At 47.0% G+C, this 118155-nt stretch overlaps 3 protein-coding genes and 1 long non-coding RNA gene across 4 annotated transcripts; 2 read left to right on the forward strand and 2 right to left on the reverse strand.

Annotated features, from left to right (window-relative positions):
• Positions 1–4384: 4384 nt before the first annotated feature.
• Positions 4385–97874, reverse strand: WDFY4 (WDFY family member 4). The gene is made up of 62 exons (XM_083362781.1): positions 97868–97874; positions 94954–95246; positions 93200–93314; positions 92536–92642; positions 90764–90916; positions 90455–90644; positions 89372–89555; positions 88477–88658; positions 87174–87626; positions 86442–86543; positions 85162–85352; positions 81519–82120; positions 78882–78975; positions 74508–74722; positions 73825–73991; positions 73309–73507; positions 71260–71336; positions 70505–70723; positions 69290–69468; positions 68455–68686; positions 67737–67888; positions 66300–66411; positions 65217–65407; positions 64243–64395; positions 63472–63545; positions 62694–62855; positions 61985–62076; positions 59883–59982; positions 58644–58849; positions 57588–57757; positions 55671–55796; positions 54725–54886; positions 52446–52553; positions 51840–51960; positions 50772–50929; positions 49934–50163; positions 49260–49378; positions 48520–48711; positions 47878–47978; positions 43555–43632; positions 41667–41870; positions 40565–40616; positions 40093–40244; positions 39548–39696; positions 38961–39084; positions 37927–38012; positions 36799–36849; positions 26913–26955; positions 24450–24569; positions 24175–24292; positions 23664–23773; positions 19911–20064; positions 19235–19326; positions 18732–18944; positions 16630–16771; positions 16242–16399; positions 15352–15510; positions 10677–10856; positions 9349–9531; positions 7769–7859; positions 6392–6506; positions 4385–5886 (listed from the first exon to the last, which is right to left on the reverse strand). The coding sequence occupies exons 2-62, from the start codon at positions 95227–95229 to the stop codon at positions 5820–5822; spliced, it is 9507 nt and encodes a 3168-aa protein (XP_083218907.1). The 5' UTR covers positions 95230–95246; positions 97868–97874; the 3' UTR covers positions 4385–5819.
• LRRC18 (leucine rich repeat containing 18) lies at positions 32113–32883 on the forward strand (the record flags this gene model as incomplete). The annotated part of the gene is made up of 1 exon (XM_083362782.1): positions 32113–32883. The coding sequence occupies one exon, from the start codon at positions 32113–32115 to the stop codon at positions 32881–32883; it is 771 nt and encodes a 256-aa protein (XP_083218908.1).
• A 6055-nt stretch (positions 97875–103929) lies between the features above and the next one.
• ARHGAP22 (Rho GTPase activating protein 22) lies at positions 103930–116499 on the forward strand. The gene is made up of 7 exons (XM_083361352.1): positions 103930–104777; positions 107820–108027; positions 111075–111207; positions 112172–112245; positions 113446–113567; positions 114685–115543; positions 116206–116499. Exons 1-7 carry the CDS (start codon positions 104675–104677, stop codon positions 116426–116428), a joined length of 1722 nt encoding a protein of 573 aa, XP_083217478.1. The 5' UTR covers positions 103930–104674; the 3' UTR covers positions 116429–116499.
• On the reverse strand, positions 108639–110970 carry LOC310640016. Its single transcript, XR_014492452.1, has 3 exons — positions 110166–110970; positions 109554–109627; positions 108639–108845 (listed from the first exon to the last, which is right to left on the reverse strand). It is a non-coding gene; the product is annotated as an uncharacterized lncRNA (long non-coding RNA).
• Positions 116500–118155: the final 1656 nt, after the last annotated feature.

Genomic DNA, 118155 nt, shown 5'->3' on the forward strand with positions numbered 1-118155 from the left:
GCCATCAAGCAATCAACTCTTTATTGCTGGTCATTGCCCAGCAGAGCATCACCTAATCAACTCAACAATTTGATAAGATCAGAGTTTAGTAAGATGATGCAATAAGACAACATGCTTATTTCCACTAATGCTATGACTCTTGCATAGAAAAGCTACATTGTTCAGGTTTCTCTGAGCATCACAACTTTGCCTTGTACAAAACAGATGTTTTGTTCTTTTGGGGAATACTCTGGCAGCCCAGCCCCCCCCATCTTTGCCTTGCACCATTTCAGTTCCTTCATCAAGGAGGCTGGACGGAGAGAAGCAATGCAGGAAAGAGGCAGATGGTGTGTGTGTGTGTGTGTGTGTGTGTGTGTGTGTGTGTGTGTGTGTGTGAGAGAGAGAGAGAGAGAGAGAGAGAGAGAGAGAAATTGGCCCATTTCTGCTGTTTTACCATTAGCAGAATTGGGCCACTCACTGGTGGGTGTTTTTCCCATCAGCCAATCCCATGCTGAAGTGGGAGGGGACAGAAAGAGGATTCAACCAATCCCATGCGAGGTACACCTGAGGTCAGCATGGCACCTGTTATGTATTAGGCTTTTAGGAACAACTAAAGCACTTGCATAAGAGTCACCACCAGGAGGCGTTGAACTGTAACTGTTTCGGCGGGAAGCAGTTTCGGCGGGAAACAGAGGTTTAATCCGATTGGTTGGTTGTGTACCTGGCCAGGTACTGGCCAGGTATATACGAAGTGCAGGTAGCCCCTATTCCCTAGTACAGTCACTTCTACCTAATAAAGAGCTGTTATGTTGTACTCATCATCTCGGCATCCTTCCTGCTGTCCAGAACCCACTACACAACAGCACCCCTGCGCTGTCAGCCAGGAGAGACCCATCAAGCCCCCATGGGGAGGGGGAGGGGAAGATGGCACCTGGGAGCTGCAGTCTTGCTTTGACTTGGGGAGGGCTGGAGGCCCCTTAGTTGAGGAGGGGCACAAGGCACAAGGCCCAGATGGCAGAGAAGAGGGCAGTTCTAGCATTTGCCCCACCACCACCACCATGCAGCCCCCCTCCCCCCCAGCTCCATTAAAGCCCAGACCTGAGGCAGATGGTCGTTCTCCTTCCTCCCGTCGAGCAGTGGGATGACTGGCCCCGTCTCCAAATGGGACAAGAGCACCTGGCTGTGGGCACAGGAATTCCTGACCCTCCACACCTTCTGCGCCCCACATCCCACAGATGTGGGCAGCAGCATTTTTAAGCAGCCTCTAAGCAGACTAGGGTGGGGAGAGGGGCTCCTCTAGGACAGCTCGGTCCCTGGCGAAGTTGCTGAGTTGTGCTCTTTCTGCCCATCCTTGTGCTGTCATTGGAAAAGAGTGGACTGGTGCTGAGATGGGAAGAAGGGCAGCTCCACTGAGCTGCTCCCAATCAGGCCCTTATTGTTAATGTTGTGTGTCCCGCAGTTTGGAGAGTTCAGTCACGGACACCTTTTACCGCTAAATACAGCCTGCTCTTCCACATTAAATTTTACCACCATCTGCAAACATTCCCAATCACATCAGTGTGAGCAATTACGTGTGTGTGTGTGTGTGTGTGTGTGTGTGTGTGTGCCCACACTGTGGGAGACAGGAGGCATCCCTGGCATAAAAACTACTCTGTTGTGCAACTGTCTAATAGGTTCATTAGGCGTGGGAGCCATTTTGAGGTCAATGTAAGTGTATTTATTCGTTTATTAGATAACTCTAATAATATTCTCCTTAATGGTTGCCTCTATTAACTTACAGCAAGCTCGTATCTTACGAAACATGATTCAGAATTCACCCAGTTAAATGAGTTTATTTTACATGTCAATCTCGATATAGTTATACACATATTCAAAATGTGCATAATTATACTATCTATAATATAAAAGTCCACACCATAAGAGCAAGGATAGGATTCAGCAAGAGACCTAACAATAAATTGGACCTGTCCTCTCAGATTGTTGCTCCTAACCATTTATTATGGATAAAAGGAGCTATGAAAATAATGCAAAAAAAGGCTGGGTATTTTTGCTCACATAAAGGCCAGCCTGAGGGAGAAGAGGAGGTGGGGAGGGGGAGAACTTTTCAGCACTGAGGAAGTGACTGATCAGATCGAGCCAAGGCCCAGCGGCAGAAACCAAGGCAACTCCCGGTGAACTCTCTTTAGTCAGCCAGTCAAACTACGATGGCTTTATGCAACATCGCATTCTGAAGAGCCCGCATCCGTGTCACGGGCTGAGTGACAGCTGAGTGGATGTCTTATAAAATCACCCTGATCATTCTTGCACTGGCAGCCCCGGACAGCCTGAAGATGCCACAAGGCTTCGGAGACATCAAATTCTGAGCTCACAGGACAGGCGCCCGGCCAGCTGAAGGTCGTCTCTAGATTGAGGCAACCGGCTCTGGGTAGGTGAAGCAGCCTCCCCAGCAAAGTCCTACAGATGTTAAATAAAAGGGAGACAAACGGCTGTGCTTCAGCTGAGCCCCATCCCAGAGAGGTGAGGCTGTTAAGTTGCGCCTCCGACACTTTTTACGATCTCCAGCAAGAAAAGAAGGCCAACGTACTGGAGGCCAATCCAAACTCTAGAAATCTCAATGGGGCCACATTTCCTATCTCCTTCCTGGTAATGGTCATCCATCGTAGGGCCAAAGCCGTGTCTGTGCAAAATGTGGGTGTAAAACCTAGCAGAAAGATTCTGTTTTAGCCAAATGTTACTAATTTTTCTGCACCACCATCTCCGCCAGCTTGTCCAATTATGGAATAGTGGACACCGATCAACAGTTGGCTGGATGGTAAGGGCTTCTTAGATCATGTGAGTGGCCACAGGAGCCGTATTCAAAGAAATGTTTCTTGTTATTTGCTAAAAACATGAGGAATCAGTTCTGTCCGTTATTCTCAGAGGCAGACTCCCTAAGGGCCAACAACCTGCAAGTTCGGCAGGCACAGAAAATCTTCTAAACCCAATCCATAAATACATTGTCCATGGTAAACAAGTGAAACAGCTACCCCCGTTCAGACAGCCTGATTGCAAAACAAAGCACTCAATCAATATAAATATTGCACAATGTGAGAGTCAAACATGGTTAGAGCCGAGCGCAGAGCTACGGAAGCCATGAATTCAGAGAGCGGCTCCAGAGGAGGAGATTGCCCAGACCAGCCGGCCACCTCAGGCAGGAAGATGTTTAGCCTCAATGCACTGACAGCCCCCAACACAAGCTCTGTTTTGCTCCAAGAGATCGACACCTGGGATTCAAACTGATCCAGCTATTGAGGAGATATCAAGAACCACAACCACCACACAGCCTGTTCTGTGCAGGACACCCCACATGCAGAAGCAGGCTCCCTCCTTGCACCCTTAACCAGAGAGGCGTTTCTCAGAACCGCTGGGCAATGCACTTAATATCATTTACCTTTAGATGCAAGGCGGAAGATGTCTTTAACGTGACTTTGGTCCCTTCCTTCCCGCTCTCCTTTTAAGTCCAGCTCATTGGTAGGATGTGGCCACAGCTGGCACCCGCACTTGGTGCTTCACCATTCAGCAGGGAGGGGATCCAGTTGCCACAAGGACAAACGGACAGAAGACGGCTCACTTCTTGCAGACACCAAAGCATTTTGGGGGGGATCTGTGCATGTCTTTCAACTACTCGGTTCAGCGGCCTGTTTAGTGGCAGGGCTGGAAAAACAGCAGACAAAGGAGGGCAGCTCTCGCCTGCAGATTGAGGGAGGCAGCCAAAGGCCGTTCCTATCTATCTCTATAAAAAATAACATTAATTAGGATGCTTTGCCATTTCCTGAACAACCCATAATTAGGTTAGATAAGAAACTAGCAGTGTCTAAGAGCTATAAATGTCTAAATTAAGTTATTTTGAAAGTGCCCAGCACTTTGACATTTTGAGAGTTCACAGTAATTGCGGTATTGAGATAAAATTGCTCCTGTTATTTAAAAGGTCATTATCTTCTTCACTTAGATAGATGGAAACTATTTTCCACTCTAGTGAGCCATTGTGTTTGGGACAATTAGGCAGGCTTGAGTAGATTTCTACCAGCCTGACTCCCACTTATCACAGCTCAGGCCGTGACACACAGAAATGTTTGTATAGAGAGACGCAAAGTAGCCACTCTGTATTCCACTCACAGGCCAGCACCACCACGTGACTGAAATTTCCAGGCTGAGATGCTAAATAACCCTCGTGCAGCTGTTGAACGATGCGGATCGGTTGGTGGCTGCCTACTCAACTCGGTCGGCCTCAAGAAGACGGGCCAGGAAAGCAGGGATCGATTTGCAGCTGTGACTCCCAGGGACACGGCGGTCTCCCCTTACAACACAGGGCCCCGGCAGGGCTCTAGGGAGATCCAGCAAGAAGGCCCGGCCTTGGGGCAGTCGCGGAACTGAGATAGTACAATAATACAGCTAGAACCCAGGATGGACTGGAGAGGCAACCCGTGGCGTCCTTCACTTCTGATGCAGAAGCCTTGTGGGAAGTCTGAGGGTCAAGCTGGACACCCGGACACCAGGTTGACTGCAGGGATGTCTCCTGACCACAGCCAGAATCTGGACAAGGTGCCAGAGATTAAAAAACCAAAACACAATACTTAATGTGACGCTTATTTGATTGTCACGTTAGGTGAGGCCACAGCACGGCCTCTGAGGTCCCTGTGCAGCCAAGGAGCCGCCTTTGGCTTTCCATACTGAGGAATATCGGAACGAGCAGTTGCCGCCCCCCCCCTTCTGTGCTGACAAGTCATCCCTTCACCTACAGGCCGCTCAGATGAGACTCTGTGAACAAAGTTTATTTTCCTTAGCAAAAACAGCAATCACACAGAGTCTCTACCGAGAACATCCCGAGGAAATGCACCGCGGCAGAAGACGCTTATCGACTTGTTAAAAATCCTAAACACAGGTGCAGCTCTCTGTCTCTGGGAGCTGAACTAGGTCTGGCTGGGCAGAAAAACTGAAATGTCAAGAGAGCAAAGGCCGGGTGACCCCGGAACCCCGAGAGGGCGTTTCCCCTCTCATCTTTCGCAAGAGCAGTTCTGGTGCGCTTCAGTCCGGATCCTGCTTCTGGCCCAGGAGACGGGCGTCCACTCCGACCGGCTCATGGACAAGCAGAGCAGCCACCCTGGTTGCCGTGAGTCAGATAAGAAAAACAGGCCGAGGGGAAAACTTTAATTCCTTCACACTCGACAGGTCCCAGTCAACACCTGTGGCTGCGTGGCATTTATTTTTTAAAGGAGAGACAAAAGAAACTGCCAGAAATTCAGATATCAGGATGAATATTGTCACACTTAATCCCCCATTGCTAAAGTTTCAGGAAAGCAGAAACATTGATAATAAATAACACCCAGAATTATTTGATAATATTTAGATAATAGTTGAAAGATAAGCCAAACATTTCCATAGATTTGTTCCTTGGTGCTGGCGATGGCAGAAGGAGCCTTTCAAAGAGAGGAGAATTTTCACTGCAGTCTTGGTTGCCTCTTCATAATCTGAGAAATCTCCGCATGGATCCCAGCCTGGGCCCTTCTTAAACTGCCCAGGGTGGAGTTTGCCACCTCAGCTTTGCGAGGCAACAGAGGAGAAACTCTGGGGCCAAATATTCCTGAAAATGTCTCCCGTCTGCCCCACCTCAGTGAATCATTTCAGGTCCTCACGACCAAGGGGAGACCGATCGCCACCCCATCCTTTGCTCAGCTAAGGCCTCTTGCTGGAAGGAGCTTTTGCTGGGATTTACATTTGTCCTCATTTCAAGAGGGCTCCACCTCTTCCCGAAGTTACACACTTGCACAGCTGAAGAGAGCAGTTCGTAGTACTTCTTTCTTCTACTCGTCAATTGACCAACAGTAGACCTTCCCATCTTCACTGCCAGCCAGAAGCTTGGAATAATTTCTAGGGAGCAAGTAGAGATAGGAGGGGGGGGGGAAAGTGTTTTAGGAGCAATGTGGTTGAGAGCACTGAAATCACACTGGATGCTTCTGGAGGAAATAATTCTGGAGGAGGATGCTATCGTGACGTTTTAAAGTCAGATCTATATATCTGAAATATCCAGGGTATATATACGAAATCCCCCGGAACAGCTTCGGAAGAAATACTAACAGGAATGACCTTTAGATCGTAATCTTTCCCCTCCGCAGGGCGACCCTGTTCCTCGAGACTTATCATATATTCTGAGTCTAATCCAGTCCAGCTTGAAAATACTTATTTGGCAAGAGGGAACCAGATCCGCGGCTCCCCTCGGTCCTTAACGGAGGATGCGGCGCTTCTCCTCGTGCGCCCCCCCCCGCCCCCCCGCCCCGCTTGTCGGCAACGGCGGCCCGGGGCCGGCCAGGGCGCGCGTGCGGCTCGGGCGCCCTCTAGCGAGCTGGCCGGGTGCCGCCGTCCCAGCGGCGCTTACCTGGCGGCCGCCAGAGCGGTGACGGGCGCGGCGGGCCGGGCGGCTCCCTCGGCGGGGCTGGTGCGAAGCAGCCGCTCTCGGCGGAGGACGAGCGCCGCTCTCCCCGCTCTGCCGCCTGCCGCGGGGGGGGGGGGGAGAGAGAAAAAGGGAAAGCTGAAGCGGCGGGGACTTCCCCTTCGGAGGCGGGGCCGCGGGGGTCGCCGTCTGCCACCCCTTCACCGGGGAACAGCCCCCCCGCCCGTCTCCAAGGGCCGGGCCCGGCCGCACTTCCAGCCTCCCCCATAGTTGCACGTGCTGACGTGCGGCTGCATCAATTGCGGCTAAATTGGGTTTGCGCGTTATTGCTTTCTAAATTGCACGCCTAGTTCAGCAGAATCGTTCGTCGGTGCCGAGTGTTTCGGGGCTTAATAAGATCTCCCAGAATACCCTGCTGTCGGGATATAATGCGGCCCGTAATTGCCCCGTTAAAACAAATTGCCTAAAGTCCCGGTTATTGCCAACGTGCCCGAGTCTGTTCCTTGTACAATCGGTAATTAAATGCCAAGAATACCGTGCAAATAATGTAATTCGATCGCGGTTACTTCAGCTTTATTTTTACGCTCCTGTTTTGGATTAATCATTCTTTCCGGGCACATCTGGCGGCGGCTGCTGCTCCTGCCGCAAATGCCTCGAGAACAAATTCTTTTGAGGGAGCGGAGGCAGCCGGGATGAGGCCTGCTTGCTATCCAGAGATGCACCCCTGACCACCTGGGATCCTGGGAAGAATGTGTGGCCTCTGGAGCGATGCCAGACAGGGTCCCAGCTGAACAAATACTTACCTTCTGTAGATAACGCACAACTGAGGAAATGATGGAGTTGTATTATAAACAAGCGCTCCACTTGTGCCATAAATATGAAGAGGAGGAACGGTCCATTAATGGTGGCAACTCTTAGCAGTCACACAGATAGATTTTTTTCCCATGACCATAAAAGTAATCTCCAACTGACCATATATTCATTCATGTGATGTGTGTAAATTTGGCTTGCAAGGGGAGGGAAAATGCTTGCTGGTGTATGTACAATAATCTCTCAAAATAGCATTACACGTGTGTCAGGTACACGCATGCATGTTAAATGTACAAAGGCCCAAACCTAGCAAGCTGTTGCTCTGCTTGTTAGACGTCTGCGTTGGGTGCCCTTGACCGAGGGGGTAAAGACAAGCGTGGGGGGGCTAAAGGCTGCTGCCTTCCTCCCATGGAAGACGAGCCGGATTCTGCCTTTCTCTGGAACTGCTTGGGCCGCTAGGACTAAAACCTGGCAGAGGGAGCCCCCTGCTGGCTGGCTTCAGGCCGGCAGCCCTCTCCATCTAAGCATCCCAGGCCTGGTTTTTGCCCTTACCCTGCGGGGCTTGGCGCTTGCCAGCCTCTGCCTCTTCCACCACCATCTCCTCTCCGTGGCTCCCAGGCGAAGCTTCTTCAAGCTTCCAGACCTGAAACATCCGGGGGGGGGGGACAGTGAAAAGCGCCACCCAACGAAGCCAATTCCATAAACCTTAATAGATCAGTCAGTCAACTCTGGGACAACGGTTTGTGAATTGCTCCAGTTGGGAGAACCGGGAGCTTCTCAACTCTAGTCTTAAACACAGCCAGGCAAGAGAGTGGAAAGAAGAACAGGCAAAAGGGTTAAATTAACTAAAAGCATTCAGGCAGTCCTCCACTTAGTACCACTTGTTTAGTGACTGTTTGAACAGCATTAAAAAAAGTGATTTACACTCGGTCCTCATATCTATGACCATCGCTCCATCCCCACAGCCACACGACCACTATGCAGAAGCTTGTCACCCGGCGGGTATTTATGGCCACCACGGCACCCCTGGAGGGGGCCCTTCTGGTCGCCATTGACACCTTCCCAGCTGGCTTCCAACAAGCCAAGTCAACGGAGGGGGAGATGGATTCGCGTAACAACTATTTCATTTTGCAACTGCCATGATTCACTTAACAACCATGACCAAAAAGCTTTAAACTAAGCAGGACTCACTTAATGGCCACGTTGCTTAGTAATAGAAACTCTGGCCCCAATTATGGCGGTAGGCAGAGGACGGCCCGAGAGACGGGAGGGCAGCGAAAGGCCCTTAAAAGAAGCTCATTTTTTCCCCTTGAGGGCCATTTGCAGCCGGGATTTCAGATTTCTGCAGCCTTGGAGGAGCATCTCCACTGCAGCCCTCGACACCCGTAATTCAGGAAAAGGAAAGCGGCTGCTTGGTGACTTAAATGAGCCCCCCCTTCCCCAGGGGGGGGCCTTAGCCGGAGGGATGAAGCTGGAGCAGCCTCTGCACCTTTGCCCTACTGAGAGAAGGGGCAAGGATCCTGCCCGGGGGCTCTGGCCTGGCTTCTCGAAAGAAGCCTGATAAATCAGAAACACCTAAAGTACCTCTAAACTAATTCAATGAGTTAGTAGAAGGAAACGCAATGCAGGCTGAAAACATGCCGTTTGGTGGAGTTTAAAGAATAAAACGTTGTATTCTCGTGAGTGGTTTTTACTAAAAACGGCAGGCGGCTTATAAACTGCCCTTTAAGCGCCAGGGTTTACAGAGACCCCTTTGAGGGACCGGAGAGCCCCCTGTCCGGCTGTGGGAGCCCCACCGGACCCAGACGCCTGCTCCCCCCCGCGCAGCTCACCCCCCGGGGGGAAGAGGTGGGATGTGAAGGAGGGGGCTGTTTCATCCATTCTTTGCCAACTGTTGGGAACCGCTTCCCCGGGTCATCTTTTGCTTCAGGACCCCCGGCTAGCCCGAGCAGAGAGGAGCGAGCGCCAGGGAACCCGTCCGCAGGGGCTCGTGTCCCAAATCCTCCTCTGCGGAAGTTCTGTAGAACCTGCCTCTGCTGCAGTCCCCAGGCTGGCTCCCTCTGCCTCCTCCGGGACGTGAAGCAGGGCGTCCCTGGAGGAGGTGTGGCCCCCTCCCTCTAGGAGAGTCCTACCTGCACGCAGCCATCCGTGTCCCCCGTGACCAGGAGGCTCTGCACATCCCAGTCCTTCACGTCAAAGAAGCAGCAGCAGCAGATGACCCCTCCGGGCCTTAAGGGAGCCTCTCCTCTGGCCAGGGGCTGCCCGTTGACCGTCCAGAGGCACAGGGTCGTTCCGGCACACGAAGCCACCTCGCCCTACAAAACCGTCCAAAGCGCAGTTCAGGCCAACGCCCTTTCCATCGCGCAACTAAGATTAGACAGCCACCGTGGGCCAGGCAGGAAAGTGGGCTCAGCCACACAGGAGCGGCCCAGGCAGGTTCCCCGGAACGGAGGAGAGATGATCACAAAAGCAAAAGCTCAAACTGAACTGGGCAATGGAACAGCGTCTGCCCGGTCTCCCTCCTCCCCCTTCTAGGGAAGGGGGTGGAGAAAGTGGGTGCATGGCTGCTTCAGAGGGTCCTGGATGAAATCCTGAATCCCTTCCAGCCAAGATTCAATCAAGGGGCAGAAACAGCCTTGGCTGCAGCCTGGCGAGAGCGCAACCCTCCTCGCTCTCCTTGACCTCTCAGTGGCCTTCGATGCGGTTGACCAGGGCATCCTCCGGGGCTGGCTGTGGGGTTCGGAGTTGGGGGCTGGGTGGCAGAGTCCTGTGCTGCTTTGTCTCCTTTCTCCAATCAATGTTGATAGGGAGTGAGGTGTCCAGTCCATGGTCGGATGCCTGGGCGGGTGGAACAGTGGTCCAATGCCTCTCCTTTCTGCTCATTCCCAGCTCCGAAGCCCCTCCCTCTCCCTCTGCCTTGATCCTCACCTGATCCTAATCAGTTCCCTGCAGGTACATTTCCCTGCATCAAGCGGCACATCTCTTTGGGAGGCCTCTTTTGCTTTTGAGAAACCAGCAAGCCAGGAGAGGACTTTTGTCTCCCAGGATGAACCTGGCTGAGGCAGGCAACATGAGAGAACTCTGGCTGGATTGGGGGGGCGGGGGGGGGGGGGCGGAGAAGCTTCTGCTATTTCACCAACATGGCATCCAACAACGGTATCTGGAGGGCTTCATGTAACCAAACACACCGGAGAGCCAAATCTCTTGAAAGCTCCCAGAACTAACAGCCCTCCTCCTCCTCCTCCTCCTCCTCCTCCTCCTCCTCCTTGGCTGCTCTGACTCAGAGACTGCTTTTAGTGCCCTCTTTCAACATTAAGGATCCTATTAAAAACCTCGGTAAAAAGAAAAAAAATCAATCTGTCGCGCCTCAGGATGGTTTCTCACAGAGAAGAGCACCCATTAAGTCATCATGAAATGTTCATGGATTTGTCAGAAGAACGATGATAAATGAAGGCCTCACCGTTGAATCATTGATGGCAACCGCCGAGAGGCCGGCCTCGTGGGCAGGAAGCCGGGTGAGGCACGTCAACCGGTTCAGGTCCCAGAAGATGCAGGATCCGTCCGCAGAGCCACTCACCAGGAGGCCGTAGGCCGTGGAGGCGGCCAAGCAGGTCACCGGCTGGGTGTGTCCATACAGAGGCTGGGGAGCAAAGCAAGCAATGAATACAACACAGAGACACACACACAGACACACCCCGAGAGAGCAGTGGGAGCGAGCCCAGTGCAGCCTTCCTCTTAGGCTTGCGGACCCCCGGCCTGCTCCCCGGGGCCAGGGAGGGGGCTCAGTGGGAGGAAAGCCCCTTGGGAAGGGAAGGCAGAAGGCCCCAGGGCACAATCTCCTCCTTCTATCACACACACACACACCCCCAGTAGGAAGGCAACGCAATTCCAAAAGGGCTTGAAATAAAAGCAGAGAAGTAGGATTGCCCCTTTAATATCCAAGCAGCAGAACTGGAGCTTTGCAACCAAACTGGTACTGGGGAATGTTAGAGCCACGCAGTTTTTTAAAAAGGAAAATATTGAATAAGGAAGCCTTCTCTCAGAGCTACACATCAGTCAACGGCGAGAATGCAGAATTAAATTGCCGACATTGCTGTCTGCCAACTTCCGGCGTGACTATGCTTGCGATTCGTGTTCCTGTTCGGTCACTGCATCTCAGAAAGGGGGGGAGGGAGACGGGGAGGAGGGCAGCTGCTCCAGGCTACTCACACTGAAAGATGGAAAAGGTGGAGGGGTAAAGATGGAACAAATTATCTGTGTGCCGGAGGAAACAAGCAAACTTTTCTCCGTGTCTCAAAAGGCTTAATATTTGGGGCAGCCAATGAAGTCCAAGGGCAGGAACATCACGACAGGCTAACCCGGCGTAGAGGGAAGAGAAATCCGGAGGCTGAAGCAGGCAGCGGGCAATCTCCTGGCCTTTGACTGCCGTCACCCCAGGGCCCGGTTTATGCTACGCCCGGTCCCTTGGAAGAGAGCGGTAAAAATACTCCGACCCGGGAAGGAAAAACCGTTTGCACTGATGGGCCTCTCTGGAGTTTGGAGAAGGGGCTGTGGGTGCTTCGAGGACAGAAATGCTGGGGGGGGGCTCCCCATAACAAAAGGGCTGCCCTGGGGGATAGGATGACTTCCCACCATTTATTACAATGTCACTAACCTCTTATTTAATCCCTACAAGTGGCTTCCTTCTGCGCCGTGCTGCCTTTGCCCCTGTTCTGGGCAGAGGGTCCACTGCCAGACAAAGCACCCTGAGGCCCGTAGCTATTGTTTGTTTCTGGGGCTCATTTAAAGATGGCCAAGATTATGTACAAGGCAGCCCTCTGCTTTAGGACAAGCCAGCATCCCGTGTTTTAATCACGTGCAACCATTTCTACAGAAGGGCAAAAGGCCTGAGGAGAGCCGTGGGAGGGTCTGCAAGGTTGCCAGCCCTTCCAGGTGCCACGCAAGAAACCCAGACGCATCGCTCCCTTCGCTGAAAGCCACCTAGAGTCACGTAAAAGTGAGATGAGTGGCTATGCAAGGAATGAAATAAAGAAATCCTCCCTGATGCACAAGGACACACACACACAAACACGGCTTATATAACGCCCGCCCCTCCTTAGTTAACACCTTCATCCTGCCAGGGGCAACCTCCGCATTGATCGGTGGGCACAGAAAGTCCCAGGAAATCCTTTTTGGCCACTGCTGGAGGCCCAGGCGGTGCCATCTGAACGGCCTCCGGAGGGTCTTCAGGAAGCGCCTTCAGGAGCCTGGGAAAGGGGCTCCTGATCAGGACACCTGGGCTGGGCCGGCCAGCCTTGCCCTCTTGGTCCGTCTGCAGCCGAGCCAGAGGCGGCTGCCCTGCCTTTCTCCGGTGGCTGCTGGGCCCGGAGGCTCCCCTGCCCTCTTTCCTCTCCCACCCGGTCAGGCCATTGCGTCTTGATAATTGAATAAATAAAATCAGGACCTGCCGTCCGGTATAGCCGTTCAATGGCATCAAAGGGGGATCAGATAGTTTCATGAAAGAAAGGGCTGTTAGCGGCTGTCCTGGCGGTTGCATGCATTTATCTCAAAGTTCATTCTTCGGATCAATAGATTTCAGGGTAATCAAATACAATTAGTAAAAGCAATAAAAGATGCATATATATGCACCCATCATGCTTTTCCTTTCAGAATGAGCAATATTATACAAAGATAAGCAAAATAAATTAAAGGCAAAAGACAAGATAAGGTAATCTAACTAAATAATTTACATTAGCCACTCCACATCTTTCTGTTTTAACAGACTATTCATATTCTACCATTTATTCCTTTTACCTCTCTCTTCTTGTACATCTCATCAAGTCCAGTTAACCAATTTATTTCTTCTTCTTTTTTAAATGGTTGGTTCATTCAAATCTCTCCATATGACCCAAATACTTCAGTACACACGAATCAGCCATTCCTCTGCTCAATCCACATTCATCACCTGTTAATCTTTCTCCTCTTCTCTTTTTACTATATCCACCTCCGAGGCCCACCCACCGTTCCCACCGCCTCCTCCAAACAAATTTTGTTTCTGTTGACATTCCCAACTGTCTCCTTCACATGACAAGAGCTCCCATAGACAGCAATCTTCATAATTTTGAGAAACATTAAATCTTTGCAACAGATCATTATTATACTTCACATACTATGTTTCTACTAGAATTTACATATCTTAAAATTCCTCCATTTTCCAGTTCTTACCAAAGTATGTAAATTCACCCGGATGCTTCTATACTGTATCTATCTATCTATCTATCTATCTATCTATCTATCTATCTATCTATCTATCTATCTATCTATCTATCTCTATCCTCTACAGATTTCATTTTACTGAATATACCGCAGAAGCCATTTTATATGCTGCCTATCTGGCTTTCTTCCACAATGATGCATAAACCTCCTTCCTGACGCAACGTACACGTACAAAGTCTGAAATGTTCTTCGCACAACTGCCTTTGTATTGGCCACTTCACTAAGCTGGGCCTTTGTTACCTCACCAGCATCATCTTCATAGCAGACCACATACCGTATATACTTGAGTATAAGCCGAATTTTTCAGCCCACTTTTTGGGCTGAAAAATTCCACTTCGGCTTATACTCCAGTCAACAAAAAAAACTTACCGAGGACTTGTGCGCGGCCGAGGCTTTGGTGCTTCCGGGATTGCGCGCACCTCTCCCAAGCCACCGCCGTCGGAGACCTGCCGAAGTTTGGGGAGGTTTGGGGAGGTGCGCGCGCACCTCCCCAAACCTCCCCAAACGTCGGCAGGTCTCCGGATCTCCGTGCCTTGCCTGCCTGCTTCTTTCCGCTGCGGAAAGAAGCAGGCAGGCAGGTCACGGAGATCCGGAGACCTGCTGAAGTTTGGGGAGGTTTGGGCACGGAGATCCGGAGACCTGCCGACGTTTGGGGAGGTTTGGGGAGGTGCCCAAACTTCCCCAAACGTCAGCAGGTCTCCGGATCTCCGTGACCTGCCTGCCTGCTTCTTTCCGCAGCGGAAAGAAGCAGGCAGGCAAGGCACGGAGATCCGGAGACCTGCCGACGTTTGGGGAGGTTTGGGGAGGTGCCCAAACCTCCCCAAACGTCAGCAGGTCTCCGGATCTCCGTGACCTGCCTGCCTGCTTCTTTCCGCTGCGGAAAGAAGCAGGCAGGCAGGGCACGGAGATCCGGAGACCTGCTGACGTTTGGGGAGGTTTGGGGAGGTGCGCGCGCACCTCCCCAAATCTCCCCAAACTTCGGCAGGTCTCCGGATGGCGGCGGCTTGGGAGAGGTGCGCGCGATCCTGGAAGCACCGAAGCCTCGGCCGCGCGCAAGTCCTCGGTAAGCTCCGGGCGGTCACTTGCTTCGCGTCTCCTGAGGGAAGGGGGGGCGACTGGAGCGGGCGTGTTTCCTCGCCTGCTGGGCGCCGCGATTTGCCCGGGGAACGTGCGGGCCCCGAATGGCAGCGTGGAGCGAGGAAGCGGACAGCCAGGGCTTCCCCGAGAGCCGCGGCCACACAGGGTATTCCTGTGTATTCAGGCTTGCAAAATGGCGGATCGAGCCTCTGCTGGCAGCGGAGGCTTGCAGAACGGCGGATCGGCTTATACTCGAGTCACGAACTTTTTCCAGTTTTGGGGGGTGAAAATGGGGGTCTCGGCTTATACTCGAGTCGGCTTATACTCAAGTATATGGTAAATCCATGATTATTATGTGTGCAGAAGATACCTAAACTAATCAAGGCATTGAAACATCTAGTAGCTGTGTGTATGCAACATATTAAGTTTACTTACTGTTAACCTTCCAACAGTGTACTATTTATTGTATTATGACCCTCAAAACGAGCTAATTCATTAGTCAAAGCAGTTCTTTTATCTTTTCCTGACTGGGGACTAATGCTTCAGTGAACCCTGTTCCTAAATCAGAGCTAATCCTGCTAATTTTTCTCTTTTCTCCACCCGTTTTTCTTCCTCTTCACTCCTGATAAGGAACAGGATGAGAAAGGGGGGTGGGGGGATGGGAAAGAGAGATATGGAGGATGCTGAGGGAGAGGAAATCTCCTCCTCTGTTTCCTGCTAAGCCCCTGGGGGGGTTGCCCCAGACTGCTGCCCCAGCAGCTCCATTCAGCTTCAGAAGAGGAACACGGGGGGGGGGAATCTACCTGTTTCAGAAGTAAAGCCGTGGCTCCCGCTGTGGTCCTGCAGAGATCCCAGACACAGACCACGGAGCTGCTTCCAGACGTGACGAGGGTGCCGGGGGTGGGAGACACAGCGCAGAGACAGTGGCCCCAGTCAGCCGGGGCCTCCAGGACGGTCAACTTCTGCTTGGACCAAGCAGCCAGCAAGGCAGGACAGAAGCAGAGAAGAGGACAAGGGAAGAGTGAAGCGGGCCTGACGCTCCCGCCGTTGCCCACGCTTACTCACGTGCCTACTTATTTCTCTGGAATTTTAAATGGGTTAAGTAAAGGGTACTTTTGTGTGTTTTAATAAAATGGGCTTTTTTAAAAAATACAAAAATAGTTGAAAAGCAAATATGAAGTTTGAAACAATTTAATATTTTTTTGCCAGTTTTTTCTATAAAATGCGGTCTACCAAATTATTTTTGACTATAAAGTCTGTGCTTTCTTCCTGCAGCCTCCACCGATACTGGCTTCTTTGTCCAAGTCGCAAATACTAGTGAAAAACCAACAAACAACTGACAATATCGAAACACTAATGAATTCATAATAATGAGTGTACATTCCTTTCAAAACATACTCAGAACATTCCATATATCTTATCTGCTGCTGAAGGAGGGAAGGAGATTTCCCCACTCATCTAGCAGTGCTGTAGCTTGTCTTCCTTCCAGCGTTTCAGGCAAGCTTCTCTTTTTAAACAAGGTCAGGGTTCCTGGACGCCTGGCTCCCCCACCCAGATTTTGCTGCCAGGAGAGCCGTCCACACAGTGGCCGAAGGTGTGTCACTCCCTGATTGGCCACCTGTCTCAGGTCTGGTGGGCGGAAGCGGCTTGTAATGCACTACCCAACAGGTAGCAACCTGTAGCTCATTATTACCTTGTCTGATCCAGAATCAGCCAGACAGCAGGTGAAATCACTGAATCCCCAGGAAAAGATTTTATTCCACAGCGGAGGTAGCAAAATACTTTTCTTCTCCACAGCCAAAATCCCCTTTTCTGTACATACAATATGACCAACAGGCCCTTGAGGTGCCTCTACGGAAGAGAAAGAAAACAACTTTAGAATACATTTTAAAGAGGGGGAAAAATCTGCTACTTGAATTTGTTCCAGAACGTTTTGTGCCATCCGATGTCTAGAATTCTCTTTCTCCCCCAGTTCCCCTCTTAGAGTTGCCACGCTTGGGAAACTGCTCTAAATGCCAAAAGAAAAGTGCCCCGATCTAGAAGTTATAATGCTCTTTGTGCACTGTTTATCCAGTCGATACCTTTGGGAATAATTGATGTCAGTTTCAGATTATACAGATTACTGACGGAGAGAGCCGGAGAGGGAGAGAGGAAGCTGTCTTTCCCCACTGAATGTTTCCTCAGGCTGACAGCATTTCTGGAGGGATGTGGTTTCCTAAAAAGCTGAGAATGAAAAAGAACCATCAATAAGCAAATTACATCAAATCAATGGATTCCGTAAAGTAACATACGCATGCACCAGGAGCTCCACTGCATACCTTTAAAATATTTGTTTCCTTACAAATTACTTTTTACTTTGCAATGCAAAGGAGTTATGGTAGCAACCCAAAATCTCTGAAAAAGTTACAGTAAGCACACTATTGACATAATAAAGCAGTAAAACATGAATAAAATAGTAAAATTATATTGGGTCACAAGGAGGGAACACCACGCTTCAGGCGCCGATGAGAACGAGGGGGCGATAACTGCTTTCCTTCAGGAGGGCCAGCGGCATTTTTCAAAGAGGTCAAGATGACCATTAAAGAATGACACTGAGCACCGATCAAGCCCAGATCGGAGAATTACTCAGGGTTTGGTCTGAGAATGAAAACACCCCGCGGCCTCTCCACCACCTCGGCTTCTGTTCAGCTGAGCTTTTGGGGGCGATGAATGCCGTGTCCTGGTAACACTCTGTAGCTTTGCCTTTGGCCAGAGCAAAGCACCCCTAATGCCCCCAATCCTTTAGACAGCAAAGCTGTCTCTAGTTAGCGCCAGTAGAAATGGCTCCTTAGCAGATAATTTGGGGTTGTTTGCTTGGAGAAATGCACTAATTGCTTGGAGGCTAGAAATGCATCATTGACTTTCTGGGTAGCGATCCATCATGCTTGCCAAAGTTATGCAGGATGAATCGGTCTTTAATGATGACCTATGCTAGAAGGATACAGCCCCTCCTGCTCCCCAGGAGGAGAACAATACGAGTGAAGAAGTTAGCTTAGTCCCCACAGACGAGAATGACTCCCAACCAGATCTCCCCTTCCAAGGGGTCCCTGAGGGAGGCCAGTGGCTCTTCAACACCTGGTGGCTTCAAAGAAGCGGTGCAGAGGGCGTCGCTGGATGAGAAAGTAATGGGAAAGGCACTCTATATAGCAAACAGTTTCTGAAAAGCACCAAATCACACAACTGCAAACCGCTCCGCACAAACAATCCACAGAAGCTGCCCACGTGGCTGCAGAAGACCTGAGTTAAGGGTTGGACTTTGGGTCTTGAATGACTCCTTCTAGGTGGATGAATTAGCTGAAGCTTCCACTTCTTCCTTGAAAGCTGCTTTGGCTGTTTTCCCTTCTTACAAAAGCTGATCTCCACCTACTGTATATCTGGATATACATTCATGGTTTTGGCTTGCAGTAATAACTTGGTGGAATATTCTAACCCATTAAATGTATTTATGTTATAACATTATTTATGTTACTGTGTTATAATAGACGTATTTGCTGGAAGGATTATCCTTGTGCAAGGAAGGCAATCCATGCCTGCTTCTATGATACCTCTTGATTTTGTGTTCTTGCTCTGCCAATACTCAATGACTGGACATTTCTCAACACAGGAATTCCTCCTCGTTACGCAGTGATTTGCAGAGTGAAATGTAAACGTTCACATGAAAAGCCCTTTATAAACTTGGAAGGAAAAAAGATTCAAGACCAATGAGTGAGCTAAGCAATTAAACAATAGTACCTAATAACTTTGATTACCGATTAGGTGAAGAAAAGCTGATATATGATTTCCAAGTTATCAAAACAAAACAAAATATATTAAAATGGTATTAAACTCACAGAGATTATCAGAAAAGTTAGCACATGAATGAAGACAAAAACGGGAACTGCACCCTGACTTATATCATCTTCTAGTCATCCAACCATCATTGGATAAATTAATATTATATTAATAAAGATAAGTTTTATATTGCTTCAGTGGTGGCTGAGTGATGCCTGAAAACAGCAAAACTCAACTTTCTTTTGGCAACCAGGTTACTTTTTCAAGAAATCCCATAACAACAAATCTCAACAAGAGATGAAAATAATTTCATTTCTTGCTAATTCTATGTCCATGGTTGCTTAACGGCAACCTGCACATGTTTGTATCGTACCTGCTTTGGGATCTGTCCAAAATTGCTGACAAATCCCAGGATGGTGCTCTTGATGAGAGGGTCGCCAATGTTGTCCACTTGTACTTGATCGCTGTAGAAATAGGGGTGGAAGACGTTCACGGCCTTCACTGCAGCCGAACCCTGCTGCTTGAAGCCGAAGATCAGGTCGATCCAGTGGTGGAGGTGGCTGCTGACGTAATCGCTTTCCAGGGCCTGAAACCCAACCGAAGCCGTTCAGTTGCCTGGAGAGCAGGAAGGCCTCCTATGCCTTCTCACAGGGGGTGGGGGCCTGCGAGAAGCCTACATGTCTGGTACATCACAGTGGCCTCGTGTGTAATGTCCACTACAAAACACAAAGGCTATGAGTAACGGCTGCAAAAAGGGAATCCTATTCCTTTTCAGAGATTTCTCTTTACCTTTATTTTAGACTAAAGTAAGTAGGTTGTGAATATTATCTCTGACTCTGTGGTCCTGACTCCACCACTCCGCCTCTCCATACAGACCTGCCTGTGCAGCCTAATAAAGCGGTGAGGGTTTCCTCCCGCCCAAGGTGGCAGGTCCACGTCGTCCAGCCGGGTCCCATCCTGCAAGCATCCTACAAGGGACAGAAGAGGAGAAACTCTGGTGGTACAGAAGAATCCACACAAAGAGGGTGTAGACTAAGCTTAAGAAGACCTCATCAGGGGACAACTGGGATTTGGTGGGAGAAGCTGCTGGCAACAAGTAAAAAAACTGGAAGGCAACAATGGAGCAAGATCCTTAGTGATCATCCCTGGTCCAAAACTTGTGATGTGGACTTCGAGCAGATGGAGCTGCTGAGTTGGTAACCGCTGTGATCTGTCCAGTTTTTGTCTAGACAGAATCGGTTGATGAGGAAAAATAGATTTAGCCATGGACAAATACCTCCAGGGTGTTTTAGAAGAGAGGGGTGCTGAGTCAGGAGCCCCTTGGCTGCAATTAGAACTATAAAGATGAAAAAAAGAGTAGTTTTTAATGGGACGTCCAGCCAGCTCAAAATACTAACATTTTTGTTAGTATTTGCATATTTGAGCACAAGTTCATCTAGAATGCTTAAATTTTGGCTCTTTCACTCAAGAGGCAAATCCATCTCAGTCATTCTGAGGCTGTGGAGAGCCCACGATTCTAAATGGAAATCCAACACAGCGCCCGCCTACTCACCAAAGTCAATGTGGTTGTGGTTTGTTAAAAATTCAGGGAGGTAAAAGAATTCAGGTATCAGTTCCCGGACATCCGTCATGTTATGCCTTGAGGCTGACTCCCAGGTGTTCCTCAGGCTGTGGAACATGCGGTCTGCAACATCCAAGTCCCCTCCCTGCAAAGAGGAGGGGGAGGAGAGAAGAGAAGCCATGCCCCCAGCCAGAGCTTTAGGCCACAGGCCGCCAGGAATCGGCATCCACCAGAACTGCAAGCTGTGATCATGACAAAACATTCCAAGATGGTTTGAAGAGTCAGAACAAAGCCTTTTGGAACGTTTGGATGTCACCTCGCAAGGCACCTTAGGGGGAAAAGGAGTGAAGCATGTGGAGAAACGGATCCTTTGCCAGCCATTAATCACGAAGGCGTCTCCATTGTGCTTCCGGAGAGTGTGGCGGTGCTGATGTGCACAGAAAATATTGCACAGGTGAACGCAAGTGTGTGGCTTCACTAAGTTTCAACGTAACCTCAAAGCGAATATTTCCTCAGCGAAGAAACTGAGGCTGAAAAGAGTTTGACGTTTCAAGAAGGCAATTGTCTAAAATGCATCTCCAAACCCTGCAGAAAATGCGTCAGAGGAAGGGCTTGAGATGGACTTCAGAGTCCCCAGACCTGAGCACGGATCTCAAAGAGACACAACGGGCAGGGAGCTGGGGTAACATTTCCCAGAGAGAAGAGTTTTGCAAGGAAAACTTAGCTGGGCAGAGGAAACATTTGCAAGCTGTTATTTTTTCCCCTAACAGAATGATACGAAGTCTTGGCTGGAAGGTGGTTCAGACTCTTGCACCTTCCATACTCATTGTTTCATTATTTTGAATCTGTAAACAATTGCAGGTTCCCGCAGCGAGGCCGTTGCATCGGCTGCTGTTCGCTTAAGGATTTCTTGAAACTTACAGTCTCCTCAGCGATGCCAACACGTTTGCACGTAGCTGCCCTCCCTCCAAAGTGAAGCAAATCATGTTCCCAGAGGGCTCCTCTGGTAATCCACGGGGGGAGGGGGTGTTACCCCCAAAAGTAAGGGTTTGCCTCCTTCTCCCTAATTGCACTACTCTCTGCCCCATCCTGTGAGTAAATCTACACCAGTGGGATTGTGCAAGGGCAAGGAACCGTGAGCAGGTGGGCAGGTGTGTTGCAAAGTCATTGTTGCAGAGGAATTCATCACTCAGAGGCCGCCTTAGCGGCCCCCAGAGCCATTTTCCAGTTAAAACTAGAGAGAATCCAAAGACGAGTCAGCTTTGCAGAAAGCGCCAGCTAACGAGCGAGTGTCTCTCCGAAACCTCTTCAGGGCTCCCTGGCTTTGATCTGCACTCTGGACAGAATACGTGACTGACACCTTTTCATCCGCTTTTTCCATTTTTATGAGAGCTGATGGTAATCTCGAGAGAGACAATGTGATTTGTAATAAAAAGGTTATCTGTATTAAATAAAAATAATATCTACATAGAAAATGTTGTTAGCGCCTCAAATCTGGTTAAAGATATTACCATCCAGAAAAATGTAATTTTTTGCAGCTGTCTAATGCATTTTGGAGAAAGTAATATCTCTAAAACGCACGCCTGTTTTATTTATAAAGAAAGCAATAACTGATTTGCAGTATTTCTTATATTAATAACTGTATTTGCATATATTTGTATCAGAATTAGTGGGCTTTCTTTTTCTCAGAATGCCTGGGTTGTAAAGGAAAGGAGGGGCGGCTAATTAAAGCTTTTAGTCCATGCAGGAACCTCCCCCCCCATCCCACCACCTCTTCTCTGGGGTGTAAGGCCCGGGAGCCAAACTTCTTCCCTCAACCTGCAGAACGTAGAGGCGGCAAAGGTTCTGACTCCTTGCTGAAGGGGAAACTGACATATTTTCATGATCACAGCTGGATAAAGCTCCCTTCGAGGGATTTAGCACTTCATGGTGAGTTAGGAAACTCGGAATATTCTCCAGCCCAGAGAATTGTTCCTACAATGCATGAACCTTATTCCTGTTTGCTTCATTTGCAACTGTCACCTCTCCTACAATCCATTTCTGTTTTCTGCCTGTCAGTTTTTAATGTTTTAAAAGATTTTTTTTTACTTTTTTCTATAACAATAAGGGAAATTGGAAGGTTTTTCTTTAGCTCGTGTTATTGTATAATGTCCCTTTGTTATGCAAGGCATTAGACTAGAAGGGATTTGCAGATCGAGGTCACAGATTCCTTCCATGTCTTTTGTCCCGTGTCCTGCATCGCTTCACACTTAGCAAAGTATATTTGACAGTAGCACTTTATTCATAACATAGTTTCATATTTCTGCTGTTAGTTTAAGCAATACTGGGGGGTTTTCATAGTGCTGGAGTGAACTATTCCATTTATTTATTCATTCATTCATTTTTAGAAGCTCTAACCCTCCTCACAGAAATGAAATGCTGCCAGACGGCCGTGCCAGCAGCGGTTGCCAATTGAAACTGGCGCAAGGGTTTGCCTGACCTCGACCTTGGCTGGTTCAGAAGACCCAGATCAAAGGAAGGGCTCATTCTTGGCTCGCCGCAACTGAGGGGTAACGGTGCCCAGAGCGTTTGTTTCTGCTGGGCCTTGACGATGTCCCCTCCTCATTCCTCTCCTGTTAATGAAGAAGCTGGCCTCCATTCTTAGCTGTCCGTAGTTCTTACCATTTCCTGATGCTCTGATCTGGTTGACAACTAGTGGTGAGGGGCAGGAGGGGCTGCCCGGTTCCTGTCGGGTACTTTAGGAAGCTGCAGGAAAATTTCCACACCGATACCGACATCCCCCACCCCCACCTACCACTCCCTGTGCTCCACGTCTATTTTGGCAATGAAAATTGGACCCCTGACTTCCACAGAGACTCCTGCAATGCAGTTTTTAAAGAACTCCAAAGCAAGGACTCCTTTCGAAAGAGCACCGGACTGACTGCTCATACTACACGGAAGTTGAATTTAAATCTTACTACTGTTCAATTGAGGGATGCGGTGGCTCAGTGGGTTAGGACGCTGAGCTTGTCGATCAGAAGATCGGCAGTTTAGCGGGTCGAATCCCGAGTGCCACATAACAGAGTGAGCACCTGTTACTCATCCCAGCTTCTGCCAACCTAGCAGTGCGGAAGCACGTAAAAATGCAAGTAGAAAAATAGGGACCGCTACAGTGGGAAGGTAACAGCGTTCCGTGCGCCTTTGGCGTCTAGTCATGCCGGCCACATGACCACGGAGACGTCCTCGGACAAGCGCTGGCTCTTTGGCTTTAAAACGGAGATAAGCGCCGGCCCCTAGAGTCGGAAACGACTAGCACGCATGTGCGGGGGAACCTTTACCTTTACCTTTACTGTTCAATTGCTTTAGGGTAAATTATAGGCTGTTTTGTGTTTTGTGCAGGGTACTTTTACTGGTAGGCAACAGGAAAAAAGATGAATGAAAGAAATAGTGGGGGGGGACAGAGAAATTAAGATGAAGACTGAGCCTGTCGCGTAAATAACTTTCTTGCTGGGCTGTTGAGTTCTCAGCTACCTTCGAAGGCAACCCTTGGCTACAGCTTTTCCGTGTGGCTTCCAGGTTTCTCTAGGCTTGCACAGCTCCTTGCAACCCTCCCTGCTGCACGCATCCATTTGCTACCAGAAGTGCCGGGGGGGGGCTTGTGCAGCTCAAAAGCTCCCAATTTCATCAGAGCCTTTGCCACGGGTGTCAACCCGCCCACCCACTCCCACGTTTGGAAGACCCCACCTTGTGCAAAGCTCAGCCCACCTGCAAAGATCGGAAGGTTTCTGTGAACGGCTCCAGGCGGACCAGGTAGGAAGCCACGATCATGGCGGAGGAGTAGTGGGTGCAGTAGTGACTCCGAGCAGAGAGGTTACCTACAAGCAGGAAAAAATCCCAGTTTATGGACTTCGTTTCTGGATAAATCAATTGGTTTCGATTTCTTCAAAATCAAGCAATCCCCGAAATGTGTAATAATGTGTCTCATCAAGCAAGTTTTCATTCGCGTCTTTAACCAAAGCAGGCTCCTGATCAGGGCTGACCGATGGCTCAGGAAGACGCCGGACCGGTAGTCAGTTCTAGTGGGCTACACTTGCTCATGCCAACCCCCACCCACCCACCCCATTCTATCCAGCTCCTAATTCTCCGCTCAGTTTTGTGAGGACAACCTTGCTGCTGCTTCCAGTTTGTTCCGGACCTTCTTGCCAAAAAGACAAGTGGGGTGGGGGGAGTGGGGATTTGGGGAACAGCATGGTGATGCTGGAAGTGAGACCTGTACCTTCAGTCTTCTCCACTTCTTTGAAGCGCTGGATGAATTTCTCTTTCCTCTCCTCCGTCTGTGCCCCCATGGGCTTGGAGAGGTCACGGAAGGTCTTGGGATCGGCCAAGTCCAGAGTCTGGGACGCAAACGCAACATTGCTTTACCTATCAGCCTGGTGGGGCAGGGGTTCCGGTCACTGACCGGAGGCACTTTCTACGGACTGCTGTGTCCTTCTAGCTACATTCTCGGTCAACCAAACCCCGGTGCAGCCACCTAACCGGGAAGGGGCTCACCTGGGAGTGGTAGTCTGCAAGCACCCAGGGAAAGACGGGGTACTGCATGAGGTCGCTGTGGGTCCGTCCCGCCAGGGTGTTCAGGTGCATGAGGTACTCAAAGTTGCCGATCTCTCTCCTCTGCCAGGCCATGAAAACAAGGAGCGTTGGCTCAGCTGCAGGGCTGCCTCCCAGTGAAACGGGCCGATCGGTTGCCTCGTTTGCTAAGCGAGTTTCCCCAGGACGGCCGCCACTGACTTTTCAGCCAGTTTCTCTAGCTTTCTTTGGCGCCCTTTCCTGTGGATGCCTGTAGCCACGTTTGGGAAGGAAAACAGCCTCCCACCCTCCCTCCCACCCTTCCAGGAAACCCACCATGAACGGAAGGAAATGGCGAGAGAGGACAAGAATGGCGCCAAGGGCTAAGCGGATGAGATCCTGCCTGCCTGAGGGCATCTCCTAGACCAGAGGCCCCCAACCTTTTAGGCACCAGGGACCGGTTCTGTGGACAGAGGTTTTTCCACGGACCAGAGGGGGGCGTTGTGGGCTGTCTGCATCCCACGGATGGGGCTTTGCTTGTTTGTGCGGACCGGTTGCCGGCATGCTGCGGCCCAGTACCGGTCCACGGACCGCAGTTGGGGACCCCTGTCCTAGACCTCTTGTGAGGCCAGCACCCGAAGCCCATCACTCAGTACTTTTCTCATAACCCATGAGCTATAAAATCAGGTATAAAACCATGGCTTTTGCTCTTATTTTTGTTGTTTTTTAATATATATATATAATTATCACAGGTCTCAGTCCCTGAGCATACGCTGCATGGTCCGTACGGTGAAAGAGGGCTATAAGAAGAGGCGCTCGCAATTCTGCATGAGCTTCCAACAGTTCTCCTGGCTCCAGTTGGGAAATAGGCTTAAATGAGGATGCGAGAGGGGCCCATTCTGGTAATAGGTTCGATTAGGAGCTGATTTCCAGAAGCTGCTGCAAAGATAGAACTCAAATATTTCTCCCAAACGTCTGCTAAAATTCCACAGTCAGTTGTGGGTCCACTGTGTAACAAATCCCCTTCTAATCTAATGCCAAAAATTGGCAGAATTTTTCAACGTAACAGCTGATATTATTTGCTATCAATTCTCTCTCAGGGTGTTCATTTTTTCCCTTTCTAATGAAGGCTTTATATTGTATTTTCTGCCAGCTCAATGTCTGTGGAGGAACGGGGCAGTTCCCCCCCCCCCGCTCGAGTGCCTTGTAGCTGGGGCTTTTGTGTCTTCCTGCATTCAAGATTAAACCCACACTTAGAGTTAGGACACCTGCAACGTCTCCAAATACGGCCCTGACGCAAGGTCACAAGGGCTTCGAATTAGTGTCCAGAATTGCTCATCAGCTATTTCTGATTAATCGGCTGATATCGTTGCTACCTTAACTTGGTGAAACCCGAATCTAGTGAACCAGACTCGTCTCCTGCTCAAGGAAGACCACCAAAGCCTTGGATCGCCCTTTTCTGCCAGATAAAGCTGGATTCGAATCAACCAGTTGAAAGTCCAAGTTAGGAGCTTGAAGGTGGCATCGGACTGTAAACCCATCGACTGAATAAACAGCCTACATCGGACTACAATAGAATCGATGGCTAAGTTAGTCTCCACTTGTCTATTCGCCACTTGGGCAAAGCACAGCCCTCCCATATATCACAAAATCCATCTTTTGATTCCAACCCAAAGTATAATTATCCCCAGCACTCATTATCCAGTGATATACTATCAAACCATACATACAACCTCTAGTGCCTTTCGAACTCACCGAGGCATGGAAGTCTCCTGCTATGATAGCAGCTGCTTATGAATGAGCCCTCAAAAACAGGCCTTTCTATCATTCCAAATTATCCCAAGCCACGGTAGAGGAGTGCAGATATTAACAACTGGGAAGTGTTTCATTTGAATATGACTAATTAGAAACAAATTGGCTCAGGACTGTAATCCAACGAGAAAAACTTTGTTTGGGACAAAGATTTTTGGGATATCCCTTTGGCCAAATATCACGGGTGCTGGAAATAGCTCCGAGCCCAGGAGAGACAGCCATTTCCTTCTAACGTAGCTCAGGACTTCTGGCACACAAGTGGGCAGCAGCCTGGATTGGGCCGGACAGATCAAGAACAAGAAAGGCAGTTTCTAACCAGCAGGCAAAGATTTTAGGACCAGCTCTCTCCTCCTCCTCCTCCTCCTCCTCCTCCTCCTCCTCCTCCTCCTCCTCCTCCTCCTCCTCCTCCTCCTCGCCAGCCTCAGAGGGCTCCCATGCTTGCTCCCTGCTTTTGCATATAAACTTCTTAACTCTATGGCTTGTACAGAAATAGCACTATTCTTCCTGGCTCAGATGTAGAGAGTGAAGCACTTTTTGTAAAGTTTGGTATGTACAGAATACTCAACTGTGAAGAAAATAAACTTAAAAAATTAATTGACGGTGAATGATTTCAGTGGAACGGAAAAAAGATTTTACCTGCCACTTCAACTGCATGGACTTTTTTTCCCTTGATTGTTTTCTGCAAAAAATAAATAAATAACATTGTATCACTCACATTTCCTTTTCTAATGAGCACAGAACTGGAACAAAACCCGATCTGTGCAAATCAACCTTAATTTCATTGGAGATCTGAGATTCAAAGAAGACCTGATTCGATTTGTGTCTGAAATCTGAACGCAAACTTGGTCAGTTTAAGCATCAACGTGAAAGGAAGCCCAACTCCCTTAGCAGCTGTTGATGATGTCGCCTAGTTTGGGTCATGAAACGTCTGCAAGAAAACCACCCGGCTCAGAGAGCACCGAGGATCCCTCGGCTCAACCCTGAGCTGCCAATATTCTCCTCCATCAAAAGTGTAAGCCCGTTGCAATCACCAGATGTTATGCTTAATGACCATGTCTCTTAGCAGCAGAATTGCCAGTCCTAACTGGGGTCATGAAGTGAGGACTACCTGTAAAAGTATGCAGTACAAATGAGGAAGAAGTGGGGGGATTTGGGTCTGGCAATGGTGGGTGTGGAAAGGATTCCAGAACTGCAGCTGATCCCGAGATAAATGAGGCTCAGCAGCGTAATGTGGCCTCAAACAGGCCACCACTTTTCCAGAGGGTGGGGGCTCCTCCTCACCGGAAGGGTCCAAACAGAAGCTGGACAGCCATCGGTAGAAATGACTTCATTGCCCCCCCTCCACCACCCTGAGCCAGGGGCCCTGCGGTGACTCTCTGCTTGCAAGGAATGCAAATGAACACGCTTGCTGCAGCATTCAGACATGTCTTGACTCTCCACCGGAGAAAAAGACGACGCTCTCTCTTCTGCTGCGGTGTCACCGCAATGATCTCACAGACATGGTGGAGCTTCTTGCAAGCCACCCTGGAATGGTTCCAGCCCCAGTTCGCCAGTCCACAAGCCCCGGCCGGGGCTGTTGGGAGGCTGAAGGCGCTTCCTCTTAATAGGAAGGGGCTGGTTCCCCAGGCCCGGGAGGTGGGGCTGGCCTGGCTGGGCTGCCTTTGAACTTGCCCGTTGGCAACGAGGCCGTGTTGTGTGATCTCCAAGGGCTTGGAATTTCCTGTCGCTTAGATACCCAGTTTCACAGGCGGCATCACAACAGCTGACTACAATATCACAGGAACAGGGTAAGTCACCCTCTCTTGAAGCAAGCAGGTTGGCAATTGTTTTAAATTACTGTTTCAGTTTTAGAATTTGTGGGCCAGCGAATATCAAATGAGAGTTTTTCAAAGATTTATCTCCAAACACTGGCAGAGAAATTCTCCATTAATCAGAGAAGAGTCTTGGAAGAATGGGTTTGCCAAGAAAGCATGAGGCCAGGCAATTTCTTAAAAATAAATAAATAAATACTTGTTTTCTTGTTGATTCTCTGTGTACAGTAGAATCTACAAGTCCGAATTGGGAACTGCAGGCTCCATTTAATTTAAAGCAGCCTGTTATTCGGAAGTAAAGCTATTGAAGCGTTACTCAGCAATCTAGGAAATTGAGCAATCTGGTGAGGCTGCAAGGGATGGTAGGAAACCTTTAAGGTTACATCACTCTTGGGTTAGACAGGCGCTCCAAACGGGCTGCAATCCTCAGTAAGTGCCATGTATTGTGGAAGTTTTGGTGACAGCTGTGACCCCTAGGAAAGCCCCTCTGAATCCTTTCTTGGCCACTCTGGTTCAGAGCTGATTGCACGGAACAAAAGAAAAATTTGCCAGCTCCCGGAGGAGACAGAGTTTTCCAGAGCTTAGGATTTTGACAGTTCACCTGTGACTTTGAGGGGAAGTACCTGGCTGCGTGCTGGCTTAGTGATTCTAGCATTTACACAAACACTAAGTCTACAAAGGAGAATTTCCAAATATTTTATTGTCTAATTCAGAAATCTTACTTTTGCAAACCATCTTGGCTTTTTTGACCCCAGCCATAGGGCTCCTGGCACGCATCCATTCCTCCTGGTGGTTGCCTGTTAATCTACATCTGCACAAACACACTAAGCAGCATTAAGGCAGGAGTTAGACTAATTCTTACTCTCTTTGTCCGTCTTATTAATTTTGATTAAAAAGTGAGCAATTAAAAGATCAAAGCAGATTTCAGATGAAGTGGGGCGCTTGTAAAAAGTTTTTCTAATACTTCTAAAACACTCGCTCCTCAGTAAAATCAAGGCGAGCCTGGCCAGACGGTGACCCAAGAATGCCTTCGCCCACCTCTTTCTTTTCTCCTCTGAATGAATTTTAGGGCGAAGAGAGGAACCCGGCCCAGACACCCACACTCACACTGTATTGTTCAGGTGGGTTATTGAGACAAACGCAAAGCCATCGCTTCCCTCTGCTCTCGCTGGAGGTCCCTGGAGTTGCACATGATTAATGAGCAGTCGAAAAGCCTGAAGCGCTTGTAACGGAAGCCTTCTAATGGAGAAGTGTGTTCTAAACAAATCTACATTCTTTTACAAACAATCATTTATCAAAACAGTGATCTGACTCCTCACAATTAAATGTGGAGAGTTTGGATCAGCTGGGGATAAGCCAACCGGAACCTCGGCTCTCCCAGAACAGCCACCAGCTTATCCCTGCTTCTTTCCTGGCCTTTTCTGGGGGGGGGGGGAGGAGAGGGAGGGCGGCTGCTTCTGGAAAGCTGTCCTGCCCTCCGACCCCTCGAGAGACCCGCCTGTCTGGAGGAGCCACGCGGAGGGCCGGGCGTGAGGCACCCTGGCATTTAATGGGTAAAGGCAGAGAGCAGCCTGGGGGGGGCAGCTGTCAGGAGAGCAAGTGAGCTGTACAGGGAGTCCTTGCCTTATGATGGCAATTGGGATCGCTAAGCAATGCAGTCGTAAAGCAGGGCATCACATGACCGCACCGCTTACCGACAGAAATCTTGGCAGTCACGGTGGCTATTGTAACACCAAGCCGCGTGGGTCCATCACGCGGGAAGCTGGGGGAGCCCCAGATAAGAAGCGTGAGGGGGCCGTAGGGGGGAGAGGTGTTAGGATTAGGGCAGCGCTCCCCACTCCCCAAAGCCGCGTTCACCTGACTGCTTCGTCAAGGATGGGCGGACTGGTCCAGGGGAGCTCTGACCAAAGCAGGCAGAGGAGACCAATGCCCTAAAATAAATGATGTGCTGTGAGGCGGCTGTGATGTCTGCCAGCAGTGGCCAACGACCTCACAAACGCGCCCTTCTGATGGCCTCCCCAGGCGCAAATACCCAGGGCAGGCTGGGGGATCCTGGAGGGCCAGGTGAGTGCCGCTGCTGCTGCTGCTGCCTGGGCCTCTGCTGCCGGGCCGGGGCGAGGAATCAGCCGAGCCAGAAGCAGCAAGAGTGTCCCACCCCGCTCGGCCTCAGGCAGCAGAGCCTCGGGGGGGGGGGTAGTCACGCTTGCTTTATGTTTGCTGTTATCCTAATATTTAGTGGTCTCCAACTCTCCAAGCCTGGCAATTCGCCTCAAGTAACAAGGCTACGCAGGCTAAGGGCAAGATGGATCCCGGTTTGTGGGACCATAAAATCTGGTAGAAGTTTAACTTGTCCTTCGCCAGAGATCAGGCTGGGGACTTTGGGCCACCTGAGGAGGAAAACCTGGCCTTCCTCTCCTGCCGCAGGCCGAGCCGTCTCCCTCTCCCCCTCTCCCAGCCCCCCCCCAGGACTGGGACCTGGGTGAGAAGGAACGCTCGCTCGGCAAAGGGACCTCGGCTGGACTAGGGACGCCAGGCGTAAGCAGAAGGCGGCAATGGCAAACCACTCTGATAATGTTTTAAGAAAATAGCTTAACTTGTGATGATGTCACTAGGATTCAAGTCTCAACTTGAAGTAAACCTTATTTCGACGCAGCAAAACTGTCGCATAAAGACTGAAATAGATCTAGTATATTTCTAAAAATGAACCCTTGAAAGCCTTACAAGCTTCTATCTCTGCTCCCCAAGTGGCAGATCCATAATCGGTGATACAGGATGCCGCTTCCCCTAAAAATCCTTTAATTATAGATGTACCTCCTTACTTTGCTACAGGGAGCAAAATCAGCCATGAATTGCTGCAGTGTATACATGAGGAATGTAAAATAAATCATGGTTGACACCTACGTGAGCCAGTATTTTTCCTTTCTGTGGAAAATGTACAAGCTCCCACTGAATTTGTCTAATGAAAGGATCATATAATGCTTTCCACAAATGCTTCTCATAAACATACTGGCTAGGCTCCTTTTGGCTACAATAAAAAAAATCATTTTATTGGCTGGCTATAATCCATGGGTTTTACGGCAGTTCTGCTTGCCGCTTTAACCACAGAGATGAAGCATGAAAACATCTGATATCAAAGTATGCCAGAGGATTGTCTATCATGTGTAAATTAGTGTCACTGAAAAGTAATTATTTGAATATGACTTTAATTCATATATTGTTAGGTACAAATTGCCTTCCTTTGCTTTAGCCAGTGAATGAGCCATGGATGGCCTTATAAACTATAAATCTTATTCCCTAAGCTGGTACACCAGTTGTAATTCCAAGCCAATTACATGTCCGAACTGCACCAGTTCCAAGCAACAACAGTTAAAACCACAATCTGTGCTGGTAGCTGTACAACTTTTGTTTCATTTAAGACTCCTTAGAATAAAAGAATATTATTCTACTTCTACCACAAACTTTGAAATGATAAACACTTTCCGATTAAGATCACTGCAGCAACTCTCTGAAATACTAATATATATCCATGCATAATGTAATATTTTCAAATATTATCGTGAACCTAGTAGTAAGATAGGTTTGAAAGTCATTTTATAGATGATATTTGCTTCCCTAAGCTTGCCTCGCTGTGAGGAAAACGATGTACATATTTGTACAGGTATCAGTTAGAACACGTAGAGATGACAGAACACATATTTATAGAACAAGTATTACCATGAGAAGCAAAGTATGACCAGTTATCAAGATCCTGATGCTCAGCCCATTTTAGCAGCTCCCTCCCACCTCCAACTGGTGGAGAGAAGAGGTGCTTTTCTGTCTTGGCGGAGCAGAGCCACTCTGCCTCCCCAGCCTCCCTCTGCAACCGGCCCCAGCAGCCCCGCAGGCTGGGCAGGTGGGCGCTGGAGGAGGGGTCCCCTCTCCTGGTTAAGTCTGCTGCCCGTCTCTTTGCAGGCTTCTAAGGTCCAGCCCCGAGTGCCACCTGCAGACATCACCAGGACACCTTTCCGTGACCTCCAGCCAGAGAGATGGCCAAGGGAGGAGCCAAACCCCCCAAGGGGAAAAAGGTCACCTTGAAGGTGGCCAAGACCTGTATCAAGATCACCTTTGACGGGAAGCGCCGTCTTGACCTGAGCAAGATGGGCATCACAACCTTCCCCAGGTGCATCCTGAAGCTGGAGGACATTGACGAGCTGGACCTGAGCAGAAACATGATTAAGAAAATCCCGGAGTCGATCGATAAGTTCCAGAACCTGCGCTGGCTGGACTTGCACAGCAACCAGATTGACAAGCTGCCGGAGACCATCGGGAACCTGCAGAACCTCATTTTCCTCAACCTCTCCAACAACAAGCTGACGGCCCGCAGCTTGCCCATGGAGCTGAACCAGCTCAAGAGCCTGCGAAACCTTAACCTGGGCCTCAACCACATTGACAACCTCCCGACCACCCTGGGGGCTTTAAAGGAGCTGCAGGAGGTTGGGGTCTTCGACAACCTGCTGACCCTTATCCCGAACAGCGTTGCAAAGCTCCCCAAGCTGAAGAAGCTAAACGCCAAGAGGAACCCCTTTCCTGGACCCACCGAAGAGGAGATCTTTATTGATAACATCAAGCGCCTCGAGACGCTTTATTTGGTAGAAGAGAAGGACCTTTGCCCCCCGTGCCTGAGGAAATGCCAGGAAGAGAGGGACAAGCTCAACAAGCTGAAGAACACGGTGCCTGCCCCCCTCAGAAAGCCAAACTTCTCAAGCCTCATGACCCCCAACTCCCTGGCAAAGGAGAATCAGGCCGAGTGGAGGTGAAGAGGCCGCCAGGCCCGTCCCTCACCTGAGCGACTCAGCGCAGCGCAGAGGTGGGCGGCCCGCCAGAGCAACTGCGCATCCCTTCCTGAGCAACGATCCCATCTAATAAAAGAGCTCTAGGTCACGTAGGACTTCTATGATGCTCGCAGACCCGTCTCAACCCAGCACACATTCCCATAGCAAGAGACCAGGCTCTAAAGTCTGCCGTGCCCAGCTTCTCTCCAGCTTGCCCTCGCCACCTTCCGAGAGGTGCCCCAGCGGCGAAGGCCTCCCCTTCCCTCTTCTGATCCAAGCGAGGTGGGCTGGGCCTTTGGCCACCAGACACCAGAGGGGCATCCCAAGGCAGCCCAGTGCTAGAGGCACGCTCTCTCCTCCTTCCCAGAGAGGTCCCCAAGGGGATTGGCTGCCAGAGGCAGGAGGCTACCACCCAAAGGAAGGGGCGGCTTTGCATTTTAGAACCAGGCTAGTTTCCCTTTCCAGTTCAAAACGTGGAGTTTGGGAAGAAGAGCCAAGGATTGTCCCCTGTGTCCTTAACCCCTCCATGACTACCAGCATTTAGGAGCTTGAGGTCCTGGATTAGCAAAGTCACAGAGGGGTGAAATCCATTCTTCTGATGATTCTTGCTCCTGGCTAAATCCAGTCAGGGCCCAAGGATCATTAGGGAGCAACCAGGCTGCCTGTTCCAGCACGTCTCTCTCTTACCAACAGATCACACGTTGCACCTCAACATAGCGAACAACAATTGCAATTCTTTGGGCTCCTTTCAAAATTCTTTAGATATTTGGCCTAAGAAAAAATCTCTAACTGCATTTTGAATTTTACAGTATTTTGGTAGCCCTTTGATTGTGAACCTTTAACATCATATCAGCCATTGAAATGTTCTTGGACGTGGGCCTTTTCTTCCCTCACTTGGAAGAGTTAATGCTGGCAACCTTGGTAATTGCATACAGAAATTACTATTTTAAATTGTCCTATTTTATGCCTCAGCTCAAGCCATAATGGAGTTTTGCAGTTTCTCTGTATCTTAGAGTGTCAGATGAATTAGTACATTGAGAATTTCCAAATGAGTTGCTTCTCTAGCGTTTAAACACAACATTGGCCAGGACACAAAACCTTCAGAAAATTCAAAAGATGCACCATTGCAAGCAGAAGAAAAGAGGTTTACAGCCTGGGGCCACAGGCAGCATTCGGGTTATGAAGATGGGTAAGTGATGCCTCGATCATTTGCAATCCAGAGTCACAAGACTTTGCTGTGCATGCAGAAGGGGACTCTGCAACTCAGGTTATGGAGATACTGCATGCTGCACATTTGTTATGGTACCAGTTGTGAGGGTCTTTGCATTACGCTGCCACTATCACATACCGGGCGGCCCCTGTTGTCCGTCCCCCTAGGTACCCCAGACCAGGAAAACAACTCCACAAGAAGGCTAAAACTACATTTGGAGGTTGGCCATAATAACGGAATATAGAAAACCTGGCTGTGCTGTTTTTCCTCTTTCTCCTCCTTGCAGTTCAATGAATTCACAACATGTCTTTGTGGGAGCTGCTTCCAAGTGTTATCTGGATGTTCAGTCCCTTTTGCCTCGGCTCTAGCGTATTTCCATCCAGGTCATCCCTAATCTCTACTTCTGTTGAGCCATTTCACAATAAACCTAGCGTTTATTGTGTACCCACAAAACTCTTATCTGAAAGCGACAATGTGCCAGCACTCAGATGTCTGGCATTTAGTCCTTGCATGCTATCTCATCTGCATTTGAGAACTAGACAAAAGAACGTCATGGATTATCGATAGGGACATGCATGACCCCGAGTCACATTAATGCAGGACATTTGACCGTCTTCTATAAAAACCAAGCCACTTCTGCACAGAGCCTGTCCCTATAGAGGAAATTCCTCTCGAAGGAGCAGCCAAGGAGTTCCAAAATGCATGAGGCACTCCTTCCTCACACACCAGGGATGCTGATTTCCACATGAGGTTTCTGGGCCAAAAGAAAATGCTGGGCACAGGGCAAAAATTGTAACATAACAATCGTAAGTCATTCAGGAGCAATGAACTTCTGTGCTGTGATGAACATATAGTTTCCCAAAACCTTTTCAAGAGGCAAACATAAATTAAATCTACAGCCAATAATTTTGCAAATTTGTCTGCTAACTAGTGCAAATACAGGGATCATATTATCTCTGTACGGTCAGTTTAAGATACTAGCCCTGAAAGTCCTAAATGGCTTAGGGTCTCATGTTGCAAACCTGGCTAGTTGTCAAGACTGGCAGGAAGGGCTCTCTTCAGAAGGCCACCTCCACAGCCTGGTCTTCTCCTGAGCTTCTCCAAGGCTTTGGGACGCGTTGCCTTTCCTCCCTTGCCTCCTCCAAGCCTCTAACGTTTGGCTGGGCTGGGAAATGATTTTAGTATTAATATAATGCTTCTGCTTTTTAACATGCATCCTACTTTCTGTGTTCTGTTAAGTGTTTTGAGTTGGAAAGCAAATGCAGACTATGTACCAGATTAGATTAGATTAGATTAGATTAGATTAGATTAGATTAGATTAGATTAGATTAGATTAGATTAAAGGGAAGGGAAGAAAAACCTGAAGTGAACCATACACTTTGAATCCAAAAAATGCTTCCAGAGACAGGCACTAAAGCCAAGGTTTCTCAGAATAAAACAAAACATCATGAACCAACTTTTCCTGAGAGCTAAATCCAGAGGCTTCCCGGGTCGAGTGCAGCAGTTAAAGGGCAGGAGAGAGGCCCACGCCAGCCAGGTGTCCTGGGGCCAGACTGCTGCCGCCCCCCCCCCACCCCCCCCCAGGCCTAGGAGGAAGGGGCCGAGGATAAATGGCCTCCAGAAACATTGCCATGGAAGCTGCAGGGGTTTGGGGCTTGCTCAGTCAGGTGTCGCCAAGGGTCAGAGAGACACAAAACAGCTGAAATTAAGGCAGAGCCTGAAGCTCAAATGACGCCTGGCATGACAGGATTTAGAAGTGCTGTGTAGTAAATGATCCTGACCTATCTGCGTCCACCAAAGGCTGATTTAAGAAATGAACAAAACTGTAAATGTGGTAATCCTCTTCATTGAACTTTCTTCTTGGAATACCCATATATTTCTGTTACTGTAATACTGTGTTTAGCACTTACTAAAAAAATAAAAATAAAAAAGGAGAAATGTAATCAGCTCCAATAGAAACTGTTAATGCTCTCTGCCTTCTGCAGGACTGCTGTACGAGTCTCTAAAGGTCAATACGCCAGAAATCTTCTTTGTTTGGAAAGAAATATCTTTTGGCTCCTTCTTTAAACACTTTCATGTGCTCCATGCTCATTCTGTTCCTCCGTTAACTGGAAATCCCTTCATTTGTTATTTAAGTATTATTTTAATATGTCCAAATAATAAGAGAGCGTGGAAGAATAAGATGTGAAGGACCGTTAAACTCTGACGTCACGCTAGCCTCTGAGAATGCAAATCCATTTACTTTATACCTGAATGTGTACAGATAGTCCTCAACTTACGACTGTTTATTTAAAAATGGTTCAGAGTTACAGCAGCTTGGGGAAAAGTGACCTTCCTGTCCTCAAAGTTATAACTGTTGCTCTACCCCCCACCCAACACCTGGGTCCCCATGATCACAATTCAGGCAGTTGGCAACTGGCTCACATTTCCACCGGTTGTGTCTTGCAGTCACCTGATCACAACTTGTGACCTTTCAGCTGGCTTCCAACAAGCAAAGTCAATTGGGGAAGCCAGATTCACTTAATGACCATGTGATTCACTTAACAGCTGCAGTAAAAAATGATTGCAAGAGAAAGAACCATCTGTCCCCCAAAGCTGAAATTCAGTGTTTCCAAGGCAAATGTCAGGCAAGGGCTAATACGAAAGGCTACAACATTTAATTGGTTCTATATGAGGATATGCAAAAATACCTTATATTAGTAGACTCATCTGTGGTGCCTTTTGATTTCATTGAACAAAATCTGAGGGGGGAAAATAGCATTATTCCTCTGGAAGGTGAGAGCTTTAGACAATTTATTCTGAAAACTCCTGCATATTTATTATGGACATACAGCAATTACCACCCACTGGCAGGATTGAAACGACTTTGTTTGGGGATCCTATTTCTAAAAAGAGGCACAGAAATATGCAGCCACACCTGTGCAAAAGGAAACAAGACGGGGAAAGCCTGCAGAAGAGGGCCTCCTTCATCCGCCACATCCAGGAGTTGTCTACTCTTATGCTTCTTATGGGGCACCTGGGGGCATCCGTGGGGCTGCTTGCCTGGGAGGCCCTCCAAAGCTGCATAGGGTCCTCTCTGGGCCATGTGACCAGGAGAGACCTGCCCGGGTGGGGAGGGAGGGGACCTTTGAACAGATCAATTGCCCAGGGAGACACACACACACACACACACACACACACATATATATATATTAGTCTACAGAAAGTTCATCTGTTAATAAACAGGCCTCAACTTTCTTAAATAATTTCTTTACAGAAATCCATTGTGTTAGAAACCATTAAGAAACAATAACATAATTGGTCTTTTCTTCAAGAGTTATTTCTTCAGTCTACTTGATTTTTCTCATGGTTGTTTTATCATCGCTTTAACAGGATCAGAAAGAGCAATTCATCCAGCATGCTCGGATTTTGCCTGCCAAAGGCAGGAAGCCAAGTTGTTACGCTCATTCCCACTTGGCTAAGGCCAGAATGTGTTTGGGCTTAGCGACTGTCTGTTTTAATATTCTGCAGATATAAGAGAAACACAGGTTTACAAAGAAGGTCTTGGAAATCTACCTGTTATATTAATATAACTGGAACAAGTAGATGACTCTGTGGACCTCTGTAGAATGTTTAATAATGATGCGAAAATGTGCAAATGCTGGCGACACGGCAACATGTAACATGTGGTCTGTTGCACAGAACAAATGTTTCTCAAACAGCACAAATGGCTAGGTATACCGTATATGGAAAAATTAAGATTTCTAATGAACTCTTGAAGAAAACATTGTGGGACCAGGCAGAAAGCAAAGCTTCTTCACAGCTTCTGCAAAAGGTACCTTGTCAAGACCTTTTTCCTGTCGCTGTTGTGGAATACAAGGAAAATGGAATAGCCATTGTTTAAGAAGATCTCCAGTGCTATCTCCTGCGAAGACAAACCAAATGGGGTGTGGTCTGCTGGCAAGGGAATGGAAAAAATGCTTCTTTCTCTAAGCGATTTCAGCTGCAATCATCTAGCCAAGCGGACTAGATCCAGGTACCTTGGGATCTCCATGCTGCTATCCCTAGAATTCATTGTCAGGGATGCAGATCAGACAGATACAGAAAGCTTGTCCTCCAGACATCTTCAAAAATTGCTACTGAACTTTACATTTAAGGATACAGCTAGACAGTACATATATGAATGACTTAGAGAATTGTTTCCTGGACTTAGCCACTGTTTTTTAGAGCATGGCCTCTGGCAGGCCCCGCCAAAAGGCTAAAGGGTTCAAGGTTCAGAACTACCAACCCAAACCTGGCTCCAGGTTCACAGCACACCCGCTCATGCAGTCAGTCAATTATCCTGAAGCTGAAAACCTTATAAGGTTTCCGAGAACTCTGCTCGAAGAACAATAGTTTTTGTTCAGCTTGCTCATCTAAGCAATTCCAGTTCTGCTATTGCTTAAAGCATCTCATTGACAGGAAGACTCAAGCTTGGAAGAAATGTTAAAATCAGAAACCACTTCCTTTAACCTGGCAAAACCCAGACAGGTTACACATTTTGCTTTTTAAAAAATGTTTATACGGTACTTGGTTAACTTCACTTTATTGTTGCTATTAACTTTATTGTTGCTATTATTCTTGCTCTGTCCCTGATCAAGTTGAAAATTTAGAGCACATTCAAGTCAAATGCAGATATGGAATTCATTCAAATATTTTCAGAATCGTCCTGGCCTTTTCTACCATCCAGTAAAGCATTTAACAGTTTGTGCATTCATACAATAGTTGATGATTTCTTTCACTCTAACCTGCTGAGCATCCGTCCAAGACTTTGTCTTTCTTAGGCGTCCTCTCCTCGAAGGAAAGCCTAGGGACACAGCCAGCTGGTTCTTACCTGCAGAAGGAAACGCATCGGCCGGATATCCCGAATGTCACTGTAGGAATGGCAGGAACACGTGGGCTCCACAGCCACGGCCTCCGTTGCGCAGCACAAGTTGTAAATGAATGGCTCACTGATGCTAGAAACAAACATAGGAAGTGTGCATTAAACAACCACTGCATCATTAATTGGACTCCGCTAGTGGCAAGCAAGGCCGTTGTCCTCTTCTGCCTTGCCCTAAAACCTGCAGATGACAACTTGTTCCAGGCCCGTCAATCTGAGTCGGGAAATAAGACCAGAAACAGGAAGCCATTTGGCTTCTTTCCTCAGCACCTTCTTTGCTCGCCTAAAGAAGAGCCCTTTTCCCCGAAGCCGAAGCCAGCCCGGCCCCTTCGGGACCATGGAATCTGAGACCCGCCTGGGGGGGAGGGGCAGGGGGATGGGATCTGGATGGAGGGCAGCATCTCCTCTCCCTCTCTGGATGTAAAGCCATCTCTCGGGGGGGGGGGGGAAACGGTAGCAAGACGAGAGGCAGGGCATGCTTTAACCAGCAATAGCCCGTTTAACCCCCTGAGGTGCCACTCAGGTAGGGAACCGCTCACCAGGACAAGCAGTGGCGCGTGCAATAAACGTCCCCCAGGTGGGACAGAGTAAAATGCTTGCAGAGGTAGAAATGGTCCCGGCCAAAGAGAACCGCCCCTTCCAACGCTACGTGTCCGTCCACCGTCACCACAGACAGCCGGCTGGTAATCTAAACAGAGAAGATGGCAGTGCACGTAAGCTGCAGGGCCCTGCTAACTTTTTCTGCACTGCTAATATTTTACAAATAAAAAATTAGTAATCATTGACTGAGCAATACTCGCTTCTAAATGCCCTTCCTTCCACAATGTAGCCTGATTCATACTAAAATAACTGTTAGTCAATTGAGAAATTAATTAATCCTAACCATAAAAAGCTGCAAAAAGGGGCCCTGGTGAGTAGGTGAAATAGCCCTGCTTTGCCTCCTGACTGGAAAGGGAGGCACCTCACGTGCTTTGGCTTTGCCCGTTCATTTTGCAACAGGAGAGGAAGAACGCCGAAGCTGCTGAAATTTGGGGAAAGCCCCAGTCAGCCCTTCCCAAGCGCTCCACACGTGTTGTGATTGTACCTTTTCATCTTGTACTAATTCCTGGAGGACGATTTTCCTTTCCACACAGACTTCCAAAACCTCCTCCGAATAGAGATGTTCATGCAGGGCAGGAAAAAATGTCAGCTGATCCCGACCTGCTTCTGCTTCTCTGTTCAGGGCTGGCCGTTCATCTGCATTAAAATAAAAGGCAGAAACTGTGCAGCACCTTAATAGCTTCTCACAGTACTGCGGAACAAGAAGATCCTTCTGCTAGACGCTCTGTTCTTTACCTGAAAATATAATCTTTGCTTTCATCACATAGCTTAGGAACGTGATATGAAAATAATTTTTAAAAAAGCATTTGCTGCCTGCTCTTACAAAGCACGTCAGCAGGTGGGAAGGGGAGGGTCAAATATATTGGCTTTAGCAAAGGCTGCCAGGCCTCTGTGTGGTCCTTGTGGTCAGGCCGGCATCTTCTGCGCCATCACGGCGTCTCATCTGGGAAGATTACCTTGATCTGCCAGAGGAGCTGCGGGGGAGGCCGCCTTCCGTGTCTGTGGAGCCTGGAAAGAGGAAAGGTTTGAGCTGCAGGGAAGGCCCACAAGACGAGCCAGGCCGCTTCTGCACAGGGAACGACTCCTGGATGCAACAGCAGTAGCGCTGACTGTAGACTGTAGACTTTCACAGCGCCCTACAGCCCTTTCTCTAAGCCGCTTACAGAGTCAGCCTATTGCCCCTCCCCCCTGCAACAACCTGGGTCTTCATTTACCCACCTGGTAAATGGCTGGAAGGCTGAGTCGACCGTGGTGGCACAGTGGTTAAGAGTGCAGCACTGCAAGCTCCTTCCGCTGACTGCCATCTGCCAGCAGTTCAGCAGTTCGATTCTCAGCAGCCCAAAGTTGACTCAGCCTTCCGTCCTTCCGAGGTGGGTAAAATGAGGACCCAGGTTGTTGAGGGGGGCAACAGGCTGAAGAGGGCTCTAAAGCACTGTGAAGTGGTATATAAATCTAAGTGCTATGGCTACAGCTATTGAGCCGGTCGGGATCGGACTCCTGGCTATGGGCAGAGTTTGCCTTCAATCCTCCACTCTAACCACTGCACCATCCCATCAGCTTATTCCCTTCATGCAGTTGTCCAAGAGTCACCTGCCACGTCACCTCAGCCGGCGGCGGGAGGGAATCCTGTTTCCCGCCCTTTGCTTGCTCGTAATGGCTCTGCATCACACGCTCGGTTTCACTGGCCCGTTTTCTGCCTTTCTTGGCCTGAAATCCCAGAGTGTCACCCTAGGACTCTGCATGGCAAGCCAGGAACTGAAATAACCGCCTCAGCCTTATCGACAGTTAGCAAACCTTCCGGCCTGCCAGCTCAGAAGGCTAAACTGTAGACTTTGAGCGCGCCTCTTTTATAACTCAAAGCAGCCTCTTTTTTTCCCCTTTTCTTTTTCTGGCTGGCAGCAGGGGCACAGTAGGGCAGAATTTAAAATTTTAAGTTTTCAGTTGCAATTAACGCAATTCAGCAATCCGCCGTTCGGGGAAGTCTCGGTTGATGAGACAACCCTGAGCAAGAGGAGCCTGGAGCCTGTTTCCTCGTCTCCTGCCCCGAAAGCAGGTTACCTTGTCTTGCAGTGGTTGCGCTGTATCGTGGGTGACTTTGAACTGGATCCTCTTCCTCATCCGAGCAGGACCTTCGTAGGCGTCCAGGACCCACCTTGTGACCGGAGGCGCCACTGCAGAGCCCCACGGGCCCCAATTCCTAAAAAGCCGGTCTTCAAGCTCAGTCCAGGCTTTGGCAGACTTAGAGTGTGTGCACAGCAGCCTCTGTAGGAAAGAGAGAGAGAGTCCCTGACAGCAACGTTTTCTTCTCTGCTCCTACTCTTACCCAGCTGCTGCCTTGAGAAGGAAAGCAGAATCTTATTTATTAGGTGGATGCAAATACTCAGTTACCTGCAGAAGCTCCAGGTGGTGCCCTGGGTGCCCCTCCTCCACTTATGCTCCACAAAAGGCGGGTTGGGCTGAGAGGAAACTCAAAATCTCCCCGGTAGCTGAGGAGGGACTTGCACACTCGCTCTACCCCAAGAGTTCAACCCCTTCGCCTATTGTGGATCGTTTCTTTGGGGCCGAGGGAGGCAAATGGCTTTCGAAGGATTACCAGGACTCATAAACTTCCCTTGATTTAATTTAAATTCAATCAAAATGAAATAAATTGAAGGTAGTAAAGATGGCTCCATTTAGTTCTTTGCTCTACAAAATTTCACATAGGCAGAATGGGACATCTTGTGAGTCAAATCCTCTTAGCTCACTCAGGAAGCAGTGATAAAATACCTTTTCCTGTAATTACTTTCAGAGCAATAACTCCATCAGTTCACTATATTTTAAGCAGATAAATATCAAATCTCCTGCTAGAAGTGAATTCAGGTAGTGACTACTACTATATCACTGATATACGAGCATCACGGAGAAGTAAATGCAGATATTAATACATTTGGGGGCCCAGAGCGTTGCAGGAAAATAAAAATAAAATGTTATTTTGTAACAGAGAGGGATCTGAATGGGAAGAAAGCCAAAGAAGCACAAATGAATGTGGGATAGATCACCGGATCGGTGATTGGCTGAAACCTTGAACAGAAGGATCTGCTGCTAGGAGGGAATATGCACTGCAAAAGGTTCTGCTTCATCCCCACAGGAGTAAACCCGAGTCAGAGCTCTGTCTGAAAGTGCAACAAAGACACTCAAAATAAAGAGAAACCCCCTGCTTGAATAATGTTTACTTAAAAAAAAACCAGGAAGAGAATAAGGATTCGAGAGAATTTGATGCATAACAACTCCATTGGATGAACATAATGATGATTTTAGAACTATGAGTTCTTTTCTCAGTCTTACTATTTTCTTTCTTTCTCCATTTTTACTAATATAAACTTCTCAGAGTCTCCTGATGGTTGCAATATGTGATCAATGTAATCAATCAACAGAACAATCCCCTCTCCTTCCCTTGAGGCAGACATGTCAAACACAAGGCCCGGGGGCCGGATCCGGCCCGCGAAGTGGTTTCATGTGGCCCGCGAAGGCATCCTGGAAACAGTGAGGGAACGGCCCCTGCTGCCTTGGCCCTGGCCCAGGCCGGCTGGGAGCCAATGTACAATTTCATGGTGGCCATCTACGCTGAAACGCATTCAGTCTTAGCTCCACAAGGCCAGCCCCTGCCGCATCACCCCCACCCCCTGGGCACATGCTGGGGAGGTATCACCCTTTGTGAGGAATGAAGAAATGCACCGTCGCCTGGAAGTGGCCAGCACATGGCCCTGCCTACTTCGGGCAGGCTAGGGGCTGGGCAGCGTTGCGCTTCTCTTCAGATTCATGCCACCCGGCTCATCCTCTCAGCACTGTGAGGAGAGCAACCCGCTGCCTGCCAAAACTGGGCAGGCTAGGGGCTGGGCAGCATTGAGGCATCCAACCATATTTTGTTTTTCCTGCCAAGGAAAAATATGACTTTTTAGTTCCTTACCTCAACGTGATCCCTGCACAAAGCCGCATAGAGTTCTTGGCCAGTTCTCCTGCATTTTTCTAAATATGATGTAAAATCCTGATTTAAAACAAAAATTATTAATAAACTCATGTCTGTAACAAAACATTTGTGCTTCACATCTGATGAGTAAATCTTAAATGAGTTTTAAAATTGTGCTAAGAAGTTTTTGCAATCTTTTCTGTCATGGACCAACCTTTTTAAGGTCCCCTTGACAAAATGGGAAAACCAGACATTTTAAAACGGGGTGTGCATGCGCGCTTCCAAAAGAGTGATGGCACAGATAGAAAAGAGATCAAAGAAGGGGGGGATAAAGAAAACTAAAGGTAGAGAATGAGAAAAGGAAGAAAGAATAAGAGGATAACAGAGCTGAAAGGGACCTTGGAGGTCTCCTCGTCCTGCTCAGGAAGGAGACCCTCTATTATTCCAGCTGCCCGCTCTCTCCTTGGAAGACTCCAGCGACGGAGCAGCCACGGCCCCCGGAGGCAGGCCCTTTCCCTGCGTGGCTGCTCAGCAGAATCCAGGAAAGAGGTAGATGCAAAGAAAGAGGCTTGCCTCAAGGACTGGTAGAAGATGGCAGCGGGAGCCCAAACGCAAGATGGCCGCATTAGTCTATTAGCCTATTTCAGCAAGAATAGAATGTAAAAAAAAAGTAGAAAGAATTTGTTCCAGTGTCAAACTTCAAGATCCATGCCAGGATATAATAAAGCAACCGGCATAGTATTTGGCTTCAAAGATTTGCAGCAGAACGAACACATTTTCTCCTCTTGATGAATAAATGAAAATGCAATAATATCCTTAGTTTTATGGTCTGATCTCAGTTCTGGTAATGCAGGCAGAAAAGCTCTTCCTGCATCAACAGAAATCACCCAGATTTACCAGCAAATCAGCAGTTTTAAGGAAATGCCATTTCTAGTCTGGCTGTGAACTAGATATCAAAAAAGACATTCATGCTGCAGTGGGGGGAAAGTTAATATACATCATTAAAAGTAAATTCTCTGGTTGCATTGAAAGAAAAAAACAGGTTGCCACGAGCAGTTCTGAAATGAATATCAGATTCAAAAGTCCCCCTGTGTATTTAATGGCATGCTAATTTACATTTTAATTACTTCCTAAGAAATCAAAGCATTTGTTGACAGTGGAACATAATGTCAGCTTCATAGAGCACTGTCGGTAGATGCTTAATGAATTTAATTAGATAATCAGTGGTGTTATCTTTCTATTATGAAGATAAAGATGTTACACAAATGATTAGCAGAAATATAATTAATTATAAATTTGCTTGTTTGGTCTCTTGAAATTGAAATAATATACGTGGCATTATGATAAGAGACTTGAAGAGGACCCTGACATTGTGCACTTCACCCCTGGTGAAACCCCGGCTGTTAAAAGGATTGCAGGCAAAACTCACATCTGGACTGATGACCCGCTAGCACAGCCACCAGAAGTTCTGGTCAGCTCAGAACAATTGACTTCTAGCAAATATGTCTTGGAGGGCCCTGCACGTATCAGAGTAACATTATACGCTTCCTTCGAAACAAAGAGTACACAAGGGGACACGGACACCATATTTTGGCCAAGCCAAACAGAATGAATGAGTTGCAGGTAGATGTGAATGTGAGTTGTGCTGCCTCAACTTCCTTTGATTTATCTGTGTGGGCAAAGGGAGCTTGCCTGACTATGACACTCAGACAGCCTTTCCCTAATTACAGCCGTTGTGTTAAAAAGCAAAGGGATTGACATAAATATTAAGGCAGACACCTAAAAACATCTTTGCAGAAGAAAGGGTTAAAAAGTTATGATGTCTTTGCAACTCACCAAAAAATGATTAGCTACAAGCACAAGAACTCCCGGCTTTATGGAATCAGCTGCCGGTTGAGCTCCGGATGGCACCTGACCTTCGCTCCTTCCAACGCGGTCTGAAGACCTACCTATTTGAACAAGCCGGCCTGGCCTGATGGGGGATGTGCTGGGATTTTTATTGGGGATTTTTATATTATTCTACTGTTTTTAGCTCGGGCTCTTACTTAATTCTTTTTTAATTTTTGTATTCTGTGTTTTTTATGTGCCCTGTTCACCGCCCTGAGTCCTTCGGGAGAAGGACGGTATACAAATATAATAAATGAAATGAAATGAAATGAAACTTCTGCTTGGATTGTAAAAACAACTATTTCCCCTTTTCTTTTGGGGGAAATAAATACTGTTTGTTTTTAAATTTGGACATTTTGCTTTTTGAAGACCATGTTTCTGTTTGCAAGCTGGGAGAATAGCTAAATGCTTGAGCTGTAAGAAAATGCTCGGTGTTGAAGGCTGTACTAGTGAATGAAGAAACTTTATGAAAATTTCTCCTGGTGACAAATTATTTCCACATACTGTAGGGAAAGAGAAGTTCTGATTCGGACAGGTGGAAAAGCATTTATTCTGAGAGGAAACCCTTCAGGGAAGCTTTTGGTCCAAAGTGAGGGAAGATCTGGAGAGCAGGGCACAGTCACGTGTTTTGGTGAGAAAGAGACGAGCCAAAACAAAAATCTCCCATTGAAAGCAGAAACAGAAATTTGATGCAGAAGACCAACCTCTCCAGGGTGAGACCGTGTCCAGCCTCTCCAGCTGGAAAGTCAGATGTGAGGCAACATCTGCTCAGCCTCAGATTCAAACCGGTTCATTCTTTGGGGCCAGATATTTTCAAAACCTTCTAATTAAAAGATCCACATATTGATTATAATAAAGAGTTATCTCTATTTTTAACACGATCTTATGGCTACTATGGCTGACTTCCCTCTTTATATCACAAGCAGGCATCTATCTTGGTCCCCTGAGAACTATTCCAGAAGATGCCTAACACAGAGGCGGGTGGCAAAAAGGCTCCAAACCTCTCCTTGGGAATGTTTCTGGCAACTAGGATAGGATCAACGATACTTGCTTAGTTTAACAAAAAGACAAAAAGACACTAGGCCTGGCCATGGATTTTTTAGCAGTGGTCCTGTATTACCACTCAGCTCCTGTACAGTTCCTCGCCCTGGTAGGTCAGCCTCTGACCTATGTCCATCTTGACCTCCCTCGTCAGCCTCCTCTCCTGGCTGTCTCCATACGGGCTGAGGGCTCAGTCTGGGGAGGCAAAGCAGCACCTCCCTCCCCCCCCAAAAAAGACCCCTTGCAGCATGCCAGGTTGATTTCCTAAAGGACGCTTTGGCCGGGACTGATCTGCAAAGGCTCTGAAACATGGTCAGCTCTTCCTCCTGTCCTCTCTGTACCTGGCTTGCTTACGGTTGCCAACCTCCTTTAGCAAGAAGGCTGAGTGGGGAAACAGTTAAAACAATCTAGGAGGGAGCAGAAATATAAACCATCAGCACTGTGAATTCTTCTCTTTCCAAGGTGCACACCCCCCCACCCCACCCCGAATGCACCAGAGCTATAAAGAATGTACTTCTGTCTGTCTGTGGGTCTGGAGGTCCCAAAGATCTCCTATCAGTCATTTAGCCCACTGTACAACTCATTTCCTTGGAAAGCACAGAGAAATATAATTGCCTGCAGCAGAAAGAGGGCCCGAGAGTTGGGGGCTCAGTGGCCTGTCACACTACAGCGAAGCGTCTATCAGATCTTGAAGTGTCAGTTCCTGACATCACCGAGAGCAACACAAAATGAGTAATGTTCCCCTGTAATTCAGCCTCTCCTTTAATTACAAGCCTCTCCTTCTTAGAGAAGGAAGACAGAAGACGCAGGAACCCCAATTTCATGCACTTGTGCCTGAATAATGCGTCTGCTCGTCCTTTTCCAGATGGTCTCCTTTCCTACCACAAGAACTAATGATGTGGGCACATTTAGGGAAAAACCAATAACAGTCTTTAACCTTCAACAACAAATACAAGTTGTACAAAATGTTCCTTGGGATACATTAACAAATATCAATTACTTTGCTCACTGATGTGTAATCAGCTGTAATAATCAAAATTAATTTTAAGAAATAATTAAACAGACCCCAAGGCAAATAGTTGGTGCCAGCACTGAACAGTAACGTGTATTCCCATCACACCTGGAAGGAAGTTACTTAGCCCGAATCTCTTTCTCAGCCAACAAAAATAGCTAAAAAACTAGCCCTGAGTTTGTTCACCCACTGCTCGTTGCACTTTGCGCTCCTGGGGGGCAAAAAGTGCCCTGGTTATTTGGCCATTGCTTGTCATCAAATAGAGCAGGACTAGGACTTCAAATCGGGAAGCTCAAGATATTACCTTACCACCTTTTTTTTTTTGGCACCTGAGGTTCCCACGGGGATTTGGAAAGGCAATTTACGCCAGTTTTGCGTCTCACCTGTTTTAGGTTCCTGCTGGGAGCCAGGTTCTCATTCAAAGGACTCGTCTTGCTTGAAGCATTGACTAGCATTTTGCTCTGGGAGTTCTTCTTTTCCGGCACTGGAGCCAGAGAGAAGAAAGGAACAACAAGCGCAGTTCATGCTATTGTTATGTTGTACCGCTTCCGGCGCCCCAGAACTCCTATTCCTGACCGTTGATGCCAGGCACTGCAAAGGGGCGCCTCAGGGGCTTCAGCATTATTCCGCCAAGAGCCCGGGCTTGGCAAGGCCCAGAGGAAAGCTGGCATCATAGGCGGTGGCTGCCAGTTGCGTTTTCCTCTGACCTGGATGCTTGTTTTTCCAAACAGCCATCTAGGAGATGCTTTCTGCTGTCTAGCAAGATCTCCACTGCGTCCAGCTATGGGGTGTTCGGGCCATCTCTGCCCTGTAAATAGCCGGACCCCACCTGTCGCCACTAGTTATAGCCCACCAAGTGGATTCAGAAGCTTAGATCACGACGGGACCTGTCTCACCGCTCGCTTGGTCACGTGTATCAGGGTTAGTAGCTCCCAAACAGACCCCAACCGCCCTCCCCTCCCACAGAAGGCCAGGAGCCCTGCGGTGAAGCTACGTCCGTCAATGTGCAGTTTAAGAGTAGAGACCTAGGAAGTCCCGAGAGGTCTTCCTCATGGCTTCTTCCCATAGAGGAGCTACGTCAGCCATCTTCATTGTCTCTTCTCCATCACCTTTCTCGTTAAACAAAGAAATTTTATATGCGTCCTCTAAATCTTTTCTTCTCCCAGAAAGAAGCCGGAGCCAGATTTCCTCAGCTGCCCTCTGGATTTCTTGCTGAACTAGAAATAAATGAAATGCAAACGTGTTTTGGCGTGGAAGGATTACATCAACAAAAGGGCCAGGCACCACTTCCAGGTTCAAGGCTCTACCAAGGTAAGCCTGAGCGGCAGCTTTGCTGCTATTTACTGAAACCAGGACACTTCTTAAAGCAAAATCACTCGCAGCACTCCAGATTTTGATACCGCTTGTCCAGAATGTATGTAGGATCAGAGCCGACATGACTAAAACAATAAATGGCCCATATCTCCCACTGTATCTCGTGTAACAATGTCTTATTTTGTTGCCAGACAGTAAATTATAAACAATTTGGGTAACAAGGGGTCCTTGGTGCTCTCCGAGCTTGCTTGTTTTCTTGCAGACGATTCATTACCCAAACTGGGGAACATCATCAGCGCTAGTTGTTTCTGTATCTACATTACAAAATGCACCCGTCTTTTAAAGAGTATGCAGAGCAAAGCAGGACATACGCAAAGGCCTTCTCCTTTCCTTCTCTTTACCGGCCCCTGTTCCACACCACCCATTTCCACACCAATCACCTCACGCTTACCATCCTTCAGGGCAGAAAGACCCTCATCCATTCTCTCTTCCTCTTTTCTCAGGGCAAGAAAAACAGGGCAACCCAAAGCTGGCATCCGTTTCGCCTCACCATTTTCATGATAGCTCTGGCTAAAATATAAGCAGATTCATTACGACCACTATCTGAGAGAGAAAAAAGTTGGGCTGTGGATTATTTAATACATCTTAATCCTGATACAATTATTTTTAAAGAACTTCTAAAAATACATGCTTATTATTCACCAAGAATAATCACAGGTTTACTGAAAGTTTACTCTCTCGTGATGGGGACTTCATTGTGTTGGAATCCCCCCTCCCAATTCAGGAACATCAAAAAAAGATTTGAAATGACAGCTAAACGGAGGAAGCTTCGAAGATGGGCAGCTTCTCTTAGAAACATGCCTAGAAAGAAAGAGGCCATTACGGAAGGCCTTGCAACTCCATAGGACACATCCACTGGGCACATCTGTTCCTGTGTCCTGCATTAAACTCCTGGAGTTTCTTCAAGATCAAATCAACACTGACCACATTGGAATTATTCAATGAGTATCCTTGAAATGCATACCCCTACAGGAAACATATCGTCTCTCTGGAAAAAAAGTTTTCTGTAAATTTCTGCTCTCTTGCATCTAACAGTTCTGCCAGAGTAAGAAAGCCCGGCCACACCTCATGGATCTCAGCTGCAGCAGGCAGTACAAAAAGCTTGCGATGAAATCCAGGCTAGAATTGTGTGCTGCAAAGATGATGTCCCATTGCGTCTGAAGAGTGTGCAGGACTTCCAGAAGACTTTGTGACCCAGAAAAGGGGTGCGATAAATAGTACAAGATGCTGTGGTTCAAACAGTTGTACAAGTTGCTCAAAATTGATTCTTTGTGGAGAAAAAGCTTTCTTTTTACCTGTTAGAAAACAGTCAAGAGGCTCAGAATGCTCTGAATTTAAGAATAAGACCTAAAGCGTCCCTAAAAATATGAAAAATTTAAAAATAATTCTGATCTAAGACACTTAAAAGCCATTATGCATCCAGATTTGCAACAAAATATTCCGGAACGAGGAATGCTGTCTATTCTTCTGCTTTCTATGGAATTTGTTTTGGCTTGTTCTTACAGACATTCAGCCACATGCAAATATAAATGAAGATGTTTCTTTTTTCTCTGTTATTTTTAATCTGTGGCAAGTGAGAATGTGCACTGAAATGCACCTCCAGTCATGATTCTTAAGCGCCCGTTTGCCTTGTGCAAAATTTTCTCTAATCCAACTACTTTCCTGATCCAACAAGCTTGAGCAAATGTGAGCATTGAAGCTATCAATCCCCTCACAATGAAAATTAAATCCATTATAAAGAGGATTTAGGGTAATTATTTGTTGTCACAGAAGTAGCGTCCCTGGGGTGGAAGCCATCCCTAACAAGCTTACAGCGGCCATCACGTCTTACATCTGCTGCTCCCTAAAAATGGCTGGGAAGGGCCCTTGCGGGGCGGGGGGGGGCGGGGGGAGAAGCTCTTACCAGTTGCACTTGCTCTGCAATGAAAAGGATGGTCTTCCTCGGGTCTGTGACAAACATTCCCTCCTGAAGTTTGCCTACCAGCTTCTGAGTAAAATAGCAGACATTTATGAGAAAATAAGGCCTGGCAGATTCCAAAGTGTTCCTGGTGTCACCATTTCCTGCAGGGCAGAAGAGAAGGAGGTACTTCTAAAATGCAATCAAAAACAATGGGACCTCTGCAGACTTTTTTCTGATAAAATGTTATGTTTCTCTTGTCTTCTTATTTTTTATTTTTCTAAAATTACTGAAACAATCTTCAAATTTTTTTAAAAAATTAGAAAAGAGACCATCCCAAACAATATAAAATACTAAGAAGGGGAAAAAAAAGAAAAAAATTATCTTGTATTTTATATTTATTGTTAGTATACTATATTTAATAACAAATATATTGCTTAATCAAATAAATAAATAAAATAAAATAATTATAATTATAAAAATTATAATTATAAAAATAAAGTAATTATCAGTCCTTATACTTGGCAATCAAGCAGTCTAAGCAATTAGGAAAATGTACGCCTTCAGCGAAGAAACTTTCATTTCTACAAATAATGTTTTGATTAGGAAGTTATTATGTTATTTATGAGTAAGCAAGGTATCGACATCTTCCTTCTGCCTAAGCTCCACTGCAGTTTGTCAAAGGCAGGAATGGCTAAGGACGCGTAACCCACGAGGTTCAAACAGGGGAGGGGGGAACCCCTCGGCCTCCGACCCAGCCTGCCCACTGCTCAACCACAGACGGAGGGAGGGAGGCGGTGGGGAGGAGCTGAGCAACCCATCGGGCCCTTGGAGGGCTTGTTGAGTTAGTTGCAAGACCTCCAGCACACTGGATGGTATTGCTGTTACCGGGTCCCCGGATATTCAGGTTAGAACATACGGCTGAATTGCAATTCCCAACCCTTAGCCTGGCTGTTTACAAAAACAAAAAAAATGCTGGGATCTGCAGTTCAGCCATACCTGATCTCACGGTACGTTCTGTGCATTTTAGGTAGATTCAGGCAGGAAGGTGGATGAAGTGCAAGTGATACTCACCTGTTAAACCGGAGGCTTCCTTGTAATTTTGACCAAGGTTGTAGACAACCTGTATAATGGAAAGCAATAGCTCTGTCTGGAAGGACGTCTTTTGCTCAATAGCAGCATTCTCTGGAGAGGCCTGTGTAGCAATAATATATAAATGACTGAATCTGCAGGGTTAGCGTTATAAGCAAACAAACAAACAAAACACACCTCATGTTCTTAGGAAGGTTACATTAGAGTGAAAACATCCTCAGAGAATGTTCTAAAAGAATGAGACAATAAGAGTAAGGCAGCCATTTCCAGAGCCAGGCCTTTTCCTCAATAAAAGGTTGGCGGTAGTCCTAATGCTCTATAGTTCGCTACCGAGGCTGTACAAAGAGCCAGACTTGTACATCATAAAATCCCTAAGGAAATTAACCTTGCAAAATCTTGCAAAAACTCTGGAATGCCAAAAGCGAGCCAAAGCATCCGCTTCCCCTCTGTTTTATCAAATTCTTCTACTTAGAGAGTTTTCCTAAGTAACAATGCAAGTAGCAAGGGACAGAATATGCCAGTGGCAAGCAAGGGACAAGGCTGGACTTCCAACCCCCACGGCTGAAGGGACAGACAAAAGCACCAGACCTCTAGAATGAACTCCAGCGGGTGCCACCTCTTCTCCCTCCAATCCAGCAACATTATTCCCATCAGGAGACGCTGAATCAAGTCCCAAACTTCTTTCCTAGCTGGAGGCTGAAACCAAGAATCACAAAGGCCAGAATGATTTTCCTGGGAGGAGGCAACAACTGACCCGCTCCAGGAAAACATCAGCAATCCCAGCGTGGGACCAGCAGGTTGGGTTGTGTTTCCACAGTTACATTTTATCCCCCATGCGGAAGGCTGGTGAAAAATAGATCAGCAACTGGAAGATCGACTGTATATAAACATAAAACCACAAATAAGACAGATTGCTAAAATGTAATAAAGCAGCAGTCATGATGTTAGACAAAATTGCATACGGAAAATGAGCAGCGGCAGAAATAAAGGATGCTATAAATTAAAAGCCCTTTGAAACCATTTCTGGTGGGAAAAGAGACAAAGATGGCTTTTGTCAACAAGAGTATCCTGGAGCCCCACTCTAAATGAGCTCATCCTTTGTAGGAGAATCCAGATGCCCCCTTCCCCAACTGGCACTTTGGACTCGCTCAAAATTGTTTCTTCCAGGCTCAAAGAGCACATTAGGACCTGCGGGCATCTCACTCGGTTAATGTTCCCAGAGTCGGATGGCCGTGTGGAGAGCAATTGCCAGAGTAATGGAGGCCTTACTGAGTCGTGGCCAGCATTGGTGATGCATTCCTTTTTTGTCCGCCCCCTCCCATCATTTGTAAAATAAAATAATAGTAACAACAACAACAATAATAATCTGGTTTCCTGATTTCTGAGGTGGCTTTACACTTTTCAGGTCGCAGCTACAGACTATAATTCCAAGAATCTACTTCTCTCTTTTAGAAATTCCTGAGCATAAGTTGTTTTTAGTGTGGCTGCCTGGCATTTCCCACCCTGGGGTTTAAATTAAGGGCTGCTTGTAGGGCGAGAGAAGCAAGAAACCAACGTGTGGGCAGCTTTCTTCCCTGAGCCAGGAAGAGAGGCAGGTAAGAAGAACAGAACTTGGCCTCTTCACCTCTTTAGATCTGCTGGAGAGCAGCCAACTTGCTTAAACTCCTGACTGGAGGAAGGTGGGAAAACTCCCCCCCCCATGGCCTCTGGTCTCCCGTGAGCCACAGCATCTGTAACTCTCAAGGGGCTCAGCTGATGCGTTGTATCCGAGATTCATGCTATTGGACGAAGCCGGATGCTTCTGCCCCTGGTTTCAGCCACTCAGCTTCCTCAGCTAAGTCGTCCCTGTCGCTTTGCACGGGGTCAACGAGAGTTGGCCCTCCGGCACCTTCCTTCACTCTCTGAAGCAGGAGAACGGGTTTCCTGGAAAAGCACTGCTTGGCAGAGTTTGTCCCGCAACAGATGTTGTGGGAATCACTACAGGGCTCTCTCTGCTGCTGAGCTGGGCTGCCTTCCACCCATCCATGAACTGACAGAAAAACAGACTTTGCTCTACCGGTATCCACTGTTGATCCCCGTCTCTGTTTCCAGTCACTGCAGTCAGCTGACTCCGTCCTGGCTACTAGGTGACCAAGGCTAACATAAACCTCTTTGAGGCACTTTGGGACACTGTTGGTTTAAAGGAGAAAGCACAACTTCCATGTGGATGGAGATTACTTCATGCTGTCTCACAAGATTAAACCGCCTTATGAGGACACAACAGAGGCATGTTTATGTTGTGGTTAGATGCAGGTGGGAAAAGCCCACTCAACTTCATGTCTCTCTGAAAGAGAGCTAAGGCATAACATGTTGTGGCTGGTCAGAAATGAGCATTTCCCCATATATTAGCCTTATAATATCTAGATAAATTATATGTTGCCTAAAAAGTACAGCCTAGGCTTAGGTAGGTGCAGAGTTAGACCAAGCAAAGTTGAAAGAAGGAATCATTTATTTATTTTATAGTCTGACTTTTCCTTCAAACTGATTCTCAAGACAGTTAGCAGTTCTTTAATTTGCCTTTTCACTGACTGAAGACTTCAGTTCAATTGGTAGCATGCATCAATTTGTTTTCTGTCATCTAATCATCTGGTACTATTTGAATATCGTCCTTGAATGTCAAATTTCAGACTCAGACATTGGAGGAATAATATTGTCTGGCTCTTAGGTTTATCCAGTTAAAAATAATCAAGTATACCAATTCCTCAAGACCTCTGTACCGACTCCTCGTTTCTTCCATCGCCACCCTCATCTCTCCTTCTGTGGGGCTGCTCTTGAAGAGAACAGAATCAGCCAATCGGCCCACTGGACAAGACCGCAACGCTGCCTACCTGGGATGGCCCAGAGGGGAAGGCAGCCAAGGCCAGGGCTTGGAGGAAGCGAGGGTTAGACCAGAGGGGGTCCTGAGGGTATCTGTGGTGCACCAGATGGAGGAAGTGCAGGATGTCCTTTGCGAAGCTGCTTGGCCAAGAATCCTCTCCCTCCCCTGGAATCTGGAGGAGAACGTAAAACCACCGCAGTGGTGAAACACCATCAAACAGCCGTCCAGTTCTTTAGATTTTACTTTCACGGAGAGGACAGAAAATAAATGAGTGGAACGTACAAATAGCAGCAGAGGAAGCGAAGTTGGGATGCTGCTGAAGAGCTTGAGAAAGGCTTCCTGCCTCTGAATTGTAAAGCCATTTGGCCGTTCTTTATTTCTTTCCTTTTCAGAGCAATTTGTCTTTCTTTTCTCATTCCTTATCTCCATCCTGTTTTCTGGAAGTTTTTCCTCCTCGTTGTGCATTCTTTAATCCTTCCCTCTCCATCCTGTTTAGTTTTATTTTAACTGATTTTTTTACATTTGCGATCTTTATTGTTTCAATGTTTTATACTGCATTTTACTCAATGTCTTGCCACCTTTGGCAAGATGGACAGCAAAGAATTTTGGTTAAATAAAATAAATAAATAAACTACTGCATATAACTGAGACCTAGTTGGCAAACAGGGTTTGGTGTCCTACACAAAGGTGCCTCCATCCAAATGTATTCCACACGGCAGAAGCTCAAGCCTAAGAGTCACCCTACTGGCCAGATTCTCTGTCTACTGACATATTTTTCAACCCCTTTTCTGTTATTTTCTTCTAAATTTTGTACTAAATTTTCAAAACAGCCTAAGCTCAGAGGTATGTAAATAGAGACCAATCAGCTGCTGGGACCGCTTCAGCCCCTCGGCTGCCCCCTCAGTGGTGGCTGTGGGGCTTCATCCTGCCACACTCCCCAGGGCAGCAGGACTCACCTGCCTGATGAGGGACGAGACCATCTCCAGCAGCAGAACGGCGGCTTCTGTGCACAGGCCAGCTTTGACCGCCATCTCTGGGTGATGGTTGCACAGCAGCCACTCTAGTGTTGCACCCAAACCTGCCTGGAAAATAAACATCTTGTGAAGCTGCAGAAAGTGTCCCGAAGTACAAGCTTTGCCCCACCGCTAAGCCATGCAGGAAGTCTGGGTGGCTTCTCTTGAAGCAGTCGGGTCTGTATTCACTGGAAAGTATGAGGAAAGCTAGAATTCTAAAAAAAAGATACCTCCAAAACTGTCGTCACATTTCAAATTGGTTTTTACTTCTAAATTCTATTCAAAATATGGGCAAATGAGGGAACCTGAATCAAAATATTGGGATGCAAATTCTTATAACACTAAAAAAAAGCAAATAAGGAGCAGAACTTGCAACAGCACGTCACAACACACATTTGAGAAAACTCCTTTGATGCGGATAGCCAGAATAAAAATCACTGCTCAGTTTGTTGTTCCTTAAGTTTCCTTGTGCTAATGAATTCATTAATACGTTTTCGGGGGGGGGGGGAGAAAGCAAAATGTGACAGTAGCACTATTTATATCAACATTTTTTCTGTTATGCTTACTTTGCAAAAATTTGTATATGCACATCATCATCTCAAAGAATTAAACAAGGTATACCTGATTGCGCACCCCCCCCCCACAGACAATTTTTTTGCGGTTTAATCAATAGACACATGCAGGCTGATAATTACCTATGAGAATAGACTTACTAAAACTTTCATTTGTTAACCCTAAGGACAGATGGCCCTCCAGCCATGCTTTGGGGAAGGGGAACATATGCCCTCAATTAATTCTATGGGTTAATATCTCTTGTTATCAGAAAATTCCTCCTAATATCTTTCTTTACTGAGATGGCTAACCAGCACAAGAAATTAGTATTCAAATATTCAGAATATCCCAAACTAAAACAACAATGTCAGTAGAGTTAAGAAAAATATATGCAGACAGAAATGTTTTAAATTTGCTTTTAGGTAGCTGTGGAACTGTTCCAAAAGACTAATGTAATGACCACATGATGACCCTTTTTTTAACTCTAAGCTGTATGAGCTGGTCCTATTTCAAATAAAGTTTTGATAGCTGGTAGGCACAAGATGTAAACAATACATGTGAATAATTGTATACACGTGATAGTACTACACAAAATAGGTTTTGAATCCCTCCCCAAAGCTGAGCTTTAGCACTGATCTGATTCCCAGGAAAGGGGCTACACGGGATAATTTGAGGGAACACCTGCTGCCGGCATCAAACGCCCTTCGCCCAGTGCGCTCCCACAGGGAGGGTCTGCTCAGGGTTCCGCCGGTGAGAGATTGCCGGCGGGTGACACCCAGGGATAGGGCCTTCTCAGTGGGAGCGCCTGCCCTCTGGAACCAGCTGCCGGTGGAGCTGAGAACTGCCCCCGACCTCCGATCATTCCGCCGGGGCCTGAAGACCTGGCTCTTTGAGCTCTCGGGCCCAGGCTGAGGAGAAATTTTTTAATTGGGTTTTAAATTGTGTACAGGGTTAATTTAATATTTTTTAATATGGTTTTAACTTTTGTATGTTGGATTTTTTAATTCCCTGTAAACCGCCCTGAGTCCTCAGGGAAAGGGCGGTATACAAATGCAACTAAATAAATAAATAAATAAATAATCTGGGCCGCATCTGCTGCGCCCTGTGACGTGAAGTGGCTCTCAGCAGCTAAAGGGAGGTCCCTCCGCAGAACGCTGCCGTTTCTCGTTCTGTTGCCTTTTCTGTGAAAGTTTCCCCCCTAGGATATGCTCACGGTTGAAGTTTCTGTCCTTTCGCTTTGTGCAATAAACTCTTTCAGCTTCCACAAACCTTTTCCCCTTGCTTTACTCTGTCAGTGCAGTGGCTTACTTGAGTTTCATCTGGTGGCTTGGACAGTGATGTGTCCAGAAGAAGTCCCGAGAGGAGGAGGTAAATCTCCGGAATGTGGAGTGAGTAGCTCAGGAACATCTTTAGCTCCATTAATCCAGAGAGCGGATATGGATGGTGCTCAAATAACTGGGGGGAACTCTTCAAATTGTCTAAAACAAAGAACAAGAAACTTTTCCTCACTCTCTCTCTGAACTGACTGACAACTTACTGACCTACTGGATAAAAGAAGAACAAGTCCACATGAAGGAACCAAACTGGTCTTATTTACCCAAGGAAAAGCTACACAATACAGCCGTCTGTCGTGGCTGGTCTCAGCAGAGAAGCTTCTACACGGTGGCAGCACTGAGACTAGATTCCCCGGGATCTCCTTCACTGTGATCCTCATAGGCTGCTCTGAGTGACAGAAGCTCACCATTGATGGTGGGGGGGGGGCTGTTGCAGCCAGGCTCAAAGCCTTTGAATGAGCTGAATGGACACACTCCCCCAAGACCCAGCTCCACTCTCTTCCCTTTCCATGTGGACTCTCGCTGATCTAAACTTTCCTGCTTTCATTTCAGTCTCCATTAATACCTGAAATAAAACCATGTCTCAATGTGGACTGAAGAGTTTTTTCAACCAAATAACCAGAGTTTAATTGTATTGGCCAGACACCAAAAGCAAGTTAAAAAGATCAAACCTGAAGCGTGAAAGATCAGGCCCAAAGAGGAGACAGTGAAAGCGATATTGGTTCACGGTCACCAATCCCTTGGCATCCAGGCTGGGCTGCTAGCTTTCCTTCAAACTTGTTAGGGTTATTTTTAACAAAAGGCAAAAACATCTTAAAATAATTAATACATTCCATAGAAATCAAGCAGAGACAGACAGGGTAGATGATGAGAGATAGGAGAGAGAGAGAGAGAGAGAGAGAGAGAGAGAGAGAGAGAGAGAGAGAGAGAGAGAGAGAGAGAGAGAGAGAGAGAGAGAGAGAGAGACTGAAATAATTAGTCATGATCCACAGCTAGGCTCAGCATCGCACTGCAAGCACTCAGGACCTACCAGTCAAAATATTCAGCCCCTTTAAGCTGCTTCTCAGCCACAGGCCCGCCATCATCCCGTCTCTGAACTCATGCAGGTGTGCACGGTTGTGCAAGAAATGGAAAAGCAATTTGGCTGCCAGTACAACTGTGGTTTCATGTACATGACTTTGCATAAACATCAGGAACCAGTCAGGGCCCAAGGCCTGGAACATTTTTTCTTGGATCCTGTGAGGGAAACACCATATTGAAAGACACTTAAATGTTATTTGTTGTAACCAGGGCTTTTTTTCTCATAGAACGCTCAGAACGGAGTTCCGGCAAGGCAGGTTGTATGACATGTGTGAGTTCCGGCACCTTTTTCTTTTACAAAAAAAGCACTGGTTGTAACTATACTACATGGTGGTCTTACTGGAACAACAAAAATTGAAAACATTTGCTAACTCCTGAGCTACTGTTGTGGTTTTAAAATCCCTTAGGTATACCAAACGTAACAAAAATAGTTACAGCCTAATCTTAAACCTTGTTTAGATAGAAATAAGTGAAAGACCCTATCCCTATGTAGCCAGTCTTCTGCAGCTGGTGACTCAAAGAAAGCAAGTCAAGGTGGACGTGGATGTTGAAGTACGTGCACCTCGGAAGCAAAGGAGGGCTCCCCAACTCCGGATCAAGGTTGGAGAGGGACTTGCCAGGAGGGAGCGCTTGGCCTTCCTCGCTCCTCCTCTGCCTCCCCCAGGCTCTCTCTTTCCAGCCCTCTCAAAGCCTGACTGGCTTCCATTCCCTGGAAGGAAAATCTTCCTTGCGGCTTCAGGATTCTGGTGGGATAGGGAATCCAATGTCCTGCTCTCTGTAGATTGATTTTTATGTGCCTATTCCCTACACCTCTGGGCAATTCATAAAAACCCTGTTTGGGTCTGTCGTAGGATCCAAGCACAATTTATTTATTTATTATACCTTTATTACAGACTGTAGAGCAGAAAATATTTGGGATAGAAAACGAACCAAAAAGATTGTTCTGCCATTCCCCCGCTTCATTTTCCCTACTTCAACATCTGTATCATTTTCTGCTTATTAAATAATTTATTATTTTAAATAAAGAGGTTTATGGTTTTGATTACTGGACAGGATAGATTATAGAAAGAAAAGTGTTATGTTGTACTTTAGAATAAGAGATAAGTTTATAATTGTACTTTTAACTGCTGTAAAGAAGATTGTATACACACAAAACCACACACACACACACACACACACTCTTACTTACTCAGAGGACAAATGAAGTTTATCTGGTTGAATTACATCCAGCAGCATGCTCAACAACTGATTTCGAAGCCAGACCATTTTTCCAGGTGTCTGAGTTAAATCTAAAATTCAGACAACACAAAGAATGGATGTTTAAATTCTGCATAGGAATGTATTTGACTTTTACTGAATGCAGGATACAAAATGAAGGGAGCCTCGGCAGATAATACATGGGGACTGGTAATAAGAAATTCTTCAAATACTAGAAGCGTTGGTCAAGTCTATCCTAAGGATTATCTCTTGTTTTATTTTATCTTGTAGAGTTCATACGTGACTGTTAGGAGGAATGGACCCTCTGTCATCAGGCTTTAACCTTAAGTTTATAGTCCACTTTCAGAAGAAACGTGCTTTTTACCCAAAGGGAAGCCTTCTCTTTGCAAACAGATTTCATGCGTGTAGTGTATGCCTTTAAAGCATACACGGAAATGTCAGCACAGCAGGGGGCTGGACAGCTCCAGGCTATAACCGCTTTGGCGGGAAAGCCTGAATAGAGTGAGTCGTTGACAGCCGCAGGGCATGGGCAGCTCTGGCGGGAAGCCAGGGTTTAAATCCATTGGCCACCTGCACTGGCGGGAAGCCCAGGTTTAAATCTATTGGTCACCATTCACCTGGGCAGGTATAAAGAGACGCCAGGTAACCCCTTTGCTCCAGCTTCATTCCTGACTCAATAAAGAAATACTACCCAGCTCAAGTGTCCGTCTCTCCGTTCAACCACGCGACATTGCAATGCGTGAGGCAAAGGCCGGGCAGCCTCGCTTTTGGCCCCACTCTTAGACAGGGCTCCCTGCCCTCTCGGGCAGCTGCTTTGCCACCATGTGTTCCTTAAAGCGGAAGCCTGGCTGCCACCCTCTCTCCCTCCCTGGGCAGAGGGGCCAAAGTAAGGAGGCCGCCCTCTCCCAAGGGGGCCGTTGGCACCTCTCTGTGGCGGGAGGTTTAGAGGGCGATTCTGGAAGGCCCAGTGAGCAGCACAAAGCATCTCGTTGCGCCATGACTTTCTGTCTCCTTTCCAGTCCTGCACAATGGAGTTAAATGTTTCTTTTTGTACCCTCAGACGCTTTGCACTCTTAGCTATGAGCATAACAGGAGAGTAATGAAAAAGAAACAAGCAGCTTTTGGGCATTTTTCTATGTATTTCAATTTTGGTTCCAAGCAGGAGATGATGATGATGACGACGATCCTCCTCCTCCTCCTCGCAGTCTCCCCTCAGGCAGGCAGGGAGCAACCAGAAGTTTGGCTAGTGGAGCCCGCAGGGGAGATTCCAGAACGGAGACTGGGGGAAGCATGATCTGACCTGCAAAGTCTGTGCAACATGTGCTTCCTTGCCTGGCTCAGCAGCTGCTGCAGCTCCTGCTATTCTCAGGAGGTTGGTTCTCCCTCGTGAGCTGAAATTACGGATGTTTGCTGTTCCACTGTTCTCTTTCCCTCAGCCACACCTGAGGCAAACTTACATTTGCTAATTATTAGGCAAGAACACAAACCTTCTACAAAGCTTGCTGTCACAACCATAGAGTGGCATTAATTCATAATCCCCCCCACCATTTATTATGAGACAATTACCAGCAGGTCCTTAATTGCCTGCTGCATGGATGTTGCCTTAATGCTCTATTCCTTCAGCCCAATTTATAACTTTTCAGGAGTTACAGGACTAGAGTTTGGGCCTGAGAGACAGAATATTAGCAAAAGCAGCTACAGAGGCCAAGAAAAAGACAGCTGAGACATCGAGGTCACAGTAACCTTATGTCTTGTGCTATTTCTTGACATGTAACCTGAGCAGTCCACAACTAGACAACCCATTAATTAACAACTGGCCAAGCCACAGCTGAAACAAGCAGACTGCTGGAAAACAAGGCATGATGCAATGAAATGTGTTCCGTGTCACATCGTTCTCCCTTTGTGATGTTGCACGCAAATACTTCAGGGTTTGAGTCTGTATTGCAATGCATGTTTTATCACTTGTCCACCTCTGATGTCAAAGACGCAAGCCATTATGTGCCTTATTTTTATATTACAGGTAAATAAAAATATTCTAAAATATTTTTAGCAACACACAATTCTGTTTTATACCTTGTCCAAATGACTCTGGAATACTATTGGAGAAGGTCTCATTTTCATCAATAGATGCAGGACATAAAGTATAAACCAAGAATAAGCCAATCCTGAACAAGAAAAAGTAAATCACTTAGATCAAATTGCAAAAGCAAGGCTTTCAAATCACTCTTAGAGGGAATGGCAAAATAATATTTTGCAGGTGGCTCACAGGAGAAATAAATATTGCTATCGATGCGTCCCTGCAACCTCACCAAGAAGGACGAGGAGGCTACTTATGAGTCTAAAACAAGGCGTTTGTCATAAAGAGGAGCTAAGCCTCCTCGGAGTTGTAAAGCAGGGCTTCTTACCCTCACCAACTTCTAGATGTGTGGACTTTAGCTCCCAGAAGTGCCCAGATGGGAATTAATGTCCCCCTTTTTTAAAAGTGGCTAACCCTAACCCTCCTAGAAAGAGGAAGGATGCCGAGAAGACCCATGGGAACCGAGGGGTGAGCAGAGGCATTGCTGCACAGGGGCAGGGCCCCCTGCTTCCTCCGGGATTGGCCTAGCACGGACAAACTGCACCTCTGCACTTTCTCCCTGCCGCTCATTGAGCTGCTGAAAGGGGTCTTCGCTTTGTAGCTGGAAAAAACATGAACTGTGTAGTGAGGCAAATCTTTTGGCTTAAGCTTAAGCAACCCGGGTGTTCTATTTGCTGACAGGCTGCAGGAGTTGAGCGGAAATACCAGCACAAATCCTTGATGCTGAAGTGGCCCTGAAGTGAATGGCAGAGGAGGGTAGAGATCCGATGGACGCGAGAGGTTGGGATCCCAGAGTCCCCGAGGAGAAGGAGCAGCTTGGGCACCATCTGCGCCTGCTGGATGAGGGTCGCGGTGGAACTCTTATCTCTACAAAAGACAAAAAGATAATTTAAAAAAGGAGATTTTTCTTTTCCTGGGGATAATATAGCCGCAACATTATTTGTATTTCTGCTTTTGAACTCCTGGCTTCTGATGTTGTCTTGGCAGCTCTCAAGATACCAGCCATCAGATTCTCAGCCAGTTCACCTTCTGCTCTGCATCGACTCAGCTCTTCTCCTGCACGATGCCCAGCAAAGAGAGTTCAAATCACGCCAATTATTGATTCCTGGAGCTGCACAGCACAGGAAGTAATGCTGCTTTGACAAAAATCTCTACATTATCAGAATCCTGGAGAGTTTTTCAATAAAAAAGAAATGGCATTCACAAATCTTCACGGTTTTACATTTACAAAGCACGACTGCCGTTCTGCAATCTCAGGAACCTGCACCATGCTTCCATAGACATATGCAGCGCAAAAGGATATGGATAAATGTGGAAACATGCAGTAAAGTCTGTTGTTGTTGTTTTTTTAAAGGGAAAGACATTGTCAATCCTATGGATTTATAGATGTCACCATTAAGAGTTTTAGTCCCATGGCATGGCTGCCATGTGAGCCCAGGATACTTGCAATTGCTGACCCGCTTAGCTTAACCGACCTCTGTACCTGGAGGACTGGAGGACTTCCGTGAGATGTTTAAACAGAGGGAGGTCCAGATTTTCCGAGGCAGGGCACCACAGCTGGAAGCCAAAGGGAAGCAAAGCAACAAAGAGAGGCCGTTTGGTCTGCATGCTAAAGAAAGGGGGGGGGTCAGCCTAGGTTGCAGGAAACAGGCAATGGCTGCCTCTTTCCACCTTCCAGTTGCCCAGATTGTTGCTGCTCAGTCTGGCTCTACCTATACACCACTCTGCAAAAGGGTTCTTGTCCCCTGGAAAACTGGCAGGTTGTGGGGAAATCTAGAACTCCTGACAATAGGATCTGTCAGGGGCTTTTTTTATAGAGAGAACCATTCCATCACAGTCGCCCCAATGAGATGGGTGGTGTAATAATAAATAATATATGGTATGATATATGATGTGATATGACCTGAATTACTGCCTCAAGTGCCACTGTCTCATATGCACCAAAAGGGCTTCTAGGAAGGAGACATCTCTGTATGCCAGAAGTAGTTTTGTTTTAATATGTATTTTGAGAGGCTGATTGCCATGGCATATAATAATTTTAATTAATGATGTCTCATGAGTGAGCAGGTTCACAATATTTTTTTTACTGCCAAACAAGATTGGGGAATTTTCTCTCCATTTATTGAGAAAGAATTTTGGAAGTAAAATTATAGGAAAATTGTGTTCTCCAGGGGCTAAAAAAAACCTCATAAACCACCCAGGTTACTCAGACCCTGCTGCCAATAAACAAACAAACAAACAACAGCATCATTACCTGAAAATTGCAGACAATATGTTGGAAGATCTCCACGTTCTTGATCGTCGACTGTTCTAAGCCGGCTTCCGAGGTGCCCCCAATGGAAAGAACGAGATGCAGAATTCTGCTGTTTAATAGGTGGGTCTTTTTTTTCAACAGATATGCCAGAATCTGTAAAATAATGTAACCCAAAACCAGAGCAAAGAGATGCTAATTCCACAGTATTTTATTTCTATTACTGGATAAGCCATCAATAACCAAGTATTAAAATCCATGTTATTGCATAATATAGATATTTAATTAATTTTATAGAAAACCTGCAGCGTTATGAAGACTCAAGCTGGACACAATATCTGGAAGGTAATGAAACTTGTCAACTTTAACCTTGTTCAGATTTCTCTAAGCATTCACATTTTTCAAAGATCAAAAGAACAACTCTGTTTGTCCACTTTAAATCCACCCTTTCTTCTTAAGCAGAGCTTCAGCCACCAAACAAAGACTTGGGAAAATCCATTTCCTGTTCTGGGAAATTAGACTAACTGGCCTTTCCACTTCCCAGCCTGACTCGCTGGCCCACTGAAGGAACAAAAAGAAAACAGCTGGGCTTTCCAATTACCATAAAGCAAACAAAGGGGATTCTTGCCACCAAGGCTGCTGTTGGAAGGGGAAGGTTTTTTTCATTAGAAGGACTCAAAATTCCAAGCTCCAAAACTTGGAGGAAGTGACTGGGGAAAATGCCTTATCTCCTCCTCCAAAAATAGAATGAAACGATCATGAAAATTTATATTAATTTTGAATATGAAAATATTGAAAGAATGTGACAATCAGCTTTTTTGTAATGAATTTCAGTGTAAGCCACAAATCAGGCTGCCAGCGAATACTTGCTGTTCAAGTCCTGCACTTCTGAATCAATGCACAAGCACAATCAGAACTTTTTCGGGAGGGGGGACCCAGCTCCAAAAGCTGCCCACGAAGAGGCAGCAGCCTCTCACCTCGTAGCCGCGGCCTCCCCGCATGAGGCTTTCACTCACTGCGCTGCTGCTCAGGACGGTCTGCAAGACCTTGACAGCCGCATAAACAGTGTGGTCATCCTGAGCCCTGGCCAGCAGAGCCAGCAGAAGAGAAGGGCCACCGAGGTAGTTCAGACTGACCACTGCCGGACAGGACTGGAAGACCCGCGTTCCTGGACAAAGAGAGAGAAAATGCTGACAGGAATTGAATTGTCACTGAAAAGCTGCACAGGATAAAATGAACAGCCAAAAACTTTCTAGAGGTGTGTAGAAACAAGAAAAATAATAAGAATAGTAATAATTTAGAAAATCAAATATTTTCTCATGCCACAAGTAGATTTACATATCTCAAATGCTTACTTCTAGAAAGATTGATTGTTAAAGGAACATGTTATTTTTGCCCTGCATTTAACAAGAAACACCACATCTTGTGCTTTTTAGGACAATTATTTCTACTTCATGGGCCTTTTTTCCATGTGTAAAATCCTACTATGAGCCTGACTATTTAATCACCAACAAATAGCTAATCTGATAAAATGCTGTCCCAAAGACAATAATCCACAAACCAGCTCTTTTTGGAGCAGAGGTGACCTTCCCCACAAGATCCGGTGCAGACAGAAAACAACCTAGCAGATCACAGAATTGCCCAGGTTGGTTGAATTAAGGGAATTACTTTATCCTTTTTCAAAGATTGCTCTCAAGATGCGGCAGCTTTTTCTTCTGTTCCTCTAGATCAGGACAATCTTAAGTTTCCTGACCAGCAATCTAGGGGTTCCTGGCCATAGAACTGGCATCCTTTCAAGCTTGCGAAGACTTCTTCTCCGTCAGTTTGGACGCCAGTTGGTGAAATAAGGGTCAGGGTCAGGCATAGGTCTGAATACATGTTAGGAAGCTACAATTTTCTGTATAGGATAAAGCTTTGCATTTCTTTTACATTTCTGCTCTTTCATTTTACAGATTTTATTTATCTATTCATTCATCGCATTTCTACCTTGCCCTTCTCACCTAAGTGCCTCTGGATGGTTCACACTTTACACATGTGGTTCAGGATGCATTTTGGCTTACCGTGCTGGCCTACCACAACGGCACCAATTGTTCTTAAGCACCCAGGGAGCTTTGCAGCAGTATTTTCAGCCAAGAAAACAGGTGTTGTATTATCACGGGAGGACAGCTTCAGCTAAAAAAAAAAAGCATGCTGTATTAGAAGACAAAACAAACAGAAAATATTTCTTGGTTTGTTTCTTAAAAATTCCAAATAGTATGCTGGATGATTTATATGTTTACAATCTATTCATCTTGATTTTATAAGAAATAGTTCAGATGTTTTAGACTGTTCACCAAGAATTTCAGATTAAATCCTGAACTACGTGGGAAGTGATTTTTGCATAATTGGCATACAAAGAAACCAGAGTGGAGTTATAGCATCTGTGGTACCGAACTCTCTTCATTGCCAGAGAATAGAAAGAGATTCTAAGGTCTCGGTGAGGCCTGCATCTTTCAAGCGGAGCTGCCCACGCGAACTGTCCAGCTTTGAGCTCAAAGGAGAGAGAGGCTGTTGTGTTTCATCCGTACTTGTCAAGTGTCCTTAGAGACTTAGAGACTTAATGTGCCACGAAAGCTGGGGAGGGACTGAGCTAAAGTTAATGGCCACATGTCAGTGATTGCAAGGCCATGGAAGAATCATAGATTTCTCACAGAAAATGTCAATTTTATGACATTGAGCATCAATATCTCCAACTGGGAATAATCTCTGCTGGGAGATCTCTGAAAAAGCCTCGGCGAGTCTCTGTTCCTTGGACCAAGGATTAGATTAGACGTGTACTAATAAAGCACCTTTTAATCTAAATAAGTCATCTCTAGTGAAACGCTCTTTCCCAAATGTTTTTTAACGGAAAAACCCCCTTTTTATCTATCTTATCTCAACACGTGACAAGATCTGGTTGACTTTGTGTCAACTGGAGTCAAAATAAGTTGAAGCCAAACTAGTAAGCTAAATTCAAAAGTTAAAAAATATGTCAAGGGAAGAAAGTCCCGTTGCCTCGTGAAAAAGCACCTTTGGGAGGGTAAGAGAAGCTGATGGCAAATAACCTCTGCATTGCTGGGAGGAAAATAATATAGACCCTTCATTGTTTAGAGTCCCAGGACCGAAGCAGCATAGCAGCACGTGCAATAATAAACTCTGAGTCTTTACTTTTCCCTTACTTGTCATCCGTCTCCTCGAGTAGAAAGCTGAGACTGCAAAACCATTAGAAAAGGGGTGGCTTAAATTTTAGAATGCTGTATAGTGAAAACATGGGAATGGGTTTAACTTCACGTTCCTGGCTTGGAGTCCCTTAGCATTCTGAATCTTCTTAAGACGGCTGCTTGGATAAAGCTTGTCTCTCAAACTCAATGAAAACAGCCTGGTCAAACATCCATGTCTAATTAGCATCAACTCCTTCTCTGTCCAAGGAATGGGACAACTCTATTTTTTCTGTGCACCAAATGACTCAAAGGACCTACCTCTTTAGCGACCAGACGCCCGTCCACTTCACCATAGCTGTCCTTTATGCCTTTAACTGTTGTATACGATGAGCATCTGGCGTTGATACCGAAGGAAATCTTCTCTGGTGGCAACAAAGGAGCCATCTGCACATGGCCATGGGAGCCTTCTCCTGAAGGAAGAAACACACAAGGAGACAGTGCAAGGGATCAAAGGAAGCCAGAAATTCTCAAGTTCCAGTTCCAAAAATCAACAAAATCCTTGACTTTTCCCCACACTTAACAAGTCAGGCGATGCTCTGAGCCAAAATTATATTTCCTCAAAAACCGGCGTCCACATTTATTTGGACTGATTCCAACCATCCTTTGGGGAGAAGGAACTGTAGTTGGCAGGTCAATGGCTCACCTATTGCCCAGGCTTACAGTAATTAGACCTAGTTTTTTCTTCTGCCATAGTCTATTTTTATGTCACTGAACGTTTCTACCTGACAGTCTTGTTTTCTGGATGCTTTGAGAATTCCATTATGCTAGGGTCTGCACGGTTGGTCGTGAGAGTTACCTCTCTTTCTGTCAATTCCATAGCTGGATCTGGTTTCTCTACCTTTCCACGGCTGAGTCCAACACAGGTTGAAAGATAAATTTACTATACTGTAGCAGGAACAATCACATAACCGGATCTGGTGAGTGCTCAATCACACGAGAGCTCTTTTACTGAAGTCCCTGCAGTTGCAGGTTTTACCTCTAAGCTCCACAGCCTGGAAATTGCTGTAGTATCTCGGACCAAGTTTTTCCAATAGCTGCAGATTTTTCACGGGCAGAACGTCTTCAAATAGGAATATGGGGCCTTGGCGCCAAGACAAGCAAGACCTCTTTTTCCACATCAGCGGTGTAGCTACGAAGCCAAAGACATCGATGAAAGAAGCAGGCTCCATAAAAGTGAAGCTCCCTGGCAGTGGCCGGATGTACTGCATCTGCAGGGGAAGAAAAAGGAATGGCTGAAACGCTCGAGGGAAAATGAGCATGGACACAGAAGGCAGGAGAAGAAGTAACGGGTGGAAACTGATCAAGGAGAGGAGCAACCTGGAATTAAGGAGAAACTTCCCGACAGTGGTGACAATTAACCAGGGAACCGGAAGTTGCCTCCAGAGGTTGTGGGTGCTCCTATCACTGAGGTTTTTAAGAAGAGACTCGAGGGCACAAGGTCTCCTGCTTGAACTAGAAGACTTCTAAGGTCCCTGGCAGCTCTATTCCGAATGAACTGGCTGTCTATTGAAACATATGCATACATGTTGAACCTTCTCCTCAAGCGCCCGGCTTTATATATTTCAGAAGGATTTTTCACTGGAACACTGCAACCTATCGTACTTTTCTTGAATCACCCCCCCCCGCCCCCATACAAGACAATCTGAGAAGAAATGCCGTGGCATGAAAAGTAATCAGATTAGCTAACCCTTCTTTATACAGCCACGATCTTTGTCATGAAGCAGAGCTTAAGGCAAAGAATTCTTGACGCTGAGTCCAGCTAGCAGGGAAAGCCGAAGGAAGAAAGAGTCTCATTCTGTAAGACGTTTTACCTTCGCAGAGCCCACCAGGCTGCCGTTCAGATAGGCCGAAACGGTGCAGATCTGCTTCGTTTCTTTTGCCACCGTCACAGCGAGGTGATGCCACTGTCCGGTCAGAAGCAGTGGGGCACATCTGAACTGAGCTTGGCAGAGGAGAGAGGTCTCATCTTCAAAGTCAGGTACCATTGTGTCTGTGTTGTCACAAAAAAGGAACAAATTGCCACATTATAGTGACGCCAAAGGGAAACGTTTTACCGCAAGGTCAGGAAAAAAATGTTTGGCGCAAGATGGTGAGCCAATTTTTTTCTTTTCCTTTTAAACACTGGAGGCCTCCTTTTTGGACATCAACCACAGACAGCCCCAAAGACCCTCCCAGACACATCCACGGGCAATGTCTCGCCAAGCGAGAACAGCCACTGAAAGGACTCCTGTGTAGATATGAGTTTGGATGTGGAGGAAATTGGGAGACGATGAGGGCAGAGGATCTTTTAGGTTGTTCAGTTCCAAGGGACTTGGGGATTCGAATAAGAGTGTTTTATATTAGGGTTCTGCAGTGCTTTGGATTCAAGTCCAAAAGCGTTCTTCAGACCGTGGAAAGGCATGAAAGCAGCGCCTGTCTGGCACTCTTCACAGCACTGCTCAGATGATGCTGATGCTGCTTTAAAAGGAGTGGAGGTGTCAAGCTTGCAACTGCACTCAATCCAAAGGACCTTGTAGACTTGAAGCAAGCCTATTGTATGCTCCGATGGTTTAGAGACAGTTGTAAGGGCTGCTTCCAAACTGGACTTTGCAAAAGGGCTCAATGCAGCCCTGAGAGAGAGAGAGAGATTGAGCGAGAGCATTACTGCAGTCTGAGCAATGACCAGGAATGGTACACCCAGTCTCTTCGTGAAGCGAAGGGTGGGCCTCACGTGCTCCAGAAACACACTTGGAAAGAAGCTCTCTAACCACAGGGGTCACTGAAGCTTCAATTTCTTTGCTTGGCCATATCTTGATTAGAGAACTGCAAGGAGAACTCACATACTGTAGAATTTGAAAAGCATATGCACAATGAATTTATGCCTGTGTTGAAGAACCGAAAATGTTTTCTGGGCACAAATTCAGGTTTCGGTTTTAATTTTTCAAGTAACCCAGGGCTTGAGGATTTTAAATTTTCTACATCTCAGGCCTTTGTCAACCTGCTTTCACTGAGGCCGCAGATAGGCCCTCTGGCCCGGAGATCCTCACCTAAAGCTTCAAATGCCACTTCCTCCGTTGAGATGGTTAGACAACCTTCGGTGGGAGAAAACCTCACTGCGAAGCAAACAAAGACTTCTTCGGTTCTTGCCATGTGACGCAACAAAGTAAGGAAACGTAGCGGGTGGTAATCGTGAGCAGAACTCATCTTATCGATCAGAAACCAGGAGGAAAAAGTCAGGCCATCTGGTGGAGGGAACCGCCTGATGCCTAGGAGGGCGGAGAAAGGGAAAAATCAGAGACTGCTAAGAGCAACGGAGAGATACTGCCCAGGCCAGGTGGGACAAGACACGGTGCCACAAAGCCCCTTAGGAAAAATGGGTTTACAAAATGTACGACTTCCACTTTGGCACGGGAGGAGCAGACTATATGATGGATACAGCCAGTTTATGCAAGAAAAATTGGGGATTTCAAAGTCTTGAATTAAAAATAACCCACCCACCCCCATGAATTAGTGAAGCTTTTAGGCCCAGCCTTTCTTGAACACGAGCAAATTATCTTCAAAGCTTATTGCTGTTCCCATCCTTTCTTCTCTGGGATGATCTCAAAATCTCAAGAGAAATAAACTTAATAAACACTCATATATGTGTACGTATACATACACAGATACACATATATGTATGTATTAATCTATCCATAACCTAATTATAACATAGGCCTCGAGCCTTCAAACTTCTGAGCCATAAACGCACTGCTACCCGTAGCAGTACAGCCAACATTTTGAAGACAGTATTTTAAAAATCTACCTTTTCCGGCTCCCCCCAAAACAGAGCGTTCGGTGCTTTGGCCCAGAATGGTGGCCACACTTGGGATAAACAAACAGCTGCAAACACAAGAAAGTAAAAACAGTAATAGATGTATTTCTTTTTAAAGGAATAGAAATAGAGATAAACGACCACAAACTTTCCCAACATAAAGCAAAATCTCTCTCCCAATTACTCCTGAATCATCCCCTTCCGTTTTGCAATTCCTATGACTAATCAATAGAAATATAAGAGAAGATAGATCTTTGGAAGAGTGGCACTTCCTCACTTTACAGTTTCACAGATAATGGTGCTGTGTGAAACTTTAAATGAAACGCCCCAATTTACTTCTCAAAGCAAAACAATTTTCCCAAAAAACCCCTGTGTTGCTTTGTAGCTTCGGAGCCCCCTCAGCCTTTTCCCACACAGATGCCCCCAAGAAAGAGGAGCCTCCACGGTCCAGAGGGGGGGGCTTCCCCAGACATGGGCCACCCTGAAGCGCTGGCCAAAGTTACCCAGCCTGGAGCTGGCTCTGGACCAGGTTTGGCAACAACGGCGGTCGGGAGAAAGCAAGCGCCCATTCAGAGCCCTTGCCGAAAGTGCTGTGAGGAAGGCAAACAGAACACACACCCTGAAACCTGCTCTGGGGAGGGGATCCCACAGTGATGGGGGGTGGGGGAGGGTGGACCATCCTGCCACGTGTGCTGGGCATGGGCGGCCTTGGTACATGCTGAAGCTCACCCAGGGTTTGGTGCAGGTTATGGCAGCTCCACAATGTGTGTTGGGCATAGCCAGGCTAGACACACACACACACACACACACACTTTGGGACGAGAAAAGATCTCCTAGGCTGGTTATCTCCACCCGCTCCACCGATACTTTTCTCCTCCACTCATGCAGAAGACAAAGCCTCCAAACAGGACCGTATCCATGCTTCAGCCAGTGAGGAATAACTGAGGTGCTTTTCACCCCAAATAAACGGCAACTGCACTAACAAAAAGGTTGCCTGACATATTAGGTAGCTAGCCTGGCCATTCAAAGATTGATACACAAAGACAGATTTATTTTTTCACTTCTCTGAGTTCTGCAATTCCACGCTCCCTGTTCTCCTTTATAGCAAAATGTGCATTAAAAGTTGCATAAACGCATCTGAACACATGAGGAAGTGATACAAAGAGACAGGCTTCCTTGCTGCTTAGAAATAGTTATTCAGTACTGTGACTGTAGGAGCTACAAAAATGTTTCTACATGAAATTCAAAGGGCTACATCATTTGACACCTATCTGGTACCATTTCATCCCCGAGGTTAAATATAACTCCCCACACACACACCCGAATGGTCCCCACCCATGCTCTAAATGCTGCCAGCAAAATATGTAGTTCTCTCCTTAAATACATGGGGGAAAATAATATTAAGTGTATTTAAATTTAAGTGTTGAAAAATGTAAACAAGGTCAAATTACATTTTATCCTATTCCTACTCAATTCTTCATCTTAATCATGCCCTTTTGGGATGGGTGCCCCCCCCCCGACACCATTCAAAAACAGCTCAAAACAACTGTGCATCTCTGGCCTGCACAAAGCAGTATTGGCTCAAAACACGAAGGAGGACTGGAATGACACGCTCATGTATGCAAACAGCAGTAGATATGTAAGGATAGTATTGCTGACTAGGCCACAAGGGAATTTCCATGTATATTTCCCATTATACATTACAGAACTATGAGCAATAACGAAGAGGGGAAATGAGAAACCTCTGTCCGTAAAGTTGCTGTGAACTACAACTGTTATCTAATTGGCCCCATAAATGGGTAATATTCCTTCAGGTGACCAACTTTAGGCATCTAAACAACATGATTGATTGATTGACTGACTGATTGATTGATTGAATGATTGATTGAATGATTGATTGATTGATTGATTGATTGATTGATTGATTGATTGATTTTTGAGCTATCCACAGATCGAACTAGCCTCCGTGGAACCAAAGGCAAAGGACCTGGAGGCTGAGAGGAGGGATGGTGGAAGGGGAAGCACAAATCAATATATTACCCATATCCTTCGAGGGACATGTCAAACTCCACGAAGGAAGGTGCCAGGCAGGTGCTCTGCAGGTGCAGGCTGCGTGGTGTTGTCAAGGAAATAAGGCTCATGGCCGTTTGGAGAGCCATTGCAGAGCCCGAGGAGTTGTCAGAGCCCAACGGGGCATGAGGAGGCTTTGTGCTGTCGTTCCATGCAGCTGTTCCAGAACCTGACACAAGACACATGCCAAGTCAGTGATACCCCCGCAGGTTCCAACCGGGGAACTTTGAGAGAGACGGCAGAAAGAAGAGAAGTAACTAGAGAAACACCAGCAAAGCATTCCACAATTGTGAGTTGGATGCTTCGTTCAGCAGCCTCATAACTGCAAAAGGCTGCTGAACGAATGGATGCCAAGTGGGGGGTCTGCCTGTATTGACTTTGCCCTCTGGGGCAGCGGAGGACATGTCCGTTCGTTCTTCCCTCTGAGAATTCTTCAAAGCTACTAACACATCCCGCATCAGTCATCTTTTTGTAGATTAAACAGACCTTTTAGCTGCTTTTCGTAGGGTTTGGTTTGCAGATCCACAATCTTCTGGGCTGCCCTCCTCTGGACTCGGTCCGATTCCTCTTTGTCACTTAGGGATGGCAGGGGGAGGTTCACATGGGGTGGGGCAGCGATGGGGAGGGACATCATCCGTCGGCACAGAAATTGTCTGAAAGAGATTGAGCAAAGGACAAATGTTACACAACCCAAAAGAAGGAACGCCTGGACGAGGCATCTAGGCAGTAGGTGCATGGTGGGGGGGAGGGGGGGCAAAGATGAAGTGGGTGGGTGAAGGCCCTAGAATTGCCTTAAAGTCTTCACCGCCTGTTCCCCAAACCCGGGACTGCCAGCGGTTCTGGAGGACAGGATTCTTGAAAGATGCCGCCACGGGCCTTGGGGGACTTTCGAAGTCTTACCAGTTGCACCTCTGTGGCATGTTACCAATAGTGTTCTTCCCAGTGAAGAAAATAAGAAAATAAGAAGCAGCAGCTGCTCTATAAGATGTTCGCTGCCTGGAGTTACTTGTAAAATAACAAATAAGGGCAGGATACGGAGACACGGAGAAATAGGTCACCTCTGAAAACACCAGCCACAGTTGCTGGTGAGGCGTTTGGAAACCTGTTGCCCGGCCCCAGTCACGCAAAGCCCCAGGCACCCCACACACACCACCCCGCCAAGGCATCACCTCAAGACCCCGGGCTGAATGGACTGGGAGGCGAGCTTCTCGAAGAGCCGGATCAGAGGCGGGTGGAGGGGGCTGCTCGCATCATGCAGAACTTCCGGGCAGGAGCCGACCAGGCTGCCCAGCAGGCCGGCAGCACAAGCCGCTTGGCGGTTTCTCTCCAAGCCCATCGAGGATTGGATGTGGTCAGCTGCAGCGAACTGGACCTCCAGGGATAACTGAAACAAGCCAAGACAGGGCAAGAAGGGCAGACCTGAGTGGAAGGCTGGTAACGAGAGGGCAACCGGTAACCGGCGGCCATAATGAGCGCGGAGAAGCCCTGGACCATTGCAGAGATCAGAGTGCAACTTTCTAAACGAAAATTTAAGAGATGATGTAGGAACCCGGTTAATAAATAAGTTTAGAAATAATATAAAATTGCCAAACGCTGCTTTACTATTGCATGCTTTTTGTTAGAATCATTCATTGCTCCATATTAGATTTTATTGAAATTAGTTGCCTCTTTGTGTGTTATCTCCACTGCACACAAATTTTACTGAAGAATTTTAGAGTTGCAAACTGGGCTGCTGAATATTTAATTTTTGACTGATATTAGCACACACCTTCATGATCAGAAATTAGAAATAGGGCATCTAAAGTCATTCTGCGGTCACTTTTGTGTATGATTTAAACGTATGTAAAATACAACAGACAGGAAATTAATTCAAAATTGAAATGAATGGCTATTGGAAAAAGGCTAAGATAACAAATGTGATCAGATAAACACAACAGCAGAACATGTTCAGAGATGTTTATGTTCATTGTAATATGCTGTCTCCAAAATGATGCTAGATAGGTTGAAAATTAAGATTAATTAATTAATTAATTAATAATTAAGTTGTTGGCTGAGAGACTGTGAGTTCTTCTCCATCTTAGGCATGAAAATTCAGCTGGGTGAATAGGCCCGTCACTCTTTATCAGCCCACCTCACAGGGTTGTTGTAGGGAAAACAGTAGGAGGGGGGGTATTAGGTATCTTCACCACCAAGTTGTATATAAAAAAAGCAAGATTAAAAACCTAAAATGATAAATAAACTAAACTTTATCTAGGTTTCTAAATATGATAAATCTGGATCCTGTTGCTACATTTCTTGGAGGGGGGGAATATAAGGTGATTGATGGTGTCTATATTCTTCTGATATCCTTGCTGATCAGTCTGGGTTGCTTAGATGAATTAAAACTGATCCAGCTCCATAACATGATCTAGATCAGCGGTGGGGAACCGTGGGCCTTCTGTGACTTGTGGAATTCAACTCCCAGCACGGCTGGCTCAGGAATTCTGGGAATTGAAGTCCACGAGTTATAAAGGGGCCCATGGTTCCCCACCCCTGATCTAGGGCATGTTTTCCTCAGTAGTAGTAGTAGTAGTAGTAGTAGTAGTAGTAGTAGTAGTAGTGATGATGATGATGATGATGATGATGTTGGAAGGGACTTTGGAGGTCATCTAGTCCAACCCCCTGCTCAGGCAGGAAACCCTATACCAGACATGTCAAACACAAGGCCCGGGGACCGGATCCGGCCCGCGAAGTGGTTTCATGCGGCCCACGAAGCCATCCTGGAAACAGTGAGGGAACGGCCCCCACTGCCTTGGCCCTGGCCCAGAGACCCTCCTTCTGCCAGAGACCCCCAGATCTGTCCCACTCCTGCCCAGGCCCCCATAGGCACCCTTGATGCAAATGATGTAGAGCTGGCCACGCCCACCCAGTAGGCCATATGCACTCTAGCCATGTCCACCCAGTAGGCCACGCCCACCCTGGCCATACCCACCTGGCCCCGAGGGCAACCGCAATGCTGATGCAGCCCTCAATGAAATTGAGTTTGACACCCCTGCCCTATACCATTTCGGACAAATGTCTGTCCAGTCTCTTCTTAAAAACCTCCAGTGTTGGAGCATTCACAGCTTCTGGAGGCAGATTGTTCCACTGGCTAATTTTTCTAACTGCCAGGAAGTTTCTCCTTAGTTCTAGGTTGCTTCTCTCCTTAATTAGTTTCCATCCGTTGCTTCTTGTCCTACCTTTGGGCGCTTTGGAGAATAGCTTGACTCCCTCTTCTTTGGGGCAGCCCCTGAGATATTGGAAGGCTGCTATCATGTCCCCCCTCATTCATTAAACTAGACATTCCCAATTCCAGCAGCCGTTCCTTATATGTTTTAGTCTCCAGTCCCCTAATCATCTTTGTTGCTCTTCTCTGTACTCTTTCTAGAGTCTCAACATCTTTTTTACATCGTGGTGACCAAAACTGGATGCAGTATTCCAGGTGTAGAAAGGTACGGATTCTGACGGCTAAGCAAAAAATTGGTAACTTATCCCAATTAGAAAGAATTGCTAGTTTAAAACTTGGGAAAGTACAGACTATGCAGAAACTAACTGAATACATACATGTTTTAAAGAAAAAGTGGTGCTAGTTATGGCCATCTTCATAATAATTTTAAAAAACAACTTGAATTTATTTAGTATGCAAATAAAAATTGTGTCAAGTAGTGTAAAACTATAATAAATGGGGTATTTTTGGTAAATCTGTTCGTTAAAATCATAAATCTGAAAAATAAACAGTGGCATTATGGGATATCTGGCACACATACTGTAAAAAGCTCTCCTGTAACCCAAGCAGAGATCTTTGGCAAACGCAGTTTTTCTCTGCTCAGCAGAGAAAGATCGGCAGGGCAAGCCAGTTCGCGTTTTGGCCCTGACCCTGTTTGAGAACTGAAGACCTAGGAAAGCTTCCCATGTGTCTGCCATGCTGGTTTCTAGGTCACCTGTCACGGGTGTGTTTGGTGGATGGCCAACACCGAGCCAGCTCAGATCTGCCCAGGTTAACTGAGCTGAAGGTACCGAAAGGGACGGGACCGGTCCAGGTTCAGTTGGGGCTGCAAAGGATTTTCACGAACTGGGGCCTCTGATTCACCAGCAACGGAGAAAGTGTCATCTGGATTCTCCAAGTAGGCTCTAACGCTTTTTGTACCTTAAATATTGCTCTTCCTAATAATAATAATTTTGCTTCAGCAAAAAAGCAAGGTTAAGGGGAAGAATGACACCGTGAAGATCTTGGCTCGGTAAATCCGCATTGCCCTCACAAATTCAATAGAGCCATAATGGAGTACAAGGAATTGATTGTTTGCATTATGACAGCAGTCCTGCCAATAATGAGATTGCCTTGTTTTGAATAAAATGTGCTCTTTTCAGAGATGCTCGTTCCAGGAAAAAAGGGTTTTAGTGAAAAAAATTAATGGTGTCAGGAAAGTACTTTCTCTTTCCCCAGCTGTTATGGATTGATTTCCCTACGCCTCCCTCCCGGAGTCTGTCAGGGGCCCAGGAGACGCAACTACAGATCAGCAGAGAAGACCACAACTTTGCACCAGGACGACGTCTGAGGGCAAACGTGTCAGTCGGTCCACCACACGCGCCTGCTGTTGTGAAGCGGCCCCTCTCTTCTCTTACCGGCAGGCTCCATACTTGGAGGGCCTTGCAAACTGCACTTTGTACGTGACCAGAACGGCGGATGGGGATGGTGCTGATGATGCTAATATACGACTCCTCATTACTTTGTTTTGTAGTTGGGTGACCATATCTGTTTGCAATGGTGGTGGATGTCTGTGACTCGGGTGCAGGATGAGGGTGAAGCCTCCTTCTCCGAGCTTGTGGGTTGGTTTCCGAACGTTACCTCCCCAGGCTCTGTCTTGAGGGGGTGTCAGTGTCGTGCTCTTCTCCTTATAAGGGCTTCAGGTACTGTGTGGGTGTGTCGACTGAGGGCCTTGTGATGGGCCAGGTCTTGAGTCATCAGTGAGAGAGGCTTCTGATGGGGGGGTGTTACATCAGGTGGGGGGGTCATTGGCAGGTGAAGTGCTGGTTGGGGGGGGCTTGCGTGGGATGGTTGAGGGTCATTGCTACCTCTGGCTGGCTATGTAATTGATTCGGATCCTGGGGGCTTCGTGGGCTATTGTGGGTCGGTGTGTCTGTGGATGGAATTGCTGGTGGAGGGCCAGGCTTCCATGAAGCCATGAGCATGGCGGGTGGCAGTGCGGCCGATGTTTCTTGTGCTGCTCCAGTCGAACTGGTGCTGTTTGGTGTCGGCGTGGGTAGAGGTGAAGGATTTGGGGTCGTGGCGTTTTATATTTCTTTATTTAACTAAATAAATGTATCAGGTGACTATGAATACAGATGAAAGAGGGCACTGGAAATAGGATGGGTGTAGAATAGATTTCCTTTCTGTTTTGCTTTCATTACTTTTCTCTTCTGCATAATGCTACATTTTGAAAGGAATAATGAGTATGCTATGCTATATAACCTCGCCTGCATGAAGTTGAGTCTCCCTGGTGGGCATCAGTCACTTGTTGACTCACCTCTGGATAAGCTTCATTGTAGAGTTTGCCGATCAGTGTCACCATGACACACAGGGCTCCAGGACACACAAGCATCGAGTCCTGACCTCGTGGCCTTCAGAGAAAAGAGAAGAGGACTCCTGTTGCATTTTTGTAAACTTGTACACATTAAGACAAAAGAGTAGGAACCAGGTCACAGTCCCACATAAAAACAGGAAAGCAAATGCTTCTGCCAACCGGGAGGGGAGGAGAATTTGCAACCTCCTGGGTGGCCCTTTCTCTTCCAAGGGTGGCCCAGGAAAAGGTGGTCCTCCCAGCCGGCCTGGGGAAGCTGAAGCTCCACCATGGAGTCCCATCAAGCACTTTCTATCATGAGAGAAATGGAAGGACTACACTCTGTGCTTCAGATCTTCCTTCCTGAAGCAGAAAAAAACAAAACTAATTCTGTAGTACCCCCTTCCAAAGACAGGCACCCCGTTTCTTTCAAGGAAACCCCATGACCCTCCCGTTATTAACATAAGCACACACACACACACGGCAGAGTTGACAACTGTCCTTTCCTAACTAATTCTGTAGTGTTCTGTAAAGGTTAGCTTGCACTTCATTGTGTCTGAGTAGAAGGACTTATTTCCTCCAGGTTACCAAAGAAGGCATTCTGATTTGTGATCTCAGTTTTTCCAACATTTTGAGAAGTATCTGCTTATTTGGAACTGCCTTTAAAACAAAATTAATGAGTGGGAACTTTAATTGCCTCTTCTTTTCATAATTTTGTGAATGAACTATGGCTCCTCCCAAGAGCAACAAAGATGATCAGGGGACTGGAGGCTAAAACATATAAGGAACGGCTGCTGGGATATCTCCAGTTTAATGAAGAGAAGGACCAGGGGGTGACACGATAGCAGTGCTCCAGTATCTCAGGGGCTGCCCCAAAGAAGAGGGAGTCAAGCTATTCTCCAAAGCGCCTGAAGGCAGGACAAGAAGCAATGGATGGAAACTAACCAAAGAGAGAAGCAACCTAGAACTAAGGAGAAATTTTCTGACAGTTAGAACAATTAACCAGTGGAACAACCTGCCTCCAGAGGTGGTGAATGCTCCAACACTGGAGGTTTTTAAGAAAAGACTGGACAGCCATTTGTCTGAAATGGTATAGGATTTCCTGCCTGATTAGATGGGTTGGATTAGATGACCTCCAATGTCCCTTCCAACTATATTATTATAAAACTTTTATTCATAAAACATGAAACTCAGTCAACTGAACACTCAAATTGACTGGCACTAATGGTTGACACGGTTTGCTGCCAGCATCCTAGGTATCAACCAGGTATCTCTTTAAAATGTAAGATGTTCCAAGTAACACAGTTTTTTGTAGCTTTGCTGGAGTTATTGCAGGAAGCTGCAATCTCTTGATGTATTTTGCAAAGTTTTGGGACATAGTTCCCAGTGCCCCGATGACAATGGGTATCACTGTTACACGTTTCATCCATAATCGTGCAGTTTCGATGGCCAGGTCACAGTATTTCGTAATTTTTTTCAGTTCTTTTTTTTTTACTCTGATATCTCCTGGTACAGCGATATCAATCAACTTCCTATTATTATTAGTATTATTAGTATTATTAGTATTATTAGTATTAGTATTAGTATTATTATTATAAAACAGCAAACAGAAAAAGGAAGATTCCTGTTTGGCATCTCATTATGATAAATTATTGTGAATTAAAATTGTTGGTCTTTATTTAATAATAACAATAAAGTTGGAAGAGACCTTTTAGAGCCAACTTTAAACATCCATAATTTTGTTAATGAATAGTCCATTTACGCAATCAAAGACTTCCCGTATATCTAGATAAGATATGCAGCTGAATCTCTTTTGTGGAAACGGAATATAATGAACAGGGTGTAAAAGTGGGGAGACTTCCAGAAAAGGCGGCACAGTCTGGAGACTGAATCATGCACAACAAATAAACTAAGAGTAATCCCATCTTAATTAGTAGAAACTTGGACAGGCTTCCAGGAATAATTGTGCGTGTGTCTGTGTGCCCCTGTTGACCTCGTCTACCTGAGAGGGCTGAGAGGGGTCAAGAATCCAGGGAATCTCAACCTTAGCAACTTTATGATGAGTGGAAATCAGCCTGCTGGAGAATTCTGGCAGATGAAATCCATACATCTTAAAGTTGCCAAAGTGAGAAACGCTGATTTAGATTGATATATGTGTATAATTCTACCCATAAATAAGCATTATTTGAAAGCAAATATGCATGAACCGGAATGAAATTCCATGGTATTCAGAGTCTAAATCCAACTGCAAACCACCCTTTTGTCCTACTGAGGGTGCTCTTCACCCCACTTTTCTCTAAAGGAGTGGGCAAATACTTCAGAAGAGGAGCTGCTGGTGCCAAGTGACAGCAAAGAAAATTTATCAATAACTTCCTTTGCACTTCAAATAATTGTGCCACTTCCTGCGACTAACACGGAGGATACTTAAGTCTGCTATTAACATTAAATCATTTGAGCTTGCCTTGTAGGTAAACCTACATTGGAGTAATCTATAAATGTGTACACTCATGAAAATATAGGTTCCAAGTCATGTAAGAAATAGGGTAATTAGAACATCCAAATTAGTACTTCAAACTTTCCATAACGTAACCATCGACGGCCTACCTGCTCTGGGAGTCTGGCAGCTGAATGGCAGCTGCTTCGCTGGACTTTCCATTGTCCCAAAGATTCCCTAGAGAACCTTCTTGCTGATTTTCTGTCCCGTCCTGGATGCCCAGGGTGGGAGGATCTGTTTCCACCAAGCAGCTCTTGAAATCGAAGGGGTTCCTCTTGGCCATGGAATCAAGGAAGCTGAATATCCTGATGCAGCTTTTTAGCCGTGTTGGGAAAAGCTCAGGAGAACAAACAGCTGTATTTGAAAGCTCAACGAAGGATCGTGGTTTGTCGATCTGCATAGGAGCTTGTCCCCACCTTTGTGCTGAAAAGCAGCCAAGCAGGCCAAGGTCTTCCGCCATCCTCTCAAAGAGAGCGTTCTTCTGGAAGAAGTCTGTGTTGGCAGAGTCCGAGTAAAGAGCGGCTGCCGTGGTCTGGAGAATGCGCAGTATCAGCTCTAGCAGGTGGCGATGAGCAAAGGAGGCCCAGACACCCGAAGGCGGGTCCTGCAAGGCACCTTCCATGTCAGCCAGAAGGGAAAACAGCCCATGGAAACCACCGCTGGTTCTGAAGGCGGAGCGGCCCTTGGGGTTCGCCAGGGTCTTCAAGAGAGACTAGCATTGGGGGGGGGGAGAAGGAAAGAAGAATCTGTCACTGCACACACAGAATTTGCAAAGTACAGCAGCCAACTCCATAAGAAAACTGGTCTTGACTAAAGTCCTTCAAATGAAGAATTTGCTGTGCTAAAGACAGAGGGTTTCCAGAAAGCCTTCACAGAAGGGTTCGGCCTAACCTCTAGCGGGAAGCCATTATTGGCAACCTGGGCCTTTAAAATAGGTTTCTTAGGACTGCAGTGGCTGGGACCCATCAAGCAGTCGACTGCAGCATTTTGAACTAACAGTGGCTCTACGGGCAGCCCCATATTGAATGCACTGTAGTAGTCTAATTGCGTGAGGGCAACGGCTTGAGTCACTATGCCGGGACATTCGGACCATACAGCGTCAGACCACAAACTAGAGCTATCATATCATAAGGCAAAATGGATTATCCTTCCATCAGAAGGCATCTGGCAACACCTTTTCAGAGTATCACGTTTCATCAAAAGACATAATCTTTTGTGAACTACAGCTTACTTCATCAGAAGATTGTCTTTTGTGAACTCGGGAGGATGTGACGTATAAGTTTGCCTGTAAGGGGTTTAAATTTTTTAAAGATATATGATTTCAAAACTTCTCCCTGATGCCGATCCTGCCTCTTCCTCCCCCTTGCCCTGCCTTCTCCTTCCTCCTCCTCCTCTGGCATTGGAGGGACTCGAGGGGGAAGCTTAGTGACTGCCATTCAGTTTGCATGCTAATGTATCACACCAGGCAGTAGCTCCCGAACAGGCATAAACCTCATAAACTGGACCTTGATGTATCAGAATGGCTTCGACACAATCTGGAGAGGTCAGTCGTAACCACATTTCTTCTGGCTCTAACTCTGTTACAATTTAATTGTCTATTCTTCTGGCTTTAATCTGTAACAGGCCTGCCTGGAGTGGAAATCCCTAACTAAGTTATAGCTAACAGAATTTATTTCTGCATGGCTTTCTTCGTTATTCGTCATAATTGCCCACCGCCTGCCGCTCTGGAACTCTCCAGCACTTGCACTTGGGGTTTAACAGCTAAATATAAATTAGCAAATCAATCTGCATTTGAACATAATGTAATCATGATCCCAAAGGCTACAGCTAGTAAATTCATTCTCTTATATTATGTATTAATATAGTTATAATTTGTCAGAATTAGGCATCAAAGCTGCATTAGTTTTTATATCAATTCAGGCAAGCAGCAAACTTAGCCATAAGAAGACTATTAGGGGGGGAGGGCGTTACCTCCTTCCACTCCCTCTAACAGGGAGGCTATAGCCTTCCCCCCCCCCCCGCAGCCTTCTAGGGAAAATAAAAAATAATAAAATAATGATGAGTAAAAAAGGAATATAAAGAATCAGGAGCGTACAAGAAGCAGCATCAGTCTCTAGGTGGGTGAACTTACTTAAGGTAAGTTATTTTCACCAACCTGCTGGACGATAAGGCTCTTGAAAAATTCCTCTGAACAGGTACTATTATCTTTATATAATTATATATATATAATTAGGTTTATAGCAACAGCACTTATATACCGCCCCATAGCAGAGGTCCCCAATCTTTGGGGCACCAGGGACTAGTTACGTGGGGAGGGGGCCTGGTTTTGTGTGCTGCCTGCATCCTGTGGATGGGGCTTTGCTTGTTTGTGTGGAGCAGCTGCTGGCATGCTGCGGCCCGGTACTGGTCCACGGACTGGGGGTTGGGGACCCCTGCTGTACAGCACTCTCTGGAAGGTTTGCAATGTCAGTATCGTGCCCCACCAACAATCTGGGTCTTCATTTTACTGATCTAGGAAGGCTGGAACTCAACCTTGAGCCAGTCAGGGTCGAACTCCTAGCTGTGCGCAGCATTAGCCTGTAATGCTGCATTTTAACCATTGTGCCACCGTGGTTCTTATCCCAAACATGGGAAATCTAAATAGTTTACTACTGTACTTGGTTAATTAGTTCTCTTTTGCTTTTTGCCTGACACACTTAGCCTCTTCACAACTAGTCAAATTGTCATTATAAACAACCATCTCTACATTTCGCTTTTAGCGCAATATGGCAATATAGAGTATTGTGTTAAAAATCTGAGGTTCTACTGATCAGTTTCCAGTTGCCAGCTGCTGCCTTTCTATGGCTTCTGCCTTCGATTTCTCAGAGTCTCCTGCCCAAGAAGAGACACGGCAGGTCATAGAACAAGGGGCCTCTTGACTAACCTTCGGCTCTTCCCTGTGGCCAAATGGATCCTGTGGAAATTGCACAAGGGGGCCATTGCCCGGGAGCAGCCTCGTCCCCTTCTGCTCTAACATTTCGTATCTGGAGGCCTCCCGAAGATGGTAGAAATTGCCACACCAGCTAAATCTGCTCTCTCTACTCCAATTATCATCCCCATCTTATGTTAAGCCTTCCTGGCCTTACAAAAGCGCCAGACTGGGGTTCTTGTGGATTGTATCCAAACCTTGGCTGTTCACAGGCCACTGAAAAGGATAATCACTCTTAAGGGTCTTCTCCCCCTCCCAATCCTTTTAATGGACCATCGACCTACCTTAGGTTGTTACTGACCACTGCAGCAGCAGGGAAGTTTTTGGAGGCCAAGAAATGTCTCCGACATCGGGCCCTGTCCTCAGGGGCAGCCAGGAACACAGATACACACATCGTTCACCGAGTTGGAAGACACCAGATAAATCTCCCCCACTGCCCATCCCTGATCCCCGCAGGACCTACTAGAGATTTTAGAACGGGTGCCAGCCCAGCCTCTTTGGGAAGACTTCCAAGGAAGGCGGAGGTATCACTTCACGAGGCAACCTGTTCTACTCTCGGACAGGACTTACTACCAGGTAATGCCTCCTAAGGGCGAATAGTATTTTCAGTTTTGGGTCAGTTTTAGGGGCCGGTGACACATTTCAATGCATTATTTCCCTATGCGGCAAAGTAACTATATTTCCATAGTTTAGAATTTCCCTGTGATTCATGGCCTAGTAGAGGAACAAAGCCCAACCATTAATCTTTTTCAAATAAGATAGATCTGGCATTTACTATTCCTTACTTTAAGCAGATCCAACTTGAAGTGCAGCTCGCCCTGAGTAGCGGAGCAGAGAGCCCCTACAATGGAGCTCATGTACTCCTCAGGGTTGACGATGGACAGTTGCTCCAGGATCTTCACGGCATCACTTCGGTATTGCTCACTATCCATGTAAATCTTGATGTAGGGCACCATGCCGTAGTCCCTGAGAATGACTGAGAAATCACATGTATAACTTGCTACTAAGCCATGTTTCAAGCAGAATCTGAAGGATGGTCACTTAATGATATAAATGTGATGACTTTGTAGATTATTTTATAATATATGACCAAGTTCACAGACCAATTACTAGAATAATTAAATTTCATTGAGTAGCACAATGAATGCAACATCGTACAAAAGAGTAAAGCCCATGGTTTAAGTGAAATCTTAAGATATTTATTCCCCCACCTCTGAAAAATCGGTGTTGTTAATATGTGCCAAAATTGGTGCAGCCTCCTTCTCAACTTTTGGCTCTAAGTATTTCCTCCTTGGAGTAAGGCACCATGGTTGATGCCACTGTGCAGATCACTGCATGCTGCTATGGCTGCACTGTAAATACGTCTGGAGTATTTAGTTCTATGTGGGGGGAGGGGGTTTCCCAAGAATTATTCTTTGTAGCCCATCTCTGCTTTCCTGTCTCACCATCTGAATTCTTCCCACGGAAAGATGGGAAAGCATCTCTGGAGGTGCCTGCCACAACCATTCTAATGTCCATGAAAAAGTTTTCAGTTCTGTCCCCCCTTTAAGGTTTTTTTTTCTGATTAAGAAAGATAGGAAAATGTTGAAAAATGAAGAGAACGACATAAATGGAGATAGAAATAGCATTGTGTTATTTGGACTTTCTCTAGATTCCATGAAAAGAAAATAATTGCATTTCCTCTGTTGAATTAGCCTAACCCAACATTTGCATGTAATCACCTTAAAGCTTCTCTAAAATTGTAAGATTTTTCTGAATACATAGCCAGGTCCCAAAGTCCCTATACACGTTAGGAAATAATCTTTAGAAAGCAATGTGGGAAAATGCTGCTTCTCTTTCTTTCCCAGTCAGTTCTTATTTTTATGGAGAGTTGCCCGAATCGTGAATCTTCCACAGACCGGCACAGTGGCAAGACTCGGAAACCAAATATCCGCCAGCTGATTGGATTATCCGCTCGCTTCAGGCTCAACAGAGGAAGCAACCGATGAAGTCTCCTATGAAGTCATCTTCTGCAACCCTCCCCTGGTGGCCCATGAAACTGGGCTGGTTCTTTTCCCTGTTTTACCTGTGTTCCTAACAGATCCCACCACCAGCGCAGCCGTCATCTTCAGTATCATTTTGAGGAGTTCCTCCGCTTCCAACAGATGAGGACCTGCTTGGATGCTTCCTGCATGACAAGAAACCAGATTGATTTCCTCACGGGAAAATAAATTCTCAGAATGACAGAGCTCTCTTGGACCAGCTGTCTCAGGAGATGAGGAGACACCACAGCTTTGGAAGCTGGACAGTGTGAAAAAGAAAAAAAGCCAGGATTTGGTGAAGGAGATTGGGGGGCGGGGGCGAAGCTAAAATGGAACCTATTGGGGGAGGGGGTTGTGGGAAAATAACAAAAGTATGAGGAAAGTGTGGGGGGAAGGATCCAATGAAGCTCTGAGCAGATAAAATCTCAATTAGTCCCTGACAGAAAGCCGCTTATGTGCTGTGAATGGTGGAGGGAAAGGGAAGGAAACGAGAGTTTCTCTGAGCAAAAATTTCATTCTCCTAAAAAAAGCTGGAAAGGTGTCAACTTCTGCAGGCACCGAAAGAAGGTCCAGCGGGAGAAGCAGCAGATCCTGTGGGCCAGATGGCCCAGGCGTGAGTTGCAGCTAAATTTGGGATCCCTAAGGCAAACGTGAATTTCAGATGGGGCTACTAGAGACCACAGGCAACCAGAGAAAGGGGTGGAGCTGAAGGCAACCCATTCCCAGCCTGAAGATTTAGAATCTATATATATATATATGTATGTATAGTACGGTACCTTTCTTTATCAGTCTTTTGGCTTCTTTACGCAATTGAACAAGCAGCGTTCCTAAAAGTCCCGAATCTCGGAAGATGTCCGTCAAGAGGGGGTCTCTCTGCGTGATGCTGTGGAGGCAGCCCAAGGCAAGCGAGGCGCATATGGGCTCGGCCTTCTCGCTGACCAAACACTGAACTTTCTTCAGGACCTCATGAGGGATATAAGACAGGTCCTCCACCACCGACTCCACCAGCTGGAAGAACCGGACCTGGACCGGGAAGGCCTTGAGAGGAATGACCCCCACAAACCGGCAGATGGGCTGCAGAGACCACTCAAGCAGGAAGAAATTCATGGGGTCCCACATCCAGATGGATTTCAGGACAAGCAAAACGTACTGACAGAGATTTGGGTTGTTGGATCTCTCAAAAAGCAGTTCTAGTACTTGAAAAGCTTTCAGGTTCCGTATTCTTTTTCCTGTGGAAACAATAACCCTGTCAACAATTTCTGTCATAGCTTTAAAATCATTGTTGCTCCCTTCCTTGTGGTAAATCTAGGAAAACTTATTATATTGCAGCGGTTTGTCTTAGTATGGATGCCTAGAGCAGAAAACAAGGACGGTCTGTCTTCCATGAGGACGGCCACCTTTAATCTTCCCCAGGTGAAGCCTGCACATCTTTTTCAAGGGGGCCTCGTAGTGCCTTGGGCTGGTCAGAATCGAACTGCTGGCAGTGAGCAGTGAATTAGCCTGCAATGCTGCATTCTAACCAGTGCGCCCCCACGGCTCTTACGTGTTCACTAAATACAACCTACTTCTATAAGTGGTTATTCAACTGCACAATAATCTTTTCTTTAAAAAAAAGAATAACTTAATTGAATTTGGAAATCTTTAGTTAGAAACATGTTTCTACATGGTGGTACCGGTGACAGAGACAAAGGATATTTCTTGTTTTAGCTAATTTTTTTACTTTTATAAACATTCCAGGCAGAGTAATCATTTTTATTTATTACCACTTTTTAATAATAAAATAATGTCTGCTCAAGTCTATCCTAAAGTATTCAGCTTTTAATTTTCATTTTAGAAGGAACAATGAAACCAGAAAAGGTAAATGCAATGTAAAATATTAATTCTCTTGAAACAAAATTATGTTGCACTTCTTGAATAGCCATGTTTGTGGCCAGTAAGCCTACCAATACGTGGCCCTGTTTTAATACCTGCATTATTGGCAATTTCCGCCCCCCTTTCCATTTATTAGGCAAAATTTAAATCTTTGACATATTTTATTATATGTGTATGCCGTGGATTGAAATGTCTTAACTCACTTACCAGAAGAAAGGGGCCGTTTCTCATTAAGTTGTGGCAGTTTCTTATCAAACTGTGGCAGTTGTGGATATACAACATTGCGTGAAACACTCAGTTCAGTTTCCCCACAAAGTGTCAGTTGTGTCACTAAGTCCAGCGTCTCCATGATGCTGGCATTTTCTTTTTTGTCCAGTGGCCCTTCATACCTGGAAACACAACTGGAAGAATTAATTGGCAGAAGAATCAGTTCGCATACAATCACAGAACATAAAAATCATACAATAGCCAAATTGGGAAGGACCTCAGAGGTCTTCTAGTCCAACCCCCTGCTCAAGGCAAGAGACCCTGTACTATCCTAGTCAAATGGTTGTTCAATCTCTGTTTGAAAACCTCCAGTGATGGAGCACCCACAACCCCAGGAGGAAAACTATTCCATTCAGTGCTGCATTAGGAAAGTTCATCGGAGGGGGAGGAGGGACAGGAAAGTCTCAATATGGGCACTGCTCAGCTTTAGCAAGGCCTGAGCCTACAGTTGTTGATCTATTGATACTACAAATTGTTGTGTTCTTTTGTTCTGCCCTGAACATGACAAACATGCCTAGAAAAAGGCACAAGCTTTGATTTATGTTTGCAAAACATGTGGGATAAAGTTATATAAGTCTATCCCTGAAGAAGAATTAAAAGGGAAAGTCCATACAAGAAAACGAAATAATTTGCATTTTAGGTGCAACATGTTATTGTAGTCTTTGTCCAGAATGGTTTAACACCTCAATTCCATCATTGTAAAGAAATGTGCATTTACAAAGGTGCATGAATGTTACAAGGTACTAGAAAGTATTTTTTTCCCCCAAACAAAACAGTAAGGCAAAAATCTGTCAGTGTCATATCTTGGCAGCCACTATGCTATCAATTGACTTGCCTTAAAAAAACTTTCAACAACAGCTGGTGCCCACCATTGTTCTCATACTCCAAAAGCAAGGCTGGGGAAATCGGGTAGGAATTCTTCACAAAATGCAGGATAATATTGATGGATTCACATACTTCCCAAGTAGGCAAGGAATCATCAAGTTCTGACAAATTGTGAATAAAAGTTTTGATGCAGTCTGTAGACAGAAAAGTATTACATGTAATAAGTAATCACCAGATGTAAGATTATGGCCAACATCATCATCAATGTTGTGTACAAATTTCTACTTATGCTTCTGGCACCATAATATTAATTTACATTAAGCTTCATACATACGTACCAAAATATAACCTACAACCTCTGAACTCCTGGGGAAAAAAATATTTAAATCAAGAAAGGATAAGTGTAAGAATATACGGTAACTAGAGCCTTACTGGATCCAGTCAAAGGCTCAGCAACCTGCTAGATTACTCAAATTGGATTATTCTAATCAAAACTCTATTAAAAGTTGGACAGCAGCACAAGTTTAAGGGAAAAATAACGCCAACTGTCAACCAGAGAGAAGATGAACAGTCCTTGAAGAAAATGACCACCAAAATTGGCCACCTTTCAGCTGATGACATTTTTAAAAGTCTTTTATCAATTCAAAGAGCAGAATACAATGCAAACAGATAACTCAAGCAGCCTCCATAGGGAATATAGCCCAGCAGAGGAGCTTCCTCCATGTATGAAAGTAACAGTCACAAGCAAGAGGCAAAGAAGATGTTTTGGACAGAAAATTTAGAAATAATCATCAGGGTCTTGCAGGTAAAACAGGACCTGCGCATTTAAGGAAAGAAAAAACACATATTGCAAAACAGAGAGAGGACAGTGGATTGAAAGGAGAGAGGGGATGCAATTGTGCTCCATTAGCAAACAAAGAATCATTGGTAATTATGAAGAATCCAAACGAATGCATCCTGACCAGCCCCCACCCCACTCCCACCCCCCACTCCCACCCCGGCTCATTAAGTGTACCGTGTGCTTTGAGCCACGGACCAGGAGCCGCTCTGAGGCACACCTGAACTGAGGACAGGGGAAATTGGGGCCACTTACCTTGCAGGTATGAAATCGTGGTCTCGGAAAGGGCCTCTGAAATCGTTCGGAGCACTTGGCTTGTGGGCTGTTTCCACCCAGGGCTGCCTTGGTCCCAGAGAGAGGATCTTGCTATGATCAAAGATTTAAGATGACCAGACGTAAGAAGCATCTCCACTCCTTGTTTTTCTCCATAAATGTTGACCATTGTCTAAAAGTAAACAAGAACAATACCACTATTTGATTCAAATAAAACTTGCCAAACAAATCCTGGATTATTATTTTTTTAAAAAAAGAACAAAGCTTCTGTAGGTCAAGGCTGCCACCCACCTGCACCAACATTTCCTGGGTCTTCCGTGGGCCCGGATGTTCCTTCCTGTCACCAGGAGCCGCCTCCGGGGGGGACACAAAGAAGAGGTGTAGGCACTGCAGCAACGTTGCAGGCAACCCAGACTTGATTATATTCCACCGGAGTTCCTGTTCCTGCCCCAAAGAAAATAAATACAATGTTTGGTCCTGAGTTCAGAACTTGCCCAGAGAACATTTTTAGCAGGGGGGGGGGAAGCAAGACCGGTGAGAAAAGGGGTTCACTGTGATTCTTCTAGGACTTGTTTATTGATCTCCTCTTGCAGCTTTTCCAAAGTTTGCTGTCCACCCACTTCTCTCTTTCCTTCGATTCTTCCCTCTTTGTTTCTAGGTTTCCTGTCCTGACTTATCTGACTTTTTTTTTTAATTCCACCCCAGACTAGTAGCTTCTCATTCTCAGAGCTGCTGGCCTGAACTTGTTTGGTATTCTGAGTGTCTAAACATCCAAATTACCATTCATTATCCCAACACGAATCCAATAAACTCTAGAATAAAAAAATACACACTTATGTATGGGCAAAAAAAAAAACCACATGCAGTGATCAAAAGTTTTGTACCTTCCTGGAAAGTGCTTAAACTGAAGTGACTTGCTGTTCATTGGGTTCTCTTATTCTCCAAAACAGATGGGACCATTGAAGTCATTTGGACAACTGGCACTTAAAGCTCCTCCACGGTGTGGAGATGGCCGGTGGCTTGAACACTGCCCCCCCTCCCCTCGACTCTCTAGCAGTAACCCAGAAGACTCGGCAGCTGTGCCTGCGAGAGCTCCTGCTGGTCTTCAAAGGGCTCTCAGTAACGAATGGAAGACAAGCTGGCGCTCAGTTGGCAGAAAACTAAAATCCTGGCTTTTGCCCCCAGACCCAAGATTCGTTTTTGGAGCATCAGTGGCCGTAAGACTGAGCAGGTCTCTTGTTTCAAACTCCTGGGGAGTTAATCCTGCATTTTGCCAGCAGCAGGAATGCCCATGGAGACATCCTTCAATTCCTTAGGACAGAAGGTGGCCACCGTACATCTGCAGGACTCAATGCCAAGCCAACAGCTTTGTTCTTCAGGACTGAAGAAGCTTCTTGGATTAGAAGCAGAAAAGTGAGTTTTAAAGGAAAAAAGAAAAACACCAAGAAAGTCCAGTTGCCTCTTGAAAAAGCACCTTTGGGACAACCCTGACCTGGACGACAGAGGATCTCCATAGACAACAAAGCTCCTCCTCCTCTGGGACCTGAAGCCCCACCCCACCATGGCTGCCGGGATACACCGGTCAAATGTGCTGCTTTCAGTCTCTGCTACGACATGCAGTGTTGGCTGGTTCTGCACCGCAGCGCTCAAAGTTTGTCGGGTGATGACCTGTGTCTTAAAGCAGACTTCATGAGCCTCTGGCTTCCCATGTTATACGGGGCGAGGGAGACGGTCTTCCTCACGTGAGCTTTACGCACCCCTACACCCATCTAACGCTCCCAATTCTCCTTTTACGTTCTTTTCGACTCAGTTGTTTTTTATATATTTACCTTATGTTTTGATATATACATTTTTATATCTTCCATTTTTCATAATGTTTTTAGACTCTGATGTAGATTCTACACTTTTTAATTTAACACCCCACCCTTCCTATGCTGGTCTATCACCATAATAAAGGTTTGGTTTGATCTGAGTCCGAGGAGTGAACGCAGCATTCAGGCAGGCTTGGTGCCAACGTTTGAACCGCATGAACACCTGAACCAGAGAGAATGTCTTTCTCTTACCGAGCTGTAGAGCAAAAGCAGGTAGATTGATTTGAGCAGCAGGTAACCGTCAGAATCCAGCTCTCCCTTCCACTGCAGAAATTGCCAGACAAGCGGTCGAGCGGCTTCTGTTCTTGTGACAGGCAACATTCACCCCATGCAAGAAAGGAAGGAGACGGTCAGCGGACGGCAGAGGTGCCAGTGAGGAGGCACTCCAGACGAAGAGGAAATATGGCACGGCTGCGGAACATCGTTACTCTGCACGTGCGCTTGCAACCAGCCATATAGAAATCCATACAGCACACGCTAGAAATAACTGCTGTATAAAGCGGCCACTAAATTGCAGCAGTTCTAGGAAAGCAGCCTAATTTCCTGGCTCCTTGCCAGCCCTGGATATTTTCCCTGCAGTCATACCTAGTTCAATATTAATCCTGCCCTGTTTTAGCTATTAGTCTGTGGCCATCTACAATTTTTATACAATTCTCCCATTCCGTATCCTGATCTTTCACTCCGTCGTACCTTAAAGGGACAAACTGGCATCCTGACCTGGCCTGAACAGAACAGAGCTTTGAAAGACGAGAGTTTTTAATGTCTGCCGGGCACGGTTGGCACAGACCTTTTTGACAACAAGGTAAATCAGAAAGCAGAGAGAAGGCTGCAAGTTAAATACATGAAAGAGCCTCACCTGTTGGATTTCCATTCATTTTCTTCTTGATTTCTTTCACCAGAAAACTGGAAGTTTCACTCGCTAAAAGCAGGATATTTGGAAAATAGATACTGCCGTCTGACCGCTCCCAGGCCTAAAACAATTTTTTTAAATGTCAAAAAAAAGAAAAGAAAAGAAAAATTGGCATTCAATGCATTCACTGGGTAATTTCCCCTACCAGAATGATTTTTTTCAACTGACTGGTTTTTGTTCTTAGCTGGAAGCTTCTCACATTCAGGATTGTCCTTTTTTGAGGAATGTGGGATAACCACCATGGCTTTCTAACCACTATTGCATTCCCGGCACCTTCCAGAATGGGCATTCTGGAGCCAGAGAAGCCAGCTAGGTCTTCCGAACTGCCATCTTCAGTTGGACATCCCTACTCAGGACAGGCTCAGCAACTGTCCCAGTGGCTGCTTTCCACCTCCCCGGGGCTTCTTCTCAGCTTAAAGGGAAGCTGAGGAGGCCCCATCCACCTCTACAACCTTTGGAGATCTGTAGCTCACAAGGCATATGTCCATCAAACAGCTCTGAACTAGTGGACAATAAAGAGAAAAGAGACGTGCAGTTCCATTCTTCCATATACACTGGGTGTTGATTAAAATAGGCCCTAACACTTATTTATTTCATTATTTTCTAGGCCACTGACTCCCAATACAATTGCTGTTCTGGTCAGTTGTACTCTTATAGGTTGTTTTTGGTTATGAGCCATCAGTATAAAAATACAATGGATTACAACAGAAAAATACCAAAGCTAAATCATCACAAATCAGATCAAGAAAAAGGAGAATATTCTGAAATGATAGCAGTATGAGAATCCTCCATGCTGTCCTTTACGTGCAGTGTTCTCCTAGGTGCATCCTGGATTTAAGGAACTTTGCTTAGAGCGCTTGTACAAAGAAGAACCTGGAAGTTAGTCAGTGATTGCTAGCAAAGCAGAGCTTAGGCCAATGGGGTTCAAACTGCTGCCCCTCATTGCTAATTAGCAGCCACAGCTAAGCAACATGGCTGCATTCTGTAATGAACACTTAACAACAATCCCCCATTTACCTCCATCTGATACGGGGCATCATTTGTACCAAAAATGCCCCAGCGGTGTTATGAAGCTGAGTTTGCATGATCCTCAACAACTTAGCTGCCATAATCGTACCGTTATCCCAAAATCAATCTAACGGGAACAACCGATAAAAAATTAAGTTTATAATCAAATGTAGCTGACTCAGAAATCTGTGGTTTTCAGCTTCAGCTCAGCAAAAGGTTGACACTTCCGTAGCACAAATCACGGGTTAAGTACACTTATATCCCTTTACAGAGGCACATTCTGTTCAAGAAGCCTGAAAGTTGCCCTTTTTTAAAAGTAAATAAAGAAAAAAATAATGAAACATCAAAAGGTGGAAGTGAGAGATCCGAAGCGCAGAGTGGTATTTAAGGACATTCTTCAGTGCTGCTTCAAGCATCTTTGGCTTCCTCTCCTTGCCGAGTCTTTTCCTTCGGGCTCCTGCAGTTGCCTCCGTGTGCGTCCTTGTCCCACCAAGCCGTTCCTAAACAGCCCCCTGAACGCCCCCAAACAGCCGCTGTTTCTGCATGGAAGGAGAGCGGCAGCACCTTCCCTGATACCTTTTCAGGTTGGGCATTTCCTCTCTTCTTTTTTCTTTTCTTTTCTTTTTCTGTGGATATCAGCTGGACTTCCTTCTGTTGAAAGTAGCCAGTGTATAATGTGAAATCCAACTAACCTTCAGAAAAGTGGCCAGAATGGAAAGCCATCGTCTCTGCTGTTCTTCCGGACTCAGGAAAAGAGCCGCCTCCGTGTACTCCAAGACCTGCCGGTCCAGCGTCTCCGGCCGGAAGGGGAGCTGCTGGCATGGAGGCTCTTCGCTACGGCCTGAAGGCTGCGCTTTGGCTGCTGCCCCATTGCCTCCTTCGGGAAGGGTGGGATCCTGGCTTCCATGCTCCTCTGGTGAGTCCGCTTTCTCTTCCAGTGGTTTTGGAAGCTCTAGCACAGGTTCCATGCTTTGGTCAAACTGATCTGGAAGAAAATAGAACAAAAACATAGAATAACAGAATCGGAAGGGACCTTGGAGGTCTTCTAGTCCAACCCCAAGGAAAGCCTGTACCATTCTGGATAAATGACCGTCAGTCTCTTCTTGGAGACCTCCAGTGATGGAGAACGCACAACTTCTGGAGGCAAGCCGTTCCACTGGTTAATTGTTCTGCCAGGAAATTTCTCCTTAGTTCTAGGTTGGATCTGTCTTTAATAATCTTCCAGCTTGCTTCCACCAGGTACTTTGGAGAATAGGCCAACCCCTCTTCTCTGTGACAGCCCCTCAAATACTGAAAGACAGCTGTCGTGACACCCCTAATCCTTCCCTTTAACAGGCTAAATATACCTACTTCCCACAACTCTTCATCGTACAGTTTAGCCTCCAGAAGCCTAATCATCTTTGTTGCTCTTTTCTGCACTCTTTCTAGAGTCTCATATCTTTTTTATCATAGTGGCCAAAACTGGACACAGTATTCCAAGTGTGTCCTCACCAGTGCAGTATAAAGCAGTATCAACACTTCACATGACCTTCATGTATCTAAGGCATTATACTGCTTTCATTCCTAATTAAAACAAACTTTGGTGCTATCTAAATTCGGCAGTGGGCTGTTTCTGAGCAGGAAAGGGGCACGGGAGGATAGGGAAGCAGCCGCATTGTGGCCATCTTTCAAAGGCCAAAGTTTCAGAGAGAGTTTCCCACAACATTCCTTTGCCTGGCATATAAAGATAATAACCGTATGTAATAAATGAGGGCCTGTTTGGTGCAGAAGTTAAGACATCAGGCCAGGAACCATGAGTTCTGGTCACATCTTGGCCACAAAGCCAATTGGGTGACCATGGGCCAATCACTTTCTCCTGGCCCCAGGCAGGAGGCAATGGCAAAACACTTCGGAAAAACCTCGCAATATATACTGTATATATATTTAATACTTAGAAATAGCTCTGTTTCCATGAATATTTGCACCCACCCACTTGATAAGACTAGTTTCATTCTGAGCTAATCCTGTATGGCCTTCCTCTTTCTTTGAGTTTCACAACACACAAGGCATCATGTTTTCTTCACAATATATTCTTTTTCCAAGTCAAGTCTTAGTCTTTCACAGGCCTGACTCATCATCAGATAGGCCATAAATACCATTATGGCTTGATAAATCATGTTTTAGTGCAACTGAGAAGAAGCAGAATCGTTTATCAGCATAGCCAAAGTTTAATTTTATCCCAGGCATGTTCTAAAGATCTTGCAGACCAGACTCCTGCTGCCTGTAACTTACCATTAGCTGCATCCCTCACTTATATCATAAATGGCTAAATATTGTCTACAATTTTCATTTGTAACTTGGGTAGAAGAATGTGAACTATAGACATGTCATCAATTGCTTGAGTGACTCTGTGCAAAATCAGATTAGCATTAACTAAGATGAAAACAAGAAGACAGTCAGAAAGCAGTAAAAACAATAACAGCATCCCATAGGTATGACTATAGAGGGGAAGAAAACCTCAAGAACCAAGAAATAAAATCCCAGCCTCAGAACCCCATTTTAAGGACGGGCTCTGTGCTCTGTACAAGACTTTCTGCTGTGCTCACAACTTCTTACAGGTTAAAACTTCAGTACCCTGATTTGTCTTGGCAAATTATTCGTCTTTGTAATTTGAATGCCTTTTGTTGTCTTCTGCAAATAACACTGAATCACCACAATGTTTTAGGAACGTGTCTGAGGTGCTAGAATTCTAAAATGAGGAGCCATTTGGAACCTCTAATATTTCTATTTTAGTGGAGAACAAATATGATTTGAAAGGAAACAGTGTAATTTGGCCAAGTTCCCTTCTGAATCCAAAGAATCCTAAGGTAAACTGAGATTTAAAATATCTGCACACCCACAACTTCTGGAGCCATTCCCCTGGTTAATTGTTCTGTCAGGAAATTTCTCCTCAGTTCCAGGTTGGTTCTCTCCTTCGTTAGTTTCCATCCGTTGCTTCTTGTCCTGCCTTCAGATGCTTTGGAGAATAGCTTGACTCCCTCTTCTTTGGGGCAGCCCCTCAAGTACTGGAAGACTGCTATCATGTCCCCCCAATCCTTCTCGTCATTAGACTAGAGGTACCTAGTTCCCACAACCATTCATCACACAGTTTAGCCTACAGACCCCGATCATCTCTGTTGCTCTTCTCTGCACTCTTCCCAGGGCACCCACATCTTTTTTGTATTGTGGTGACCAGCACTGGACACAGGCCTGGATGCAGTATGGATGCAAGGGAGAGCCGTGGGGCTGGGCCTAGAGCCAGCCTCTTGCTAGATGCATTCCCATCACTTTCTCACCAATGCTCCCTCTCTCACAGAAATGCTAAGCAGAGCACAACCACACACTTCCCTACTCCAGGGGCTTTGACCAAGCAGAAGGGGCACAGATCCAAACACAGCACCGGCGATCTTCCCAACTCCACAGAACTAACAATTTCAACTCCTCCCAGATCACAGCACAAAACCACGTGTCTCGTTTTACACAGCAATACCAACTTCTTTCCAAACCTTTGATTTGGAAGCAGCTCTAAAAGCGTTACAGAGACAGCAATTTCTGAAGACCCCCCAAGGAGGGCAAATGCGGACATACCTGTGCAAGTTTTGTCCTGAGTTGGTTGCACCTCTAAGCAAGAAAAGGAAAGCGGCTTTTGACAACTTTCCCCCTTTACTCATTTGACTAGGCAGCCGGGCTTATTTCCTGGCGAAAGCAGAAGTTGAGGAGCACAAACAGAATCAGAGCTGAGCTGGAGGTAGAAAAGGCCACGGGGGGGGGGGAGGGGGGCGTTATCTGGCCAGGCTTTGCAGAACTGGCTGCACGGAAACAAATGAGGGAGCCAGAGAGCGGTGGGGGCCCTCGAATGGGAGGCCTCCTTCTCACGAGGAAGCCGTCTCATCTTTCTGACTGGGCTTTTCTTTCTTTCCCTTTGAAATGGTTTACTGTGGCGGGGAGTTTCTCGGGAGTTTCTCCGTTTTTGAAGCTCACGGGAGACTTCGATGTTCCCATTTCTTTTCCTGGCCCGCCAACCCCTCCCGACCCCGTCAGAATGCACAACAGAAGGATTCACTCTCTGCCTGAAGGTTTATTATGTAAAGAATTTATTTAACTGTCAAGGCAACTGCCAGCTGGCCAAGCAAATAATTCTTCCACCTTGAATGAAATGCAGAAGGGAGAAGGAAAGGAAAGGGGAGACCGGGTTTTTCACCACAAAATCTGCCCAGATAACAAGTCTCTTAGTTGCTAACTTCAGTATTGATCACTTCTACCCATAGCACCTTGGAAGGTGGGAATGTTTATCATCATCATCTTCTCACTAAAAGACTACTTTGCTGAGTGAAACTAATACATAGTTTTTCTTTCTTTCTTTTTTTTTTAAAAAAGTTTTTATTGATTTTTTCATACTTGTTCAACAAACATGTTGTCTGAGTTTATCATTCACTAATACAAATTGGATTCATAATCTTTTATTCTTTTCTCCAGCCATTGATAAAATAAGTCCCAAGTTTGAAAGTATTTTGTTTCTTCTTTTTCTTTCAACTTCAAAGTAAGTCTGTCCATTTCCGCAGTCTAATATTTTTTAATTAAATTAACTAATACATAGTTTTCAATCAGCTGCTCTAACTTCCTTCACCTGTTTGAATTTGCTCTCTTTCCCCACCTGATCCCTTTTCAAAGTATTTCTGTTAAAATTGTGGAAGTACAAATATATTGAAACCTAAATTACAAACATGGGTTACATCATTCCCAATTGCGCCCCTTTGTACAGAATGGCCTGGGTTAGGATATTCAGAATATAGCAATAGCACTTACATACCACCCCTTAGCGCTCTACGGCACTATCTGAGAGGTTTACAAATGTCAGCATATTGCCCCCAACAATCTGGGTCCTCATTTTAACGACCGCGGAAGGATGGAAGCCTGAGTCAACCTTAAGTCTTGTTGGGATCGAACTCCTGGTAGTGGGTGGAATTTGCCTGCAGTGCCGCATTCTAACCACTGCGCCACCACGGCTCCTATTCAGACTTCCAGTGCCACCCTATGGATGTGAATTTTATTGAAAGGCTGCAATCCAGTTCACCACCCTCTCAAGGGCAACTCTCTTCCATGGGAAAAGCAGCAGGGCTGAGCCTCCCACAGCACCAGGGGACTCAGAATAAGGGGAGGGTGTGAATTCCACCTGGATGGTGGAGCTGGCTGAGCCATGCAGGAGAGGACTTGACTCTGGGATTTTGATGCAAAAGGGCCAGTCTTCTTGCACCAGAGTCCTGATAAGACCTACAGGTAAATGGAAGGCTATGTTTGCAGTGTGGTCATTACACAATATTTCAGTTGTGAAGTTTTAGCAAGCCTGACCCATAAGCAAAAGAAAGAAGTCTATAATGATGGTGAAGAGCTGGGGTGAACTGAGCGTGAATCAATGTAAATGCTAGTGGGAATTCTAAATTTTGAGCAAGACAGAAATTGTGGTGCAATTGGAGGATGAGATAGTTATAGGTAAAAGTAAAGGTTCCCCCGCACATGCGTGCACATGCGTGCTAGTCGTTTCCGACTCCAGGGGCCGGTGCTCATCTCCGTTTCAAAGCCGAAGAGCCAGCGCTTGTCCAAGGACATCTCCGTGGTCATGTGGCCGGCATGACTAGACGCCAAAGGCGCACGGAACGCTGTTACCTTCCCATCGTAGTGGTCCCTATTTTTCTACTTGCATTTTTACGTGCTTTCTAACTGCTAGGTGGGCAGAAGCTGGGACAAGTAACAGGCACTCACTCTGTTACGCGGCACTCAGGATTCGACCCGCCAAACTGCCAACCTTCTGATCGACAAGCTCAGCATCCTAACCCACTGAGCCACCGCGTCCCTTGAGATAGTTGTAGTAAAAAATGTCTCTAAACTTTGCCCCAGGCCTGCTGCTGGCAAGAGGCCCAGCTTCAAAATTACGAAATTCTAGGAGAAGTTCATCCCCATTTAATTCAGTTGCAAAGTGAGTCACTCCGTTTCAGGTATCCACTGTGCTTCCACATGGCCTGCCTGTGGGTGAGTGGCAAGGGCTGGGTGACTCACCTCGGGTTTCCCAAGTCAGACTTGTCCTGAAGCCCCCCTGCCTTTCTTGGTCAGGCGATCCTCACGCCAACTAGCTCAGATGGGTAAATTCCCAAATGCTCCTATTTCCAAACAGAGATAGAGGTGCCATCAAGTTGAAGGTCAGTGCAATGAAGTGCTTTGAGGGATTATGCCCAGATTTTGCAGACTGGACGTAGCAGACTCTGCTAGGTAAGGAAAGGTCAGGCCAATTCAGCTACAGTGAGATTTCTTTACAAAGCTCTCTTAATAGCAGCTCCGGTTTAGCCATATCCTCCCCAACATGATCGAGGAGAACTGGTCTCCTGGCCTTAGTAGGCCAAGGAAGGAAAACAGACTCATTTGCTGGATGACCTCGTAGCTCACTTTAGGCTGTAAGAAATGTAAGATTCCCATGAAGTATACTACTCTATGTATAAAATATTTCCCAAACCCAATCTAACATAATAAAGTTGCTCCAATTTATGGTGGTGTCAGTCTTTATAGTTGTTTTAAAAGTATGTTGAGAGTTAGTTTGGTGTAGTGTTTAAGGCATCAGACTAGAAATCGGGAGACTCTCAGTTCTATTCCCGTGTTGGGCATGAAGACTGCTGGGTGATCTTGGGCCAGTCACTTTTTCTCAGCCCTAGGAAGGAGGCAGTGGCAATCATTTTGGAAAAACCTTGCCAAGAATACGTGACCAGGCACTTCAAAAAGTGGACTTGATTGAACTGAAGGGAATAAAAGTTATTTTTGTGGATAAAACTAACACTTAATTTTTTGTATGTTTAAGCATACAATAATTTATGTTTGCAGGAAGATCTCTTGGAAAATACATTAAAAACTTACCTTGGTAAATGTTAAGTAAAATTGTTGCAAGTAGGTTGTGTGATGCTCTCTGCCGTGGCCAGACACTTCTGCTTTCACAGGGAAAAATGTAGATGTAGAGAGCATTCACAGGCTTCTCCCTTCCTTCAGTGAACAAACTTTATAATCCCATTCTATTTTCACTTCTACAAAAAATCTGCACAAACGTGGAAGGGAGTGGAGGATCGTCCCCCGCGAAGGTCTGGTCTCTTCCTTCAGCTGGGCACCCCTCCCTTGCCTGTCAGGAAGGCTTCCTGCTCAGCCTGGCAGGAAAAGCACCCGCAAGGGCAGGAGGGCCTGAGGCTCCCCTCCGTGGGCGCGCCTGGCCCGACAGCAAGGTGGCTTTCTGCCCGCTTGCCTCCACAAATGTGTTTTTCTGCCTCCAACACACACACAGCCTGGGCCAAGCCTGGGCCTGTTAGCGAGCCATTCCCAGGCAGGTTGAGGGGCTCGAGGCCTCCTCCCCACCCCCCACCCCCATCTCTCTCTCTCTCACACACACACACCCTCTTCTCCAAATCCCCACCCACCTCCCCAGGTGCCCACCCCCTGCTTTTCAGGGCCATTTGCCTTTGGGCCGGACAGGGGAGAGAGGGGGAAGGAGAGGATGATGGTCTCTGGGGTGCCAAGGCCAGGTCATTCTTCTTGACTACTGGCAAGACCATCCTGACATCTTGTGGCCAAGCGAGCTCATTACAACAAGCGTTTTATAGCAATTGAGAGGGAGTCTCCTCTTCTGCATTAAAAAAAAAAAAGCTGGATCGGGAAATGTTATACGGAAAGGAGATTTCGAAGGAAGCCTGATTTCAGCCTTCTCTCAGAAAGGATTGCTTAACTTTAAATACTCACTAGGTTTCTATTTCATCCTTCTGCCAGCCCCGCAGGCTCCACTGGGCAACTCTGGAGGGAGCAGAAGACTGAACTACCGTAAGTCTCCGAGTAAAATCTCAGGAGGGCAAACACCGCCTGGCACGAAGCCCCAAACTCCGCTAGCTTCAGAGTCCGTGGAGAGCCTGGGCAAGGCCACCCCTGTAGGGACATTAAACATCCCCCCTCAGCTAAATGCTCCCTTTTAAATAAACTTGTTTATTGAAAAGTGAATTTTTAAGAAAAATCCCCAGGGGCAATGTTTTTATTTTCAATTAATCCATTTTCCCTCTAGAATTTATTTTGTTTCTTATAGCATTTCTGTGAGTCAGCTATTTCTTAAACTATCACGGTAAAGCAGTGGCAACTGGCAGCCCTTAGGCTTCAGGCTGGGCAGGACACAGAGATGAGAGATTTGCAGGTTAGTAAGAAACGCCTCTGTAGGAGAAGCTATTGTATGTTTGTTGATGCAGGAGAAACGTATAATAAAGGGACCAAGTGGGCCTCAATTGGGTGTTGTACAATTATGGAACTGGATATTGTTTGTTCAACACTGAAACAGTGATAAATGCTGGATACAAAGTACGCAAAACAATGAATGGAATATGTAATTCAGCACTAAACTGGGCATAGGCGTTATTTCATGGATTTAGTAATAAAGGTGCAAGGAATGTTTACGGACTGTGAGTTCAGGGTGTGTTGATTGAGGATGCGGATTTGTCTGTATTTGTGTGTGCACCTAAGAACCCAAATGATCTGTGGCAAATGTTAGGTTGTGTGATACAAGAGGCCGCTTGAATCTGAGATTAATCTATCAAAGACCAAGACAACTATTTTGGCAGAGAAAATGGATAACCAATGCAGGTTATTGATAAACTGTAATGAGAGAAAATAGACTACTGTGACTTTAATGCAACTGTAATTACTTTGGTAATTTACAAGTAAATTATAGAGAGGGATACTTAGCTTATTTTGAAATTTTAGTTTTCCCAGAATTAATGTACAAAAATATTAACACAGTTGGCCTCTGTGCCAGACTAGCAACTCCTCGTACAACTCTCCAATGTCAGGGCTTGGGATGGGCAGGCTTTGGGCCAGTCCTTCAGAGACGGTGCTGGGCTTGTGCAGAGTGATGCTGTTCCAGGTCCTGTGCTTGGAGCTGGTTCCTCTCACGTGAAGGAATCACCAGAACGGTTGGCTTTCCTCTTCCTGCTCTGATGACGGAATGATTATTATCGTAATTCCAGATACGGCTGTAAAATAAAATAAAAGGCTGTGGCTTCTCTTGCGGGAGCCTCCTGCTCTCGCTCCCATTAATGAAAGAGCTTCGTGATCTGGCTGTCTGGCAATTTGCTGCCATTATTCTCCTGCTTGAGCTTAACTGACTCAAGTGAGCAGCTGCTTCCTTGACAGCTTAAGCCCTGGAGCATCAACAAGGATAATTGGGAGGTGAGCAGTCGGAGTCCTTCCTTGGGCCCACGATGGAGATGCTTGTTGCAGCAACCAAGGGCTGTCGTAGATTTGCCATTAAATGCTACAGCAACCAGCTAATATGTGCATAGAGGGTTAATTAACTGCATTGATGAATACGCTTGGCTTCTGAAATTAGATGGCAAAAACCAGCATCCGTTGCATTAGTAATGCTGCAGCCCAAGCAACAATTAAGACTTGCACTCATTGGAAATCCAGCAGCCTTATGTATCAGAATTCTTGCTAGCACAGACCCCTTGCTCTTCCCCCTCATTTCTACCCCAATGTTGGAAAGTTGCAAAGAAGTGGGGCACGGCTGTCCCTCTGTCCGGCCGTCCACCCATTCCTTGGCAGGGGGGGCAGATCTTCCTGGGCCCAATGCCAGCGACCTGGTTGTGCCGTTCCTGCCTGCATCTGACCCCTGCCCTTGTGCCTTGGACCGGCTCTGGGGCCTCTCGGCCTCTCTGCGGGGAGGCCTCCGCTTCCACGAACCTGCGGCGATGTTTTCAGCTGAATCCCGGACTGAAGGCGCGTCCGATTCCACTGCCCGATGCCCGCCTCTCGGCCTCGGCCCTGTAACATCCCCGAGCCTGTTCCGCCGCTTCCATTCGGCTCTCCCGCTCTGCCCCCGCTGGGAAAAAAGCCACCGGGCAGCTTTGCTCGGGGGGACCCGCCCTGCGCCTTATCCTGCAGCCGAACCAACGCGGGTCCTGCTTCTCTGGGCGCGCAGCTTCAGTCCTGAGCCCCGTGGAAAGGTCCGCGTGGGTCGGGCCAGGCTTCGCTCTTCAGGCGCAAGCCGCCAGCGCCGCAGCCGGGATCCGGCGGACGGCCGGGCCCGGGCAGAGGCTTGGCGCTGAATAGCAGCTAGCCGCGAGGCTCAGGCGCTGGCAGCAAGCTCCCGGGAGGTCTCGGCGAAGGCCCGGCACCGCGGACCGACTGGCCCGCCCTTCGCTGGCTGCCAGGAGGAGGAGGAGGAGAACGCCGGGCAAGACGCGGCCTGCCCAGGGGAGCTTCAGGCCTCCGGGGACCGTTCGACTAGTTGCGCGGCGGCTCCTCCTTGGCGCCGTGCGGGGCCGAGATGGGCGGCCACCAGCCCCCTCCGCAGCGAGGGACGCCGCCGCCGCCGCCGCCGCGCGCCCGATGCCCGGCTTCCCGCTCTGCCGCTGCGGCCCGCTCGCCTTGCCCGGCTTCTGCTGCCTCCCGGCCGCCTGCCCCGGCTCCGCCTGCTGCGCCGCCCCGAGAGGTGAGAGCCGAACGAGGGGCGCCACCGGTGTCGGGGGCAGGGTTGGGCCCGCGCCCGCTCCGGCGCCTCCCCCCGCCGGCCAGCTTTCTTTGCGGCGCTTTGGTTTCCGCGGTTGGCCCGAGGGAAGCGGTGGGGCAAAGAGGAGGGGGCTGTCTCCGCGCAGCGAGGGCTCTTTTGATCCTGGGGGGCGGGAGGCTCGTTTGGTTAGACTACCGGGCAAAGGTCGTGTGCTTCGGCTGTCGTTTCTGTGCGCACTGGGGCACTTTCATTTCCACCACACGCGTATCGTGGATCACGGCTCTCTTTCGGAGAAACCCGGCTGTATACCAGAGCTGGGAAATACGCCCGCACGAATTACGTGAGAATCGGCTTCTCTGATGCGGAATGTGTGCAGTTTTCTGGCGTCTGCTAGAGGCCGCTTAACCGTCTTAACCCGGGTCTCCTTGCGTGCGCAGGTTACCCCAAACACCGGCCAGGAGTTTGGTGCAGCATAAAAGGGCCTGGATCGCGTTGGGTTCCTCTTCCTTTCTGGGGGGGCTGTTGGGGGGGGGCATTTGCGAGCCTTTAAAGGGAGGCCAGCTCTCTCCCTTCCCCGGGGGTCGCCCAGCCAGGTGCCGAGCCAAGAGGGTTTCCGAGCCCTCCGGCCTGCCCCGGACGTGCTCTGGCGTGCCTTCTGCTCTGCTGAACATGAGCCCGCCTGGAGAGAAGGCTTTTCACCCTAGCAACTAATCAGATTTGTCATGGGAGCGTTTTCAGACTAGGCAGAGATCTCTCCCTAAATCTTAAACCAAATAGTGTGCAGAACGGACGCTCCAGAGCGGGTTGTGGTGAAGCCAAATAAAACACCCAGCTCATCCCTAAGGCCAGGATGGAAACTCCCGAACGTGCATAACATCACAGGTTTTGGGTAGTAAAGTTGATTTTTATTCCTTTTCTTCCCCCCCTAAGTCCTGGTGTTGATTTGTTTGAGAATGCTACGAGACTCCATCCTCCCTTTCAGCATCGTGGAGTTCAATGTCAAGGATTTCCCTCTAATTTTAAGAAATCATGCTAGATATGCAAATAATGTTTTCAAAATCGATCGTATCGATTCCACGATCACAACAGTTTATTACAATTATATTCTTCAGAACAAAACTGGACTTTGTTTTCATTTGCAAAGAAAAGGCCCAGCACAGTAACTCCTTCCTCTTTTGAAGTCACAGAATCCTAAGGATTCTGGAAGGGACCTTAGAGGTCTTCTAATCCAGCCCCAACCCCATGCCTAAGTCAGGAGACCTTCTACCATCCTGGGCAAATGATTGTCCAATCTTTTCTTGAAATGTTTTATCCTTCCGTTTTTCAGAGCATCCAGTTCATGGTTCACATAGTACACTAACCTAGGGTACCTGTGATTTACTGAACTAACCCCAAGTTAGTTGGGTTTATACAATGCCACGAACGAATCGCACTGGCTGGCTTCACAGAACAGCCCACCTGATTACACTTTTGCTGAGCACGTGGCATAAACCCATCACCAACTGAGTAAAGGTTTCCCGGAAAATACAGCAGCAAAAAGAAGAGTCTAGACTCTAGACCAAGGGTCGGCAACCCACGGCTCCAGAGCCACATGCGGCTCTTTGAGCTGTCTCCTGCGGCTCCCAGTCACCCGGTGCGTGCGCACCTCTCTGAACAGGCGGAGGTGCGCGCGCACCTCCCGTTCGCGCACCACTCCGAACGGGAGGTGCGCGCGCACTACCCCAAAGGTTTGGAGAGCTGCGCACGCACCTCTCTCGCACCTCCGCCCGAACACCCGTTTGGAGACCTGCTGGTGTTCGGGCGGAGGTGAGGTTTGGAGACCTGCTGGTGCCGGTTTAGAAAGCTGCCGCGGCCCGCAACAGCTTTCTAAACCAGCACCAGCAGGTCTCCAAACCGCTGTTCGGGCGGAGCTGCGCGCGCACCTCTCCAAAGGTTTGGAGCTGCGCGTGCAGGAGACCTGCGCGCGCAGCTCCGCCCGAACACCCATGTCGAGACCTGCTGGTGTTCGGGCAGAGGTGCGGTTTGGAGACCTGCTGGTGCCGGTTCTAAACCGGCACCAGCAGGTCTCCAAATGGGTGTTTGGGCGGCAGTTTGGAGGTCCCGGGGGTGGTTCCGGCGACGCCCAGGCTGAAGGCGGCGCCGCAACCCAGTGCCCATCACCACGGAGACCCGTCGCCACTGGCATGCAGGTGCGTCCACATAAAAAAAAGTGGAACCGCGCACGTGTATCCACACACGCGCATGCGCAAAAAACAAAATGTTTTTATGCACGCACGTGGCTCCCACTTTTTTTTATGTGTGATGGAACCGGTTCCCAGTGGCTCTTTTGCTTTTTCAGTTGCCAACCCCTGGTCTAGACCTCTAGAGTTGGACCTAAGCAACCCTAAATAAAATTATTTTTTGCAAATTATCTGAATATTTACTTCGGAAAAGAACACTCTTCATCTTAAAGAAAATGATTGTTTGTGACTCAGGTACAGGAATAGCAGAAACCTCTTCAAAAGCAACCACCAAAAATATCGGTGTGCAAAAAGAATTCGTATGTTATACCAAAAGTCCCAGAAAGTTTTAAGGAGGTAATTTCTTCAAAACATGCTGGGATTTTTAGCATATTAAAGAATATATTTTTATTACACCCTTTGCTATTTTCCACCTATTTGGTTGTTGTGTGTATGTCCCTAAGCAGGACATGTAATGGGTAAATAATATTTATTGGTTTATTGTTTAGACAGAACATTTAGGTGGCCAGCCAACTCAAACAATGTAATCACTAAACACACCTAACATTATTGAAACAAAACGAAAGAATTAAAGGGCAATCGGAACCTGAAAATCTTTCTGCCCGTTCTTTCCCAAGCCTCAGGGGAAGGCTCAGCCTTTGGCTGCCTCCCCAAAGTAGCTGCGTGTAGACCGACCTGCCTTCCGTTTCTCCTTTGTTTCGTGCTCGGGGCCCTCCTGGACTCCATATCCCATGTGTAGAGCTGCGGCTGATCCAGGGCAACGGTTGCTTCTTCTCATTGGCAGGGATTTTTGGTCAGCGCTTGGAAGACACCGTCTGCTACGAAAAGGAGTTTGGGCAGCACCTGGTGCCCCTTCTGGTGGAACAATGTGTGGACTTCCTCCGGGCGCGTGGCCTCACCGAGGAGGGGCTGTTCCGCCTGCCTGGGCAGGCCAATCTGGTCAAGGACCTCCAGGACTCCTTTGACAGCAGGAAGAAGCCCCAGTTTGACAGGTAACGCCGGTCACTTGCCAAGGAACAGCCAAGGGAGCTGCAAGGCCCTCGCCGGACTAGAGGACCGACTCTGCCCTGCTTGGAACTGCAGGGTGACTGTTTTATTTGCTTACGGGTGCTATGAGATCCTCCCAAGCGGTGTCCCAGGGTGGTAGAAGATTAAAAGAGTGAAACAATATGGCAATAAAACAAGTATAGAACCACACAAAATCTTAGCTTATTACGGTGCCGTGCAGATACTTTAGATCAGACATGTCAAACACAAGGCCCGGGGGCCAGATCCGGCCCGCGAAGTGGTTTCATGCGGCCCGCGAAGCCATCCTGGAAACAGTGAGTAAACGGCCCCCACTGCCTTGGCCCTGGCCCAGAGACCCTCCTTCTGCCAGAGACCCTTAGATCCGTCCCACTCCTGCCCAGGCCCCCATAGGCACCCTTGATGCGAACGATGTAGAGCTGGCCACGCCCACCCAGTAGGCCATACGCACTCTAGCCACGCCCACCCAGTAGGCCACGCCCACCCTGGCCATACCCACCCAGCCCCTTGAGGGCAACCACAATGCTGATGCTGCCCTCAATGAAACTGAGTTTGACACCCCTGCTTTAGAATGGTATCTCTCATCTCTCTTAGTCACGGTGGCCACTGAACATGCGGACTGGGTGTTACGTTCTACCAGACAGACATTCTCCACGATGTCACGTTCTAACTAGGCAACATCATCAGTGCTACTAAGGAGTGGGGTTTGCTCTCAGCCGATGTCTTGGTGGCTTGCCCTGACGCTGTCCCAGAGGAACAGTCGCAGGAAATGGGTATGGCCAGTCTAGAGAAAAGAAGGACCGGGAGGTGACACAATAGCCAGTCTTCCGGTATTTGAGGGGCTGCCACAAAGAGGAGGGGGTCAATCTATTCTCTAAAGCTCCAGAAGGCAAAACAAGAAATAATGGAAACTAATCAAGGAGAGAAGCAACCTGGAATTAAGGAGATTTCCTGACAGAACAATTAACCAGTGGAACACACATTGCCTCCAGAAGTTGTGGGTGCTCCATCACTGGAGGTTTTTAAGAAGAGGCTAGACAGTTACCTGCCTGAAATGGTATAGCCAACTCCCAGAATTCCTGAGTCAGCTATGGAATTCTGGGAGTTGAAGTCCATGAGTCGTAAAAGAGCCGAGGCTGCCTACCCCTGGTATAGGGTCTCCTGCTTGAGCACGGGGTTGGACTAGAAGACCTCCAAGGTCCCTTCCAGCTCTGTTCTGATGGAAGTTCTTTGTACTGTTGGCTTTTCTGGCAGTTCCTTGATTAGGGTATCGTTTACTTGGTCCTTGGTCTGATGTTAATCTTGGGAGTTAATCAATCCATGCTTGTCTACGTGCTGATTGTTGGTAGGGATTGTTGTCTCTTGTGCACAGTATCTAGATGTTGTTTATGTCTAAGTGTCTACTGATGGCTAATTTGCCAGAGTGCCAGGCTTCTAGAAAAATGTAGAAAAAGAATAGCAATATTTTTAAAGAAAACTCAAAATTTCTTACCTGCTCCATCTTCAAATAGTTGTGGAGTCAAGAGTCAGAGTGAAAACTGGTTTTTCAGGATTAAAGCCACATCCCTAGAGAACATTGCAAAATCAGAACTGAAGATAAACCACTTGGAAGACACAATCACAGTTGGAAGTCAATATGACTCAACAAAAGGAAGGAAAATAGCACCAGGAGAATAAATTCAAAAGGGTATTTTGTACTGGGCAGAGTTATCCAGAATTATATTAATGTACGCAAGTAAGAGCAGCCTCTGAGTGGTCTTTAAGAACAGCCCTAGGCAAAGTGCATTGCCACGATCTGCCTGGGCGGCACTCAGGCCAGGAGTGAAGACAGCGAGCGAGGTTTTCCTGCGCCAAACAAGGCTGAAACTCCTGCACCAGTTGGAGGCAGGCAAAGGGCCACCAGATGCGGTTCCAGCTGCTGCTGCTGCTGCACTGGCAGGCTAGGTCAGCCTAGAAGGATGCCCATGTTCCCCTCTTCCCCTCCTCCCCCCCCCACCGAGGTGGCGAACTTCCTCTTTCAGGATAACGCCTGCCAGCCATAAATAATATTGAGAACTGTGATGGAGAAACAGCCCCTCCATCTTCTCGAGGTTCAGTTTGATACCTTTGGGTCCCATCTGGTCCAGACCCCCACAGCCTCAGAGGACGGTGAAAAGACATCAGCGGCATCTCCCTCATTGTTCTGAGGTAGCAACAGAGAATTGGGTGTCCCTCGAATGGTGGCAAGTCCTCACCGAACAGCTTGGCCTGGATCTTAAGCAGCAAACAAGAGAGGGCAAACTCTTCTTTCTTGCAATTCAAGGGCCACAGGACATCCCTTGCTGCCATGGACTGGACCCGTCCACCCACTGGAAGGAGCAGATCGACAGCAAAACTGCACCTCCAATTCCAGCTGCATAGGCTGCCGTGCGATAAGACACCCTCAATGCTGAGTGATTGGTTGGTTGCCAAAAGTGGCTTTTTAAACTCTTGTACAGGCATAACAGATAACAGAATCGGAAGGGGTCTTGGAGGTCTTCTAATCCAACCCCCTGCTCGAGCAGGAGAAGGAACGATGAATGAATTAGGGACTGCGCCAATTAGCATCCGCTCTTAGGGGAGACGCGTAGTACAGTATTCCAGCGTAGGTTTCCTGTTAGCATTCAAGGCAGGATAACTTTTTGAAGCAGAGCGTAGCACATCCCGAGTGCTGCTCTTAACCGGGTTGGAAGGCAACAGCCTGAAAGAGGGAGCGCGCCCGATTCCTGCCACCTCCATTTCCCGTATCTCACCTTTGCTGCATCTCATTCTGTCTATGGGGAAATCCCACTTCAGAGAGCGATGAAGGGTGGGTGCTGCCTGTGCGCTTGCCTGGCCCCTCCCTGGCGTTCCTGTGGTCATTCCGGCTGCTGAGCGAGAGTTTTGGTTTTGGTTTTAAATCAATGAAGTCTGAAGCCCATCGGCCCTCCCGTCTGTATCCAGGGCAGCAGTTTCTCTGCCTGCTGCCGAACCCCCTTCTGGGCCTTTCTCGCAGAAATACCGATGTCCACGCAGTCGCCTCCCTCCTGAAGCGATACCTCCGAGAGCTTCCCGAGCCCGTGGTTCCTTTCGCGGATTACGAAGACTTTCTCTCCTGCGGCCAGCTGCTTTCCAAGGATGAAGGCGAGGTCAGTGGACGCGGCACAAGTAGCTATCCCAAGGAAAAGCAGCTGCATGAGAAGGGCCAGGGGTCTCTGGGGATGGTGGGAGGGATGCAGGCTGCGCCTTGCACCTGGCCTCCCGCTGCCTCCAGGAGGGGAGGAGGAGGAAGACGTTGAGGCGGCAGCACCAGGACCATCTGAAGGTGGGGGGGGAGGGGGGAGCCGGCTAGAGGCGTGCAGAGGCTCAAACACCTTTCGGCCCCTTCAGTGTGTAATGGGTGAAAGGAGCCATTATGTCCACTCATTAGTCTTGCATTTGAGATTGGAGGTCAAAACAAGTAATGTTCCAGTTCATGTCAGGAAAAGTTACATCTGGGAAACCTAGGGCTGTAGCTACTCTGGAAAATAAAAAAAAATCCTAAAATAAGACAGTGGCAAACCATTTCTGTAGTGCTGACAAAAAAGGAAAAAAAATAACAAATTGAAATCACTAGGAATCAAACTCAGCCTAAGGTTTCTCCAGCTTTACTAGTTTAAACCGACAGTTATAAATATCTATTAATTTATAAGCTTTTGAAATGTGATTTTTTTAAAACTTTCATAAAAGTGAGTTTTATGTTGACAGTGAATTGGGCCCATCTATATCCTGCTTTTTTGGTGTGAAAATTTCACAAAGCAAAAGCTTTACCTCCTCACTTTAGCCTTTCCCTTCTTTATGCTGCAGGCTTTTCCCATCATCGCTGACATGGCAGGTGGGGTTGGTGTTCCTAGAAAGGTCTCAAGGATTGAAAAAGGGGGAAGTCTCAGCCTTTAGGACCCGGAAGGAGGTCCTGGATTCAGGCTGCAGTCTCAGAGTTCAGGCCAAGGGCCGGGACCTTGGAGTGAAGAGGGCTGCCATGGGGCCTCACACACACACAGAGTATCAGATTAAATTTGCTTAGCTGTTACGTGAAAAATGGCACCTGCTCTTCCCACTTATGTGATCCCTCAGGGAACTCGGGAACTGACGAAACAAGTGCGCTGCCTTCCTCAGGCCAACTACAACCTCCTCAAGTTCATCTGCAGGTAAGTCCAGTCCATGGGCAGGGAAGGGGATCCAGGCTGGCCAGGCCAGGTGCAGGTAAAGAACACACAGACGACACCCGCTTCTGTCTTATTCAGGATGGTTGGGTGGTGAGGCATTGGTCACGAGGACTGTGGTGTTTGCATATCAGCCAGAAAGGACATCGGGGCTCTTTAGGGAGAGAAATAAAAGGCACCTTCAGCACAAGTTTATCAGTTTCACGTTGGTGATCTGCAAACGGGTTTCTTCAGCTCTGTACTGGTCACAATCTCCATTCGGGAAGACAAGCATGCAGCGGTCTCCATAACAGATCTGGCCAGGAGTGATACAAAGCTCACGATTTAACAAATATTTTATGGGAAACGCCTAGTATTATAAATAGTCTTCAGTTTTAAAATTGATTAGAAAAGATTCCTTTGACTGTGGATAAAGCTAATTGACATAAACCCAAACCCTAACCCAGAATGAATATTTAATTCTCATTACTGAGGCATGGGTTCAAACAGGGACGTGGGACCATATGAAATAGTAAATTTTACCTAGTGATAGTGTTGACAGCCAGTTTGGTGCAGTGAAGACATCGGGCTAGAAACTAGGAGACTGGGAATTCTAGCCCCACTTTATGCACAAGGCCAGCTAGGTGACCTTGGGCCTTTCCCTCTCTCTCAGCCCCTGGGGGGAGGGGAGGAGGAGGAGGAGATGGCAAACCACTTCTTGAAATGGTGCCAAGAAAATTGCATGGACCTGTCCAGGCAGTAATCAGAAGTCAGGACTGACTCGGAGACTGAAAATAAAAAGTGTTAACTGTAATTTTTCTGGAGCTGCATAGGAGCGTGAGTAATAGCATATGCAAGCAGGGGCAGATGTGGTTGAACAGAGATTTTAACCAAATGAAACCCAGATGCGGGCTGGGTCCCAATCTGGATCAGGGCTCATCTGTGCAAGTCAGGGAATCTTAAACCTTTCCCTGCAGCATTTCCAAGTTCCACCCCCAGTAATCCCACCCTGCTTACTGATTAACCCCACCCAAAAAGGCGCCTCCAGAGGCTGGGCTGAGCCTGTCGTCCAAACTAGGCATCTGTGAGGATAGCTTGGCCCATGTGAGGCACGATAGTGAGGCTGGAAATCTTGGTCTTTGCCACTGAGAATTTCCGATGATTATTAATAAAGTTTTCATTGATATTTTGTGGGGGCCTTTAAAGGTTTCTCCATGAAGTTCAGTCTTACGCCAGCCATAACAAGATGAGCGTCCAGAACCTTGCCACGGTGTTTGGACCAAACATTCTTCGGCCTCGGATAGAAGACCCTGTGACTCAGATGGAAGGTGGGTACCCTGTGTCCGGAAGGACAGCAGTCCAGCCCCAGGAGCTGCAAACGGACACTGATGGGCAGCCCCAGGAGCTGAAATTCAGTTACCCGTACTTGAGAAGAGTTGAACTTGGAATACCAGAAGTGTGCAAAGGAATAGACAGCAAAACCCCAACCAATGTGTGTTCGGCTTATAAGTGGACGATTTGGCTCAATAAAATGGTGACTTGCTTTTGAGGGGAACCAAAATGCGTGGACTGGCTCTAATTCAAATCTTCAGATTTGATTTAGATTTTCGGTTTGATCTGATATGGAAAGTTGAATTCATTCAGGAAAAATATTATTTTGCAAATAATGTGACTCGATTTTTTTTGTATCTTTTGAGTGTAGTGAGAGGCATTCAGTTTTCTGATTTAACTCAAGTTGTCACATAGTCCTAGAAGAAAATGTATATATAATGATTCTCTCTTAGAATACCAAACAAGACATCCGATGAATACTTACCCAAAGGAATATGTGCCTTTATGAACTTGAGACGGCACTCTTGGTTGTGTTTATTTAACATCCCACTTCAGAAAGCCTTCTGTTTTTTCTCTGTAAGATCCTTTCGGGTCCTTCAAGAGAGAACTGCCATATTCCCTGCTTAGTCTTTTTTTTCCCTCAAGTTGAAACGAACCATCTCTTTAGTTTCTTCTTGTAAATCTGAGTTTCTGGTTCCTTGATCATCTTTGCTAACCATTCTCTGAACTTGTTCCTCTTTGGCTGAATCCCTCTGAATTGTGGTATCTGGAGAGCTGAACTCAGCACTCAAGATACTCACCCACGGAAAAGGTATCAGATCTCCCACTCGATTTTGCGTCCTCTACAAATCCCTCCAGCTCTTTCTCATTTAAATCCTTAAATGAAAACGATGAGTTCAGATCCAGCACTGATCCCTGCCACACCCCATTTGAATATCAGCTTATTGTTACGGCCGCCCAGGCCACATTTAACTCACTAGTTCATCAGAAGGGCACGGAATGCTTGCTTTTCAGGGCAATGGGAATCCCTTGATACCAAATGCCTTCATGTTGAGTACACGTCCTTCTCTGCAAAACAAATTGCCCTAATGTGATTGAATACTCATCTCACAGGTACTTCGCTGGTTCAGGGCTTAATGGCTATTTTGATAAGCGAGCATGGGAAAATCTTTGATCCCACCCTGACTCAGGATTCAGTTCAACCGGAAGCCGATCTCCAGTGTCCACCAAGTTGGGTAGACAGGAACGTGCCGAGTGGCCGGACAGAAAACAGCCTTTGCAGCCGTGCTGGCTCGCTTCCAGCTCTCAGGCCTTCTGCAGCTCAGCCTCGCATGCAAGACTGCAACCAGAAAGAGAACAGCACCCAGCCGCCCATCAGCCCCAGCCCCAGGAAGCAAGGCTTGTCCCCTTGGAAAGGCTCCCCTCTGGGGCAGCAGGGAGCTGGGTCGTTCTACCACCCACCGGGGGGCTCCTTCTTGGAAAGCTACTGCTTATCCTCATGGGAGAACTGGATGGTGGATGGACGGTCAGCTGTTCAAGGCCACCGTGGAGGACAAGGCAAAGATTCCGATTCATGCCAAAGGCTCTCCATCTACGACAATGTCCCCATCCTTCATCTCTCCGAGGGTGTTTGCAGCAACACCAGCCCCAGCTGCTCCATTTCCTCCAGCGGTCTGTCTCTCACAGTGGATTCCGTCGCCCCCTGTGCCACGTGCAAGACGAGAGCCTGCCTGGCCTTGAACCCTCTTCCGAAGGAACACCCTCCTGGCGGCCCCTTGCCACAGGGTGAAGTCCCTCTGGAGAGCAGCGGTGGGGAGCCAGAAGCGTGCTGCAGCAGAAGCAGGGATGAAAGTAATCTGTCCGTCGCTTCTAGAGACGCCGTTCAGTGCTCGGAAGCCCTGCACGATCTCATCGCAGAACTGAAGGCGGAGCTACGAAAACAAAGATCTGAATATGACACCAATTTAAAGAGGTATGCAAGGCCAAAAGGCAAGGAAAGAGAGGCAGGAACCAAGGCAGTTGGCTATGCACCAACAGCTGAGAATAAAAGGCAAAAATGCTTCTTCGGTATCTTTCTGTAGCTGCCTGGGCAGTGATGCTAGGAACCGTGGTACACAATGCACATATTCCTATAGGGACCCTTTGCCCTTCTTCGTAAAATCTTACTGCTCACCTTCCATTATCTTGTAATCCTGACCTGAATTGTGAGGGAACCAAGACATTAACTTTCAGAAACATCCTCAGGGATGTGTATTTTGGGTGGATGGCTGGGTGGGTAACAATCTTGATAAAGTACGGCATCATTAGGAGGGCCCTTAGTATTACCCTCACAGCAATCTGCGAATCTTACAAACCCTGCAGTTTTCCGTCAGCAGAGTGATGGGCAGAGGGGGCCCCACAGTCAGGAGAGGAGGTGGTCAAGGGCAGCACGTGGCCTCTGCAAGCCAAGGGCCACCAGCAAGCAGTGGTCAAGGGGGTGGCAAAAGGAAATGAATGGTGGCAAAAAAAATCTTAACATCTCTTCAAACCAAAGTTGGCTGTAACTTTGGAGACTTGCTCAGGCATTCTGGTGACGCAACTGTTCAAAATGCATCTGCTCCATGCAACTAACTCACATTCTCTCTTCACTTTAAGAATGGAGGAAGCAAGCGCAGAATTGAGGAAGCTGGCAACAAGACTGGAAGGAGAGCTAGCCAAACAGAAAAAGAAGCAGACGGCGCTGGAAAAGAAGCTGAGGAACTCTGAGCAGGCAAGGAAAGACGCAGAGGAGAGAAATCGCCTCCTGCAAGAAGAGATGGCGTATTTCTTCACAACCCTGGGCAACGTCACCGCAGGAAGCCAGTGGGGCAAAGCCTGAAGGTGGTGGAGGCCCTCTGCACTTTTCCCCAGCCAGGCAGTTTTGCCCTGGCCTGCACACCTCCCTCCCTCCCTCTCTCCCTCCCTCCCTCCCTCCCTCCCTCCCTCTCTCTCTCTCTCTCTCTCTCTCTCTCTCTCTCACGCACATGTGAAGGTACAGACCTACTTTGCCACCTTACTCATGCACTGACGTCCCAGTTGTTGGTCTAAATGGAAAATCAGAGATTGTTGATTGTTCACTCCCAGCACGACTGCTTTGCTAAATCCAGCATAGAGTAGAATACACAATGGCAGACGCTGGAGGAATAGTATTTAGCTGATCTACAAAATTAGAATTACTTTTGTTGCCTTTTAATGCTCTCCTTTGATAGAAGGATTTGCTAGAACTGTCAGCGTTGCCCCTCTGCACCATCAACAGCGTGGCTTTCACTTGCAGACTTTTGCATCGACTGTATTAGGCTTGTTCTTGGAGGGAACGCTGCCTCTTTTTTCCAATGGCTAATTCAAATCCATCGAACGGCTTGTATCCCTGACTGAAAATGAAGGAGCAGGAGGAGGCGGCGGCAGCACGACACAGTAGGCACAATAAATTAAGACATGTGAATTAATCAATTTATGCTCTGTGTATTAGATCCTTGTATGTAATTGCCTGTGTTGACAAATTTTACAGGATTTGGAAATAATTGCCTAGACTTGATCAAAAACTGGTGCTACGTTGCAAGATAACTCCTGGCGCTTTACCTCAATATCTAGAATTCTTCACGTTTCTCTTATTTCTCTCTTACTGAGCTTTTCTAGCACCAGACAAAATTAATCCCGAAATGCAAACCAAGCGAAAGTGATTTAAAAAGAGTCACCATGCAGGGAAATACCTTCCAAGCCTGTGACCCACCAGATACGCACGTGCCGTCTCTCATTGCAGTGCTAATGTCCCTATTTATTCACCTTTAAGCCCACAACTGGAGGGACTGAAGCTGGACACCAGGAAGGGTGAGGGGGCTGTTCATTAGCTGCTGAGAAGAGCTGATTTGGGTTGTTATTGTTTCGGGTGGATTTAGTCAGTTAATGGCTACTTTTAAGCTACAGTATCAGGAGTCTGTCTGGCTTTAGGTTGCTATGAGGAGTTGCAGTGCAGCGGGAGGCAGAGCAGCACTAGCAAAGCCCCTTGGCTGACTGGAGACGTGCTGGGGAAGGCTTATTTCAGCCCTGCCTGTTTTGGTGGCGGCAATGGAAGCCCGGTGACTGGGAGGCCCAGCCTGCGGCAGGTGGCGAGGCTGGCAGCGGTGTTGGAGCCGGGACAAGAGAGGTCGGCCATTGCCTTGTGGCAGATGACCTGGGTGGTCCCCTGTGGATTAGAAGGAGACATTCGAGGATTTCTATCCGGGTCTCCATCACGAAGCGTAACGGCTGCTCTCTGTATCCACGGGCTCGCTTGTTCAGAGTTGCAAACCCCGTTTTAGGGAGGGAGGAGTAACTAAATCTCCTACTTGGTCTCTTGAGGTCTCTGCTCCGCAGAGCACATTGCCCCCAAACCAACTCAGGCTTGCCTCAGACTTGATTCTTAATGGGCCATGTGATCTTGTAATCACTTGCAGAACCTTTCAAAGGGATTCAGACTGTGGTTTGAAATAATTAGGGCGCATTCCAACAGGGAAGACTTTAGTGCAGGACAGACGGGACCTTGGAGACGGTCAGTGTCACCATTCCTGCAGCCTTGCCGGAGGATGC

This window comes from Vipera ursinii (genome assembly GCF_947247035.1).
Source record: "Vipera ursinii genome assembly, chromosome: 4".
Taxonomy (NCBI): Eukaryota; Metazoa; Chordata; class Lepidosauria; order Squamata; family Viperidae; genus Vipera; species Vipera ursinii.

What these genes read in the sequence shown, in the direction of transcription:
- WDFY4 (XM_083362781.1), bottom strand. Translation starts at nt 95,229, where the DNA reads ATGGAACCTGTGCTAGAGCTTCCAAAACCACTGGAAGAGAAAGCGGAC. An exon ending in AGCCACCAGATGAAACTCAA is followed by an intron (nt 55,797 to 57,587) that starts GTAAGCCACTGC and finishes TTTATTTTCCAG; the next exon opens with GCAGGTTTGGGTGCAACACT. An exon ending in TCTTTCTGCCCTGAAGGATG is followed by an intron (nt 48,712 to 49,259) that starts GTAAGCGTGAGG and finishes ATTTATTTCTAG; the next exon opens with TTCAGCAAGAAATCCAGAGG.
- ARHGAP22 (XM_083361352.1), top strand. Translation starts at nt 104,675, where the DNA reads ATGCCCGGCTTCCCGCTCTGCCGCTGCGGCCCGCTCGCCTTGCCCGGC. An exon ending in CCCTGTGACTCAGATGGAAG is followed by an intron (nt 113,568 to 114,684) that starts GTGGGTACCCTG and finishes CTCATCTCACAG; the next exon opens with GTACTTCGCTGGTTCAGGGC. An exon ending in TATGACACCAATTTAAAGAG is followed by an intron (nt 115,544 to 116,205) that starts GTATGCAAGGCC and finishes CTTCACTTTAAG; the next exon opens with AATGGAGGAAGCAAGCGCAG.